Raw genomic sequence first — 131,746 nt, forward strand, 5'->3', positions numbered from 1 at the left:
ATCACTTACATACAATATCCAGTTCTCATCCTAACAAGTGCCCTTCTCAATGCCCATCACTTATTACTTTCTTTCTTTAGTTTTTCTGAGCTTATTTTGTTCTTTTTCTAGTTTCTTCAGGTGCAAAGTTAGGTTGTTTGAGTTTTTTTCCCCTTAAAGTAGGAATTCATCACTAAAAACCTCCCTCTTTGAACTGCTTTTGCTGCATCCTTTATGTTTTGGCATGTTGTAGTTTCATTTTCTTTTGTTTCAAGATTTTAAAAAATTTCCTTTGTGATTTCTTTTTTTGACCCATTGGTATTCATGCATCTTTTAATTTTCATGTATTTGTGGATCTTCCAAATTTTGTCCTGTTATTTATTTCTAGTTGCATACCACTGTGGTCACAAAAGATACATGGTATGATTTCAATCTTCTCAAATTTGCTAAGACTTGTTTTGCGACATACCATATGAGCTATCCTGGAGAATGTTCTGTGTGTGCTTGAAAAGAATGTGTATTCTGCTGTTGCTGGATGGAATGTTCTGTATATGCTGTATATGCTATTAGGTCTATTTGATCTAAAGTACAATTTAAGTCTAACCTTTTCTTTTTGATGGTATATCTATTCTTGAAAGTGGGGTATTAAATTTCTCTATTATCATGGTAGTATATTTTTCCCTTCAGATCTGTATTTGCTGAATATATTGGGTGCTCTAATGTTGAGTACATATGTATTTACAATTATGATATCCCCTGGATTATTTTTCTCCTTTATCATTATATAATGACCTTTTTTTGTTTCTTGTCACAGCTTTTGAGTTAAAATCTATTTTGTCTGACATAAGTATACCTACCCCTGAACTCATTTGTCTTCCACCTGCACAGAATTTTTTTTTTTACATCCTTTTCGTTTGAGACTATGTGTGTCCTTAAAGATGAAATAAGTCTCTTGTTGGGTCTTGCTTTGCTTTTGTATCCATCAGCCACTCTATTCCTTTTGATTAGATAATACAATTCCCTTAAATTCAGAATAATTATTGATACAAGAGACTTAGTAGTGCCATTTTATTCATTGTCGTCTGCCTGTTTTGTCATTCTCTTGTTCCTTTCTTTTTCTCTCATTATCTTCCTTTGTGAATTAATAATTCTCCTAGCGGTATGCTTTGACTCCCTCTCCTTGTTTTTTGTGTATCCGCTGTAGGTTTCTACACTGTTTACATGAGGCTATATAAAACATCTTATAGTATATTTATAAGTACATCTTATATTGATAACAACTTAACTCCAATTGCATACCAAATCTCTACACTTTTACTCCCCCTTTTATGTTTTAATGTCACATATCTCCCCTTTTTATATTTTTTATTCATTAACAAATTACTTAACTCTAGTAAAAAGGTTAAAGAATAAAAGTATTAAAAATAATACTTTTATTCTTTAACCTTTTTACTAGAGTTAAGTGGTAAACACATCACCATATTACCCTATTAGAATATTCTGAATCTGACTTCATATTTACCTTTACCTATGTAATATATTTGCATATGTTACTTATTATCATCCTTTCATTTCATCTTGAAAAATTCCTCACAGTGGCACCTGGGTGGCTCAGTCGGTTGAGCATCCAACTCTTGATTTCGGCTTAGGTCATGACTCCACACTGAGCTGAGCATGGAACCTACTTGAGATTCTCTCTCACTCTCTCTTTTTCTCCCTTCCTTTGCCTCTCTCCCTGACTCATATGTGCAAGCACTCTCTCTCTCTCTCTAAAAAGAAGGAAGGAAGGAAGGAAGGAAGGAAGGAAGGAAGGAAGGGAGGAAGGAAGGAAGGAAGGAAGGAAAGAGAGAAAGATTCCTTGCAGCATTTCTTGCAACGTAGGTCTAGTAATGATGAACTCCCTGTTTTTGTTTGTCTGGGAAACTCTTTATCTCCTTCATTTCTAAATGATGATGTGGCTGGATTAGTATTATTGGATAGCAGGGTTTTGGGGTGGGGGGGTGTTTGTTTTTTTGTCTTTCAACTCTTTGGATATACCATCCCACTTGCTATTTTAAGATTTCTGTTAAAAAATCTGCTGATAGACTTATAAGGATTCCTTAAGAGACATTTTTTTTCCTGCCACTTTTAAGGTATTCTCTTTGTCTTTTATTTTTGACAGTTTTATAACACTGTGTCTTAGAGAAGATCTTTTTGAGTTGAATTCTTAGGAGGACCTATAAGCTTGATAAACTTGGATGGCCAAATCTCTCCCCAGATTTGAGAAGTTCTCAGCCATTATTTCTTTAAATAAGCCTTCTGCCCCCTCCTCCCTCTCTTCTCCTCTTCTCCTTCTGTGACTTCAGTAATTCACAGACTGCTTCTTTCAATAGTATCCTATAGTTTATGTAGGCTTTCTGAAAATCTTTTGTATTTTTTCTTTGTTCACCTCTGACTAGATAATTTCAAAGGTTTTGTCTCCCACTTTATAGATTCTTTCTTCTGCTCTATCCATTCTATTGTTGATGCTCTCTATTGTATTTTCCCCCCTACTCCATTCATTGTATTCTTCAGTTCTAAAACTTTCTGTTTGGTTCTTTTTTATGATTTCTAACTGTTTGGTAAACTTTTCATTTTGTTCATGTACTGTTTTCCTAATTTCATTGAATTGTCTCTGTATTTTCTGGTGGCTTATTGAATTTCCTCAAAACAGTTGTTTGAAATCTATAGCAGGTAAATCACAGATCTTCATGTCTTGGGGTTGATTACTGGAAAATTGTTGTGATCATTTGGTGAGATCGCGTTTCCTTGATTTTTTATGTTTCATGAAGTTTTGTGTTGCTGTCTTTACATTTCAAGTGGCAGTCACCTTCTCAGGTCTTCACTGACTAACTTTGGGAGAGAGATACCTTCCATCAGTCCTGCTACAGATTCTAAGGCTTTCTCAGACCTATGAATATGCCTGCTTCACGCCTATTGCTCCCTCTTGTGGCAAAATTCTTAAACTTGTCTGGGTCTTCCAAAGCAACAGGTCAAGTACTAATAGTCTCCCTTTTGCTTTTATAAAGGTGGTACTAAATTCTCAAGTTTGTGGTCTCTCCCAGGCTTACAGATTTGGGCTTTCTGCATGTGCTCACTAGCTGTCTGCAAAAGCTCCCTCTCACTGCCATTGGGAGTATCCACAGGGAACTGGCCATGGGATGGGAATGTGTGTGGGTGAGACAAATAGAGTGCTGGGGGTGCCTGTGGGCCAGCTGGGGGTTTCTGCAAGCAAGGCATACCCAGTGGTTCATGGGCAAGCCTCCCAATGGAATGCTTGTCAGTGTAGAGGATCTGTGTCCCTTTCATACAGTCATCCTGAGTCCTGGATGCTATTCTCTCAGCTGTTCACCACCCTCCAGTCATGCAGCTCATGACTTAGTACTCTGGATTGGGACTAGGGAGAAATGGGGTCTTTTTTAAAAGTTTATTTTTGAGAGAGAGAGAGAGAGAGAGAGAGAGAGAGAATGAATGCATGAAGGAGGGGGAGAGAGAGAGAGGACCCCAAGCAGTCTCCATGCTGTCAGCACAGAACCTAATATGGGGCTCAAACCCATGAACTGTGAGATATAATCCAAGCTGAAGTTGGATGTTTAACTGACTGAGCCACTCAGGTGCCCTGAGATAAATGGGTCCTTTTGGCAGCATCCTGCACAAGTGGGAAAGCCAGGTGTTCATTCACATGCTTTCACTTTCCCCTGTGGGAGAAATCATGTGCTGAGAAGGGCTCTCTTAGTATTAAGCTGTGTTGCTTTGTGGGAGAGTTGATACAGGTAGAGTCAAACTGTTCCTCTTACCCTCACCACTGCACTGTCTTGGATTTGTTTGTTTGTCTGTTTGTTTTTGGCTCCAACATTGTGCTGGATCTTATCTGCTAGACACTTGAACTTCCAAAAAGGATCTCTCGTTGTGGGTGATTGCTTAAATCAGTGTTCTCCAGGACCTCCCGGACTATAGCTAAGATAGGCAGATGCCAGTTCATGGGCTACTTCAGGTTCCACAGCCCAAACCAAGGTCTGCATGTCTACTACCTGACTTACAAGTGGGCAAGTCCTCTCTCAAATCCCTTGGTATATAGTGCTGGTAACAGAACTAAAGCCAAACAAGGCTACAGCTAAGTCTTCAAGGATATGAAACTGTTTTGGGTCTACAGCTGGGACTACAGTAGATAGGTCAACTGCCTGGGTGCAGGCCTGTCTTCTCAAAATACCCCTCCTAATTCTTGGACTGCACAGGAAATTCACAATCTCCTATCTGAATCCCGCAGCTTCCACACAGGCACTTTTGTTCATGGATAGATGTCAAATTGTTATTGTTGAGGACGGAATACAAGCGAGGGAGGTCTTATTCAGCCATCTTGCTGACATCACCATTAGAGCTCGCCCCAATTTTTCTTCATGCCCCTTTGTAATCTTTCCCTTTTGTCCCTCCCTGTCCCCAACCCATAACCTAGGCAACCACTGATCTGCTTTCTATCAATACAGATTAGTTTGCATTGTCTAGAATTATAAAATGGAATCAGTGTGTATTATTTTTTGCCTGTCCTGTTCTACTCAGCAAAATTATTTTGATATCCATCCATTTTTTTGCATGTATCAGTAGTTCATTCTTTTTTATTGGTACATAGCATTCCACTGTATGGGTATATCACTTTCTTTTGTATCTTCATCTGTTGAATATGGAGTTTTTTCCAGTTTCAGGCTATTACAAATAAGTCTTCTATAAACATTTTTTACAAGTTTTTACAGGACATGTGCTTTCATTCCTTTAGGATATACCTATAAATAGAATGGTTGATTTATCTAATGGTTGATTTATCTAATATCTAATCTAATGGGCATATGTTTAATTTTAAGAAACTGCCAAACTATTTCCCAAAGTGGTTATGCATTTAACATTTCCCACTGGCAGTGTATGAGAGCACCAGTTTTTCCAAATCCTCACACACACTTGATATGGTCAGTCTTTGTAACTTTAGACATTCTTTTAGGCATGAAGTGACATCTTATTGTGGTTTTAATTTGCATTTTCTGACGTCTACTGATGCTTATTTCCTATCCATATATATGCTTCGATAGAGTATCTGTTCAAATATTTTGCTTTCTTGGTTTCCTGCCTCCGCCCCCCAATTGTTTCTTTTCTTCCGATTGAGAGTTCTTTTACATTCTGGAAATGAGACATTCATCAGGTATGTGATTTACAAATATTTTCTCCCAGTCTGTAGCTTGTCTTTTCATTCTCTTAACAGTGCCTTTTGAAGAGAAGTTCTTGACTTTTGTGAAGTGCAAATTATCAGTGCCTAGTTCAGAGGGCCATGAAGATGAAGGGAATGATATAGAGAAAATAGGTAACAGTGATTGGAATATAGTAAGTGCTCATTAAATGTTAATCTTTGTTGACTTCATTGAAGGAAAAAATGGCTTAAATAATAAAGACTAATTGTCAGCTTAAATCCCCCACTTCCTTACCACTTATGATTATGAGCTGTATAAACAAAATTTGGGGTTCTGAAATAGTTGAGCACTTATCCATTGCTGGTAAGAATATAACTTGGTACAACCACTTTGCAGAACAATTCGACAAAAGCTAGTAAAGTTAACAATGCATATTTCCTCTCTAAGCAATTCCACACCTGGACCATAGAATCTCACACATATATCCAAGGAGATATGTATTTATATATGAATAGCTATGTTTTGGTGATAGAGAAAAAGTCTAAACAACCTAAATGTACCCTAATAGGAAAATGGATAAAGGATGGATATGGACACAACAAAAAATTACATTGCAGTAAAAAAAAATGATAAAGCTGTAAGTATTAAGAGCAATGAGCTTCATAAACATAATATTTGAGGAAAGAAAACAAGATACAAAAAAAATACTCCTTAGATTATTTCAAGCCTTTACCTAGTTTCTAGCAACCTGAAAAAGCTGGTTTTGACAGTTCCCTAGTGTTCTTGTCGCTTTCAGGGAGGAATCGATTTTCAGAGGTCCAACTTACTCCACCATTTTGCAAGCTGAGGTCACGCTTGTAACTTATATGCTGTATTATAAAATATATGCATGACAAGCATATTTCTACCATTTTTGACTAGAATTCAATGAACACTAAATCTTTTTTGCCTACCATTTTACACAACTGAAGATTGAAAGAATTTTCCACAGACCAGCTTCTGGCTTTATATATTTCACACTTGTTTTTCCTCCACTCCTTATGGTATTGGGCACTGTAGAATATATTGTGATAAGATCTCTGGCCCTACATCTTGACATTGCAGCACAGAATTGGCATAGTGGGCACAAGGACTATGCCTGGAAGTCATACCTACATTGAAGGGCTGAAAATAACCTAATTATATAAAAGTAACTATGATCCACAAAAGTATATGCTACTAAACCCCAACAAAATGTATCCCAAACTCAATTTGTTCTTAGTCATGTCTCAAAAAATCCATGTCCACTCCCACACCACTTTATAGTAAAAGAAATATATAGACATAAAATCAGAGTAGAATGAGACAACAGACTCAACCTAGTATGGTTACAATATCTTTTAGAAATTTTACAAAACCAAATGACTATATGAACACATTGCTAGGACTCCAACCTTGAAAAGGGCCTATTAGAGATCCTGAATTTTAAGCTTAACCTCACTATATGTCTCTGTCTCTGCCTCTATTTCCCTCTCTCTCTCTCTCTCTCTCTCTCTCTCACACACACACACACACATTCATACACATACACACACACACACACACACACACACACACACACACACACACACAACCTGGTCTCTCCTTTGATTTCTCTCTGGATCTCTGGGTTTCTTTTCCTCTATGTAGTTTCTGCAGACTGCTTTACTCTGCTTATCTATGCACATGGCCCTAAGATGGCTGCCTGAGCCCCTTGTACATATACCCTGTAGAATTGCTAAGTGCCAGCTCACTAACATCTATTTGTCCAGTTTCCAGAGAGAAGCTAATTGCTCTCCCCACCAGTTTATTAATTGGCTTTCTTCGGCTCAGGTGTTCAACTTTGATCCAATAAGCTATACCAAGTATAAGTAAAGTCTCATAGGACAAGGGTAGCTTTAGAGTCCCATACTGTAAGTGGATAGAATATCAAATAATTTGTGGATGGAAAATAGGAACAGGCTAACCTGATGCCCAAGGCAGTATATTATGGCAAACTTGATTACGTTCAAGCAATAGGTACAGCAAAGTCTTTGCCAAAAACTTCATATGTAAATATATTTGGGATTTTCTCTAAGAACATATATCTTATTTCCCAAAATTGTATTCACAGGGATCCTATTTCAGGGGGATAGGGATTGTTCATAGCACTAGAATTCTGAGGAACACATTTTGGGGAATTCTGGATTAAATAATAACAGTGAAATTATTACTCAGTAAAGTAATATTGTTTGTCTCAGCGTGGCACCAATCTAAGCATTTTTGTAATCCTTATACCAGTTCCATGTGGTAGGTTCTATTCTTACAAATAGAGATGCTGAGGCATAAGAGAAGTTGACCAATTTGCCCCAAGTTGAACAACTAAGGAGTGGGGCTGCTTGACTGGCATCCAGGCAAGTTTTCATGCTTAACCTTGTGCTACATAGGCATACCTTGGAGATATTATGGTTCAGTTCCAGATTACTGAAACAAGGCAAAAATCATAATACAGTGAGTCAAATGAATTTTATGCTTTCCCAGTGCATATAAAAATTATCCTTACACTATAGTCTATTAAGCATGCAATAGCATTATGCCTTAAAAAACAATGTACAGGGGCGCCTGGGTGGCGCAGTCGGTTAAGCGTCCGACTTCAGCCAGGTCACGATCTCGCGGTCCGGGAGTTCGAGCCCCGCGTCAGGCTCTGGGCTGATGGCTCAGAGCCTGGAGCCTGTTTCCGATTCTGTGTCTCCCTCTCTCTCTGCCCCACTCCCGTTCATGCTCTGTCTCTCTCTGTCCCAAAAATAAATAAACGTTGAAAAAAAAATTAAAAAAAACCACAATGTACATACATTAATTGTAAAATTCTTTATTACTAAAAATTGCTAATCATCATCTGAACTTTCAGCAAGCCATAATCTTTTCCCTGGTGGAGGATCTTACCTTGATATTGATGACTGCTGACTGGTCAGGGTGGTGGGTTGCTGAAGCCTGGGGTGGCTGTGCCATTTCTTAAAATAAGACAACTATGAAGTTTGCTGCTTCAGTGGACTCCTCCTTTCACAGCTGATTTCCCTGTAGCATGTGATGCTGTTTGATAGCATTTTACTCACAGTAGGAGTAAAATTTTTTCAAAATTGGAGTCAATCCTCTCAGACCTTGCTGCTGCTTTATCAACTAAGTTTCTGTAGTATTCTAAATCCTTGTCATTTCAACAGTCTTCACAGTTCCTAACCAGGAGTAGATTCCATCTGAAGAAACCACTTTCTTTGCTCCTGCATAAGAAGTAACTCCCCATCCATTAAAGTTTGTTCTTGAGATTGCAGCAACTCAATTATATCTTCAGTCTTCATCTCTGGTTCTAGTTCTCTTGCTGTTTCCATCACGTCTACAGTTTTGTCCTGCACTGAAGTCTTCAACCCCTCCAAGTCATCCATAAGGGTTGTAATCAACTTCTTCCAAACTCCTGTAAATGTTGACATTTTGACCTCTTCCCATGGGTTATGAATGCTTGTAATGGCATCTAAAATGGTGAATCCTTTCCAGAAGATTTTCAATTTACTTTTCTCAGACTTACCAGACGAATAACTATCTACGGCAGCTATAGCCTTACAAATGTATTTTTATTTTTATTTATTTTAAAGAAAAATTTTTTATTTTTATTTTTAAAAAATATTTATTACTTTTATTTATTATTTATTCTATTTATTATTTTCTTCTCCTCCATGCATGAGAGGGAGAGAGAGAGAGAGAATCTTTTATTTTTAAAGACATAGTTATACAGCATCATGATTAGATTATTACATTGAGAAATCAACAGCATGGGTGCAAAAAAAATATCTACATTAAAACCCTTTGTTGGGGTGCATTACATTTTCCACAGAACAGAAACTAAAATAAACTGTTATATAATTAGTCATGAATATAATCCTCGGGTTTTTGCCCATACACATGAATATTGTCTAAAACATGGCTCCTTTGTGGCAGCTAGGCCCTGCCGCCACCGTGCTTGGCTGAGCTCACAAACCTGTTGTAACCTGTAGCTTCCCTGTCACTTCTCTGGCTCTCCTCTCCTGCTAAGCTTCGTTTCCCGACAGTAATTAAAACCTTCTGCCACTGCCATAGCTACTGCTGCTGCTGGAACTGCCACAGCCACCTTGGTTTCTGGTTTGACAAAGTATTGGCCTCCACCACCATAGGACGCAGAGCTTCTGCCTCCAAACTTCCCTCCTTGCAGGGGTCCAAAATTTGAAGATTGATTGTTGTAATTGCCAAAATCATTATAGCTTCCGCCACCTCCAAAATTGCTTCCATCATTACCAAATCCGTTACAGCCATCCACACTGCCACCATGTCCACCACCACCTCGCCTGCCACCAAAGCCACCTCGCCTGCCACCAAAGCCACCTCGCTCACTGAAGTTTCCCCCGTGACCAGAGTTGTCATTCCCACCACAACCACCACCAAAGTTTCCAGGACCACTTTGACCTCTCTGGCTGGCTGAAGCACCAGCCATCTCCTGCTTAAATAGGGCTCTCCTCACTTCCCAGTGTGGCCATTCACAGTATGGTATTTTTGAATGACAATCTTATCTACAGAGTCATGATCATTAAATGTTACAAAAGCAAAATTCTCTTCTTGCCACTACCTCGGTCAGCCATGATTTCAGTCACTTCAGTTTTCCCATTCTGTTCAAAATAATCTCTAGGATGTGTGCTTCAGGGTCTTCTTTAAGGCCACCGATAGAAATCGTTCTCACAGTTAAGCGGGCACCAGGTCTTTGAGACTCGTCTCTTGAGACAGCCCTCTCTGGTTCTACAACTCTTCCATCCACCTTGTGTGGCCTTGCATTCATGGCTGTGTCCACCTCTTCCATAATGGCGTACGTGACAAACCCAAAGTCTCTGGAGCGCTTGGTGTTGGATCTCTCATTACCACACAGTCTGTAGGCGTTCCCCCATTACTCAAAATGGCTCCTCAGACTCTCATCGGTTGGTTCAAAGCCCAAACCTCCGATGAAAAGCTTCTGCAGCTGTTCAGGCTCTTTGGGAGACTCTGACATGACGGAGTCTACAGGCAGAAAGCAAGAGAGAGAATCTGCTTGATGCAGGGCTCAACGCAGGGCTCTACCTGGGGCTCACTCTCACAACCATGAGATCATGACCTGAGCGAAAATCAAGAGTCAGACACTTAATCCATTGAGCCATGCAGGTGCCCCGAAATGTGTTTCTTAAATAATAAGTCAAAATTACTCTTTGATCCATGAGCTGCAGAATGGATGTTGTGTTAGCAGGCATGAAAATCTTTGTTTTATATCTCCATCAGAGCTCTTGGGTGACCAGGGGTATTGTCAATGAGCAGTCATATTTTGAAAGGAAGCAGATCTCAACAGTGGGGCTAAAATATTAAGTAAATCATATTGTAAACAAATGTGCCATTACCTAGGTTTTGTTTTTCCATGTAAATTTAGCATAATTATTAAGGGTCCTAGGATTTTTGGAATGGTAAATGAGCATCGGCTTCAACTTAAAGCCACCAGCTTCATTAGCCCCAAGAGAGTAGTAACACTGTCCTTTGAAACTTTAAAATCAGGCATTGACTATTCTTCCTTAGCTATGAAAATACCAGGTGGCCTCTTTTCCAATAGAAGCCTGTTTAGTCTAGATTGAAAATCTGTTGTTCAGTGTAGCCACATTTCATTAATTGCCTTAGCTAGATCTTGTACATAACTTCATATGGCTTCTACATCATCACCACTTCACCTTGCACTTTTGTGTTACGGACATAGCTCTTTCCTTAAACCTCATGAACCAACCTCCGCTAGCTTCAAATTTCTGCAGCTTCCTCACCTCTCTCAGGATTCATAGAATTGAAGAGGGTTAAGATTGTGCTCTGGATTAGGCTTTGGCTTAAGGGAATGTTGTGGCTGGTTTGATCTTCTATCTAGAGCACTAAACCTTTCTTCATATAAGCAGTAATGCTGTTTCACTTAATCATTTGTATGTTCACTGGAGTAGTACTTTTAATTTCCATCAAGAACTTTTCTTTTGCCTTCACAGGTTGGCTAACAGTTTGGTGCAAAAGACCTAGCTTTTGGCCTATCTCACTTTCAACATGTCTTCCTCACTAAGCCTAATCATTTCTAGCTTTTGATTTAAAGTGACAGATGTGTAGCTCTTCCTTTCCCTTGAACACTTAGAGGCCATTAGGGTCATTAATTGACCTAATTCCCTCATTGATGCATCTCAGGGAATAGGGAGGCCTGAGGAAAGAGAGACAGGGAAACAGCTGGTTGGTGAAAGAGCCAGAACACACATATTTATCAAGTTCACTATCTTATATAGGGACAGTTTGTGGCACCCCAAAATAATTAGAATGGTAACATCAAAGGTCACTGATCAAGAGTACCATAACAAACATAATAATATAAAATATTGCTAGAATTACCAAAATGTGACCCACAAAGTGAACAAATGCAGTTGGAAAAATTGTGCTTATCAGCAGACTGAAATGAGGACTTGCTCACCACAGTATTACCACAAACCTTTAATTTAAAAAAGTGCAATACCTGCAAAGTACAATAAAGCAAAGCACAATAAAAGGAGGCATATTCTGCAATATGTAAAAGGATTGATTTAACATCAAGTAGGTGATTACTGTTTCTTGGGTTTTTTTGCCTTGTTACAGATGAGTATTCCATCTCCTCACCTGTATTTAGGCTTTGGAATCATGGATCCTTAGTGACTCCCAAGGCCTCAAGAGTTAGAAGACAGGTTTCCACTTCCTTTCAATTAAAATAAATATTTAAATGCACTCATATTTTTCAGTGTCCTGGGGCATTTGATGAAGTACGTAGGGTTTTCCTCATTTCTAATTTCATGAGGAATAAATGGTTTCTATTTCCAGGGTCCAGTATAAAACCTCAAATTATGAACTAGCTAAAATACAAGATCTGAGAACCTCTAGATTAAGAGAAGAAAGATAAAGTGCACAGAGGCATAAATGCCTTAGACTTTCGTAAAAATGGAGGCTTATATACCCCTTGCTTTTTCATTTGAGTTATTGTATAGTTTGTCTTCATGAAGAGAAAGCATAATACTTCAATAGCATGTTATTTTCCATAAAACATGTCTCCATACATACCCATATAGACATAGGTAGAAAATCTTCTACCCTCTGGGTTATATAGAAATTTTTCAGAATGTGAAACAATGTATAATTTCAAATGATCTTGTATATTATCATGCACTAGAACGATTATTAGAGTCACCAAAAGTCTTTTCTTGCGTTCTGTGATTGAGTTCCGGTAGAATATTTGGGGAAGACTAACTGAAGATTTCTGGAGCTGACACCTGATCTTCTGGTTTCAAACACAGTAATCCAGCCTAAGTAGGCAGGCGTTCCACATCAGGGAGACGCCAACGGGACTGTACGTTTTTGCTCTATGAATCCCAAGCAAATAAATCTTGTATTCTGTGTAATACGCCTTTCACTGGCAGTACGTGAACATCTTTCATCATTTAATAAATATATTATGAGCGCCTACAGTTTGCGTCTGATGCTGCAGTGAAGAAAACACCAATCCTGTTCCTAAGGAGCTTACGCTAACGGGAGACACCCTAATGTGTCCTACCGCCTACGCTCCCAAAAAATATATATATAATCTCACCACATAACCTAAATTTATAAAATCTGACTTGGGGAAATGGAAGCGCACGCTCGTCCTTGGGGCCGCTGAAAGTCAAAACCGTTCCTGCTCCCGGTGGCGACCCAGCCTCCCGCCCAGCGCCGCGTCGCAGGGAGCGGCGCGCCTCTGTGACGCGCACGCCCCGCCCACCGCTCCCTTCATAGTGCCCCGCCCCCGTGGGCGAAGTGCGCAGACTCCTCAGCCCGGCTCCAGTTCGGTCGGGACGCCGCTGAGCCCGCGACGTCGCCTCCCGGTGAGTTTCTGAGGGGGCCGCCAGGCCTTGTCCTTCCGCAGTGGCCGCGCCGGCAGCAGGGCACTGCAGCCGCAGTCCCGGCCGCGGTGTTTGGTAAGCAGAAGCCCCGGCGTGCCCTGAGCGTGCAGCCCCCCGCCGCTCGGCCCGGCCACAGCCCCGGGCGTGAACGGAGCTGACGGAGGATGGCAGCCTCCGGGGTGGAGAAGAGCAGCAAGAAGAAGACCGAGAAGAAACTTGCTGCTCGAGAAGAAGCTAAATTGTTGGCGGGCTTCATGGGCGTCATGAATAACATGCGGAAACAGGTACCGCCTTTGTGGGAGTGACGGACGCCAGGGGGGAGGGGGTCCGGGACTCGCGCCCCTGGCTCCCTGGGCCGAAACCGCGCCCGGTGGTGATCGCGACTCTCCTCTGTCCTCGCCTTTCCTTCCATTTTCGCACGCCAGCCGAGCTGCTGTTAGTAGAGGGTCGCGTTAACCATTTGTCGAGCAGAAGCGTCTCCTCGTCTGCCGGTGCTGCGTGGCTCGCAAGTCAGGCTCCTGGGAGACTCCTGGGCTGGCATATTCGGCATCGCGTATCGGTTGTGTAACAGCTCTGCCCTAGTTATCTCTTTGTGAGGCGAGGATCCTTCCATTGGCGAGCCGCCGCGTTAAGGTGTCGTGAGATCTCGTGCGAAGAAGCCCATTGGCACAGCCCAGCCCGAAGCCCCCTCAGAAGGAAGAAGCATTGCTGGCCTGAAATCAGCTACTCTTAGATAAGGATCCCCGCCCCTCGTCTGTGTTCCCCGGGTGGAGCTAGTTGAAGGCAAATCCTCCTGTACGTGTTAATTTAGAGCAGAGACAGTCACCGATAAATACCGCGCAGTCTTTTAAGGCCCCTCTGCGCCTCTGTTATTAAGAGGAGCTCTTTGTTCTGTCCTTGACGTGTGGCGCATTAATGACCGTCTTCACGTCGGCGAAAGGTGGGTGATGAAAAGAACGGATCTTAACGCGGAGGATGTAGACAAGAGAGGTTTTTTGGTGGGTTTTTTTTTTTAATTCCATAACATCTTATACCAGTAAGTATAGAAAAGTCACTTGGTTACCGTAAGCTTTATTTATAGCAAATAGGCATCTTAGATGTGGGAATGTTTCTGTTCTATAGCTGTGGTCCTGTTTCCAAAGAAGACAAAAGCAGGGTGTATGAATAACTGCAAAACCCGGTTTGCTTATCTAGTGGTTTTGATGGGAATATGGAGAACAGTACAGGAATTTGAGATTTGTAAGAAGATCCTAGCTTCTGATTTCTTGAAGCAAACTCTGACTGCAGGGATCTTGTCTTTGTTCATCAGCTCCTGGCATGGTGCATGAATGCGGTACAGATCTGTCTGAATGCCTTTAAATCTTCCCCGGCTTTTGTGCCGAAGTCGCCGTGAATGTCTGCATTCAGTATTGTATGTAACTGACTTTCATGTATCTATTTTCATGTATACATTCAAGTTCCTTTCATGTAAACCTTTTTATATTTGCAACACCGGTGACTTCAAATTACTGGTGCATTTAACAAGTGTGTGCTCCTAAAGGGTAGTTAAACACAGTTAACCAGTGCTCAAATTTGTTTCTGGCAACCCTTCCCCCCCCCCCCCCCCCCCGCCCCCCTCCCCCATCCCCAGAGAGGTGGTTTCATCTGTGGACTCCAGCGTTGTAAAGCTTGCCTCATTCCTTATGTAGATAGGTTGCAGCTGGGTTGCAGCATCAGCTGTTTACTTGAGGAAAAGGGGATTGTATGTTTAACTGTTTGGGTTCAAAAATTGAATTGTATCCATTTCTTAGATTTAGCTTTAGACTATGTTAACCTCTGTTTATCCACTGTTAAACTAGAAATAAAGTTACTGAAAAATCAGGATTCTGTTACTGTGTAGTAGGGGAAAATAGAGCTGGAACAACCAGAGATCTCTTCCACAGTGGTTCACTGATCTTAATCTGCGGGTTCTCTTTTTGTCAATGGCTTTGCATGTTTTTAAGGTATTCTCCAGTAGAATTTTCACCAACTTCATGGAATCCTTTTGCAAGATGTGCAGTTTCGTTTGCAGTTGATGTACATTGTACTCGTATTGTTTAACGTCGTAACACAGGAGAGACTCACCAAGAATGACTGACAAGGGCATTTGATGGGATTGGCAGAAATAGAAAGTGGTCTGAGCCAGAGGAAGAATGTTTGGATGAGAACCAGTTTTATAAGTGTTCTTGTTCTTCAGTGAATATTTTTGTGTTGTGACTCTTTTTTCTTTCCCATATGACTTCATTACTTTGGGGATCAGGATAATGAGTGCCTAGATGACAAGGACCCCTCTGTACACACCCAGAAACATTCTTACAAGCACTTGAGAACACTGAAATTAGAAAGCCTGAATTCAAATTCCTGCTGTACCATTAGTTAGTTTTGTGATCTTAGATAAATATGACTTAGGTCATTTCATCTCTCCATAACATAGCAGTCAATTCTATACGTAGTGGCCAAGGAGGTTGTACAGAGCCAGCAGCCTCAGCTTCTTATGGGCCCCTTTTCCTTCATCATCCTTGCAGTCATTTCTAGCCTTTTATTTTTAAGTAAACTTTCCAATGAAGTAGAGAATTCACTAAAAGGATACAAATCATAAACATGCAGCTCATTGAATTATTACAAACTAAACACACCATCAACGATAAGAAATAGAACATGAAGAGTACACAAGAGGTCCCCCTTTACACTCTTCTGAATCACTACCCCCCCCCACCAAAGGCAACCACTGTTCCAACTTCTATCACCATAGATTTTTTCTGTTTTTGAACTTATATAAATGAAATCCTACTGTATATATTCTTGAGTCTTGGCTTCTTAAAGCTAACATTATGTTTGTGAGATTTATGTCGTTCTGTGTCACTTTAGTACATCCTCGTTGTGCTTAGTATTCCATTGTATGAATACACCACATTTATCCATTCCATCATTATGGACATTTGAGTCATTTCTAGTTTGGCACTATAAAGACTAGTTCTACTTGGAATGTTCTGTATATTTTGTACATGTCTTTGGATGTGTGCATGTCTGCATTTCTGTTGGGAACTACATAAGAGCGGAGCTGTGGAGTCATAGGTTACACTACATTTAGCTTTGATAGACACTGTCCTGTAATTTCCAAAGTTGTGTCAGTTCATGCTCATTCCAGCTGTGTACGAGAGAGGGTTTTGCTCTCTGTCAGCACTTAGTATTGTCAGTCTTTATAATGTTAACCATTCTAGCGGGTGTATTGTAGCATCTTACTAGGTTGAGCACCTTTTTATTTCCCTAACTTTTTGTTTAGATTAATTTTATTACCTAATACACTAGAGAGGGGCTCTACAAAGGAGGACTGGGTCATAGTCACTACTGCTCCTATCCAGTTGCTGTCACTGTGTTAATGAAGTCTAGGAGACCCTTAACACTCGAGGGATATGTTTTGAGACCTTTCGGAGTACCACTGTAGTTTATAGTTTTCTCATGTTAAATGAATTAAAGCATAATTAGAATTTAAAAGCTTATGTTAAAGCCCTATTGAGAATTATGTGAGAGAACCAAAAAAAAGCTGATTTGAAGACTGGATGCTGAGCAGTTAACTGGGATTATTTACCAACTAAAAGGACTCAGCTTCTGTACAGTCACCTCTTAAAGATTGTTAATTACTGGTAGTCATTTTCTTTAGGGTCTCTTGTGAATGATCTAAACCCTCTGCATTACATCTTCAGTAAGAGAAACACTTCTTGGGCATGTATTTTCTACCAGCTTTGTCTTACTTAATTCAGCTAACAGTTCCCATATACAACTCCCACCATTCAGACCTTCCTGTTCTTAATTGCTGCCTTCTCCTTTTGTCTGTCCAGTTTAGGAGATAATCATCTCTCTCTTCACTCCCTTTCAAATGCCCCAGGCTTTCTTGACATTCAGCCTTTTTTTCATATCCATCTGGCCAAAAGCATTGATGACAATTTACCTTATTTGTGCAAGGCTTCCAAGCACAGCTGGAGAATATCCCATTATTGAACAGTCCTCTGCTAGGTAAGTCCTAATTTCAACAGGGCTGTCAGTACTGGTGATCAATCCTACTTTCCATTAATTTTACTGTTTTTCTCTAACCTGAGTCTTTTCTCTATATCCTCATTTTCAGTAGGGCATCCCTCTTGTGATATCACAAATAAATAGAAGACATTAGTTTGGAACTATCTAACTTTTAACTTTCTACCACCAAGTCTTTAAGCCTATTTTGTCACATTTTATTTTGCTACCATGAAGAAGCTGCCTCTTTTCCCTCTAAAGCCAGTGATTTCACCTGGGCTTTGACTCAGTCTGGTCAGAAAAGTTATATTGTTGGTTACTCCATCTCTGCTAAACACCCTTAACTTCTTCTTTTCTACTAGACTCTAGCCATCAACATTCAGTCATGTTTTAACCTCCCTAGCTTTTAAGCCAACCAAACCAATCCACCTATTCTTAGTCTCAACATTCCCCTGTAAATAATACCTCTCTCCCCCTTGTTAAAACCAAAAGGTGGGTAGATTCACTGCCTTTTTTTGGCTCACTGTTGATTTATTCCCTTATCTCAGTTTGACTTTCTAACTCAGCCCTTCACATGAATATTTATTGAGACCCACTCTGTATGCTAGGCATTTTGCTAGATTGTGTAGTTGCAGTGATGAGCAAAACCAGACAGTCCCTGTCTTCATGTGGGTTTTGTCTAGTAAGAGAGACATTAGTCAAGCAGTCACACACACATGTAAAATTGCAACAGTGGTAGGTATTATTAAAGAGAAGAACATAGTACAGTGAGGGCATATGAATAAATCATTTGACATCAGGAAGATTTCCCCAGGAAACTGGTAAATGAACTGAGAGCTGAAATAAGAGTAAGGGCACCTTAAGGAGGAGCCTCTTAGGTAGATGGAACAACAAATGCAGAGGTTCTGAGTCAAAAGACCTACTTACCATAGAATGGCAAGTGCAAGATACTGATTAAAGGCCAGTGTGACTGGAGCACAGAACATAAGGGGGAGGACGGCGAACATGAAACTGGAGAAGTAGAGAACTGTCCATGCATAGTCTCATAAGACATTAGGGGGGGTTGCCTCTATCCTAAAACCCCTTCAGATGTGGTGTGTGTGTGTGTGAGTGTGAGTGTGACAGAAACAGAAAAGGGATCTGTGAGTATTTGTTTTTCTTTTGAAAAAGATGGTGCCTAATCTGTGGCCAAATGGGAGAACTCTCAGAGTGGTTGTTGGCAGACCAAATAGGAAGTTGTTCAGTAACTCAGATGGTCCCTTGGACTAAGGTGGTAGCAGTAGTAGTAATGAGGAAAAGATGACATATTCAAGATTTAGGAGGTAAAATCAATAGATCTTGGTGATGATAACTCTCACATGTGGTTGTGATGACTAAATTAGATAGCCAAAGTAAAATAAAGCATGACCTGATAATGTTGGCTATTTTTGTTGCTCTTGTGATATGGTGGTTGATTCGATGATTAGAGATTTAATACAAGTTGTCAGTTATGACCTCTAGGGTTCTAGAATTCATAACTAGATAGATGATGACATTAGCCACCAAGAGAGGAGACACTAGAGAAAAGGATCAAGGCTTTGAGGAAAGGATTATAGGTTGTATTTTAGATATGTTCAGTTCACAATACCATGAGACAGCAAGGTATATAATGAACTGACAGGTTTGAGAGTTGTGGGTTAAAAGTATAAATTTGTGGTGCACCTGGCTGGCTTGGTCAGTAGGTAGAGCAGGAGAGTGCACAACTCTTGATTTCAGGGTTGTGAATTCAAGCCCCATTTTGGGGATAGAGTTTACTTAAAAAAATTGTTTTAAGTGTAAATTTGTGATTATCTGCAGATAGAAGATAACTTTGTTGAAACTATGGAGAGTCAGGAGTCTGGGATAAAGAATAGGAAGGAGCCTATAAAGGAGACCCCCGCTCCCCCCCCCCCAAAAAAAAGACCAGAAGAGTAAGAGGAAAGTGAGAGTTTTCAAAATCGGGGAAGAAATTGTTTCAGAAGGAGGATGGCAAATTTTGAAGCCTATGAGAAGTCAAGATATGATATAGCAACACAGGGGAGTTGTTGACTGTAGTGTGTTGTTTTGATTGGAAGACAGATGGAAGTCAGATTGGCATGAGTAGGATATGAGACCATTGAGACAATATTTTTGGAGAAACTTGGCCCAGAAGGGAGTAGGGGAGTCCAAATGAAGGTTGTTTGGTTTCATGTGTTTAAACTGAGGAGATATAAGTGTGCTTCAAAACTGAAAGGAAGAATTCATTTGAGATGTAGAGGTTGAATGTATATGAAACAGAATGTATAATTGATAGATGATTCCTGAGATAAGATCTAAAGTAAAGGTAATTAATCTGTCATGGGAGGAGGATAGTTTCTCTTTCATCAGAGTGGGAAGGAAGAGTGGTTGGAAGAGAGGTTTGGAATCAGAATAAAAGAGCCTCTGTCAGAGGCTGTCTCTCTGAAAAGTAGCAAATGAGACCATCTGCTGAAATGAAGGAAGAAGAAAATGAAGTTAGAGGTTGAGGAAAATAGTTTTTGTGGAGTGGAAATGGTATGATGGCTGGCAGTATTTTTGAAGGTGTTTTTTTTTTGAGGTTAATTACCATGGATTTGTAATTAATATTTATCCTCACCCTGGCCTTCAAAGCCCTGTCTGACCTGATCCCATCCTATTTCAGTCAGATTTCATACCACTGTTCTCATAGCCATTTCACTCCAAGGCACCTGTCTTCCTTCAGAGCCTAAAATGTTGTATCAGTGCTTGTAACTCTTTCCCTCTTACTCATGCTCAGTTCTTACCATAAATGGCACTTCCTCCCTGAATGCCCTTCGTTGGGTCAAGGGCATGTACTACATATACTCTATTTCTTTCCTTCACCCATTGATCTTCTTTATTAGACAGACAAACACTTTGTATGTATGTCTTTGCTACTAGGCGCTAAGTTCCTTGAGGGCAGGGACAATATCTGTCTTATTCAGTGCTATATTGCCAACATCTACCACATAGGTGTCAAATATTTGTTAAGTAAATAGTTGATGTCATAGGTATGGTTGATAACACCTAGAGATTGAGGAGGAAGTAAGAAGAAAAGACAGGATGAAATTCTAGGGGAACATCAACATTTTAAAGGATAGAAAGAAAAGTGCATTGGAGATTGAGGTGTGGAAGGAAGAAAGACAGCAGGGAATAATGTCATTGAAACCTAGATATAAGTTACAAAGAAGAGGAGACAGGAGTATCAAATGTAGTAGGGAGGCCAAAAAAAGATAGTGTTCCCTGGGTTTGAAAAGTGGTGCATTTAGCAAATAAAGTTTTAATGGAATGGTGGGGGAGGGAGCAGATTTTAGAGGACAAAGGAAGGACAGAATGGTGAGTACATGGAGAGGGACCTGCCTCCTCTGTGGCCAAGGCTTTCCAGGATGAGATTAATGTTCTTTAAACACCAGTGGTATATACCCAAAGGATACAAAAATACTAATTCAAATAACCATGCATGCACCCTAATGTTTACAGCATCATTATCTTCAATAGCCAAACTATGGAAACAGCCCACATGTCCACTGACTGATGAATGGGTAACAACACGCATGCAAGCACACACACACAGATGCACACACACTTTTTATTCAGCCATAAAAAAGAATGAAATCTTGCCATTTGCAACAACATGGATGGAGCTAGAGAATATTATACAAAACAAAGTCAGTCAGAGAAAGACAAATACCATATGATTTCACTCATATGCAGAATTTAAGAAACAAACAAGCATAGGAGAAAGAGAGAGAGAGAGGCAAACCAAGAAACAGACTCTTAACTGTGGAGAGCAAACTGTACCAGAAAGGAGGTGGGTGGGTTAAATAAGGAGATGTAAAGAATGCACTTTTTGTGATGCGCACAGGGGTTGTATGGTAGTGTTGAATCACTAAATTGTATACCTGAAACTAATATTATACTATATGTTAACTAACTAGAATTTAAATAAAAACTTCAAAAAAGTAAAATGTACTTCTAAATTAAAAAAAAAAAAAAACTCTGGTAGTATAAAGTGCATACTGCCATCATGACACTTACCACATGTGTGTTGAATACAGAAGCACATCTTAAAGGAGACATGATTGTATTAAAATTCCCTCTGAGGAGAAGAAAATCAAGATTTGGGAGCTGCAAGAACCATGCCAACCCCAGAGGCCTCTTAACTTCTCTCTAGGACACTGCCTTCATTGCACCTCAGCTCTGACTACCGCCAATCTGTTTCTCTTTCAGAGTTTCAAATCCTGGAGAGAGAGGATCTGATAGACCTAGTTTGGGTTGAATGTTAACCCTTTGAATCAATGATCTATGCTAAGGAGAACAAGGTCATGTAGCACAAACATGATCTTGAAAGGGTTATTTTATGTACTTTATTCCATTTCTGGGGAATGGAGAATTACAAGTTGGGTAGCTACTCCAGTGGGCATCTATTACAAAGATTCATATCATTAAAACAGCTGGCATATTATATATTTTAATACATAATAATATAGCATATAATTTAGTTACATTCTGTTGAACTGTCTAAAATGTGGTTGATTAATATTTAAGAGAGGCACTCTTAATATGCCATCTATGCTAAATGTCATAAATTCTATACTCAGTATCAGGTTAGTCTACTGGAAAATGGTTTGCCAGAATGAAATTAGTTCTTTTTTAGACCTTTGAATTGCACTTAAATTCAATCACAATTTAATATTATACTGTAAGCTTTTATCATGAACAATGATTTTAAAATATCTTTGTATCTTCTATAAAACTTCTTTTAGTCATGTTGTCTTTAGTCACTCATTGCTATGGGAAACAATATGCTATAGTGGAAATAACCTGAGTTTTGGAATCAAACAGATCTGGGTTTGAATCCTAGCTCTTCCTAATTGTGTGACATTGGGCAAGTCAACTTCTTTAGCCTTTTATGTTTATATTTACACAATAATGATTATAATAATATACTGACCTACCTTACTGATGTTGGGGATAGTGAGAGGGAGAATGTGAAAACTCTTAATAAATTATTTGATGTTAAATATTGTTGATTTTGTTATCACAACGAGTCTACTGTCATTCTTGGTTATCAGCAAAAGAAATATGTTCTCAAGTCAAAATAATTTATTGTAAGAAGTTCAGAAGCTTATAATGTTGACCACAGGCTGGAAGATGAGCAAGCATGGCAAACAGGCAGAAATCAGGCATTCTCCGTTAGCTAGGCTTCACAAACCCTGGAGTTCATTACAGTGTAGGCACAGTCTTGACTACCTGCTGCTGCTGCCACCACCGTAAAGAGATTTTTCCTCCATCTTTCTATCATTTGCTCAAGATTCAAAATCCTGAAAGCTGGCATATAATTGACTGGCCTTAGATTGTTTGCCAGGTTTTGGCTCTGGTAAGTGAATAATAGAAACAACTGACTTCTAGTTTCCATAATGAGAGTCAGGCTCTGAGAATTGCCCTCTCACCATTTTCATAATGAGAAAATTTTCCAGAAATGGGAGGTTGGGTTTTGTTTTTTTTTAATTTGTTTATTTTTGAGAGGGGGAGAGAGAGCATGAGCAGGGGAGGGGCAGAGAGAGAGGGAGATACAGAATCTGAAGCAGGCTCCAGGCTCTGAGCTGTCAGCACAGAGCCCGACGCGGGGCTTGAACCCACAGACAGTGATACCATGACCTGAGCCATCCAGGCACCCCAGGAGCTTCGGGTTTTAATAGGCAGGAAATTGGGTGCTAGGTTGCCAGAATCCACAAATGTCTACTGTGATCTATATACCTCAAGCTGTTAAATACAAACATGTATGCACTTATGCTCATTCCTATAATTAAAAAAAAGTCATCAGTCTTTTTCACTTACCATATCTAACTTGAAGTTCAAGATTATTGGTGATACCAGTTTCTTCTATAGTCTTTTCAAGATTCTTAGGCCTAAGTCTTAATAGATTTATTTGATTGTAAAGGGGAGAGTTTCACATAGTTAAGACTTATATAAATATAAGAGCAAAAAGGTGCCTGGATGGCTCAGTCGGTTAAGCATCCAACTCAATTTTGGCTTAGGTCATGATCTCACAGTTGTTGAGTTCTTGTGCACTGACAGCACAAAGCCTGCTTGGGATTCTCTCTCTTCCCTCTCTTTTGCCCCTCCCCTGTGCATGTGCATGCTCTCTTTCTCTCTCTCTCTCTCAAATAAACATAAATATATATGTGTGTGTGTGTGTGTGTGCGCACGCATGCACGTGTGTGCAAAGATGAAAATAAAAATGCAAGCCACATTGTTGTTATTTAATATTTTTATTATGCATTGTTTTCATGACTTCATCCTTCCCTGACTATTCCTATTTGTCTTTAGCCAACTCCTCAAGGTTCTTTTTCTGATGGGATGATCTAATCCTTTATTCCTAGGTATCTTGAACCTTTGGTATTACCTATAAAGTCACATTAGTCTTCCATTAATGCTTATTACTAGCTTTAGCAGCACGAGCCTTAGGCAGGAATTTGATTTTATGATATTTATAAGTTGATTAGTTAGCCTGTTGCTGTTTATTTTATTTTATTTTGTTTTTTTAATGTTTATTCTTGAGAGAGAGAGCACGCGAGCGAGTGTGAGTGAGGGAAGAGCAGAGAGAGGGAGGCACAGAATCTGAAGCGGGCTCTAGGCTCTGAGCTGTCAGCACAGAGCCCGACGCAGGGCTCGAACTCACGAATCAGATCATAACCTGAGCCAGTCGGACGCTTAACCAGCTGAGCTACGCAGGCGCCCCAGCCTGTTGCTCTTTAATGGATGCTGGCAGAAGACATGAGACTCCTAGATTAGAGACAATAGACTTGCTTACTCACAGCATAGCATTATGAGCATCCGTATGTATGTGTCAGTTCCTCTTGCCCCACAAGTACTATGAGGGTGACCTGCCCGGGGCCCAGATGGATATTATACACACAGTGGGTTTGTGTTGTAGCTCTGGAATGAACACTGAGCTTAAGGAATCTGCCATTTTTATAGCAAACAATAAGCAAGCCTGCTCCTTATTCTTGTGAGGGAGAAGGTATCTCATCCCTATGGTTGCTTGCTGGCAACATAATCCTGAGAAATGGTGGCCCAGGGAAAAAGTGTCAGGGCCTTGCCTTCTTGACATGTCCGGGTTTTAAAATATATAGGAATTCAAGAGACCCACAGAGGTCTCTTCTCTCCCAACAGACAAAAGATACCGAAGGGGATCCCCTGAGCTCCAGCTATCTTCTGTCCCATAAAGAGCAGTGGTTCCCCCCCCCCCCCTTCTTTGCCAGGTTCAGAGAACTACCCAAATGTAGTAACTTTTGTTCTTTTTACCCAGTGGCAGGAGGAGGCCAAAATGGCCAGGCTACAGTTTTAACTTCTAATTCCATGGAAACATGATTCTATCACTTGAATCATTCTTCTTTTGAGTCCTCATATCTCTAAACTAGCAGAACCCACCTCCAGAGACTGATTGCTGAGATCAGAAGCAAAATATTTGTGAGTGAATCATTAAGCATAAGAGTGAGGGGAGTTTCTTCCATCCTTTGGTTGCCAGGCTAACTCTGGCTATAGGGAAAACATTATTTCTGTGTAAATTATGTGTAATCACATCATTTGAAAATGGATTCTACTGCTTAAAAAGTTTGAAAACCACTGTTATAAGGCTTTTCCCTGAAAGGAAAAGACATATGTATTCTGTCTGTGTGTGTGTGGTGTGGGCTGGGAAAAACATTTCTGACCTTCACCTTTCTGAAAGAGGAAATGAGGTATCTTGAACTCATCTCTCTCTCTCCTACAAATTTTGCCCAATGAGAGAGAAGTTCTAATGAAGCTAGGATTTAAGACGTTGTTTTATTAATGGTAGGGTTACTCTTTTGAGACTTACATACTTTTTGCCCCAAATTTTTATTTAAATTCTAGTTAACATACAGTGCAATTATTGGTTTCAGGAGGATTCCGTGATTCATCACTTGCATACAACACCCAGTGCTTATAACAAATGCCCTCCTTAATACCCATCACCCATCTAGCCCATCCCTTACGCATGCACCCAGCTCCCTCCCTCAGCCCTCAGTTCTCTGTCTTTAAGGAGACTCATATACTTCTACTTAAGGTCTCCATCTGCTAAGGAGGACAGGTAGGATATGTCTTGTGGACTCTATAAGGTGGATTTGGACCCCGCTATATGAATATGCAAATTTAAAAATTTAGATTATTGGAGTATTATATGGGTGTGAGTAGGTGGGGAGTACTAAGCACTCACCCATCTGTTTTATTTTGTCTCACTTGGCTGTAAATCTTTACATAAACTCCCTGAGTTGAGAATCTCAGAGGGCTGAATAATAGTATTCAGGCACCAGAGCCCCATCCCAACTCCCAACAGAATGTACTGGACCAAGTAGCTATAAGTTCTTATTTCCAAGTTTTGTTTTTGTTTTTGTTTTAAGTTTTCTGTTTTTTGTTTGTTTTTAACCTGTACAGGGAGCGTTTTGTTCTTTTTTTTTTTTTTTAATTTGTGTTGAGAGAGAGAGCACACATGCATGAGCAGGAGAGGGGCAGAGAGAGAATCCCAAGCAGGCTCTGTGCTGATAGTGTGAAGCCTGACAGGGGTTCAATCTCATGGACCATGATATCATAACCTGCACCAAAATTAAGAGTCAGATGCTTAACCAACTGAACCACCCAGGTGCCCTGGGAGTGTTTTGTTCTATGTTAAAGGCATCCTCTATCAATACCTATTCTTCCATGTGTCTTCTGCAGACCACCTTAGGAAGATTATTTAAATTTTTTACTCCAGAAAGCTTTAAAATGAGTAGATAATCTATTAACTCTAGACTGGAAATTCACTTGCATTTCCCATCTAAAATTTTTCTCAGCCAAGGTGTCATTCATAGCTTTCCAGATTATCTGGAGTGATACAAATGACAGCTTAAAGCGCTCCATCTAATTCCATACTAGCAATATAAAATCCCCCAAATCTGTTATGAACCCACTCATTATTAAATTCCCACATCTGTGATTTCCTTGTGGGTTAAAATTAAAGGGAGTTCCAAATGTGTGTTCTCTCTGGTTTCTTATATGCCAAGTCTCAGCCAAAAAGCATTCACTTAAGTGTTTGGGTAGGTTCTGGGACTTTGTTCAGCAGCTGCAGCCTGGGCTATCTTCCACTGGCATATATTAAGTTAGTTTAGCACCTCCAAAGCTGAATTTTTCCAGTGTCAAGGTGGTTGGTGCCACATGTTTTCAGAATGTCAAAGGGTTCAGAGGACTCTTAAGATGAGTACAGCATCATCCTGATCCCCACAAACCTGAAAAGATACAAGCAAATCTCCCATCTCTACAATAGATGTTGACACCTTACTATACAGTCCTAACCCACATTGTTCCCAGACAAAAACAACAGAAACGTCGGTTTCTAAGAGAACAGAGAATCTTCAAAGAAAACTTCAGGACATCTTGGTTTTTGGCTTGCCACAGGTTGCCAGTCTGTGTTGGCTACCTATAATTTATAGACTCTAAACTCAGCTAAGAGGAATCACTTATCAAGAGGCTAATAGGGACACTTTACCATATAGGGAAGAATTTTGTCTATGCATTGTAATGTTTCACTGGCATAGGATATTTTGTACTTAGAGAAATTTGCCAGGGGGATTTGCCCAGCTGCCAGGTCTTCTAGAATTTCTCTTGTTCCCCTTTGTCCTGCACATTTAAAGCTTAATTTTTATTTCTTTTTTCAACCTTGTGTTCCTCGCACCCCAATGCTAGAATAGTTGAGTTCTGTCCTTTGAGAGAGGATGATCCACATTTGTAGCAGGCAGTCGGGCAAAGCACAATCTGTAGCCTTGCATTCTCTACTGTTCTGATCCTCCTAGTTCTGCACCCTTGTGTCCCCATTATGATCCTGTCCTGCTGCGAAATTCCTTGTATCTACTAATCCTGCCTCCTGAAGGGGTCTTTTTTCCTTTCCATTTTTCTCAGCTGGAGAATGGCCTTTGACTGATTCCTCTAAAGCCTATGGGGACCAACATGGCCTTTGCAGTGTGCTCCTCAGAATCTTCCCTTTCCTCGTTATTTGAGCTTTCCAGACCTTGGAAACTCAGTAGTAGCACACATAGTCCTTTCTGTTACCTGTGTGTGTCAAAATGGGCTGTGTCTCTGTTGTCTGTTTCTTTCAGGCATCACCAGCTGAGTTGTTAACCTGTTTAAGTTAAATCTTTTCCTTTCTACATAGTGTGGAGCTAACTTTATTCAGATCAGAATAACTTCCTTTTCCTTAACTTTTGATTTTGGGCCCAAATGTTTGTTTTGCTTCTTCTTTCTCTAGTGCCTTTCTTAAAAGACACTGTCCTAGTGAAAACAAAGAGGTCCACGTGTTCAGTATTGATTCAGTTACTGCCAACCTTCAGCAGAGTAATTCCCATTATGGACAAGTTCAGTATTCACTTAGGCTTGGATTATGGCTGGGTCATTTGGCTTCCCTTTAATGTGATCTAGTACTCTCCCTTAGAGTCTTATTTCCACCCATTTCCCAGATATGTTCCACTATAGCCTGTAGCCTTCCTGTCTTCCCAGACACACCACCTTGCAAATTATGTAGTGGAGGAACTACTTTATTGTTGATCTTCCTTTTCCAAAAGTTTACAAATCTATCTGAATTTAATGTAACCACCTATTATAACTGTCCTACTCTTTAAGGGCAATCCTGTCATTATGTTTATGATTCCTTACCTTTAGCTTTGAAAGAGCTCTTAAAAATTTCCTAGATCCAGGCCTTTTCTGAGTTTTATTTCTCTTCCTCCATTATATCTCTTTGGTATGTATCACCTAAATTGAATAAATAAAGCAAAAATAACTCTTTTTCCTAGTCTTATCTTTTAAAGAGCAGTTATACCAAACTGTATATGCTTTCCCTTTCGAAGCTGTTTGACCTAACCTAACATGCCCTGTGTTTCCGTTAAGGAAGAAGTCCCCTTTTCCCTCTGTTTATCTGGTGTCTAACTTTTTCTTTCCTTTCCCACTGGCCTTATTGTGATTATGTGTCTTTAAATCCAGTGCTGTTTTTCTTGGCTTTCTGAGAAAATGTGATTCTGAAGGCTTTTTAATTTTTCTCTTAGGTTTTGAGTTTATCATAGCTTTGTTGAGGCTTTTCTAGTATCTCAATCCAAGAAGATTTACCCCCATATAATAAGGGCTCCATTTCCCTTTATCTTTTCAGTGATTTAAATCCACCACCCAACTATAGTTGAATCTGCAGTCTACTCAGGGAGTTATACCCAGGGCCAACTTGAAATCACGCTGTGCAGGACTGATTGCAGAACCTTGTTGACAAGCTACATAAACCCAAAGGTTAGTCATTCCCTGGTCCTCTTCTTGGGATACAATGAAGAACAGAATTTGGGACAGCTGATTGCATGCCTCCTACTAATGCCAGCACACATTGTTAAAAGCTAGAACCTCCTGCAATGCTGCGGAGCTTACATGGAGCCTCCTACCTTTTGCAGTCCTACTAAGAAAACCTGTAAAGAGAGCAAAAGGTCATTCTACCAACACTTGCCTGAAATCCTTGCCTCTTTTCAGGTGAACGTTTCCTGACCGAAGGACGCTTCCCACAGAAGTCCCTAATGTTTGCAGGCACTAAAGCATTACCAGAGTTTCTGCCTCTGTCTACAGGGCTTGGAGTGTCTATGCATATGGATTTCAACAGCCCTCTTCCACTGTTGGTTCCAAACATTTGAGATGAGTTATGTTCCGCTTTGGGGCAAAATTATAGAAGAGAATGAACCAGACCGGGCAGTTTTTGGTCAGTGACCTCTGCCTTAACTCTTGCTCATCTTGTACACACTCTTCCACAAGTGACAGTGGAGAAAAGGACTGCACTTTGCTTCTCAGTACTTACTTTCCCCAGAGGAAGAGCATTATGAGAGAGAAATCTAATTTCCCCTAAATGGGTAACAGTTATACCGTCTTTTTCCAATCATCCATTCTCTCATCCCACTTTTTAAATTAATAGACTTTTTTAGAGAGGTTTTAGGTTTACCAAAAACTTGAACAGAAAGCAGAGTTTCCGTTTTCCCTCTCCCCCTCCCAGTTTCCCCTACTAGTAACATCTTGTTAATACAAGTGTGATACATTTGTTATAATTGATGAGCCAATATTGTTACATTATTAACCATAGTTTACATTAGGGTTTTTTCTAAGTGTTATATAGTCTGTGGATGTTGACAAATGTATAATAACGTGTATCCACTGTTACACTATCATACAAAATAGTTTCACTGCCTTAAACATTGCCTTCTTACCACATTTTTGAAATAGTATCTTTATGATACATCAAATTCCTGCTTAGTGTAGATCCCTCACATTTCTTAGGTTTACTTCTCAACATTTAATTATTTTGTTGCTGCTATGATGGGTTGTTTTGGTTGTTTTTTTTGTTTGTTTCTCATTTGTGTTTTTTTATGGCTTACTGCTCACATATAGGTTAGCTAGTTGCTTTTTCATATTTATCTTATTTGTGTCTAGCCATCTTTTCATTTAGTTCTACAAGTGTTAGGTTTATTTATCTTTATTTTCTTACTGATTTTGTTACCAAAAAACCCAAGTTCGGCTACTTGTTGCTTGAAAAGCCAATACTCAAGGGAGGAATTTTGATTGGAAAGGAATATGAGCTTTATTCAGGAGGCTGGCCATCTGGGGAGAAGGGAAACTCTTGTCTGAAAACCAATTCTGACTATTCTGCCTGGTCCAAAGAGTTTTAAAGGAACTTTAGGGCATTTAATCAATAAAAAGAGAGCACAGTGACCTGTAACCCTTCCTGATTGCATCCAGACTTGATGCCAGCTACAGACATCATCATCACAGTGCCAGGAGGTTGTGTATTGGTGCCCCAGGGGGAGGTTGTGCAAGAGGATTTGGTTCTTTCTAGGGAACAATGTATAACCTGTAGATATACAAAGAAAGGCTTAGTTAATCACATGGGCTAAAAGTGCTTTCTGAAACTTAAAGACTACTAAGTTGGCCAGAGGGGCTGAGGTATCAGCTTCAATTTGGGTAAAATTTCTAGAACAATAATTGAAAAAAGTAGTGACAGCATATGTTTCTTAGATGAGAATGCCTCTTCTGTGTCGACATTAAACGTGATGTTTGCTCTTTCTTTTTTTTTTTTTAATTTATTTTTTTTCAACGTTTTTTATTTATTTTTGGGACAGAGAGAGACAGAGCATGAACGGGGGAGGGGCAGAGAGAGAGGGAGACACAGAATCGGAAACAGGCTCCAGGCTCTGAGCCATCAGCCCAGAGCCTGACGCGGGGCTCGAACTCACGGACCGTGAGATCGTGACCTGGCTGAAGTCGGACGCTTAACCGACTGCGCCACCCAGGCGCCCCTTTAATTTATTTTTTAATGTTCATTATTTATTTCTAAGAGAGAGACAGTGTGAGCAGGGGAGGGGCAGAGAGAGAGGGAGACCCAGAATCTGAATCAAGCTCCGAGCTGTCAGCACAGAGCCTGACTGAGGGCTCAAACCCACAAACTGTAACATCATGACCTGAGCCAAAGTCGACACTTAACCGAATGAGCCACCCAGGTGTTTCCTCTTGATTCGAATGACCTTCGTTATATAGATGCATCATTTTCTTTATTAAAGAGCATGAAAGGAAATGAATGTTTAATTTTGCCATCTATTGAAGTTTTTCTACATGAGGTTTTTCTCTTTTAACCTGTATATATGCTGAATTATATTAAAGAATTATCGTTCTTGAACCCTCCTTGCATTCCTAGAACAATATTTGACTAGTAACACTTCTGAATTCACTCAGCAACTATTTGACAGATCTCTAAGTCTCTAAAAGAAGAAAAAGGTGCAAAGAAAATGTGACCAAAATAGCAACTGGTATTTAAAGAAAAAAAGAAGATGGGGCACCTGGGTGGCTTAGTCGGTTGAATATCCAGCTCTTGATTTCAGGTTCATATCATGATCCCAGGGTCATGGGATTGAGTCCCACATCAGGCTCCACACTGAGCGGAGAGCCTGCTTAAGAGTTTCTCTCTCTCTCTCTCTCTCTCTCTCTCTCTCCCTCTCTCCCTCTCTCCCTCTCCCTCCCTCCCTCCTTCTCTATCAAGAAGAAAAGGAAAAGAAAAAAAAGCGAGGAAGCATAATAAGTAATGTAAAAGAACATGGCATATGTAAGATGAAACATAAGTTATCAGTAATAAATATGAAGATTAAACTAAATCTGACTTAAAGTAATCTCAGATGGGGGTGGGGTGCTGAGTGGCTCAAATAAGTAACTTCAGCTCAGGTCATGATCTCACAGTTCATTAGTTCTCGCCCCTCATTGGGCTTGTGCTGACAGTGCAGAGCCTGCTTGGGATTCTCTCTTCTGTTTCTGACCCTCCCCCACTTGTGCACGTGCTCTATCTCAAAATAAATAAAACTTAAAGAAAGTAATCTTAGATGGTGAGAATTTTTAATTAAATCACCTAAAGCTATCAATTTATGAGAGGCTAAAAATTCAAAAGCTGAAAATAATAAATACAAAGATGTAACAAATATGGGGGAATATAAACAAAAAAATTACAAGATTTTTTTTTCTTGTTTTGTCCAGTGAACATGTATTGTTCAAAGGGTAGTTCTGTGTAGGTTTCTCCTCAGTTCATATAGATAGGACTTGTTATCTTTCGTACTGTCTAACGTAACGCAAGTCTCTGTCTTCCGGTTTTCTGTGGTTACACTCTTCCCAATAGGAGCCTCTCTCTTTAAGTCAGTCCTATCTCTTGTTAAAACCTATTAATCTCCTGTAGTACAGTCAGATGCACAATTTGGATACAAAAAGTTCCTCCCTTTCCTTCTACAACATTAATATCCAGCTGGAGATTAATCTTAGAGAAGACTGAATTGCTTTGCAGAGATCTGATTTCTTTAACTTTCTTCAGTGCCTGTAAATTCATGCCACTAGAACTCCCTGTTGCTGAGTGTATATTTTGAAAAGGGTTTTGGCTCCATTTCCATACAGTTCTACATCTTCTGGAACTTCCTGTCAGCAGCCATAGACCCCTCCCTTACCTGATTTGCTGTTCTCTATCAGTGTTCTTTTTCTGTCCCTCCTTTCCTTCTTTTCCTTCCACCTTTAGTTTTCTTTCTTGCTTTTGAGCAACTAGATCAGTTTCTTTTGGTGGTAACCAAATAATTGGCTTGGTTTTGCTACCTGGTATTTTTGGTGTGGTATGTGGCAAAATCACCTGAAAGCTGACCAAAGGAAATAAAAATTTTAAACTTCGAGACACTATTGGGATAACAATGGCTTTAACTATAAATAATCTGCATATAATTTCTAAGCAATAGACCATAGGCCTTATTTAAAAAATCTTCACATAGCTGTAAAAGTGAAATTTTGTTTCTCTCTTACCCAACTATAAAATATAAATAAAGCCCATTTCTTTTCTTGTTCTAAGCATTACCATCTCATTTGATAATGAGAGTATCAGAAACTGTATTAATAGTTTTAGTAAGTATTTAAAATTTACAAAAGGCCACATCCTCTGAGCTACTAACCCGACATTTAGATATGTGATAGATTTTCTTTTACTCTGATAACATTATTTTCCTCATATTCCCAGTGCCTAAGAGAGTGCCTAATATATCGCAAGCATCAAATTTTCTCTGAGACTAACTTAGAGGTTACATATGTAACTTCATTAAGAAATTGAAATTTTGTTTGACAAAAAAGATGTTTTTTTCCTTGAAATTCATGTTTAAGGATTCCAATAAACCTTAAATTTTTTCTTTAATATTTCATTTCTTTAGCATCGTAAGTATGTAATCTGACTCTGCCTTCTTTCAGCAATCTAGAGTGATACCATTTTTGCCTTGGTTAGAGATCATAATATAAAAGTGGTTGGTATCCAGCTTGTCAGAAGTGCATTTGAGAAAAGTGTTACTTAAGGAAAGAGTGCTGAATGGTCATTTGCTTCGTCCACTCTGTGTATTCTGAGTTGTTTCTGTGAAGGTTACTTTCTTGGGAAATACAGTGTGCACACTGCATCTCAAAACAAATAGATAATTTAAAAAACCCAGATTGTTCTGTTTGAGAAACCATCAAGGGCATTGCTCCTATGTCATTTAGTGTCCCCTTAAAATTTTACCATGAGAAATCCCTTAAGAATTTGTGTCAGAAAAAAAAAAAAAAAATGGTTTCCCTAACAGATTAGTAGAATACTTCTTTTCTGATTGTAAAGATCTTTTCTTTTTTTCTGTTTTTACTACTGGGAAAATAGCACATTTTGATACAGCAAATCATGATAGCACCTCTCTAAGGTCTTCCTAAATAGGTCTTATAAACAGATTCTGTGCTGAAAAAAGACTGGATTTGAACAGAAAATAGAGATAAAACCTTTGGCAAGCACCAGTTTTATATGTGTGCTAAGCCAGGCCCAGTGAGCCCCCTTTTAATTTCATTTATTTTTCTCTTGACTAGAAAACGTTGTGTGATGTGATCCTTATGGTCCAGGAAAGAAAGATACCTGCTCATCGAGTTGTTCTTGCAGCAGCCAGTCATTTTTTCAACTTAATGTTCACAAGTAAGTATCTTAAAGTAATAAAACATGTTATTTTTTCCATGAGAATGACTTAGAGTCTAAATTAAAATATCTTTCCGGTACCTGGGTGGCTCAGGCAGTTAAGTGTCCAACTTAGTTTCGGCTCAGGTCATGATATCTAGGTTTCATGAGTTCAAGCCCCACTTGGGTCTCTGTACTGATGGTGCAAAGTCTGCTTGGGATATTCTCATTCTCTCTCTCTCTCTCTCTCTCTCTCTCTCTCTCTCAAAATAAACTTAAAATTTTTTTTTAAAAGAAGAAAATACCTTCTAAAGCCCTTAAGATATTAAGGCCATAAAACATGGAAGAGATTGGAAAGGGGTTATGATGATGTTTGATCAAAAGAAAAATGTCCTGGGGCGCCTGGGTGGCGCAGTCGGTTAAGCGTCCGACTTCAGCCAGGTCACGATCTCACGGTCAGTGAGTTCGAGCCCCGCATCGGGCTCTGGGCTGATGGCTCAGAGCCTGGAGCCTGTTTCCGATTCTGTGTCTCCCTCTCTCTCTGCCCCTCCCCTGTTCATGCTCTGTCTCTCTCTGTCCCAAAAATAAAAATAAAACTTTGGAAAAAAAAAAAAAATTTAAAAAAAAAAAAAAAGAAAAATGTCCTTTCACTAGCACTAGAGGCCCAAAGGCTTTATTGATGGAGATGCAGTTTCTAGTTGAACAATTGTCATTGTTCTCATAGATTGGCTCCAGCTATATCAGATGTAGTTTTGCTCACAGCAATTTAGAAGAGTGCCACTAAGTCATTTTAGGAGTTGGGGAAATACTAAATCTAGTTTTATGTATCTCTATTTACTTGGCCCTTTTTGTTTTTTTAAAGAAGTACACTAATCCACTAATTTCTTACCTTATTTTAAGACACATCTCAAGTGTGGAGAATTAATTTGCATTTGTTATAGGAATGTTGGGCTTCCTGGGATCTTTATTAACAGAGAGCTCTCTGTCCTGTTATTCTTCTCCACATTTAACATGGCCTGGAATGATCTGGTCCTCAGTTAACCTGGTGATAGTAGTCATGTCATTTATATTTCTTCTTTTCATTTTAGCTAACATGCTTGAATCAAAGTCCTTTGAAGTTGAACTCAAAGATGCTGAACCTGACATTATTGAACAACTTGTGGAATTTGCTTATACTGCTAGGTAAGTTAAGAAGGATCATTTCTGTTGTGGAGGAGTAAGGTTGGGATCTACTATGGCAGAGCATTATCGTGACAAATTGATGTGCTCCAAATTCTTCAACAGGAAAAACCATAAGGATGGGGAAGTTTGAGGAGCTTATGCCATACATACTCATGCAAGCAAGGACCGAAAAGTTTAATTTTTTGTTTAATTTCAGGAGCTAGTAGGATACATTTTACAAAGCATTATTTAAGTAATAAAAAATTATAGGAAATTAAATTCACTTTAACTTCTTTGCAGAATTTCTGTGAATAGCAACAACGTTCAGTCTTTGTTAGATGCAGCAAACCAGTACCAGATTGAACCTGTGAAGAAAATGTGTGTTGATTTTTTGAAAGAACAAGTTGATGCTTCAAATTGTCTTGGTAAGAAGTCATATTCCTATTTAAAATAAAAACCAAAACAAACTTTAATGTGCATTTTAATAAAGGAAAAAAAAAGTGTCATTCTAAGTGTCCTCATTTAATTTTAAAGACATTGTCCACTAGAAAATACACTTAAAATACATTTTAAGAGACATTTAGGGAGATGCCTATTAACCCGGGCAGGAACAAGCCCATTAAAATTTCCAAAATATAAAATAGCTTTAATAATGAGTTTTTGTGTATCTAGAACAAAAAGTAAGGATTGCGTCTGGTGGTGGTGTGGTATGTCATAAACATGAATGTTTACCTTTGTTGCAGTACTTACAATTGGTCTGTCATAGATGAGAAAACAGGTTGTGTATATTACCTGAGGTCTTAAAGCTAGTATGTGGAGGAGCTGGAGTTGGAATTCAAGTCCTCTTGTTCTTAACTACTATCCCATGTTGCCTCTCCACATTATTAAATACGTTATTGTATACTAGAACACTTAAAAATCCTAGACTATAAATTAAGATACTAAGTAAGAGACTGCTATAGCACTCTATTTTATTTTTTTAAGTCTTTATTATTTTTTTTCTTAATTTTTTTTCAACGTTTATTTATTTTTGGGACAGAGAGAAACAGAGCATGAACGGGGGAGGGGCAGAGAGAGAGGGAGACACAGAATCAGAAACAGGCTCCAGGCTCTGAGCCATCAGCCCAGAGCCTGATGCGGGGCTCGAACTCACAGACCGCGAGATCGTGACCTGGCTGAAGTCGGAGGCTTAACCGACTGCGCCACCCAGGCGCCCCAAGTCTTTATTTATTTTTGAGAGAGAGGTCAGTTGCAAGCAGGAGAGGGGCAGAGAGAAATCCCAAGCAGTCTCCATGCTGTCAGCGCAGAGCCTGATGCGGGCTCAAACTCACGAACCATGAGATCATGGCCTGCACTGAAACCAAGAGCCAGACAGACGCTTAACCAACTGAGCCATCCAGGTGCCCCAGCACTGTATTTTAAAGCCATTAATAAAGTATTTTATATTTCATGTCAGGAAAAGCAGAAATAGTTGATCAGAGTTTCCCAAGGTGTGATATGGTATGCTTTCCACTGTGAAATAATCTTTAGTGGCACATAAATGAACATCCAGGTCTTTGTATTTTCTTACCCTTGCTGTGATTCAGAGGGGAAAAGAATCAGGGTAGGAGTCCTAGGAAGGCAGGGAGGAGAGGAAAGCTGAATCAAGGACAACCAATGCAAAGATTTTTGACATGAGAAGATGAGGGGTGCTGACAAGAAGCCAACAGCTGGGAAAGGGCTCCTGGAGATACATGAGAAGTTTGCAAGCCTTCTCTTTCCCCCATTTTTCTAGGCTCCCCTCTAGTAATGAACTAGACGATTCATCACTCCATCTGTCACACACCCCTACTGTGAATGCAGAGCAAAAGATCTTTGTAGGCAGGTAAATAGGGAGCAGAATAAATTTTAGGGAGGGATAAAAGGCAGGCAAAGGGGATGGGAATGAGTTTGTGGCTGGTATCCAAAAAAGGAAATGGACCAAATGGAACAGGACAGGTAATAGCTATGCAGGGGAATATACTGGTGGAATTTATTTTAAAGGTGGTTGTAGGTCACAAACGAAAAGACCCATATATTAGGAAATAAAAGGCCAGTCTCTAATCTTATCTGTGCAGCAGAGACACTCTGGAATGAGTCCCTCTATTTCTCTGGGCCATAGTTTGGGGCTCCATTCATCAATAAAATTTATATTCTGAGATTTTACTTATTTCCCCTTACATAAATATGTAGTCTCACAAAATTTATTGTAAAAAGAATTCAAAGGAGTTTTTGGAAGATGATGGCTTAAGTACTTCTCCTTAACTCCCTAGCACTCTAAACTTCCAACCAGGTGATTCAACTAGAAAGAAAAACAGCCAGAGTAGGGAGTGGATATGGTGGAACCTGGAGCAAGTTTGTGCTAATCTCATTTTAGGCTTTGGGCTTCTGAGGAGACCACTTGGGAGTGTTACTTCTGGATGCCTTCTGGATCATTGTTTTCAAGAGAGGAAGGATGGTGTAGCAGCCTAGAAGGGAGCCTGATTCCTTCCCTAAGCCGGGGTAAAGATTGTGGCCCATCCAGTTGAGCCAAGTGCAGCTACTCTCAGTACCCAAGGGAACTGCTGCAGCCTGCATTCTTTTTAGCCCTGGGGTGGCTCTCCTTGTGAACTGATTAGAGAACTCCTTTGTTCTCTGCTGCCCCAGAGATCCCAACAAGCTGACTTCCGTGAATTCTAAAGGCACCCATAGTATCTGATGGAAGTGGGCAAAGATATCATACCAGGTTAAAGGAAACCTGCTAGTTCGAGGACAGAAATCAAGCTAAACAGCCAAAATGAATGGCTCCTATAGAAATTTTCATTTAAGAAATGGAGGAGACCTTAAATAGAAAGGAAAGCCATGATTTTCCATAAAATTAAATTGAATTGAAAAACAGAATGGATATTCCTAAAAATCAACCTAAAGAAAATAAAACAGAGAAAACTGCCTTATGATAACAACACAAAAATGCAAAGAAATGGAAATCATTAGTGAAAAACATAAAAGACCTGAAAGGAAGATACGGGACACTGATGTGAAGTAGGGATTCCACAAGGAACAAGTGGAGGAAAAGTGATATCAAAGAAATCGTAAAAGAAAACTTATTTGAGACTTAAAAAACTTGAACTTTCACACTTATACCAAGTACCAGACCTGATGGAGTGAGATTTACCTCTCCTAAACATATCCTAGTGATATTTTGTCACCTCCAAAATCAAGAGAGAACTTTTTATTTTTTTTAATGTAGGTTTGAGAAAGAGAGTGAGCATGAGTGGGGGAGGAGCAGAGAGAGAATCCCAAGCAGGCTCCATGCTGTCAGTGCAGAGCCTGATTGGGGCTCAGTCTCACCAACCATGAGATCATGACCTGAGCCAAAAGTTGGACGCTTAACCAACTGAGCGCCCCGGGTGCCCCAAGAAAACCGTTTGACGTGATAAAAATGTTCTGGCACTAGATAGTGGTGATGGTGACACAACATGGTGAATGCACTAAATCACTAATGGTAAGTTTTATGTTGCATGTATTGTATCTTAATTTTTAAAAATATAAAAAGAATTTATAAGTTTTTAGAAAGGGTATGTATGATAGGTTACCAGAAATTGGTCACACATTCTTTTCATCCTTGTATGTATACCCCTTATATATGTGACTGTAGCTCTTCCATCAAGAAGTGGAGTCTTTTTCCCCTTGTAATCTAAGGTTGGCCATGTGGCTTGCTTTAGCCCATGGGACATTTGCAAATGTGACATGAGCAAAAGCTTAAACAAATGTGCTTTGGGGCTTGCCCTACTTTGCTGCTGGGGACTCTTCTGCCATCATGAAAAGAAAATTAGACAGCATTTGGGACACAGATGAGTTATACTAGCTGATGTCCCCTTCACCAACCAGCTTGCCTACTACCAAGTATGTGAATGAGGCCAATCTAGACTATACAGTCCCCACTAAGCAACCAGCTGGCTGCAGAGATTAAACCAGCCCAGGTCAAAAGAACCACCCACTTGACCCATAGAAGTGCATTGTTATTTTGAGCCACTAAGTTTTGGTGTTGTTTTTCCTGCATCAACAGATAATTAACATAAAAGTTTACTTAGAAAAGAAGGAGAATCTGAATGACATTTTTTATCTGCAACAGGAAGTTAGAAGACCACAGCATTAGATATGCAAATCGTAGAGAAAAAAAGAATTACATTTAAAAACATTGTTCATTTGAGATATTGCAAAGACACAATGTATAATCCACCTGGAGCCTTCTGAGAAAAGTATTGGGGGAACTTCTACAGCAAAGTATGGTAAAGATCTCAAGATAGGGATATGCTGCATCAGCTTCCTTAATTGCAAGCGAAATAAACTGACTTTGCTAGTTTAAACAGAAAAGGAATTTATTGAAAGCTTTTGAGTAACTCAGAATTGGCTGGCTCAGCTCAGTTGGTGAAGCATGCAACTCTTGATCTTGGGGCTGTGAGTTCAAGTCCCAAGTGTGGCGTGAAGTTTACTTAAAATAAAAAATTAAATACACACAAAATTAAATACACAAAATTGCATAGAAATCTCAAATCAAGCTTAGTAAAAGTCTGAATTTGAACAACACAAACTTGTTTAGGTAGATATCACAGAGTGTTTTACTCAGTAATCAGAGAACACATAACAGTTTTCAGACACCTCTGGAGTGTTTACAAATACTGATCAGCAGCCACAGAAAATCTGGAGCACCTAAAAGAGAAGAGACACAGTCTACATCCACTGATTACAGTGCAATAAAGCTGTGAACTAACCTCAAAAGGAAAGCTGTTTCCTCCCACTCCATTCTGAACACTAGATATTTGAGAAATTTAGAAAAATATTTTTAAAGAGGTGTTAATGAACTTACAGGCCAAATAGAAATATATGACAATATGTACAGAAAAAAAAACAACCCAAACCTTTAGAATGTGACCAAAGTATTCCTTTTAAAAAAAAAAAAAAATTTTTTTTTAATGTTTATTTTTGAGAGAGAGTGAATATGCAGGAGGAGCAGAAAGGGAGAGGGATACTGAGGATCCAAAGGAGGCTCTGCACTGACAGCAGAGAGCCCCATGAGGGGCTCAAACCCACAAACCATGAGATCGTGACCTGAGGTGAAGTCAGATGCTTAACCGACTGAGCCACCCAGACACCCCAGTGACCAAAGTATTTCTTAGAAGAGAATTTGTAGTCTTAAAATATTTTCCAAATAAATGCATTTATTCTTATCTTTCCTTGACTGAGTATTCTACTCAAAGAGATAGGAAAAAACTTTAAACACCTAATGAAAGTAGAAGACAGTCTCTTTCAAAGCAAAATTAATAAAATGGAAAAAGAACACTAATAGACTGTAGACTTGGCCAAGGAAACAAAAGCAAATTATTTCAAAAAATGGTATAAAATAGTAAACAAGTCTAATCAAGAAGGAAAGATCATAGAACAAACAAGAATTAGAAAAGGTCAAAGAAACATCAAGATATGAACACAAAAGAGAAATAGTCAAAATTGTCTTTAAAAGTTGAAAACCCAGAAATAGAAATGTTGAAAAGGTAAAGATTTGTTCCCAACGAATGCTCCAGGTTTGATGGTTTTATGTGTTAATTCTACCAAGCTTTCAAGCAATAGATTAATTCTGTATTACTTAAATCCAGTGGACATGGATAGAAAACTTTACAGCTCATTCTACAAGGGTAGGATTATTGAGGTGCCAGGATTGGACAGATAACACACACGCACACATGTGATTTTAGTTTCACTTAGGAAGAATGATTTATGGGGTCTGTGGGTGGCTCAGTCGGGTAAGCATCTGGTTTAGGCCCAGGTAATGATCTCACGATTCATGAGTTCAAGCCCTGCATCGGGCTCTGTGCTGACAGCTCGCGGGCGGAGCCTGCTTCGGATTCTGTCTCCCTTTCTCTTTGCCTTTCCCCCACTCGCTCGCTCGCTCTCTCTCTCTCTCTCTCTCTCTCTCTCTCCAAAATAAACATTTAAAAAAAATTTTTTTAACAATAATGATTTATTTTAAATTCCTTAAAAATAGCAAATTGAATCCATCAATGAATATATTTTTAAAAATAATACTTTACCAAAAAAAATAATATTGTAATACTTTACCACCCTGGTGTGAGATGTTGACAATGGAAGAGATTATTTATGTATAAAACAGAAGTATATGGGAACTCTGGTTTCTACTAAGTTTTGTTGTGAACCTACAACTGCTGTGGAAATTAAAGTTTGTTAATTAAAACAATAATACTTTGTGACCCAGTAGGATTGACTTCAGAAATGTCAGAATGATTGAATGCTTAAGAATCTAACATAATTTAGTATACTACCAAGCTATAGGAAAAAAATAAATATAATCATAGCAACAGATATTGAAGGCACTTTTATATTTCCATTACCCATTCCTGATTTAAAAAAAAAAAAAAACTCTTGCACTAGAAATAGAATATCTAATTAACCTGTGTCTGAAGCTAATAGCAAATATTCTTTACATGGAAAGATGCTACTATTCAACTTTTGCTGGAGATGTCCATTAATGCAATCAGTGAAGACAAAATAAGGTAACAGTAAAAGCTTCCTTATCAGGCATAATCAGAACATTGGTTGGTTGTCTAATTTAAAATGTCATTAAAACAGTGAGTGGTTAAATAAGAGAAGCTCTGCTGTAAAGGTGTTTAACGTAGTGTGTAAGTATACCAATCTTCCAGTCTTTTGACTGGGAGGCCCAAACCTAGTCTCTCAGTATTGATCCATGTCATGTCTTAAATAAATCACACCAATAATATATATATATATATATATATTTTTTTTTTAAGTTTCCTTGAAATGAATTGAGAACTTAGTCTGAGTACAGAATCCCCTTAGAATTTTGCAGTGTTTTTTCATATCTCACCAGTTGTCTTGGTCATATGCCTAATCTGAGCTTTTCTCAAGTTTGTCTGAAATCTGAAGATTAGTTTTCATAGAAACAACTTTCTTTTCACATTCATATTTTATTGAAAAGCATGATATTTAATTGGGTTGCATAAATACAGAAAATTCAACTGCCAGAAATTAGTTAATAAACAAATATTGGTTCTTGGTGAAGATACCCTCTCTCTCTGTTGGGAGCATAGATACAAGCTATAGCAGACTGCTCACCATGAGCATCTAGCATGCCATGGCATTGGTTGGTATTAGATAATAGCAGTTAATCTGACAAGTTCATTACCAGGCATCAGTTATGAGAACCTCTTTGATATAAATGTGAAAGTATCAAAACTCATTATCTTAAGGCAACATGAGTTGAAACAGAAAATCAAAAATAATGAACTGAAAAATATTCAACCTCTGACTTTGAAGGGGGGCCTGCAACAAAATCACACACAATAATCAGTGGATTTATTTAGAAGGGGGATTGGCCAACTTTTTCTGTAAAGGGCCAGATAGTTAAATATTTTAGACTTTGTATGCCATGCACATGTCACACATGGTCCTTGACACTTCTTTTCCCTCTCCCTCTGCCCCACTTTTTTTTTTTTTTATGACCCTTTAAAACCATGAAAAATGTTTTTAGCTGCTGACCAGCTGGTTGTGGGCTGGATTTAGCTCATGGACAGTACTTTACAGACTCCTGAAACAGAACATTAATAGCCAATTGGGGAGACACTCCCTCTCAAACAAAAATATAGAATAGCTAGGAAAAGGCTGAATGGGAAATGTATGAGGATTTATATAAAGAAATCTGTGTTAATTATATTGAAAATCATAAGAAATCTGAGTAAATGGAGATACATGTCATGTTCCTAAGAGGAGCTCCTCTTGTGTTGTGGAACAGTCCCCACAGTAATCTAGAAATGCACTGCAGTCCTAAGTAAAATTATACCAGGATTTTTTACAGTAGAATGTTATAAGCTTATTTTTAAATTTATTTGCAAGAGAAAAATGTTTAACAGTAGCCAACAAAAATTTGAGAAAACATTGAAGGGGCTTCTCCTACAAAGTATCAATATTGGCCATACTTAATTCAGCATAGCCTAGGCATAGGAATAAACCAGTAGAACAGAGAAGGATCCAGATTTGTTGAATTCACTCAACCTCATTTTTTTGTTTTCAATGTATGTTTGGGGATTTTTTAAGTGATTTTCTATTCATTTATTTTCTTCTATGTTTAGGTATAAGTGTGCTAGCAGAGTGTTTGGACTGTCCTGAATTGAAAGCAACTGCAGATGACTTTATTCATCAGCATTTTACTGAAGTTTATAAAACTGATGAATTTCTGCAACTTGATGTTAAGCGAGTTACACATCTCCTCAACCAGGACACTCTGACTGTGAGAGCAGAGGACCAGGTGACTAAATTGTCTTCTCAGTTTTTTCTTAGTAAAATATCTTTTCTGATTTCTTATGTTTCATGTTTGGATACATGACAAGGAAAAGAATCATAGTAGGAGAGAATGTGTTCTTTACATTAAACAGAGTATTCCAACGTCTTTTTCATAGGAAAAGTAAGTCTTGCGTGCTTGTAAGGCTTGCTCTTTGAGAGAGAGACCATTTGGTAGAAATAAAGCTATTGGGTACCATGGTAGGAAGAACAGTGCTTCCCCCCAAGGATATCCACATCCTAATTGTCAGAACCTGTTGTGAATATGTTGCCTTACATGGCGGTAGGACTTTGCAGATGTGGTTAAAGATCTTTGAGATGGAGAGATTATCCAGGTGGGCCCAGTGTAATCTCAAGCGTCCTTAAATGTGGAAGAGGGAGGCAGAAGAGTCAGTGTCAGTGTGATGCAGTGTGAGAAAGACTTGGCTGGATATTGCTGGCTTTGAAGATGGAAGAAGAGGCCGCAAGCCAACGAATGCAGGAGGAGGCTGCTGGATTCTGAAAAAGGCAAGGAGATGCTTTCTCCTCTAGAACCTTCAGGCATCCCCGCTGACACATGGATTTTGACCCATTGTGACCTATTTTGGATTCAACCTCCATAACTGTCAGATTAAACTGCCGGAGGTGTAAGCTGGGTGCAGGCATTTGGGAGCTGGGTGGACTAACACTTAGAAATGCAGTCATTCAATTATTCCCTGTTTTCAGTCCCACATCCTTCTCTGTATTTTATTTAATTTGTTAAATCAGCAGTAGCAAACTAATAGAGGTACTGTAGGATCATATGCTTTGAGCTACTTTTGTTCTCCAGATAAAAGATTAGCACTGGGCCATTTTTGTCCAGTCTTCTTCATGGCCCAGCGTATTGTATTAGTCTGCAAGTTGACAGGTTGGACCTGGAAGACCTGACTAGGGAAAAACAAACAAACAAAAATCTTAGTTCTGTGACCCATGACTAAAATTAACTGACTTATATGCATTATGGAAAGGGAATTAAAAACGTAACTAGTCTGAAGAAACCTGGCAAACATTATCTACAGATTATTATTCTATCAAGCCTGATGAGCACTATTTATAGGATAATACTGTCAGTGATAAGTCACGTTGATATGCATGGCACCTCCGTAGTCTTCCTCCCAAAACACAGTGCTCCTAGTCTAATCATGAGAAAAACCTCAGACAAACCCAAATTGAGAGACATTTTACAAAATACCTTACCAGAACTCACAACTGTCAAAGTCATCAGAAACAAGGAAAGTCAGCAAAACTGTTACAGTCCATAAGACCCTAGGTGACATAATGAGTAAATATGATGTGCTCTCCTTTATGGGATTATGGGACAGAGAAAAAAATTAGATAAAAAACTAAAGAAGTTTTTTTGGAAATACGGACTTTAGTTAATAATGGATCGTTAGCTGTGATAAGAGTATCATACTAATGTAACATTTTAACAGCTGGGTGCAGGGTGTTTCGGAACTTTGTGTGCTATCTTTGTAGTTTTTCTGTAAATCTAAAACTTCTCCAAAATTAAGAGTTTTTGTTTTTTTTTTAAATAGACCAATTCCCATTAAAAATTAATTCATATGGAGGTCAGAACTTAGGCCATATTAACACCAATCCCAAATTAACTAATTTAAGTAACTCAAATGTGGCAGGTGTGTTTTCAGTGTGTCTGAACTAGTGATTTGTGGGGACACCTGACTGGCTCAGTCATTAGAACATGTGACTCTTGATCTCATGGCTATGAGCTCAAGCTGCATGGTGGGCATGGAACCAGTATAAAACTAACAATAACAATAAAAAACTAGTGATTCATAAATCAGGTTGTGTTGATGAACTTGGACAGGTAAATACTACAGTATTATTTTGAAAAAAATTCTTATATAATCTGTAATGTATTTTTTAAACATAGAATTCTTATAAAGTTTCTGGAATGTAGATAAGTCTATCAGTTCACAATTCAGGAATATCATATTGAAATAAAATCATAGATGAACTTCATTTCTCTCGGGATGGACATCCTCTTAGGAAATTAAAGTATTTCCGTGATACCAAGTAAATATATATTGACACTATCATTGACCAGTAGATTTATTTCAGTAGAAATGTACATCACAGCTCCTTCTGAAAAAAGGTTGTATTTTGTTTCAAAAAATAAGTTCAATATCCTCCCTGTCATTACCTCATATAGTAGTAATTCTAAAAAATATATTACTGACAAGAATCATTAGAGCAGTGTGTAAGCTGTTCTGAAGCACAGGCAAGTGTTGGGGAATGAAAGAAAATGTCTGATAAAATATTGGGAATAAGTGGTTGCGTCTTTATGAGATCCTCCCCTGACCTTCAGTGTGAGAGTAAACATAGGTAATTGGAAATGTTTCTGCCTTCTAAGAACTTTACTGTGCTGTTTTTCCCCCCTTAGGTTTATGATGCTGCTGTCAGATGGCTGAAATATGATGAACCTAATCGCCAGCCATTTATGGTCGATATCCTTGCTAAAGTCAGGTTTCCTCTTATATCAAAGAATTTCTTAAGTAAAACAGTACAAGCTGAACCACTTATTCAAGACAATCCTGAATGCCTTAAGATGGTGATAAGTAAGTTGCCTTAATACCCATTTATAACCTGATCCTGTAGGCAGTTTCTCATGGGCTTAAAACCCTTTAGAATGGATCAGACTCCATTCAAGACTTAGCTCTTTAATTCTTTTTTTTTTTTTTAAGTTTGTTTGTTTGTTTATTGAGAGAGAGAGGGAGGGATTGAGAATGTCCAAGCAGGCTCTAAGCTGAGAGCACAGAGTCCAATGCGGAGCTCGAACCCACACACTGTGCTGAAACCAAGAGTCAGACACTTAACTGACCTAGCCACCCAGGTGCCCCAAGACTTACCTTTTTTAGATTAATAATCCACTGGGGTTCTTAGCTGTCTACCTGGAGGAGACTTAGCCCCAGCCCTCATTTTATAGGAATGTGTATGATAGAAGGTAAAAATTACTTTTATGCCTTGTCTCCTTTTGTGTATAATAGCTTTCATGTACTTTGTGCCTAGTGTTTCCTTTTTATTTTACTCAGCCAAATAATATACTGTGATCACTTTTTTTTTTTTCCTTTTTGACCAGCCAACAACTGCCATATTTTGTCATTTACTTAGTTTTTCTTGGCTTGCAGGCTAAGTCCCAACCCCTCTGTAAAATGCTACTTAATAAAATTGTACAATTAAACAATCTGTTGCTTTTATTTCTTGTAAACATCCTTCATAGAGCCTTCTACGTATTCCAGTGTGGACTATTTGCACTCTAACCCTGAGACACTCTTCTTGCCTGGAACTTCCCTTCTCTGCCATCCTGGGATGTCCTTTCACTCCTCTCCTTTGTTAGATCCACTGCCTTCCCGGACCTCAGGTCTTCCCCTTTTTTAATCCTCCCTGCTGAATGGAATGTATCCCATAACAGGTTCCTGAGAAAGAGTATGTCATCAGTAAATATTAGGAGACTTGATGAATCTCCTGTATTTATTTTACCATAAAATGTTGAAGGATAGTTAAACTGGGTATATAGAATTATGTTCAAAATCATTTTAGAAAATTCAAGTTAGAATTTTGAAGGCATTGCTCCATTAACTAGCTGCCAGTGTTGTTTTTCAGAAATCTGATGCCAGTCTGATCCTTTTATTTTTTTATTCCTCTTTGTAATTTTTTTGTAATATCCCTGATGTTTTGGAGGTTCACAATAATGTAACTTTGTGTTTTGTCTTTTGTTTTTTTAGTAATCATGTTGGACATTGTCTTTTCAATCACAAATTTCTCATTTCTCTGTTACTGGTATTGTGATTCTTCAATACAACTCTTGTCTCTGCTTCTCTGATCTGTCTTCCAGGAGACAGCCTTAATTTTTCTATCATCACTTTTATTTCAGCTATTATTTTTAATTTCTGTGAGCTTTTACTTATTCTCTAATTCCTTATTTCATGGTTATAATACCTTATTCTGAAGTAGCATTATAGTGCCTTTCATGTTTATCTTGTCTGCATTTTCTGTATTACCTTTGAATTTTGTTTTTCTGTTTTTGTTGTTGGAAGCTTTTCTTAATGTGTTATCTGTGAGTTATATTTATAAGACTAAGTTATTAATAAAGCCAGTAGCACTGTATATGTGAGTGGGCTCTTGGTTCTTGGCCTGAACTGTAGGGTAATCAGTGTAAACACACGTTTTTTTGTTTTATTTTTGAGAGAGATAGCAAGCAGGGGAGGGACAGATAGAGAGGGAGACAGAATCCCAAGCAGGCTCCACACCATCAGCACAGTGCCCGATGTGGGGCTTGAATTCACAAACTGAGATCGCGACCTGAGCCGAAATCAAGAGTCGGGTGCTTAACTGACTGAGCCACCCAGGTGCCCCAACACACATTTTGTTTTTAATTGAGGACCCCTCCAATGTTAGTATCTATAAATATTTTCTCAGATAGTTGGATACAGGCATTTGGGAGCTGGGTGGGGAATATTTGGTATGTAGACTTTCACTTAACCCTTGTCATCAGGCTCATACCCTTCTCTGTGTGATTCTCCAAAGACCAGTCATCATATATCCTACTTGGAGAAGGCATGGCAGGTTACTGGACTGTGCAGTAGGGGAAGGAAACCTGACAATTAAAGTGTTGTTTATTCAGAATTTTAAAGCTCTCTTGTTTTCATCCCCACCCCACTTTCTGGGAGTACTTCCTATCTCCCATTATGAATCTTTCCAGGCTTCTGCAAGATAATTTGGCTTGCTTCTCATTGGTGTCTCCTTCCACAACCATCTCTTTTTCGTTTTCTTTTTTTTTAATGTTTTATTTTTGTGAAAGACAGAGCACGAGTGGGGGAGGGGCAGAGAGGGAGACACCGAATCTAAAGCAGGCTCCAGGCTCTGAGCTGTCAGTACAGAGCCCGATGGGGGCTTGAACTCATAAGCTGTGAGATCATGACCTGAGCTGAAGTCGGACACTCAACCAACTGAGCCACCCAGGTGCCCCCACAACCATTTCAGGTTAACATTCTATCTGCTATATGTCTTCACTTACTGAGTTTCAGGGTTATATGGATCTTCTAGTATTATCAAAGGTAGAGTTTGTTTCTTGCTTCATTGTTGTTTGGGATGGCTTTCAAGAGAAGAAGAGAAAAAGGTCTTAAAACTGGCACATTCAGTCTCAAGTTCTTTTTATCGTTAAGTCTGAATCAGTGTTTTTGTATTATTAACTCTGAATCTAGTGTTAGGGATGTAGTTGGAAATGTCTTCCTTATTCCAAGGTAATTTTTTAATTTCATAAATTCTTGTGCATTTAACGGATTTCTTATTTTCTCCTTTTTTAAAAAAAATGTTGAAACCTTGTATCCAACTGAAATTTATTTGAATACAGAAGAGTCTATCTTTTTTTCCTCTTTAAATGTCTGGCAAGATGGCCCAATATCATTATTGAATAATTTATCTTTTCCCACTGATTTGAACACCATGAACTAAATTTCTCATCTGTATACACACAAAAAATCAGTTTCTCTTCCATTTCATTCTGGTACCTTTTAGTTATTGTTGTACCTCATTTAAATTATATGTCCTGGAGAATTTATAATTTTCTTTTTATAAACTTCTACACTTCTTAAAATCTTTTTTTAGATATTTTTGTTGTTGCTGTTGTGAATTGTATTTGCATTTGTCATTACTCATTTCTTTTTAAAACTTGTTCAGTTGATTTCTCTTGCTTTTTCTAGGGATTTAATCTTTTATCTGCAAGTAATGATAATTTTAGATTCTCCCCTCTACTATTTATACCTTTTATTTTGTTACATTGACTACTTTCAATAGCCTTTTCATGACAGTGTGCAGTTAACTAATAATGATAAATGGCAGCCTTGTATTTTCCTTTCTGGAAATACCTTTAGTCCTAGTGGTGTGGATCTGGGTTCTGACTGTGGTCGGCTGTGTGTGTGTGTGTGGTACTAGATGGATATGAGTAGAGTGGGTGTCTATAATTAAGACAGTACTTTCGTTTTCCTAAACTCTAAACTTTAATAAGCACCCATCAGTTGTTGTTTTTTTCTGAGAGTTTGAGGATTTTGGCAAATATTGCTATAAGTGTTGTTTTAAAATTTAGTATGCATACTTAAGCTATACAGAAAGGTATAAAAACTAATAATGAAAATATTCATGAACTTACCTAGCACCCTGAGAAGTCAGTACAGATGAAGCATCCAATGTGTTCCTCCCCAGTGACAGCTCACATTCTTCTACCTAGGAGGAAACAATAGCCCTGAATATGGTGTTTGATCAGCATTCAGTTCTTTACCATATATATAAGCAACATTTAGTATTGTTTTGCCTGTTCCTAAATGCTACATGAATGGTATACTGTATGTATTCTTCTGCAACTTGCTTTTTTTTTTTTTTTTTTTAACGTTTATTTATTTTTGAGACAGAGAGAGAGCATGAACGGGGGAGGGTCAGAGAGAGGGAGACACAGAATCTAAAACAGGCTCCAGGCTCTGAGCTGTCAGCACAGAGCCCGACGCGGGGCTCGAACTCACGGACCGCGAGATCATGACCTGAGCCGAAGTCGGCCACTTAACCGACTGAGCCACCCAGGCGTCCCTGCAACTTGCTTTTAATATACTTTTTTAATGTTTATTCTTGAGGGAGAGAGAGACAGTGAGAGTGGGGGAGGGGCAGAGAGCGAGGGAGACACAGAATCAAACTCATGAGCCATGAGATAATGACCTGAGCTGAAGTCAGACGCTTAACTGACTGAGTCACCCAGGTGCCCCCTGCAACTTGCTTTTAAAAATTCTTTCTAATTTCCATTATGTTTTCTCTTGTGACCAATAAGTTTAGTAGAAGTATGCTTTTAAATGCCTTTGGTCATGGATTTTTAACTTAATTGCATTGTGGTCTAAGAATGTTATGATCAGATACCAGTTTTTTAACATTTATTGAAAGTTGTCGATATTTGTAAAGTTGTTTTGTATCTTTTATGACTAATTTTTTGGTCTAGTTAATTTATCAGTTACTGACAAAGTTGTATTATATTCACCCACTATAGTGGATTTCTCCATTTCTCCTGTAATTCTGTTAATTTTTCTGTTCTATATTTTGAGGATTCTAAATATGAGTTTAGAAATGTTATCTTCCTGGTGAATGCAACCTTTTATCATTATGTAATGATCTTCTTTTTCCCTAATAAAGATTGTTGCCTTTCTCTATTTTATCAGATATTTATGTAACTAAACCACTTTTATCTGGTTACTATTTTCTTAGCTTATATTTATGCATTCATTTCTTTTCAAACATTTTGTGTCCTTATATTTTAGTTAGATCTCTTAAAAACAGCATATAGCTTTATTTTCTTTTTTAAACCCTTTCTTACTATCTTTTAACAGGTAAATTATATTCCATTTAATTTATTGTAAATACTATTATATTCTTAATTATTTCTAATACCTTATTTTGCACTTTTTGTTCATCCCAATTTTTCTATGCTTTTTAAATCTCCTTTTGGGTTGAGGTTTATTCCCTTCATTTTTTCCTTCTACTGTTAGAGAAGTTTTATATTTTGTATCAATCTTTTTAATAGTTATGCTTTATATTTTAATATGTGTACCTTAAACATTAATATTTCTACCTGCTTCCAGGGGCACCTGGGTGGCTTAGTCAGTTGAGCTCGTCTGACTCTTGATTTCAGCTCAGGTCATGATCTCATGGTTCGTGAGTTTGAGCCCCACATGAGGCTCTGCAGCTGGCAGCACGGAGCCTGCTTGGGATTTCTCTCTCCCTCTCTCTCTGCCCTCTCCCATTCGCACGGTCTCTGTCTCTCAAAATAGATGAATAAACTTAAAATATATATATTTCAGGGCACCTGGGTGGTGCATTCAATTAAGCATCCAACTCTTGGTCGCAGCTCAGGTCATGATCTCACAGTTTGAGAATAAGAGCCCCACATTGGGCTCTGATGGTGAGGAGCCTGCTTGGGATTCTGTCTCTCCTTCTCCATGCCCCTCCCTTGCTTGTGCATGTACACAATGTGCACTCTCTCTCTCAAAATGAAAAAATAAACATAGATAGATTGATTTCTACCCTTCTCTAGAAGAAAACAAGGGTCTTAGGACATTTTAATTCAGTGTATCTCTTTAGGTGTTTTGTTGTTCTGTATTTTAGTTCTTTCTTTCTTTTTTTTTTTTTTTAACTTTCCAAGTGGGACATTATAATTTTTTTATAATTTTTAAAAAATATAGTGAGTGTTGAGATATATACATGTTTACCAGTTTCTTTGCCCACCATTTCTTGTACCTTAGCCCTTCCTTCTGAGATTATTTTCCATATTTCTACATTTATGGTCTGATTGTAATAGTCATTGTAAATGATTATCTGGAAATGTCTTTTTATTCATCCTATTCTTAAATGAAAGGTTAAGTGGGTGTATAATTCTAGATTGAATACTTGAAGGTGTTATTTCACCCTGCATCATTACTGTTGATCCCTGCTATTAGTCTAGTTGTCATTCTTTGTAGATGATCTGAATTTTTTCTGTGGCTTTTTACAAGAGCTTTTCTTTATTTGTGGTGTTTAGCACCAAATGTGTATGGGTGTTTATTTCTTTAGTTTATCCTGCTTGGTATTTGTTTTGTTTCCTGAGTCCAATGATCTGTGTTTTTCATCATTTGGAAAATTCTCAGCCATTTTTTTCTTCAAATAATGCCACAGCTTCAGGAATTCTTCAGTTAGAAATGTTGGCAGGTCTTGCCTTTGTGATTTCTAAACTTTCCATTCATCTTTGTCTCGTTGTGTTGCATTTGGGGTAATCCTTCAAGTCTGTATTCCAGTTCACTGATTCTTTCATCTATTTCTATTCTAGTCAATTGTTTAACTTATCCTTTCAGTTTTGAGTATTACTTGATATTTCTTTTTTTTCATAGCAGCCTGGTCATTTTCAGTGGCCTTTGCTCATGTTTTCAGTTCTTTTATTTCTGTAAACACCTTAAATATAGTTATTTTATGTTTTATGTTTGATGATACCAATATGTGAAGTCTTTGAAGACCAGATGCTGCTATTTGTTGCTTGTTTTGACTCATTTCTGGTTGCTTAATTCCTTATGTGTTTTGTGATTTTTGTATTGTGAGCTTTTATTTGTTTGATATTAATCTCCAAGAATATGGGTAGACCTGGGTTGTATTCCTGTGAGTCTTCCCTGCTCTCCTCAAGAGGAGAATAGTATTTGCTTTTGCCAAGTCCCCTGGGGCACAAAAATCCAAGACTACTTTGAATTTTTCTTGGCTTACAGTTTCCTAGATTTACAGATAGGTAAATTCAAACCTCAGCCTTTACAAGGGCAGGGCCATCATTATAAATTCTTTGTGTAGAATTTATAAAGGAAAGGAAACTTTACCTCTACCTGGAACTGAAATTTAAATAGGCAAAGTATTATTTTCCCATTCTGCCATAAGGCAGATTAGTTTTTTGGCATTTTGTTTTGTTTTGTTTTGGCTCATCTTTTCATTAAAGGTATAACAAGTCCGAGTGAATTGGCTTTAGGCAAAGATCTCAGTTCCAACACCTTACTTGTATAAATCTAAGATCTTATCTTCTCTCCCTCATACAGCCAATAAAATAAATTTCTATGTTTCCGATATTATCAAAAGCCCTCAGAGTCGCTCCAGGGTCTCTAAATGCTTACCATTCTAGTGTTTAGTTTTCTCATTTTTCACCCTCTGATCTTGGCTGTGCTTTTTTTTTTTTTTTTTTCACTTTAACTATTTTATTTTACTCTTTTTACTTTTTTTACTCTTTTTACTCTTTACTTTTTATTTTACTTTAATCTTAAGTAAGCCCAACATGGGGCTCAAACCCACAACCCAAAGATCGAGTTGTATGCCCTACCGACAAGCAAGCCAGGTGCCCCTTAGCAATGCATTTAAAACATAAAACTATGTTTTAACATTTATTATTTCCAGCATTAAAGTTATTTTGTTTTTGTGGAAGTCTAAACTGTCATGCTGCTATAAGTAGAAGTTAAGCTTATTCTTTGAAGAGGCCTGAAATGTGCAGGCAATGACTGTAATATGCTAAGTATACTAATGCTAACTCTCCTGGGCTCTTGAATTCCCAGTCATCCTAAACCAAAAACCACATGGATAGTATCCACAAATGGGGCCAACTGTAAGATTTCAATTAATGTGATGATCAAGAAAGCCTCTCATAGAAGGTAGCTGGAACCCACTTTGAACCATTAAGTTGTTTTTGGTGCCTTATCTGGACATTTCATTTAAGGTATAGCTGGTTTCAGGCACAAAGTTAAGGAAATAAATGAAAGAGAAAGGAGCATGTTCCCTCCTGCCTAGGACACCTTTCTCAGGAGTGGCATTAAGTTTGAGTGTCCTAGTAATTAAATAGGATCACTTGCCTCTTAATTTGGAAGTTAAGTAAAATTTTCATTAGATTTATCACACTGCTACTACTTAATAATATTGTTATGGCATTAGGTAGGTTGGCCCAATATTGTCCCTTAAATTGGAAAAGTATTATGATATATCCATACAATGGAATGCTTTGTATTTACTAAAAATATTTTAAATGAATATCTAGTAATTTGGAAATTTTTCATAAGTGGTAAAAGCATGAAACAGTATATGGTATACTATCTTTTTGTTAAATGAAAATAAAGAATTTTTAAAAGACTAGGAATATTTTGATCCAGTTAAAGTGTGAAGAGAAAAAAGAGAAGAGGGTATAAGTTAGGGACATATCTTTATGAATACCTACATTTAAGCAGTGGTAGAAGGAAAAGAACCAGGAAAGGAGAATTTATTAAACTGCTTGAACCAAAGGATGGTGTCTTGAAAACCAAGGTATAGAGAGAATTTTAAGAAGTACAGCATAGGTGCCCACTAGTCTCTTAAGTTCATAAAGATGAAAGAAAAAATTGGGACCAAAAAGATACCTTTAGATTAGGGCTTTCACCTTTTGGATTTCACACATGTTAATATTAGATTTTTTGTCATGCCTCCATTCCCACACCATGTGTTATATTTCTGGTTTCATTGGATAAAGCACTGCACCTGTTTCTTCATACATGATGTGAGCTGTTAAAGACAACTAGCCAATCTCATTCAAGTACAGTATTTAGTTCCTATGTGGATTCTGAATTGATTTAGAAACAGGATGGCAGGATTATTCTGGAAATCCAACCAAGTATAGGGATTCCAGAAAGCCAATCAAGGCTCTGTTATTTATTACATTTTTTTTTCTTTTTTAAAAATAAAGACAGTAGGTTATTCTAAAATTCCCTAATACAAGCAGCTGAGACTCTTCTAGGCTTTGGGACCTGGGCAGAGCTAAATGGAGGAAAGAAGACCTCAAACCTCCCTTCTTCAGATCATTAATTACCTTCCTAACATCTGCCTTAGCACTGTCTTTTCAAAGCGGAAGCAAAAAGCACAGTCACAGCCACTGCAAAGGGCCAGATCAACTTCTTACTCAAAATTTGCAAGTGACAATACCTGACTCTCAAGGGAATAACTCCCAAAGCAATAAGCCTAAAGAGCAAAGAGCCCCCCAGGAAAGATGTCAGAGTATTTGTTTCTAGCCCTGTCCTTGTAGAGAAAAAGCCTACCAGTAAAGCCCCAGCTTATGCTTCCTACAGAGGTCAACACAGTTGGCCACAGTCAGCCACTTTTACCCAGTGGCCTGTTGTTTGCAAACCATTACCTCCTGTCCCTCTCCTTCCTTGCTACATGTCTTCTCTTGTTGGGAGTATCCACAGTACACTTGTGCCTGTGTGGAGCCCTCCTAGAGCAGTAGCTCTCAAATTCCAGCATTTCTGATTCACAAAGTCTGGAGCAAGTACGGTAATTTGTATTTTTAACAAGTTTCCAGGCGCTGCTGCTACTAGTGATGGTCAGGCAAGAACCACTATCTCAGACCAGGAACAGGAGGGCTGAAGGGGAGGTCAGCAAACTACACTCCACTGGCTAAAGCTAGCCCTGAGCTAAAAGGATTGTAAAAACAAACAAATGGAGAGTACGTGACAAAAACCATCTGTGGCTTGCAAAGCCTAAAATATTTACTGTCTGGCCCTTTCCAGAAAAAGTTTGCTGACCCCTGACCTAGAGCATGTGCCAGAGCCTTGGCTGCAAAGGTCTCCTGCTGCTCCAATACAAAGTGCTTCTACTCAAACTCTGAAATGAAGGAGGTGCTAAATATTGATTTTCATTCCCTCACAAACTTCTCCAACCTGTCTCTTTTTATTTGAAAGCCCAGCACAGCATCATGAACAAAGTGTTTTGCATGTGTTCAGAATTGTTGACATTATTTTATCTTTGGATCTATAATACTGCACATCATACATAATTCAAAAAGATACAAAAGGGTATATAGCGAAAAGTCTGTCCCCTATCCCCTTGTTCCCTCATGCGGGAGGCTACTTGAGTCTGCGTACACATTTACGTACATATACTTGTATAAATTATATAACTGTATATATGCATAAAACGTACATTTTAAAACAAATGTTATCACACTGTGTACTCTGCTACATATTGCTTTTTTTTATTCCATGTTAGTTTGGGGAGATTATTCCATGGGTACATATTCCTTTTTCATTTTTCTTAACAGCCACATACAATACTCCATTATATGGATATACAGTAATTTTTAACCACTTTCCTAACTGAACTTTAGGTTGATAAACTCCTGGAAGAATTAAGAAGAATCATTGACTATAAAGAGTGTGTGCATTTGTAATTTCGGTGGATCACACTATTGCCTTCCAAATAGTAGTACCTGTTCACGTCCCCCCCCCCCCCCCCCAGCACTGTATAGAAGGCAGCATGTGCTTCCCCACACCTATATTCTACCCTGTGTCCAGACAGTTTGATCTTGGCCAATTTGATAAGTGAAAAAGTATGATTTAATTTGCATTTCTCTAATTAGAGCACTTGAGCGTCTTTTCGTGTGTTTAAGAGTTAGTATATTTAAGTAGTTCTTTTTCTGTGAACTGTGTTCAGTTACTTAATGGAATTTTCTGTGGAATTTTCTGTTAGTAACTGGTCTTAATCTTGTTAACGGTATCTTTCAATATTTGTCCCTTTTGTTGATAAATATTTTCTTAGTTTGTCATTCTTTTGTTTTTTTCTTTCTGCCATGCAGCAATTTAACTTAAAATTTTATGAAGTCAGTTTTTTTGGTTTTTTTTTTCATGGCTTCTGTGTTTTCTGTCTTAGCTTTTCCACTTGGGGCCTATTTTAAAAAAAGAAAACTGCTGTATTTTTCTTTTAGTACATTTATGAGATTTTTTGCATATTCAGGTATTCTTTTGATTTGGAACTTAGAATAAATTATGAGGTAGGGGTATAACTTTTTCCTTTTTTTTTTTTTTACATTTATTTAATTTTTACATTTATTTATTTTTGAGAGACCGAGCACAAGTGGGGGAGGGGCAGAGAGAAGGAGACAGAATCTGAAGCAGGCTCCAGGCTCCGAGCTGTCAGCACAGAGCCCGACACGGGGCTCGAACTCACAAACCGTGAGCTCATGACCTGAGCCGAAGTCCGACACTTAATTGACTGAGCCACCCAGGTGCCCCATAACTTTTTTCTTTATATCATTATCTAACATGATTTATTGAGCAACCCACCTTCCCATGCTGGTTTGAAATAATACCTTAAAAGCTTTTCATTGTTAAATGGCCATTGACAAAATGAAGGAAATGCTAAATGAAAAGGATCAGGTTAGATCACAATAATTCTGAACTGTCATTGCATTTTCAAATCATCTAAGGCATCTACTTTCTCGAAGTGTGTATCTGAATTACCATGGGATTTTGTTAAATACGTAGATTCTGATTCACTAAGCCTAGTAGGTTCTGGGGTTCACTCTTTCTGATAAGCTCCCAGATGCTAAAGCTGTTGGTCTTTGAACTACATTTTAAGTGGCAATACTTGTGCCTGGGCCCCTCCAACAGAGTTTTTTACTTTATTCATCTGTGGTAGTTTCAGAGATTTCCAAGGTGATTCTAATGTACAGTTAGGGTTGAGAACTGATAGATTAGGAGATCTGAATTTCAGTAACTATTATTTTGGCAAACTATTGCTTGAAGAGCCAGATAATTACCTGGTGTAAAGTAAGTGGGTTTGGCGTTCTTAGCCTAATCGTGATTGCTGAGAATAATAAATTGGTTAGGACTCCAACCCTTACACATTTTCCTACCTTTTCCCCCTCTTTCCTTAACTGCTTTAAAAGGATAATAGAAAAACAGTTACAGAAGTAAAAGCACTATTATATTTGGTTGTTTCCTTTTCAAAGCATTAAAGTGCCTAAAGTTTTTGAAAAGTTGCTATGTTTTTCCACAGGTGGAATGAGGTATCATCTGCTGTCTCCAGAGGATCGAGAGGAATTGGTAGAAGGCACAAGGCCCAGAAGAAAGAAACATGACTACCGCATTGCCCTGTTTGGAGGCTCCCAGCCACAATCTTGTAGATATTTTAACCCAAAGGTAACTGATTTTTATTGTTTTTGTTTTTGAAAGCTCAGAGCACATAAACACTCATCTGCCACTAGTAATAATAGCTCATACGTTTAGAGAAGTTACAGTTTGTGTTGTTCTTTCACATATCTTTTGATATACACAGTTGTCTTCTTTAACAAATAAATTGAGGCTACTCAGATTTTATTTATTTTTTTTTATTTTAAAAAAAATTTTTTTTTTCAACGTTTTTATTTATTTTTGGGACAGAGAGAGACAGAGCATGAACGGGGGAGGGGCAGAGAGAGAGGGAGACACAGAATCGGAAACAGGCTCCAGGCTCTGAGCCATCAGCCCAGAGCCCCACGCGGGGCTCGAACTCACAGAGGGCAAGATCGTGACCTGGCTGAAGTCGGACGCTCAACCGACTGCGCCACCCAGGCACCCCGAGGCTACTCAGATTTTAAATGTTTCAATAATTGCTCTGGAATGCAGTGTAGTAACCACTGTATCAAAGAAAATGGAAAACTAGTTCTCCTATCTTAACTCATTTTGTTACTAACCCCTTGCATTCATTACGACTCCTTGTTTCCTTTAGGTGCTATTTTCAATGACAGTATGGTTCTGGAGCTGTATGTGGGTTGTTGTTGTTTGTTTTACTTTAGTAATTATGTTTTAGTGTAAATTAATACATACTCATTCTGGAAAATTTGAAAACCTAGAAAATCACAAAGAAAACAGATAAAGTTACCTTTAACTATGGAAATAATTATCAATTTTAATGTGTTTTCCAGTACATGTTATACCAGTTGGACCAGCAGAGCCTGAGTCATAGGTCTAGAAATACAATTTTTAATAGACTATTAATTATAACCTTGAGAAAGGCCACTTACATTTCTACCCCTCGTTTCTTAGTCTTGTATGTTTTGGCTATGGAAGGGATAATACCATATTCTGTTAGTACTAAATGTGTTGCTGGGGCAGAGCAAATATCACAGTCCTAAAATATAACACCCCAACCTTGCAAGGTGGTACCCATAACTGGTGTTGAATCTAAGCATATAATGGTCTCTTTATTATTTTGTTGGCCCATTTTTGGTTGATGATAGATACCTGATAAGTCCAGAGCATCCTCTTGACATCAGGATGCTTATCTGATACTTGTTTCTTTGGAGGCAGTCTATGTCATACTGTAGTAGTGATGTACAAAGCATTTGTAATATGGTGATGTTGTCAAGTGTACAAGAGAGAGTGAAGTCCAAGCCAAGTCCAAAGTATTAATTCCATGAGGGCAGAGCATTGTCCCTTTAACAGTGGAGGGGTCCCAGTGCAGTTAGCCTGGTATTAGATACCAAAGGTTTGGTAACACCAAAAGGTTGGATACTACAAGGTTTGGTAACAAATCAAGGGCTTAGGATTGATCAATATTCCTGACAAAGTGGGAGCTGACTAGTGGATAGCCACATTGGCCTTAGGGCGGGAAAGTATGTTAGCTTCCACAGCTGCTAGCGTATGCAGCCTCTGTCATTGACCCTGTGGTCACTCATAAGCCCATTGAGCACAAGCATCAGATTGAAAAGGGAAGGTATAGATGGCAGTCCTATCCATGTAATTATTAAGAGACTTTACTGGTGGGCGCTCTGTTAAGAATTCATATGGGATGCAAGTTTGTGTCCTTTCTAGAGGGCCATCTACATTATCCTTCCTCGAATCTTTCTGTCAACAGTCTTACATTGTTGCTTATTTCAGGTGTGCATCCATCTGGGTGAACCATTAGCTACTGTCAAGAAGGGCATAATGGAAAATAAAAGGAACTACTTGAAATTCTGCCAAATCAGAAGGTTTCTTCTGAATTGTCCTTTAGTACCATTTTTGAAGGGACTAAAATGCTTTAGCAGTCCCCTCTTGGCTAGTACTATCACAAATGATCCAAGCTCAGGTCTTTCAAATTTATCAGCTGATTTATCAGGGACCACCTCCGCAAAGACATAACCCTGATCGAAGGAGAAGACCTCCTAGGAAGGAGTTGTGATTCGTCCTTTCAGGTATTCTGTGCCTTTGGGACCTCCATAAGTGCAGGGTTATGTTTACAAACCAAATGATTGGTCAAAGGCATGCTATTTGTGATTTGATAGATCAGGTAAAATGGTTCAAAACAGGTTAATGATATGGTCAACCTGGTTTCCTTTGGTGTCAGACATTTGCTGTCTGTCACAACCTAGTGGCCAGCCAGGAGCTATGTACTGAAAAAAAATGGGTTGGCCTTGCTCCAGAATCCCAGGGGCATGCTCCATGATCATACTGGAACATGCCCCAAGCTATAAGCAGCACACTGGTCAGTACATTGATGCCCCAGGATCACAAAGTAACCTGAGCAGCCAAGCCATTCTACTATAGCCTGTCCTACTTAGAAGGTTGTCTCCTGCTCTAGCTTTCACTTGCAACTGGCAGCTTTTTGGTTTACCCTATAAACATATAAAAGTGGGACACTCAGTTACAGGATCTGTTCCATCTGTAGTATGTAGGAGATACTTGGGGCAGCAAGCTATAGCCTTCGTTTCCAAGGAGCTATACCAACATGCTGTAGATCAGAGCTTAATGAACTTTGTCTGTAAAGGACTTCATAATAAATATTTTCAGTTTTGTAGGCTACACAGTCTCTGTCATTACTGGTCAACTCTGATGCTATAGCAGGAAAACAGCCATAAACTACATGAACAAATGGGCATGGGTGTGTTTTTGTTTATTTACAAAAATAGGCAGTGATTTGCCAGCCCAGTTTTGCCATCTGTAGGCCATAGTTTGCCAACCCAGCTCTAGACCTGTGCACATCTTTGAACTTTGTAGTGACTGTATTCTAGGCTAAGTTCTGTCCTGTCAAGCACTTGTCTTACCACTTCCTGTTCTCCAGAACTGATCAGAATTATGGGCATCAATATAGGAAACCAGGGTGTGACAACCTTTGGTAAAGTGAGATAGACCAAGGGTCCTGCAGCTTAGATTATAGCATACAGAGTCCTCTCTTGACTTGAGGTCAGACCATGAAATGATTTTGTTTTCCCTGCCAGCTGAAAAGAAATCCCATCGAATGGTGTGGATAGACAGTAACAGAAATACTCATGGCAGAGTGTTAGCTATATACCAAGTGTTAGCAGTAGTTTCAATCTGGTCCAGTCAGAAGACCACACATGACCCTGCTGCAACAATTAGAGGCATCAGTCTCGGCAGTTCTACAAAGCAGCAGTTCCTCCTCTGTTTTGGTAGAAAAGGAGGCCTTACCAAAGAAGGCTTTTCCTTCTTACTGTAGTATTTAACACCATAACCCATGAGTAAATATACCGCCAGATAGCAAGAAGACCTCTCCAAGGAGGGAGGGTTGGGTTAGATTGGTTAAACACCCATCATGTTTGGACTGTCCCTGTTGGTCTGGTCTCAACTCATCCATCCGTCTCTGGCCCATTCTTCCATCTCCAGAATATAGGCTGTATTTTCTTTACTAAAGACATCTGGCTTCCTTTCTCAGAAGACTGGTGTCTGGCAGGTACAACAAGGCTTCATGGCCTATGTGGTACAACCCAGTAAGCACGATGGTGTTGTGCTTAAGTGATTGATACACCTACCCATCTATTTCACACCAGGTAAAGTTAAGACTTCTTGACATTTCACTGTTTCATTGTTTTTTAATTTTTCAGGATCCATTTGAATAAAGAGCAGGAAACTTACAAGTATGATCTTTTTTTCCCAAGCAAAAATTGAAATCATAGGAGTTTATAATTCTATGAACCACGGCTTTCAAGTGTTGATAATAATCCCTTCTTGTTACCCAAAGCCTAACTACAGTATTGATTTTTACAGTTAAAAGCAAAAAACAAAAACAAAAAAACCCTAACTATACTTGTGGTGAGCAGAGCATAACATATAGACTTATCAAATCACTATGTTGTACACCTAAAACTAATGTAACATTGTGTGTTAAGTATACTTCAGTTTCTTTAAAAGGAAATGAAACTACATTTTGGTAGAAAATATTTTATGTTAAAGTAGGTGGCTATTTTGATGTATGGAGGGACAAGGAGATCTTAATTTCATTTACGAGGCTGAGCATTGTAGAATGTGGAAAATGTGGAATGACTCCTAGCACTTTATTTTTGGTTTGTAGTTCTAACCCTTTCCTTGATTTTTTTTTTTTTTTTTTTTTTTTTTTTTTTTTTTTTTTTACTGGACAGTCAAAAAGAGACACATATTCTACACAAGCCTGAAAGTGAGACTGTAACTCCAGAATTCTCATTCATTGTCTTACTTTGCTCTTATAAATGCCTGATACATACTTAATGTTCTTTCCTGTATTCAACCACAAATTTTTAGGCTTTCAATGGAAAAATTCAAATAATTGAGGAAATAACTACAAATAAAATTATACTCATTCCATCAATTGTCTCTTATGCCCTGAAGCTAACACCATTAGAATTCCACTAAATGTTTATTAAATGTTTCTATTAGAAGTATCACACCCTCCCTTCTTTTTGCTATAAAATTTTATCTTGAAAAACTCACCCATTACTATTATTTGTATATAATATTTTAATATAAGTTGATTAGTCTTTATTATGTCTAATATTTAAATAATTGGGAAGGCTGATTTCATTATAAATTATTGTTATTTATCTTGAATCTCCCAAAGTGAACACTATTTCATTATTCAAGTAGATTGCTTAATAAGAAGTACTATACAGAAATTATATTTTATTGAACTTAACCTTTCATCAGTTAGAATTCAGAAATTCAGATTTGACAGTCATCAAGTGGGCCCCATTTGTGTGTGTGCTATATGCACCAAAAATTATCATTTTCATTGAATTGATCTCCTTTAAAGGAGGCAATTTAAGCAGTATTATTACTTAATTGAATTGTCTAGAATTAAGGTGGTATCCCTATAAACTATTATCATTAGATATTCCTTGGATATCACCGGTGAGAAGAGGCAAATATTTATATTAATTGCTGACTGAAAAATGATAAAATCTTTTTTTTCCCGAGTATCGATAGAAAAAGGAGTCTTGGGTTGCTGTATTGAATTGAAATGATGTAATTCTTGTTATGATCCTTTTATAAAGTCTGTTGAGTCTTCCTTTCTCCCATCTGTACCTGTTTTTAAAGTTTTCAAGTGCTTAGTGATTACTAAAAAAGTTATGTGTAACCATGCTCTACTCTTTTAGTACTGGTATTCTCAAATTTAGGATGGGAATGTCTTATGATATTAATGCCTAAATAAAAGTTGACTTAATTGACCAGTTTTTATTTGGACTGTTACTACCGGTAAAATGATGAGCTCTAAGGGCTTAGAACTTGGTAAAGGTCTTGGCTTGCCACTTCGGTATAGTGGAGAAATAGGAGACCGTGTCCTAGAGAAAAAGGGATTCTGCCTATTCCCTGCCAAAAACAAATAAGGACTAAGACCCAACAAGGTAAGGGCCAAAGCCTGTAAATTACAAAGGCAGAAAACCATATGGTGCCGTGTCGTATGAAACCATCAGGTTCAGAAGGATTACCCTGAGTACATTTTCTCATTCAGAACTCTGACAGATTTATCACTGAGCTTAGTGTCTGGCCCAATGTGGACACTCAAGTTTGAAAGGATGAATACACCAAGATAACTTCATATGACACTTCACAAGCAGTTTTGTCAGTTTTATAGGACTGGGTTTAAACATAGGTGGCCGCTGAATCAAAAGAAATGAAGTTACCTTCCACTCAGAACACATTTTCCTGCTGGAAATATTGTTTGTTATAGGTATCAGTGTGCTTCACAGTGCTTTTTCTCACAGCATCATAGCCACCTTACCTCTTAAACAGGCCTTCACTGAGGAGACAGTCCCACTCTGTGATCAGGGTGGAAATGGGCAGTTATACATTGCATATTATTTTAAAAGACATGTACACGAAGAAGTGTAAATCTTAAATTAAAAAGTTAATAAGGCACATGGGGAACCTAGAAGAGCAGGCTCTTTTGTCAAAGAGCAACTCTTGATTTCAGGGTTGTGAGTTTGAGCCCCACATTGGATGTAGAGATTACTTAACTAAAAAATTAACAAAGTTTGTATGAGAGTGTATCAGTTGTGTTTGCCACCAGCAAAAGAGTGCTGTAGAAGCAGTGCACAGAGGTAAAAGGAAGAGCACTGCTAAAAGGATCAGGAGCGCCCATAGGAACAAAATATCCAAAGTGGGCAGCAGTCATCCCAAGTGGATTGGATCCTGGCTGTGTGCCCAGGGGCCGACATTGTTGGAATGCAAGTGTGGGTCACCCTGGGTATCCCTTCAGCTTCCTTAGTTGTCGTTATAATAGGCATCCAGTGGTAATAAGGTCCTCTGCAGCTTGGGCACAGTAGCTGTTCTGTAAGCTTGTTTGCATGCAGTTTGGTTAGAGAGGTGGTACTCACATTCATATGGAAGAGACTGGAGTACATTCTGAAGTAAATTCTCAGGAGAGTGCTCTTCCTTCCTAAAATGTCTTCTAAAATATTGAGAGCCTCAGTTCTTCTCTTTTCAAGCATGTCCACCACACACTATTTTGTAGTTTTATTCTAAAATCAACCTGACAGCCCCTTGCTGTCACCCTTCAGGGATCTGTTTCTTTTTGTGTTTAGTCACTGCATCTGCAAGAAACCCCAGTGAAGTACAGCTAACCACAGGAGGGATGATACCAGACTCATTCTCTGTAAGCCATAGTTATCATAAATTAACAGATCAATCCCCTAAAAAAGTCTGGGAGAGAGCAGAAATAGAGCTGTAGTTTATTATTTTGTTTTGTTTCTGTAATAGAGCAGTAGGTATTTGATCAAGGGGTGTAAGGGGGAAGGAATGAGAAAACTAAACATGGTATCTGTGTGTGGTGGTGTTTTAAAGACTCCAGCCATTCTGAAATGAGCCAGAGAGTAGTGGGCATATGAACACAGGACTACAGGGATAAGGGTCAGGTTGAGGGTAATCCTCAGAGAAGTAGAAAAATTACCACTACCATGGCACTTGGAATTTTCTCTTGGCTAATTTGGGTAATTGTTCATATGATGACCCAGAGGCACAGTAAGATCTGTCATCCTAGAAGTATTAAATCACGTCCAAATAGGTTTGCTGTGATTATTTTCTTTGAAAATTGATGATCAGGTTTTAAGAGAAAATTATCCTCAGCAGTTATAAACAACAGAACATATTGTATGGACTATGTCTAGAAGCAGGAAGCAGTTAGAGGCTGAGGTCAGTGAGGAAGCCACTGAACACAGCCAATCAAAAGTCCCAATATGGGATGGACAGTAATGGCTTGTTGATATGAAGAGCTCCACCTGAGTTGGATTTGTCCATGGAAGCTTCATGGAGGTTTTCTTGAGGGAAACTTACTGGTAGAGTTTGGATAGGAAGAAAGAGAAAAGACAAGAATATATTGAGTCCTAAGTATGTTTGCATCTTTTTGGTTTGATAAGTATGGTTATTAAAATTTTTCATGGGGCGCCTGGCTGGCGCAGTCGGTTAAGCGTCCAACTTCAGCCAGGTCATGATCTCACGGTCCGTGAGTTCGAGCCCCGCGTCAGGCTCTGGGCTGATGGCTCAGAGCCTGGAGCCTGTTTCCGATTCTGTGTCTCCCTCTCTCTCTGCCCCTCCCCCATTCATGCTCTGTCTCTCTCTGTCCCAAAAATAAATAAATGTTGAAAAAAAAATTAAAAAAAAAATAAAATTTTTCATGTGAGCTTCCAAAGTATTACTTAGCTGAATGGAATCTAACTTTGTGCTTTAAAAAAAGAAATTAGATGTAGGTGGAAGAACTGAAGGACTAGGCCATTGGTCATTTTTCTTTTGTGATGCCTTTTTTTTTTTTTTTTTTGGTTCTTTTTCTTTGTTTTGTTTGTTCTGTTGGTTGGTCACTTTTGTTTTGTTTTGTTTTTGTAAATGAAAGCACCTCTTTAGGAGAAAGAGCATTTCAAGTTTAGGGTATATGAACTAAGGCAAATCAGTCTTTCTAAACTTAAGATTTCTGGTCTGTTAAGAAAGTTTAAATCTTCTCAGCATTTGTGTGAGCATCAGTTATGTTCATTTGACTCCATCTTTTCTTTGACCTTCACTCACTCAGCTTCTCCCTGCCACATCTTTAGGATTCTTCATCTTCCATACTTAAACATAAAAAGGCTTCTCATCTTCCTGTGTTCATCTCCTTTGTCTCTTCACCTTCCCCAACTCTTCCAAACCTCTTGCCCTTGTGCAGCATCTCCCCTACTCTGTCCATCTGAGACAGCAGATGTTCATCCCATCTAGTGAGAACAGTTTATTAAATGAGTCTGTTACTGCATTTCAAGATTTGAGACAGTCATTTAAAGCGTAGTGTGCCTTCCTGTGCCAAGATTTGCAATCCCGCGTTAGGGCTGTAAAGGCAGATCTTGTGTTGAAGTAACTGGCAGAGTGCTAGCATAGGGGTGCTTCGTGGATTCTCTACGCAAAGCACAAGGGCTGTTATAAAGCCTAACATCCTTCTCAGGGTCCACTTTTGCATTGAGCTTCATTTCATATTTAAATTTCTGAGTAATTCAGGTTTGAGTTTTGTTTTCTGGTGGTATGGTATTCATCTGAGAGTTGAAGGGAAGACATTTTGTGACTTTATAAAGCAGCAGGTTTTTTGTTTTAAAGTCGGCCCCACGCCCAGGGTGGAGCCCAGTGTGGGGCTTGAACTCATGACCCCCAAGATCAAGATCTGAGCTGAGACTGAGTCTGACACTTAAACCTACTGAGCCACCCAGACACCTAGCAGCACTTATTCTTAATCAGTAATTCCCTTTTATCAGGTCTCTGCCCTTCCTTCAGGCTCCTTGCTAATTTTAACAATCATTAACAGCTGAGAAATGGCCACTTACATGCTTGTTGTTCCTTATTTATCTCACAGTTTACTACAGCACAGCCATGCCCCACCCAGCCCCCACTGTGGAAGCCCTTTCTTCCTAACTACAATGCTGTATTTCTTGAAGAACTTAAATTACAAGAGCGTTTTCTCCTAATGGCTGATTATTTAAATCCCTTTCTGGAGTTTGGAAGGTTAATATGTTCTCAGCAATATTTGTGTGACCCTGTTGAAAATAGTGTATTTCAAAATGGGTATGGACTGAGAAATTACTTGGCAAATGTTTACTTCTGAAAACCAGAGTGCCCTGGTAAGTGTGCTGTTTGGAAGGAAGGCAGAAAGACTGCTTCTGATCTGTCCTGTAGTTGAAACTCAGCCTCATAGTATAATAGCTATTTATGTGTTTCAGTTCTTAAACCCTGAAATTAATTTTACTTCCACCTTAGTGTTAAAACATTAGCACTATTATAAACATCTGCTCTGAGAAGTTGTTTACCTTGTACCATACTTTTGCTACCATTTGCCTGATTGATGTATTTACTTTTTCTGTTTGTTTGTTTTTACTGTTTATTTTTGAGAGAAAGACAGAGTGCAAGGGAGGGGCAGAGAGAGACGGAGACACAGGCTCCCAAGCAGGCTCCAGGCTGTCAGCACAGAGCCCGACATGGGGCACGAACCCATGGACCATGAGGTCATAAATTGAGCCAAAGTCAGACACTTGACCGACTGAGCCACCCGGGTGCCCCTACTTTTTCTGTTTCAATAAACACATGTAGAAAATTCAAATATAGCAAGAATATAAAGGAGAAAGCCAAAGCACTCCCAGTATCAAACGACAGTTCTCAGAAGTTAGTGAATATCATTCCAGTCCTCTCATTTTACATATATGAGATCATACTGTACACGCTATCTTGTAAAAACTATTTTTTACTCTTTCGGCATTTATATTGTGGAAGTATTTTCATGTCAGTGAAAATACCATCCTTTCAAAGGGCTACAGAGTGTTCCATCATAGGGATATAACATAATTTATCTGAAGCTAAGGATATACCATAATTTGTTTAATGCTTATCTTCTTCATGCACATTTGGCCTAATTCCCATTTTTCCCTGTTAAAATACCCCTGCAGTGAAACATCTTGTATATGCCAACTTTACACTGTCCCAATTTTTTCTGGAGAGTAAATTCCTAGGAGAAGAATTGTTCTAGCTAAGGATAAAGATGGAAACTCTTTCAGTTTACCAAAAAAGTAGATAAAAGCTTGGTTCCTAACATCAGGTACTGTTGGTTGGTGGGTCATAGGTTTCCTGTACCTCAGTAGTGCAGCCACCAGAGGCCCAGGGACTAGAGTGACAAGATGCACACTGGAGTCAGTATAGTTTAAAGACATCACTACAATGAGGAACTGACTCATTGGACTAGGAGCCCCGTGCAGCATCTACAGTCTGACCTTTAGAAAGTCAAAAATGGGGGCGCCTGGGTGGCGCAGTTGGTTGGGCGTCCGACTTCAGCCAGGTCACGATCTCGCGGTCCAGGAGTTCGAGCCCCGCGTGGGGCTCTGGGCTGATGGCTCAGAGCCTGGAGCCTGTTTCCGATTCTGTGTCTCCCTCTCTCTCTGCCCCTCCCCCGTTTATGCTCTGTCTCTCTGTCCCAAAAATAAATAAACGTTGAAAAAAAAAATTTTTTTTAAAAAGTCAAAAATGAAGGTGGTTCAGTTGAATGACACATTTCCACAAATCTGGCCTATCTCCCAATAAAAACATTCCCATCAGTACGCTAAGCCCTCGGCCAAATACCATACAAAGACATGGGGGAAATCACTGTTTTCAGAGAGGCTGTGGTTTTAGTGCTCAATTATTATTTTTCTAAGTGATAAGATATGGAGACTGTGCATGAGGACCTCAGTGACCCTCTTGCCAACATCTTGATTGGTAGATGAGGGTGGTTCAGGTCCTTTGATGTCAAGTCAAATGCCCACAGTGACTTAGCTAGAAATACAACAGGAATAAGAAGAACCCAGATTATTCCACTCCCAGTCCAGTGTTCTTTCGAGGAGGCCCTATAAGAAGATTTTTAGAGAGCAGGGCAGTGTAGGAGTTAAGATAACAGCTTTGGAGTCTTGACAGATTGGGACTTAAATCTTGGATTCACTACTTTCTAACCCTGTGATCTTGACATGGTACTTAACTCTCTAAGATATCATCATCTATAAAATAAGCTTATTCCTCATGGAATTATTGAGGAAATTAAATAAAATGTTTTAAGATATTTCAGCATAGCTCCTGGAAGGGGAAGTGCTTGAAATAAGTCAGATAATGGCTTTACAGAAAGTGCTTACAATTTGGACATTGTAAACTCAGATTAGATTGACTCCTTGAAGTTTCTGCAAGAAATCTTAAGGGTTTTTTTTCTTTTATTTATTTAATTTTTTTGCCGTTTTGTTAATTTTGTTTTCCTTTTTTTCTAAGACCCCATCTTTCCTATGTTTGCTTGGTTTCCTCTCAAAATGATCCAAAATAAAATTCTCGAGTCTTAAAAATAAAAAGTATTTCTTTTTTTTTGGATTTTGCTTGTCTTGATTGTTAAAATATCTGTGTGTGGTGTCTTTATTTTTTGAAGATTCATGTGTTTTCAGAATGCAGATTGTATAAAATCAGTCCTTACTCTCAAGGAAAACAGCAAGCTGATATTTTTGCCTTGAGGGATTTAGAGAGGCGATTACAGCCCCTCACCTCAAGAAGCATCTCACTGTAGTACCACACCACTGCTGGAAAATCATACAGGACACGATGTAATGGAGTGCTCAGTCATCAAGCCCAGACTTAAGTGTGGTGGGGATTCAGAAAAAGACAGGGAAGCCTACAAAAAGGAAAGAAGCCTTGAGCTTGAAAAAAATCTTGAATGTGGTATATATCACAGCAGAGACAAGAAAGGCTAAGGATAAAGGAAGACAGGATTTTATACACGAGTGTATATGTGTGTGGATGCATAAATGAGTGATGTGTCAAAACTTCCTTCTACCTGTGTCTTTTCCAGGCTTTCCAGTTATCCCACTTTCATATCAGCAGTCAGGCACAGAAATGTGCATCAAATTGATACTCAATAAAACTTAACTGAGTTACATTGTTTTTAGAGTAACAGTTCCATGCCCACACATATACAATGTAACTCTAGTGCTATGTATGTGTCTGGACTTAGAGGAAAGCTGCATGTCTAACTTGACCTGTAGCCTAGGAGCTCAGAGCCATAAGCAACCCTTCCTCTACCTGCAGGCCCCGGGTTGGGAATGGTCCTATTGCTAGGATAAGACCTGGCATTCCTACCCACAGAGGCTTTAAGTCAGACTATTAATCTGTATTTTTACCCTCTCTGCTTGCTCTCTCAACTGCACACATTATCTCCTAGGCAGTATAACAAGTTATTAAAGGGCAAACATCAAATCACCTTCTTAGTATTGTTTTGGATGAAGTGTAGATGGGGGGAGTTAGTAGATGGGAGTGAGATCTACCATATGTACATGGGAGTAAAAAAGCTCCCTTCCCTCATACATGGATACAACCAAAGCCAGGTATTTTCAAGCACAGGTGCATACCTGTGTATACCTGACAGGTATATTTAATGAGCTAAAATATAAAACATTAAATTTTAGCTGAAATAAAGTCGGATTTACATTCTAGGTAAAATTCTTGCAAAGGTTATTTCATCTATCTGCCTTGAAGAGGAACTCTTAGGTAAGAATATTATATGTAGTTAGTATTTATCAAGCTTAGCGTCTACAATGTACATTGACCAATGACAGTATTTGGAGAATTGAAAAAGATTTAAAAATTTGAGGATTTCTAAAGAAATCAGGGCCCAAATTGCAAGTAGATACAAGCATGTGCATGTGCCTATCTGTTCCTGGTCACACATGTGTGCACACACACTGGATAATCATTTTTCCCTTGAGCTTATAGTTCTAAGAGCACAATTTATTTTAATCCTTAAATCTGAAGCCTAAGCCCTATGTGACAGGTACATATGAGAACTCATTTATTCCTTACTCAAACCCTTGGGTAGTATCAAAAGTTAGAACTATTCTATTATCAAACTCTTGGGAGTTATTTGTTTTGTTTTCTTTTCTTTTTGGAACTTCATATCCTAGCATCTAAATGTTCAAACTCATTTAGCTAAAAGAAAAAGTATTTTGTTTGTGTGTTTAATCCCAGCTCATACATGGGCAGTTATTTTTAATTTGAAGAGTAGCGGGTCTTAGAGATCATTTAAAAGGATATATCACCCACTTTCTCATCCTGAAATAAAGGAAGAGCAGGAAAAGATAATGTTCTTGAGAATATCTTTAGAAATTATGGGAAAGTTCCCATATTGCTTTCTAATAATATCAAATAAATTGGGTGTAAAAGTGGCAAGACTTGAGATTCAGTGAATTAACAATGTATCTTATTAATGAAACTGAAGTTCTCTACTTATAAAGTTGGTCAGGTAGGAATTATGAGTAGATTTGCAGAATATGTAAGAGTCATTAGTTTATACTTTTGAGGGATCATTCCCTGTAGAGTATGGTCATTACTTTCTTATTTTTTTTTTCATTCTGTGGTATGCAACTCTAAGAAAACAAATTTTTAAAATAATTTTCCCATTTTTCAGTGTCCATTGAGCGAAACAAACTTTGGGAAAATGTTATATTTATCCTATAGTTTTGTATGCCTGCCATAGGTATACCACTGAGTAACCCAGGGGGATCCCAAATTGAGAATAAAGCAAGGATTAAGACTCTTGTTTTTCTAGGGGTGCCTGGGTGGCTCAGTCAGTTAAGCATCTGCCTTCAGCTCAGGTCATGATCTCGCGGTTTGTGAGTTCAGGCCCCACATCAGGCTCTGCACTCAGTACTGAGCCTGCTTCAGATCCTCTGTTGCCCTTTCTCTCTCTCTCTCTCTCTCTCTCTCTCTCAAAAATAAAAATAAACATTAAAAGAAAAAGAGAATTCGTATTAAAAAATAAAAAGTCTCTTGTTTTTCTGGTCACCTAAAGAGCAGAATGTTCATCATCACAAGGAGTCAAGGTGCTCTGCATAAGGGGCTCTTTTTCCTGAGACTTCCTGGTGTTGTATGATGCTTTGATCTAATCTGATGAATGCCTAAAACAGTGGGCGCTAGTGTGACAGATATCCATCAGATTTTCCCAAAGGGCACTGAGCGTTAATAATCACACACACACTGCTTTGCTCAGTGACAGCAGGAATTGTTTGGATTTCTGCCAGACCCAAATTATTTTTAGACATTTTCAGAAAGCAGCAGAAACACTATAGCTTCCTTGTTCAAAAAAAAAAAAAAAAAAAAAGGGGGGGTGGTGGAATCAAAGATGCTGTAGCTTTGGGAGAATCCCCATACATTTACACAGAAAAAGGTATCCTTTTTCTTTTTTCTCCTTTAGTGAGGAAACTAAATGGTGCTGTGAACCACCCTTATTGTGAAGTACTAATTATGTGCTCATTTTTAATCACTGGGAAGAAAAAAGTGAGCTTCCAGACTAGTTGAAACAGATTCTTCAAGTATTCCATAGTAAATAATCAAAGCTTTAAGAGTCCATCTGAATAAACTGGCTCAACTGAATATTTTTAAAAAGTTAATATTACAGAAGTCCACAAAATACCTTCTCGCCTTAGATGTCAGGAAGATCACAGCACCTTAAACTTCATGTTAGCCAATGATTATTTACATCTCTCAGTGTATCTGGCAGGGAAGGGATGGCTAGAGTTACATTTGAAATGGGTCTTTGTCTAAGTAACAAAAGTACTTATTTTAGAATTTTCTTGTATTATTATGCTTAGTAACAGAAGGAATGGGAGACTGGTGGTAGGGATGCATTCAAATGTGTGACAGTTTAATCTGGAGCCAGAAAACACCCAAAGCAGCCACTATCTTCCTCTCGCCCTCTGCCCCCACCTAACACACATTCTGAAGAACTCACACAAGATTAAGTTAGGTAATGTCTCAAGCCAAACATTGTGATATGTACTCTAGTAAATTAACAAACTCACATTTTGTATTTTCTCAACTATGTCTTTGCCTCATCTGTATCAATTTGCCTCATCAGATCAATGCCTCATCTGATCAATAAGATAAGATCATCTTATCACCTGATAAGTTTTGCATTACTGACCATTTTTTTCCTGTTACAGGATTATAGCTGGACAGACATCCGCTGCCCCTTTGAAAAACGAAGGGATGCAGCATGTGTGTTTTGGGACAACGTAGTGTACATTTTGGGGGGCTCTCAGCTTTTCCCCATAAAACGAATGGATTGTTACAATGTCGTGAAGGATAGCTGGTATTCCAAACTGGGCCCTCCGACACCTCGAGACAGCCTTGCTGCCTGTGCTGCAGAAGGCAAAATTTATACATCTGGAGGTTCCGAAGTCGGTAAGGACTTACTCGGTATCTTTGTTTGCAAAAAGCGTTTTACCAAGTATCTTGGTAAAGTTTCTTGGCTTTTCATATTTATATAAACAACTGGTATGGTCTTTTTAACATAACTTACATACACATCTGTCACATTGTACAGCCCATTTCCCTGAAGGTTTACCTTACTTCGTTAATTTTACAAGAACTTCAGCTTCCTAAGTTACGTTAACTGTCCCGTTTTTTCTCTCATGCCGTCTAGATTTTAGTTCTATGTAGATTGCTTTAAGATACATAATATTTGCTTTAACGATTTCAGAGTGTGGCTCACTCATAGACTCTTTAAGATCTCTTTACTACGTTCTTGCTTTTAAAATCTATATTGCCTTTTTATGGGGCGCCTGGGTGGCGCACTCGGTTAAGCGTCCGACTTCAGCCAGGTCACAATCTCGCGGTCCGTGAGTTCGAGCCCCGCGTCAGGCTCTGGGCTGATGGCTCAGAGCCTGGAGCCTGTTTTCGATTCTGTGTCTCCCTCTCTCTCTGCCCCTCCCCCGTTCATGCTCTGTCTCTCTCTGTCCCAAAAATAAATAAACGTTGAAAAAAAAATTTTTTTTTAAAAATAAATAAAATCTATATTGCCTTTTTAGAACAGCATATGGGCTTGGGTGTAAAACACCTTTCTCTTTAATGGATAATTTGTTAGCATCAGGAGTGGTCTTTTTCTAAATGAGTAGTTTTTCTAAATGAATATTCTAGGCGCAGACTGGATATATAATAGCATTTACATGCTTTTACCTTTTCAGATAATTTCTTTAGCTAAATAATGGGTTTATAAAGAAAACTAGGAAGACCAAGTAAACCTAAGGTACAGAATTTAAATGTTAATTAAGTCTTTATTTTCTTTGATAATTTTATATTAGGCCAGAGAATGTTTTACTTTTGGTCAGCATATTTATCTGTTTGATGTTTTTACTCCCCCACTAGATGTCAAAAATACTTAGATTCTAAAATATTAGAAAATTTAAAGGTTTTTTTTTTTAAGTTTATTTTGAAAGAGAGGGAGCATGAACAAGCACTGGGGAGGGTCCGAGAGAAAGGGAAAGAATCCCAAGCAGGCTCCGTGCTGTCAGCATGGGACCCCATGCAGGGCTCGATCACAACCTGAGCCAAAATCAAGAGTTGGACACTCATCCTCGTGACACCCAAGAAACCCAGAAAAATTAAAGATTTTTAAAATGTGACTTAAGAAGTGACCTTTTCCCCCCTTTCTTTTTTTTCCTTTTTTTTCTTTTCCCCCCTTTAAAAGCATTCTTCATAGAACGTCTATGAAGACATATTTCAAACACAATAAATACTAAAGATAATAGAAAGTAACTGTTCTATAGATACACTTTTTATAGAAAGCATAATATGTAACTTTACTTCTTCAGCAATTACTGAGTTTTTTACTTAAAGAGTAATTTCTTATATCTGCCACATACTCTGTATTTCCCCTTAATATCAACCAATTGAATCTATCAAATTGAAAATGTTCTAAAAGTTAAAAAGAAGTTAATGTTAATCAGGACAGTTGCTTCTTCCATTTGTTATTCCCTGAATTTTGCCTTCTGTAGACCTTGGTTGTGGTTGAGAATTATAAGGGTGTTGTTAAGCATTAGCAAAGTCCAGAAGAGTGGGAGATGAGAAATCATTTGGTTAAATTTTAACGTTTTTCTTCGGAAGGAAAAAAGCACCTGTTTCTTCATTAGTATTATTTCTAAAATTCTCTATTGAGCCCCTATAACTTGCAGAAGTTGCAAAACAGGATGAATATATGTTTTGCTATTAAAATGTATAATCAAATTACACCAGAGTCATGCAGTGGTACCTTGAGAATATACTTCAGAATGGCCCAGCATGACTTCAGGGCTTACTCACACAACCACTAAGAGTAGTCAGGAAGAATAGTTTTGTTAATGGTGCAGTGACTATTACGGAATGTTAAATTATAATCCTTAGAATATTAGCAGATCATAGTTTTCAGAGTTTAAGGTATGGATTTATCATCTATAAATAACTGTGGTTTTCTCCTCTATAAACATTTGAAGTTTGGATAATTCCCATCATGCATAACTGGGCTTGAAGACATACATAATGTTATTTATTTAATTTTTCTTCTGAATTCAAACCAATTTCTTTTCCTAAATTAATTACCAATAAATAGGTATCTTCAGCAGATCCTTTTTTTTTTTTTTTAATATTTTCTAAGGTCTGTACAAACAGGGTTAGCTTTTTCTTAAGCTATTCCTACATTTTGCTGTTATTGTTAATTAAGTTTAGAAAAGACTCTACAACTGTAAATTCCTCCCTCCAGTAACTAGTGACTTACTTCTACAATCAGCTGACTCCAAGCCCACACACACACTAAGTCTGGTTGGGCCTTTTCTTCTACAGGAAACTCAGCGCTGTATTTATTTGAGTGCTATGATACAAGAACTGAAAGCTGGCACACAAAGCCCAGCATGTTGACTCAGCGCTGCAGCCACGGGATGGTGGAAGCCAACGGCCTGATCTATGTTTGTGGTGGAAGTTTAGGGAACAATGTTTCTGGGCGCGTGCTGAATTCCTGTGAGGTTTATGATCCTGCCACAGAAACGTATGTATCAGTTTAAAAGTCCTATTTTAAAATCATGCAAGAACAGACCTGTTCTTAAGTCATTGAAATCACACTGGGTATAATTCGCCTTTTAAGTAACATCGTTCTTTAGATATAAGGGTTTGTAAACTTATGTGTGTGTAGAAGTGTGTGGGAATAACCTTATGCATAACTCATTAAAACTACACTGTATAAACAAAAAAAAAGTCTTCTTTCAGTTAGTTGTATGTAAGCTCAGAGGAAGAGGATGGCAAAAGGCAAAGGAGCCCAACAGAAGAATTTAGTTCTCGTATCAAGAATGTGCATACGCGTGGGAATGTGCTAGGTTTGGGACATTCATGGCCTGGACCACTCCTCTATGCTTTAAGAAATGGCTTGACCTTATATACCCTGTGGGAGCTGCTCTCTTTCTGTTCTTGTTTGTGCAGCAAATGCTGTGAATGGGACAAGTATGACTTGATTCATCAAAGTCATAAAATACTTTTGTTTGAGGTCAGGAAATGTAGGAGAGGAGAGGGAAAAATTTATGATCAGTAGTAAATTTGCCTTTAATTGGGAATATCAATATATTGATTGGTTTGTATCATTAATAAATTGTACCCCTAGGTATAATGTCTTAATTCTGAGTTTGTATGGGTAGATACATATTTTTCCAGTAAGATCATTCTTAAATCTAGGAAGTAAGTAACTGCTCTTTTAAAGACAAAATGCTAAAGAAATAAATGGTTAGGCAGCTTTTCTGACCTTATAATTAATGATGGAACCTGTTCAATGTAGACAAAGACAAAGCTGATGTGCAAATTACTGAACAGTAGGGGGCGTGGGTAAGTAAAATGCCATTAAACTAATAAGGAAATGACCACAGGTAATATCCAAGTCAGACCTTTTTTTGATACTCAGAAACAGCCAAAGAGATTTGGTAAGACAAGTAACTTACTGATTTGAAAGCATTGTTCTTCCTTTACCAGAACCAATTATTAGGTAAATATGTTCAACTTAAACATTATGCCAAAGAACTGCACCATAAGTCTTACGTTCAAGTTTTACATTTAGGAAATATTGTCAGCTTATAAAACATAGAAGTCTTCTACTCCAGCTATTTTTTTTTTTAGTGAAAAGTAATAATTTAATTATAAAATGTGATTAGCCATGTACCATTATTTACTTATACTTTCACCCATTTTTAAAGGATTTAAAATCAGTAATTCCTTCCCCAAACAAAGCTGCAGTTACAATTGTTCTTTTCTCATTTTTTTTTTGCCCAGCTGGTTACCAGTGCTAGTAATAGAATTGAAAGCAACTTATCTTGAAACTTACCTTTGCTGAAGTGTTGAGACTAGAAAATCTCTCAGAGATCATCAAATTTACTATTCCTCAGTGTTTTTCAAAATATACCTTTGTACTTGCCAGAACACACTAGGGATACCCCTTATCTCATCCCATCATCCGTCAGCTGAGCTATCCACCCCATCTTGTCCCAAATTACAGGAGGGGGGTGTATGCCAACTCTCTTCCCTCCTGTATCCCTGAGATACCTCTGCTTTGCCTCTGAGAAATTTTATGCTCAAAAACTAGTACTGCATATTAGTTGGAAAACTGTGGTCTCATTCATCCTGCTGCCTAATTATTTTTTTCATTTCTAAAAAAAATCTCTTAAAGTAGAACCCATACCAGATAAACACCAGGATTCTAAATTTTGAGATCTTCATTCAGGCACTGTCAGTGTAAATTAGTATATTCTTATTCATAGCAGCAGGGAAGAAGTATAAAGGAATTCTGCCCCTCAATATTTTTTTTAAAGTTATTTATTTTTGAGAGATAGAGAGCAAGAGCAGTAGCTGGGGAAGGGCAGAGAGAGAGAGAATCCCAAGCAGGCCGGTGCAGAACTCTACATGGGGCCCAGTCTCACACACCATCAGATCATGCATGACCTGAGCTGAAATCCAGAGTTGGATGCCTAACTGACTGAGCCACCTGGGCACCTCTGCAACCTCAATATTTTATTATTATTATTATTATTATTATTATTTATTTATTTACTTATTTTTGAGAGACAGAGAGTGACAGAGCACAAGCTGGGGAGGGGTAGAGAGAGAGAGAAGGAGACTGAATCCAAAGCAGGCTCCAGGCTCAGAGCTGTCAGCACAGAGCCCCAGTGCGGGGCTCGAACGCACGAACTATGAGATCATAACCCGAGCCGAAGTCGGACGCCCAACCGACTGAGCCATCCAGGCGCGCCTACAACCTCAATATTTTTTAAAACTGGATCAATACATTCAATTTAGGGGAATATTTTAAAACTTACACAACTTAGCATTTCTTTTGTATATATTGAGCTTATGTATGAAACCTAAATTCTCTATATTCTCATCAATGCCCTTAACTTTACCCTAAGTGAAAAGCTAGTGTGACTATAATGATTCACATCCCAAAATGAAAAGTTATATGCTACAGTGATTTCCTTTTTTAAGTGTTTTGTAACTGGTTTAATTGGAGGCTAAGAAATGAAGCCTGTGGAAACAACATGACACAGTTTATGCAGTCAGAACTTTAAGAAAAACTTCTAAACACTAAAGTTCAGGTTGGGGAGAGCATGGACACAGTACATACTCCACATATGAAATTACAGGAAGAAGAAAATGTATTTTGGGAAACTTCCTACTCTAAACCTTCAGGAGACTTAGCTACAAAGATCTTCCTCTACTTACAGTGGGGTTACATCCTGATAAACCCAATGTAAGTTGAAAATATTGTTACCTTGCAAATGCACTTACTCCACCTAACCTGGACATCATAGCTTAGCCTAGCCTACCTTAAACATGCTCAAAACACTTACAGTAGCCTATAGTTGGGCAAAATCAGTTAACACAAAAACTATTTTATAATGTGTTGAATAGGTCATGTGATATATTGAATACTGGACGTGAAAAGCGGAATGGCTGTACAAGTACGGGATGGTCCTAAGTGTATCAGTTGTTCACCCTCGTGATCATCTGGCTAACTGGGAGCTGTGGCTCACTGCTGCTGGCCAGCATCACGAGAGAGTATCATACAGCTGGCCCAGGAAAAGATCAGAATTCAAAATGTGAAGCACAGTTTCTACTGTATGTGTTTCACTTTCGCATTATCATAAAGTCAAAAAATCGTAAGTCAAACCATCATTAGCATCAGACCACCTACCATACATACAAATACACTCTTACACTATATCACGGACATATGTGGAGAAGAAAGGGGTATATATTTTGAATTTTTCCAAGTCAAATACTATGTTTATTGCATTTTGACAGCTCACCATCTGAAGCTCACTGCGTGGAAAGGCAGTGGAGGTCCAGTGTGGCTCCCATGTCTGAGCTGTTTGCTGGAAAAGACCAGCATGGGCGAGCACGTGTATTTACCCCGAAAAAAAAAAAAAAAAAAAAAAAAAGGACCAGTGTGTTGTCCACCTCACCTTACAGAGTGCTCTGAAAATGAGAGTGGTGACTTTCAAATATCTTTTAAAACAAACAAAATTTATAGATATAAAGCAACAAAACAGTTGCTAATATTTCAGTTAATCATTATGTCCTAATTATTTTGAAAAAATTATAAATTTAACTTTTAAAAGAAGAGATAGGGGTGCCTGGGCGGGTAAGTTGGTTAAGTGTCCAACTTCGGCTCAGGTCATGATCTCACGGTTTGTGAGTTCGAGCCCCACGTCGGGCTCTATGCCTACAGCTCAGAGCCTGGAGCCTGCTTTGAATTCTGTGACTCCCTCTCTCTGTCCCTCCCCTGCTCGTGCGCTCTCTCTCTCAAAAATAAATAAACATTAAAGAAAAAAATTTTTTAAATAAGAGATATAAATAATCATATTAAAGAGTTACACTTATGTCCAATTTCCTGTTTGTTTTTGCTTGGAGACTTTTTTTTTTTTAATTTTTTTTTCAACGTTTATTTATTTTTGGGACAGAGAGAGACAGAGCATGAACGGGGGAGGGGCAGAGAGAGAGGGAGACACAGAATCAGAAACAGGCTCCAGGCTCTGAGCCATCAGCCCAGAGCCTGACGCGGGGCTCGAACTCACGGACCGCGAGATCGTGACCTGGCTGAAGTCGGACTCTTAACCGACTGCGCCACCCAGGCGCCCCAGCTTGGAGACTTTTGATATGTTAGCTGTTGAGACACAAACAAGCCTGTGTGCCAGTACTCCCTTCACAGTCAGAAATGTCAATTGGGTATATTGGATTATATGCAAAAGAAGGGATTGAGTCTCATAGAAAAAAGTAACAGTTGTCTGTGTGTATGAGGCTGTTAGCTATGATTTAGTATTCTTCGACACTTGTGTCCACATTTATATTCTCAGTCTCATTACATATAGTAGTGGCTGTGAACAAAATAACATGCTAATAAGGTATTAAATTAGACACAGTGACAGTACTTTTGTTACTAGAGCTGCCTATAAAGTTCAAGTGTACATTTGAAGGTGAACATGTGAATAGTAACAGATACTACTCATTTGCTGATTGCTAGAGCCCAGTGTTAAATTTGTATTTTACTCATACATAAATATTAATTAAAACCATGTGTGACAGTATTAGTATTTTATACTTAAATACCTTCCCTTTTTTTTTTCTTTTTGTTACCATTTTAACAAATTATTGTGAACTACAGGGATTGGATTTCCTCCAAAGACGTGTTAGCAGTCTCCAGATATTCTCTATTTCTCATACTCTATCGAAGTTGAAAGGAGTAAAATCCCCATTTACCTGACCTTTAAATAAATTCCTCAAAACCATGTTAGACTTTTGTTTTCTAGCCTCTCAGGTGTGTGTATTTGTGTGTGAACACATAGGTGGGTGGTAAATGATCACTTTAATTGGGATAACAAACCTTTCTTATAAATTAGTATGAGTACTTTACTTCCTGTGAACAAGTACTCTAAAAATTTCTTTTATTTTCAGATGGACTGAGCTGTGTCCAATGATTGAGGCCAGGAAGAATCATGGACTGGTATTTGTAAAAGACAAGATATTTGCTGTAGGTGGTCAGAATGGCTTGGGTATGTGATATTAATTCACTGTTTAACTTTCCCAGTGAATTTGCTGAGACCTCCTTCTCTTAAATTTTGTAAACATTTCTTAAAATCTAAATACAAGCATTTATCACACATATTATTATACTTATTTTTATAGTTTCTGGGAACTATTTTATGAGACATTGCAGTGTATTTAACATTGCTGTCCATGAAATGTAGGTAATGTCCACCTCACACATTTCCTGGGTAGTAGTATCATAATAACCAAAGAACTTATTGAGTAACAGAAACATTGGAATTAAAAAAAAAAAAAAAAAAAACCTTTAAATACAGCTTTTAAGATTTGTATAGAGACCCTGCATGGCATAATTTCCTAAACATTTTTAAAATTTGCATGAAAATATCAATATTACTATTTTTTAAATAAATAAATTTGACTTTTTACTTTCTTAAATAATTTATAGCAAAAAATCTTATGGAGAATCTGGACTGAATCTATAGTCCACAAACCTCATTTTAGTATCTTTTAGCATTACTTAAATATATAACAAAGAAATACCTTCTTTCCCTTTTCCTGTCTCTCGCCATTGCTAAATTGATAAATGCCAGAAGGATAATTTGAATAATTATAATCAAAGTTAATCAGAAGGAGAATCCACTGATTTACTTTTCCAGAACAGAACATTTTTAATTTTGCAAAATAAATATAAATATTTAGGATTCTAAACCAACAAGTAAAAATTAAGTTAAATTTGTATTATGTTAAAGTAAAAATAAGAATAGATGGAGGATTTCTGGGCTTTATTGTAAGATTCTTAACTGTTCTGCATGTTTGAAAATGTTCGCAATAAAATGTTGGGGAAATGCAAAAAAATAATACTTTAAGAGATCTTAGAATTGTTCATATAGTCGTTCATGTAATTTTATTCTTTTGAAGGTGGCCTGGACAACGTGGAATATTATGATATTAAATTAAACGAATGGAAGATGGTCTCACCAATGCCATGGAAGGGTGTAACAGTGAAGTGTGCAGCAGTTGGCTCTATAGTCTATGTCTTGGCGGGTTTTCAAGGTGTGGGTCGATTAGGACACATCCTTGAATATAATACTGAGACAGACAAATGGGTTGCCAACTCCAAAGTCCGAGCTTTTCCAGTAACAAGTTGTTTAATTTGTGTTGTTGATACTTGTGGAGCAAATGAAGAAACACTTGAAACATGAAAAGTGAATGGACTTCAAGATTTATTGGAGACTCAAAAATATGGCCACCAGTGCTTTGTTCCAAGAGTTTGGTTACAAAGGTTTAGTTTGGTGTTTTGTTTAGTTTTGTTTTTAAGGAAATTTCAAGTAAAGTAAGATCGCTATAAAATAGATGTTTCTTTTATATGAATTTCCTTACTTAATTCAAAGACCATATTTTAGCTGGCCACTTAACCAAGACATACCTAGTGAGAAAACTTGAAAAATCATAAGCATTTGGTGAAAATACAAATTCTTGAATGAATTTTACATGTGTAACTATGATTATGGCAGAGTGGGGATTGGCTCGTCAGTGAAGCAGTCTCATCTTAGCTCTAGATTCTATTTTCATACATCATAGAAGTGCTATGTAGGTAGGTCTACTTGTTTCTGTTCAGTCAAGAACGAAGACATAGTATGAAGTGTAAGTCAAGACAGGCAACTCTGATGAAGCAGCTTAGTCTCACCTAGTTTTGCTTGTCTTCATTTGTTCCATTTAGTGCCAAATTTATTCCATTTTAAAAGCAAGCCAGAGTGAGTCAAGGCATACACATTTTCTCTCACAAAACTTCATAAACACATTTTGGGCTTAGAAACATACCCAAGTCCTCATGAAATATATTCAATTAAATATATTCTATCTTTTAAACACAAAATGTCAAGCTTAGCACGCCGGTTAATTTATAGTACTGTTTTACCCCGTGGTTAAAAAATGATTATGCCTCTTCACTCACTGTTAAATAAAATAAAATAAAATCATAGTAAGAATGATTAGCAAAAGATAAAGCTATTTATAGCAAATTTCTAGGTTACTAGAATAGCACTGATAGCTATACAATATCAATGTTGACTTTGAACTTCTTATGGATTTAAAAAGATACATGATTTCTTTTTGTTAGCAGGACGCATCAGAGAGGTTTGACCCAGGTATCTCCTAAAAGTTTTGTAATAATTTGAGTTAAATGTTTGTCATCTCGTATTAATTGCTTTTATGTGGTCAATAAATCTTTTACAAACCCAACTACTCATTTCTTTCCTAGTAATGTTTTGCCCTTTTACATTATGGAATGTATGGAATGAGCCATGTAAAGCTGTCACCATCAGTGTTTTTATCCAATTATATTAAATATTTTTTAACTTAAAATAGACTGCTAAGTTTTATTCATCTTTCATTTTAAACGTGTTAGGCAACAGTTTTTAAAACTTGTGAACCATTGTTTCTGTTTTGATCTTCATTGTTTTATTTATATGGGGGTTATAATCTTAAATCCTAAAAATGTTCAAATGAAAAAGAAATTATAAAAAGCATAGTGATAGTATTTTTATTTATGTAGGGTTTTTAATGCACATAACACTTTTCTTGAAATGTAATTTACGTATCCTACAATGCACCCATTTAAAGTATACCATTCAGTGGTCTTTAATATACTCACAGACTTGTGCAGTCAGCATCACAATTTTGGAACATTTTCATCACCACAGAGAAGAAACCCCATACTCATTAGCCATCAGTCCCCATTGTCCCCTCTATTAGTTTCCTGTGGCTCCTATAATGAATTACCACAAACTTGGTGACTTTAAAACAACAGAAACTTATTCTTTCTCAGTTTAAGAGGCCAAAAGTCCTAAATCGGGTTGTTGACAGAGTTGCCTCCTTCTGGGTAGAGGCTCTGAGGCAGAAAGTGCCCACACCTCTCCCCTAGCTTCTGGTGGTTGTTGGAAACCCTTGGCATTCATTGACTTGAAATTGCATCATTAAAATCACTGCCTCTGTCTTCACATGTTCTTTCCTATGTGTCTCTGTATCTTGGTGTGGTGTTATAAGGACAGTAGTCATTGTATCTAACCTACCCTCCCTCAGTCTAGTATGATCTTAATAATAACATCTGCCGAGACCCTGTTTGCAGATAAGGTCACAGTCTGAATTTCCAAGTGGACATGAATTATAGGAGGACATTATCCATCCTGGTTACGTACCCCAAACAAGACAACCATTAATCTTTCTGTCTCTGGATTTGCCTATCTTGAATATTTTTATGTTGGGTTGTGAATTTTGTGAAATTGAATTAGAAAAAAAATGTCCAGTTTAATTTCTTTCAGGGCAGAACATCCATTTAACATGATTTAGTTATATTACCTAATACAGTAATCTCCCATATTGAATATGCAGCACTATTTGAAATATTTTATTTTTTAAATTATGTTTGTCTTTGAGAGAGAGCATGGGAGGGGGGAGAGAGAGAGAGAGGGAGACAGAGGATCTGAAGCAGGCTCTGCACTGACAGCAGTCGGGGCTCAAACTCACAAACTGAGGTCATGACCTGAGCTGAAGTTGGAAGCTTAACCAACTAAGCCACCCAGGCACCCCCTATTTGAAATCTTTTAAACAGACTAGCCTTTTCTTTAGGCTGTATCAACTGACCAGAACACACTGTAAGTATGTAGAAAGATTTGATGTATTGTAATGAAGTGGTTTGGGGGGAGGGGGGTGGTGTTAGTAATCTTAGTAATTACTAATTAGTACCTATTTTCTGCCTTGGAAATACTCTGCAAAACTGTCAATGCCAGGATAATGAGTAATGATGACATAATATATCGGCAAGTATTTTTTCTATTCCTTTTTCCTCCCCACAAAATTCCTGTCCTTCATATAAAGGTCTCTACTTTTTTTCATCACCATGTGATATGTTAATACTATATCCTTTGCAGTGACACGATTTTGATGACAGAAGTTTAGTTGAAATTTTAAAAATCACAACTTGAACGTAAAAAGTTTAATGTCTTCAAAAAATGTTGCTATAAAAAAACAGTACTCAATTAAAATTTTGACCTAGCTTTCAAAAACCTGACCTACAATCTTAAAGGAAATTTTGAATCACAAAAATAAGCCATTAAATAAACACATATTAACCAAGCAGTCTATGTTCCTTTTGCCTTATATACTGTTAACAGCAAAAATTTGAGATTTGCCGCGTAGGCCAGGGTAAGGGAAATATTTGGAGGAAATTTTGCTTTTTAAGGGTGATGCCATTAACATATACCCACAATGTCAGAAAATTCAGTCCATTCCAACATGACACCGAATTAAAGTCTGTGCTGGGAAATTGTCTGAAATGTTACTAGAAATGTTACTAGAAAGCTTTTTAGTTCCCAGACCTTTAAGCCTCCTCTCATAACAACAGTAATTGGGTTCAGGATCTGGTTTAGTCAGTTCTTGTACGGGATTTCTCTGACTTTATCTTCCAACCCTCTATTGAATTTGTTTTCACTAGCCATGTTTAATTTCTAAGAACACTTTTTAAAAAATAATTCTTTCCTATAGTATTCTGTCCTGGGGATGTTTTAGTTTAACGTTTTCTATACACCTTGATGTCTTTCAGTTTACTCTTCTTTTTCTGTTTGCTCTTTTCTGTTGGAGTCTTTACACAAATATCTGATCCCTGGCTGTGTATTTATATTTAAAATGAGACATTTAAAAATAATTTTTGTGTACAGAGGTGGGCTTAATTTTCAGTGAGCTTTGATGCACCTGGGTGGCTCAGTCAGTTAAGCATCTGACCTTGGCTCAGGTCATGATCTCACAGTTCTTGAGTTCAAGCCCCATGTTGGTCTCTTTGCTGTCAGTACCAAGCCTGCTTCAGGATCCTCTGTCCCCCTCTTTCTGCTTCTGCACCCCCCCTCCCCATTCTCTCTCAAAATAAATAAACTTGTAAAAACAATTATAAAAAAAACTTATCAGTGAGATTCGTCATATGATGAGGAACTGGCCACTTATTTTTGTTGGGGATCTATCGGAGATTCATAGACACTTTTCTGAGATGTTTGATTCTCAAAAAAAATAAACTTCCAAACTCCTGGACCTTGGGTGGGGAGGGCAAGTTGGGGAAAAAGGGGACTGTAAGCCTGGCTGCAGGATTTCTGGAGCTCAGGCAAAGGGGACAATAAACATAGGTTGCTTTGTCAGTACCATAATTTCCCCTTTGTCGTTGATGTCCTGGATTCTGAGGCCTCTCTGGTTACCCCTGTCACCCCACCCGCCCCTTTTTTTTTTCCAAGAAAAAAACCTATTTCCCATCAGGTACGAATAGTTGCCTCACTAGGTGGATTTATGGAGCTAGATTCTAACTTCACCACTTACAGACTTTCAGTCTACTCTTCTCTGGTTACCTAGAGGCTTTTAGTTCCTGAGGCTTTTCAGCCTTCTCTAGGGATATCAGCGTGCACCCTATAGATATTTGATCTTCTAAGTAACTGAATATTCTTCCATGTGCATTCAGTCCTCATAAATTGTGGTTTGAGATTTTGGTTATCTCCTAGTATAATGAAAGATGGTGTTTTTGCTTTTCCCTCTTATTTTGAGATGATTTTTAAGAGGAAAGGGGAGGGGGCATTAGTATTTTCACTCCGCCATCTTGAAATCAGAAGTTTCCTTCCTGTGACCCCACTCCTGATTTTTCCACCTCCCCCTTCCCTGACTGATCACTACTGAATTCTGCATCCATTGGCCCTACGCTCTATTGTCTCACACAGCACTCCACCAAGATGATCTCCATTGGGATCTGGGCTTGCCCATCTCTCTACCTTCACACACCACCATGCTCACCCTCACAGCTTCAGCCACCACTGACATTATTTTAGGTCTTTGATAACCCAGCAGAGTCCTTACACATGTTGGTGTTTGCATAGACAAGTCAGTGGCCACAATGAGAAACTGGTTAATACAAGGGGATTACTCAAATGTGAACAGCGGGAACCAAGTTTCTCCTTCCAATCAAAGGAGGGAGTTAGAAACACAGGAGCAAGATAACTCCTATGATCTTGGGATAGAATTGGAGGTTATCAGTGTAAACTCCTAGTTTCTAATACACATAGACACAGAAATAATGTGTTGGTGTAAATGTGTGTCTGTCTATAGTACATATTTCCTAGCAATGCCCATGAAAGGGCTTGGGAGCAAAGACACCACAACAGCAATCAGAAAACTTAAAGTTCAGATCATGGCTTCTAAGTACCATTAAAAGACCCAAGATTCCTTGGAGAAATGGCTGATTCCAAGACTGGATCAAGGAATGCATAAGATGAGCCTGGTAATCTTTTGGGCCAAGGAGTAAAGAAGTGCTCAGAGAATCATGCGATGTGTCAAAAAACAAAGGAGCTTACAGGGCTCTCACTGGCCAAATTGGGAAAGATATGAACCTCAAAATAATGACTAATAGATTATAACCCACTGAATAAAACTGGAAATCATGAGGCCATACTGATAGGAATAAATGAATGAATGAACCAAAAAGCTTGAGGAGGAATGACATTTTTATACTTTCAGAGTATCTCCCCACAAAGTCCTTACTAATAACAAAAAGGAAAAGAGTCATTGTAGAGCGAAATAGCTTGGCACACACCACCTTATCAAGTGATCAGAGTGAGGTAGTGAGACAAATTGAAATTGTGCACAATCTGGGAGGTATAATGTGAAGACCATGGCTTCATTTCTGTGATAATCCTACCAGAGATGCTCAATCTGAATCCAATCATGAGAAAACATCAGATAAATCTGCATTGAGGAACTTCTACCAAATAACTAGCTATCAAGGTCTTGAAGTAGTGTTAAGGTCTTTAATAGTGTTATGCTCTTGAAAATCAAGCAAATACTGAGGAAATGTTCCAGAATGAAGACAACTAAAGAAATATGAATAAGGCAACAATGATTCTAAACTGGATCCTTTTTTTTTTTTAATATAAATGTGTTTATTTTTGAGAGGGTGCACGCGCATGATCAGGGTAGGGGCAAAGAGGGGAACAGAAGATCCAAAGCGGGCTCTGTGCTGACAGCAGTAGGCCCCATGCGGGGCTCGAACTCACAAACCTGAGCTGAAGTTAGATACTCAAACGACTGAGCCACCCGGGCGCCCCAGGAGTACATAAATATTAACGTCTTGATTTTGGTGACTGCACTGTGGTTATGTGGGAGAATGTTTTTGTAGGAAATACAGGAACTATTTGGGTGATGGGGCATCAATCTGCAATATAGTCTCATACTGTATTTGTAAATCTTCAATAAGTTTCAAAGTAAGTGAATTGAATAGATTTTTTTTTTTTTTTTTTTAATAAACTAGGTTAGGGTGCCTGGCTGGCCCAGTCAGTCAGAAGGGCATGTGACTTGATCTTGGGGTCGTGAGTTTGAGCCCCACGCTGGGCACAGAGATTACTTTAAAACATTTTTTTTTTTTACATTTATTTATTTTTGAGAGACAGAGAGAGCACAAGTGGGGGCAGAAATAGAAGGAGACACAGAATCCGAAGCAGGTTCCAGGCTCTAGGCTGTTAGCACAGAGCCCAACACGGGGCTCAAACTCACAAACTGAGATCATGACCTGAGCTGAAGTCCGACGCTTAACCGACTGAGCCACCCAGGCACCCCTAGAGATTACTTTAAATAAGCTAGGTTGTACCAGTTATTCCCAGTGCTTTGGTAGATTCCATTGTACTCAAAATCCAAAGATGTGAGCAAGAACTATGACCAATCATCCTAAACCACCAGGGATAAACCTGTATTCCAACAAATTCATATTCATTGCCTCCTTGCAACTAAGCAGACTGGGAACCAGGGGGAGAGTAGGGTGTCTCACCATACAAAGGAAAAGACAGTTGTAGGATTTTGTGGGGAAGATGGATTTTAGGTAAAATTTGGTAAGCTCGAAGCAAAGCAGAGTTGTGTGTAAAGGCATCAACATCCAATCTGGACTGAGAAGTGGATGTAGGGTCGTTTTCTTGGAAACTACAAAATTAAGAAAAATATGGAATGCTCTTTTCAGGAACCTGCAGTTCCACACCTGGGTAGAAATCGATGCTACTTCTCTGTCTTCGCTCCTCCAAGGAAGAGTGGGATGTTTCATTCTTAAGAAAACAATTTCAAATAGCGGTGTTTATGTGGACTTTTTTTTTTTTTCAACGTTTTTTATTTATTTTTGGGACAGAGAGAGACAGAGCATGAACGGGGGAGGGACAGAGAGAGAGGGAGACACAGAATCGGAAACAGGCTCCAGGATCTGAGCCATCAGCTCAGAGCCCGACGCGGGGCTCGAACTCACGGACCGCGAGATCGTGACCTGGCTGAAGTCGGACGCCCAACCGACTGCGCCACCCAGGCGCCCCTATGTGGACTTTAAACAACTAACTTTCTCAGTGTAAGAATGTAGTGTTTATAGAAGTTGTTATGATACTTTTCAGTTGCTGTCTGTCCTTGAAGGAACCAGTTTCCTGTTAACCTTATAACTGGCTTTATGTGTTACCCACCTGATGAATGGCTGGGCAGATTTTTGCTTCCTCAACAGCAGAAATGAAAAGTACGACTCGGTCTCTCAAACTACAAGTACTCCTGTCCTCCAGGGCCTTGCTGAAGATCTGTTTCCTTAACCTGCTTTCTTCTCATTTCCGACCCTCAAGCCTCCCTTAAAGTCGGAGGCCTAGTACCACGAGCAAACACGCCTCTTTCTCCGCGTTAACCATCCAAACATTCCGCTTTCCCAAGACAAGCTCTGTGAGTGGGGGCCGCCCCGATCTTCTCAAACCCTATTGGGTAAAACCCACGCCTCTCATCCCAGGGCGGGACAAGAGAGAAAGGGGCGCGAGAAGATGACATCACGGTAGCGGGGTGGGACCTGTGGTTGCATTGGGCTCTCCTTCTGCTGAGGGTGCCGCCTGAAGACCGTTCCGTGGGCGACGCCGTCGCTATGACCATTTGTCAATTCTTCCTTCAAGGCCGGTGCCGCTTTGGAGACCGGTGCTGGAACGAACATCCCGGCGCCGGGGGTGCGGGCGGGGGACGGCAGCAACAGCCCTCAGGTGACGTTCTCCCCGGTCCTACGCCGGTAGCCGACTAGGGGAAGGCCTGGCCCGGGGCTCGTCCGGTTGGGAACGGGCGTCAGGCGTGAGGCCCGCCACTAGGCTTTGCGGCGCTGTGCACCAGTCCGGGGACGCTGAGTTGCTCGCGTCGTTCCCTCTTCAGCCCCGCCCACCGGGCTGGGTTCAGGTTCTCTCCGACGCTTTTATTAGCTTGTTAGTCCCTGGGTTGTTTTTTGTCGAGGGGATGAAGACAGGGACTTGGCCTTTGTTACTAATGCGAAACAATGAGTTTTTAGGTCGGGAGTACGCGGAAAGCTACCTTGTCTGTGGGTGATAATGGTCCGGAGAATTGGTGTAGGTCGACCCAGATGCCTCCTTGCTTTACTACCCTTCTGAGTACTTTGTTTTTTTCCCTTGTCACCTTAAATATAATTTTTACCAAACTTTTTTCCAGAGAGAGGCTAGCAACTGGGGTCAGAACCTGGATTCTTAACTTTGGAGAAGTTGCAAACTCCTTTCAAAATCTAATAATAGCTACAAAGGTATACCCCAGGTGAATGTACGTGTTCATAACATTGGGGGTAAAATTAGAAGGGTGGGATGCCCAGTTAAGAACTGTGAGTTATGAGGGAAGGGGGGTGGAGGACCGCGTTGACCTACTATCTGGGCCTTAGTGATTGTCAAAGTTTTGGGAATATTTAAGCCAATCGTGGACGATGTGAAAGGATGGTGTTCAAGATGAGGAGGGGACAAAAATGAAACCATATTACAATGCAAAGTTTTAAAGTTCAGATGAATAGTTAGGTTTTATTTTCTAAGGATTGACGGTAGCCCTTGACAGTGTCACAAGATGCTGACCACCTCTCCAACTCTTCCTTCCCTTCCCTCTTGTGGGACTGTTCATCCAACTCTTCATGTTGCATTGTGGTTTCACGTCTGATCCCTCCTCGTCTTGGGGACAGTCCTTTTGCATCACCCACCATTAGTCTAGTGAATATTCCAAACCAAAAATTATGACTCGGGGTTTGATAAATGTGAGTGTATTTCCTAGAAAAACCACTTAATATTTGACATTCTTTGAAGACTCACTCTAAATGTAGTAATTAAAAAATTAATGTCGAATGGATTAATGGTTGAAGAAAGTGTAAATGAAACTCATTAAGTAAACAGTGTATTTAGTTCCCAGAAAGGAATGCTTCTAGAATTAATAAGTGAAGGCCAAAAGCTATATACAAAAGAAAGAATGAATTTCTTCAGGGTGTCATCCCCCAAAGGATTTGAAACTTCAGAAAAATAAAATACCATTAACCCTTACATGAGGAATCTGGCCCAGCAATCTGCTCCTTTTTCTCACTGGTTTTATTAAGTAGTTTTAGAAATGGGAGATGAATTTTCAAGAAGGAACATATCTCCCATCACTCCAGTTTTTAATATATTTCATGGCATATCTCCTAATTCAGTCAAAAACAAGGTGAATTATCTTGGCCCCCACCAGGAAGTGATGAGTAAATGAGGTACTTTAAGTGAGAAGATTTTTTTAAATACAGAGAGAGGAGAGAGTCCTCTTGGCTCATTTCAGTAATTATGAAATATTAGAATCTGCTCATAATAGAACTCAATGCATTTTATTCACATGTAAATTATAATCTCCCTATGAAACAGAGGTGGGTAATGGTGTTTTCCCAGAGGGAAGATGGAGTCAAATAGATTTAAGCATCTATTCAAGGACAGAGGGTAGGATCTAATTTTTTATATTCAACAAACTCTTTAATACATTGTTCATTTTTCAGACTTTACTGCTGTGTAAGGGCCCAGTAGGAGAGCAAAAAATGGTAAAGACAGAACTTTTTATCCTGAAGGAGCTTATGATTTAAGATAGATCTTAAATCCATTATCAAGCAATTATTTATTTAATAAGCTTATATCATCTTAACTTAGTAATATATCGTTATTTTTCTGTGGATTTACAGGCCTCTCCACCTTTTTAAGCAAACAAACAAAAAATGCCACTAGACCATTACATGATGTGTTGGTTACAAGTAAATATATAAATCAAAAATGAAGGATTTTGTGATTTAAAATGAGTGGAAATGTGCTTCTTAAATCTTTGCACAATGTCTGCACATAATAAGACAAAATGTAATTAAATTTTTAGAGTTTTAAAAAAGGAGTTGCCAATAAAATTGTTTTGTTTGTTTTCAGGTAGTAACAGACGTGGATGGAATCCCTCCAGCCAGAGATACTCCAGTGTTATCCAGCCGTCCAGCTTCTCCAAATCCACACCATGGGGGGGCAGCAGAGATCAAGAAAAGCCATCTTTCAGTTCTTCGGATTCTGGAGCTTCAAATAGCAGGAACAGGGGGTTTGGACTATCCCAGAATCCGTTTGCTTCACCCAGCTCTGATGAGCAGAAAGATGAAAAGAAACTTCTGTAAGTGGAAGCCTTCAGAAAAACTACCCATTTGCTTATTTTTTTCAAAAGTACCTATAATATTTTCTTTAAAAAAGAAGTAATACATTTTTAAAAAATCAGAATAAGCAAAAAGAAGAAAAAGCACCCATGATCCTATTACTTAGAGATAACTATTTTGCATATGTCACAGTAGACTTTATTTCACTTAAAAATGTACTACCTTGGGGCACCTGGGTGGCTCAGTCAGTTGATCATCCAACTGGATTTCAGCTCAGGTCATGATCCCAGGGTCATGGGACTGAGCCCCACATCAGGCTCCACGCTGTGGAGCCTGCTTGAGATTCTCTCTCTCTCTCTCTCTCTCTCTCTCTCTCTCTCTCTCTGTCTCTCTGTCTCTCTGTCTCTCTCTCTCCCTCTCTCCCTTTCCCTGACTTACACACACTCTCTCTCTAAAGTAAAAATTAAAAAATATATTGGTCACCTTACCATACCAGTACAGTGACTCTCAGGGCTAATTTTTTTTCCCACTTTTCTATGGCTAACACTTTATTGTGAATATCTTTCTAAAGTAGTTCTGTTTAAATTTGTTGCAAATTATGAGGTCTTTGCAAAGTATGAGGTAATTTAAGCTATTTGTAATCTTGGTGGTACTTACAACATCTGGCATTTTTCTTTCTAAAATTTTTATTTCACCTACCCCATTGAAACTGATTTCATTTGATTTCCTTCATTACTGTGGAGTATATTCCTTATGATTTCTTGATCATGGTAGAATGTATGACTGGTGCCAAATATTCCCTGACTCTCTATAACTGTTGCCTCAGCTCCCCACTTGAGGACAGAACTTAAATATACTTGTTAGTCTTTTATTTCCCATAATAAATTAGAACAAGTGGTGAACATTTTGAGCCATGTACTACATACAATTGATTTTTTTAAAGGTAAAAGAGCAAACAAAGCCTTCCTTCCTATATTTGATGTTGTAAAATAATTTAAAAATTATTTAAAATTCTGTGATAGCTAAAATTTTATTAATTGTAGCTTTTTGGATAGTGGAGGGAAACATTTAATTTAGAGTCAAATCTGTCTACACCTTTGCCAATAAAATAACTATATGGACATGGGTCTGTTTTCCGTTCTGCAAAATATGAGAATTAAACAAAATGGTCTCTAAAATCCTGCCCACTTTATTTTTTTTTTTTAATTTTTTTAAACATTTATTTATTTTTGAGACAGAGAGAGAGCATGAACGGGGGAGGGTCAGAGAGAGGGAGACACAGAATCCGAAACAGGCTCCAGGCTCTGAGCTGTCAGCAGAGCCCAACGCGGGGCTCGAACTCACGGACCGCGAGATCATGACCTGAGCCGAAGTTGGCCGCTTAACCGACTGAGCCACCCAGGCGCCCCAAATCCTGCCCACTTTAAAAAGTTTAAGGTTCTGGGTGCCTGGCTGGCTTTACGTGGCTAAAGTGTCTGATTTGATCCCAGTTCAGGTCTTGATCTCAGGGTAGTGAGTTCAAGCCCTGCATTGGGCTCCCGCTGGGCTTGAAGCTTACTTAAAAAAAAAATTTTTGGGGGGGCGCGCCTGGGTGGCGCAGTCAGTTAAGCGTCTGACTTCAGCCAGGTCACGATCTCACGGTCCGTGAGTTTGAGCCCCGCGTCAGGCTCTGGGCTGATGGCTCAGAGCCTGAAGCCTGTTTCCGATTCTGTGTCTCCCTCTCTCTCTGCCCCTCCCCCGTTCATGCTCTGTCTCTCTCTGTCCCAAAAATAAATGTTGAAAAAAAATATTTTTTTTTAACAAATTAAATAAAGGGACATCTGAATGCCTTGGTCAGTTAAGTGTCTGACTCTAGGTTTGAGCTCAGGTCATAATCTAACAGTTTGTGAGTTTGAGCCCTACATTGGCTCCTCACTGATGGCACAGAGCCTATTTGGGATTCTATCTTTCCCTCTCAGAGTTTCTGCCCGTCCTCTGCTCATTCTCTCTCTCTTTCAAAATAAATAAATAAACTTCAAATACATACATACATACATACATACATACATACATACATAAAATTAAAATGTCATGGTTCTGTATTACTCATATGGTGCTTTGTGTCTTTTTCCAGTTAAATGGCCGTTGATGTTTATGATAACAAAGAAAGATTAAAGTTAGTATTGTATATCTTATTGTATTTTAGTTCTTTAAATATGTATAGTTGGATAGTTCTCACTTAATAAATGTATTCGTTAATGGTTCAGCTTACTAGAAAACCAAAACTATAAACTTTTTTGGTATTCTATTTTTTTGTTTTAATTTTTTAAAATTATTTTTTAATATTTATTTATTGTTGAGAGAGAGAGACACAGAGTTTGAGCAGGAGAGGGGCAGGGAGAGAGGCAGACACAATCTGAGCAGGCTCCCGGCTCTGAGTTGCCAGCACAGAGGCCAACGCAGGGCTTAAGCTCACGAGCCATGAGATCATGACCTGAGCTGAAGTTGGCTGCTTAACTGACTGAGCCATGCAGGTGCCCCCTATTTTCATTTTTAATGTTTATTCATTTTTGAGAGAGAGAGAGAGAGAGAGAGACAGAGTATGAGTGGGGAGGGGCAGAGAGAGAGGGAGTCACAAAATCTAAAGCAGGCTCCAGGCTCTGAGCTGTCAGCACAGAGCCCGATGCAGGGCTTGAACCCAAGAACCACAAGATCATAGCCTGAGCTGCAGTCAGACCTTTCACTGACTGATCCACCCAGGCGCCCCTAATTTTTTTTTATTTTAAAGAGCTCTCGAGCTAAGGAGATGGGTACAGGGAGGGGAAGAGACAGAGATAGAGGATCCCAAGCAGGCTCCCCACTCAGTGTGGAGTCCAACACAGCTCAATCCCACAACCCTGGGATAATGACCTGACCCAAACCAAGAGTCAGATGTTCAACCAACTGAGCCACCCAGGCACCCCAATATTACAATATTTAAAATCATGAAATATAGTTCTTATTCTATAAATTCTGCTTTAAAGAATACTCTTCAGAAAATACAATTGAGGGGCGCCTGGGTGGCGCAGTCGGCTAAGCGTCCGACTTCAGCCAGGTCACGATCTCGCAGTCCGTGGGTTCGAGCCCCGCGTGGGGCTCTGGGCTGATGGCTCAGAGCCTGGAGCCTGTTTCCGATTCTGTGTCTCCCTCTCTCTCTGCCCCTCCCCCGTTCATGCTCTGTCTCTCTCTGTCCCAAAAATAAATAAAAAAGAAAAAAAAAAAAAAAAGAAAATACAATTGAAAAAATCTGAAATTACATGTTTACTATAATTTAAAATTTGAGTCATTGAAAATTATAAACAATAAATCTTAACAAGCAGATTAAAAAGTTCCTTTTCTCTTTTTTTTCCAGAGAAGGAATTATAAAAGATATGGAAGTTTGGGAGTCATCAGGGCAGTGGATGTTTTCTGTTTATTCGCCAGTGAAAAAGAAGCCTAATATTTCAGGTAATTGAGAAATTGTATGTTTATAAATTGTGTTTTATAACTCTTAGTTTCTAAAACGAAGGTCATGCTTAATAAACTAATCTCAAACTTAACTACAGTTAGGAGAGTTTAGACATTGTTTAAAGTATTCCATTTTTCTGGGGCGCCTGGGTGGCGCAGTCGGTTAAGCGTCCGACTTCAGCCAGGTCACGATCTCGTGGTCCGTGAGATCGAGCCCCGTGTCAGGCTCTGGGCTGATGGCTCGGAGCCTGGAGCCTGTTTCCGATTCTGTGTCTCCCTCTCTCTCTGCCCCTCCCCCGTTCATGCTCTGTCTCTCTCTGTCCCAAAAATAAATTAAAAAAACGTTGAAAAAAAAAAATAAAGTATTCCATTTTTCTGGCGGAACTTCATAATTCAGAGATAGAGATTAGAAGATACAGTTTTTTGAGGGGGCGCCTGGGTGGCTCAGTCGGTTGAGCATCTGGTCATGATCATGACCGGTCATGATCTCGTGGTCTGTGAGTTCGAGCCCCGCGTAGGGGTCTGTGCTGACAGCTCAGAGCATGGAACCTGCTTCGGATTCTTTGTCTCCCTCTCTCTCTGCCCCTCCCCCGCTCATGCTCTGTATCTTTCTGTCAAAAATAAATAAACATTAAAAAAAATTAAAAGAAGATACAGTTTTTTAAAAGTATGTAGTTCTCATGGGAAAATAGTGAAATCAGGACCCACCCCAATTCCAATTCTGTAAGCCCCCAAAGAGTCTCTGCCTTCTTGGTTCCCTATAGGTACAACTTTCAAAACTCTTAGCTGCTAACAGTGAATAGAAGATTCACATCCATGGGGCGCCTGGGTGGTGCAGTTGGTTAAGCGTCCGACTTCAGCCAGGTCACGATCTCACGGTCCGTGAGTTCGAGCCCCGCGTCAGGCTCTGGGCTGATGGCTCAGAGCCTGGAGCCTGTTTCCGATTCTGTGTCTCCCTCTCTCTCTGCCCCTCCCCCGTTCATGCTCTGTCTCTCTCTGTCCCAAAAATAAATAAAAACATTGAAAAAAAAATTTTTTAAGAAGATTCACATCCTTTTTGTCATTAAGGCCTTGGCTGCCTGATTCTCTTCTCCCTTCCCTGTATTTCCTTCCAAAGATAGTTATTTTTTGTAAAGCATGTTGAGACCTATTCTGGAGATAGCATGTGAAGGTAAAGAGCTTTAGCTTGGCTACAGGGATAGCATTTCTTTAGAGTACCCTTTTTCCTCCCTGTTTTCTTTTGTGCGTAGTCCCTAAGCCCTTTCTGAACTCAAACCTAGAGCACCACACTTTTCTAATCCTATTTTGGGTGGTCCTGGGCCCTCTGTGCTGTTGAGTAAATAGCAAGTACCTCGCAGATGAGAGCCCCTGCAGTCCCTCAGAACTCTGGGATCCCTACTCTGTCTCAGCTCTGCCTGCTTATTCCCTCTGAGCATTTGTCACACCAGTCCTTAGTTATTTATTCACTCAGCTGTTCAACAAAATATTTACTGAATTTCCTTTGTGCCAGGCCCTATTCTAAGTTCTAAGAATATAGTGATGAGCAGGATAGACAAGCTCCCATGCTTACAAAGCTTATGTTCTTGAGGGAGAGAGACAGTAAATAATACAAATAAATCAGATAGTTTTAGATAGTGTTTTCTATAAAGAAAATAAAGAAGTACTGAACCTTTTTTAATCAGTTTGGAATTAAACCTAATGTCTAATGCCCTAAAGCAATGGTTCTCAAACTGTGGAATATAGATTACTACGTAGGATTGCCAGATAAAATATGGGACACTCGGTTAAATTTAAATTCTTTTTTATTTAGGTAAACAAAAAATATTTTTAGTATATGAAATCCCATGTAATATTTAGGACATACTTATACTAAAAAAGTATTTGTTATATATCTGACATTGAGATTTAACTGGGCATCTGCATTTTTTTTAATGTTTATTTTGAGAGAGAGAGAGAGAGAGAGTGCTTGTGCACGGGGGAGAGGTGGGGGTGGTGAGGACAGAGGATCTGAAGTGGACTCTGCGTTGACAGCAGGGAGCCCAGTGCAGGCTTTGAATTCTCGAACTGTGAGATCATGACCTGAGCCGAAGTCAAACAATCAACTGAGCCACCCAGACACCCCTGGGCATCCTGTATTATTTGCTAAATCTGGCAGCCCTATTCCTGAGACCCTTTTAAAGGTTGTACAAATTTGGGGTGCCTAGGTGGCTCAGTCAGTTGAGCGTCCAACGGTTGATTTGGGCTCAGGTTATGATGTCACAGTTTGTGAGATACAGCCCCACAGTGGGCTCTGTGCTGACAGCATAGAGCCTGCTTGAGATTCTCTCTCTCCTTCTCCCCCTGCCCCTCCCCTTCTCACTTGTACTTGAGTGCGCACACACATGCTTTCTGTCAAACTTTTTTAAAAAGCCTTTACAGGAGCGCCTGGGTGGCTCAGTCGGTTAAGCGTCCGACTTTGGCTCAGGTCATGATCTCAAGGTATGTGAGTTCAAGCCCCGCATTAGGCTCTCTGTGTCAGCATGGAGCCCACTTCAGATCCTCCCTCGCGCTCTCTCTCTCTCTCTGCCCCTTCCCTGCACTCTCTCTCTCTCTCTCAAAAATAAACTTTAAAAAAAAATAAAAATAAATTTTAAAAAATTTTCGAAAGGCTCTACAAATTCAAAAATATTTTCATAATAATACCAAGACGTTAATTGCCATTTCACTCTGTTGACATTTGCACTGTTGGTGCAAAAGCATTGATGGGTCAAACTCCTTGTATCTTAGCATGAATCAAGGCAGAGGCAACATAACTGTACTAGCAGACTACAGTAGTCAATAAAAAAAATTTTTTTTTTTAATTTTTATAAGTAATCTCTACACCTAACATGGGACTTGAACTCCGGACCCTGAGGTCAAAAGTCACATGCTCTTCTGACCAAGCCAGCCAGGCACCCCAATAAAAAAAAACTTTTTAATGCCATTTTCACTTAAAGTTTTTGATGAAGAGGTAAAAATACTGATTTTATTAATCACGACCCTTGAGTGTACACCTTAAAAAAATTTTTTTTTAATGTTTATTTATTTTTGAGAGAGAGAGACAGAATGTGAGCGGGGCAGGGGCAGAGACAGAGGGGGAGACACAGAATCTGAAGCAGGCTCCAGGCTCCGAGCTGTGAGCACAGAACCCAACGTGGGGCTTAAGCTCATGAACTGCAAGATCATGACCTGAACCGAAGTCAGTCACTTAACCAACTGAGCCACCCAGGCCCCCCACACTATTTTTTAGAGAGAGAGAGACAGAGACAGAGAGAGAACAAATCAAGCAGGCTCCACACTCAGCACTGAGCAGCATGCGGGGCTCCATCCCATGACCCTGGGATCATGACCCGAGCTGAAATCAAAAGTCAGATGCTCAACTGACTGAGCCACCCAGGTGTCCTGTATGCACACTTTTTTTAATCTGTGTGACAAAATGAGAAGCACACATGAAATGCTTCTGCCACGTACTCAGATATGATGGTTATCTTCCTTGAGGGAAGACACGAGTGATCCTTTGAGTTGTGAGCTGAACCAGCCACTTTTTCCATAGACCGTTTTTACTTGAAAGAATGACAGCTATGGTTATCTAGACTTAGGAATTTGGCAGGATTTTCTAAAAAAACAAATGGAGTGAGTTTGTTGCTTCAAAGAAAACAACTGTTTATTGCCACTGACAAAATTCAACTTTCATGTGAGAATTAGAATTATGGAAAACTGTTTTCTGCCACTGTCAGCTTGATGACTTAAATATCTCTTTAAGTCTCTTCTGATGAGATGGACAGTGACATTAACAAATAAGAGTTTTTTGATATTGTAAAATGGCATGTGGCATTATTTGAAAGTTCTAGATGACTCAATGACCCAGTAGTTTCTAAATGACAATGTACCATGTTATAAAAACATGCATGGCTGAAAAATTCATTCTAAGCACAAGATAAACCACTGGATTTAATATAATAATACAAAAAGTTAATTAATATTAAGGCTTAAATTTACATTATAGCTAAACTTGTAAGAACCTAACACCACAATTACCTGAAAAGATTATTAAAGTCCTCCTTCCCAACTCCCTATCTGTGTTAGAACAGATTTTCTTCATACACTTCAGCCAGGTAGTATATTGCAACAGACTGAATGTAGAAGTAGATATAATAATCCAGCAGTCTTCTCTTAAAACCAAACATTAAAAAAATGTACAAACAGACCCTCCATCAGCAAAGAGATGATGACTCACTGAAAGCTCAGAAGAGGGTTAGCATTTTTTAGCAATAAAATATTTTTACATTAAAGTATGCAAAAAAACATTTACAAACATAAAACAGTGCCACTCATCTCACTAAATTTTTATTTTTTGCTTGAAAAATAGTTTTTTCATTTATGTTGATATGTAATTGGTTTCTTATTTTTATGTGAATTAATAAGTATGTTCTATTTCTTATTTTTCATTTTAAATATGGTAAATATGTATATTATAACCTATATAAGCAAAAGCTCTTTGGCATTGTTAATGATTTTTTTTTTAATTTTTTTTTTTCAACGTTTATTTATTTTTGGGACAGAGAGAGACAGAGCATAAACGGGGGAGGGGCAGAGAGAGAGGGAGACACAGAATCGGAAACAGGCTCCAGGCTCTGAGCCATCAGCCCAGAGCCCGACGCGGGGCTCGAACTCACGGACCGCGAGATCGTGACCTGGCTGAAGTCGGACTCTTAACCGACTGCGCCACCTAGGCGCCCCGGCATTGTTAATGATTTTTAAGAATATAAATGGGTTTTGAGACCAAAAAGTTGGAAAACTGTTCTTAGACATCAGTTGTAATGAATTAACTCTCTATGCATCTAAAATGATACTGCTTTTTTACCCCCTTGGGATAACTGTGAAAATAGTCACTCAGATAATTTTCTGTGTTCTGTGGCTCAGATGAGGAACAGCTGGAAGGAGGATAAAGTAACTGGAGGGACAGTTTTTCTTTAGAGTAAGTTATCCATTCTTACAAAGCAGGATTGGAGCGGAGTCCTAAGTGAGAAGAAGGTGTCTCTTATGGGAAGATTTGGGGAAAGCATTCCTGGCAGTAGGAATAGCTAGTGCATAGACCCTTGTAGGAACAAGATTGGCAAGTTTGAAGACAAGTGAGGCCAGAACCCCTGGAGGAGAGTGAATGAGAGAAAGAGTAATAGGACATAAGGCCATAGAGTCAGCCAAGAGCCAGATCATGTTGGACTAACTGTACAGGACAGCCATGTGGAGCTTTAAGCAGAAGGACATGATCTGATTAGAAAAAACTCACTCGGACTGTTGTATGAAAGAAGTGGTCTGTAGGGAGTGCTGTGGGGTGAAAACTAAAATAGTGGCAAGGAGATGAGTTAGGAGACAAATGCTGGTGACTGGGTTAGAATCACTAGCAGTGGAGACAGAATTGGTGAAATTCGTAGTGCGTTTTGGAATTAGAACTGGCAGGATGCTGATTAATTAGATGTGGGGAAAGAGATAAATACAAGGAGATTCCTAGGTTTTTTGGCCTGAACAGTTATTAAAGATGGTATAACGACAAGTTGTTAGAGGGAATCCAAGGTTCTAATTTGAACATTTAGTCTTTTCTTTATTCTGAAGTCCATGGAGTTAATGATATCAGGGTTACAAGTAATTCTCTGTAGGAAATATCCTGAATGTTGTTTTTCCTTTCTTAAAAAGTTTCCTAATTATAAATTTACAGCTGTTGCCATAGAAAACTTGAAAAACACAGAAATCCATAAATAAAATAAAGATCACCTGGTGTCACAAAGATAACTATAATATTTCAGATTATTCCTTTCAAAATATGCACACACAACCATATTTCCTGTTTGTATATATATAATTAGGACCGTAATCTAGTTTTGTATTCTACTTTGTTGTTTTCAGTTTGTCTCTATTACTAAAAATACTAGAATGAACACCTTCATACATAAAACTCTTTGATTATAAGTCTGACTATTTTCTGAGCTTAAATCCTAGAAATTCTATTAAGGACAGAAGGTACAAACATATTTAAGGCATTTGACACGTACTGACAATTGTCCTCCTAGAAAAGTGCCTTTCTGGTTCCCTTAAAGGCAATTTAGGAGAATGTCAATTTTACCACACCCTTACTAACAATAAATACCATCCATTTTTAATTTTTGCCATTAAGTAAAGTATCTTATCTGTATTTTAAGTTGTATTTTTAAATTGAACTTTTTTTTTAAAGAATTTTTTTTTAAGTTAGTCATTTATTTTGAGAGAGGGACAAAGAGAGCAAGTCAGGGAAGGGCAGAGAGAGGGAGAGAGAGAATCCCAAGCAGGCTCCACACTGTTAGCACAGAGCCCTATGTGGGGCCTGACTTACCAATTGAGATCATGACCTGAGCAGAAACCAAGAGTCGGATGCTCAACTGACTGAGCCCCCCAGGCGCCCCTAAACTGAACTTTTTTATTTCACTTACTTACTGGCTATTTGAATTTTTTTGTGAATTGCCTGTTTCTTATGTTTGCTCCTATTTGTTTGTCCTATGGATTTGTAAGTGCTGTTTACACATTGACATTAGCTCTTTTCCTGTCATATATGTTAAAGTTACTGTTTTCCATTTGCCTTTTAATTTTGCTTATTATAGTTTCTGGCATACAGAATATTACTTTAGACAGAAATTTGAATGTATATGTAGTTAACTCTTGTATTATTCCTTACACTCCATTTATCTTTAGAAAATTTCCCCCTTTAAAGATCAAATATACAACTATATTTTATTTTAATCTTATACTTTATTAAACATATAGGCTTTGAAATTTTTCCTCATGATTATGAAAATTTTCTTATGATCAACATTAGCATATATTCTTGTCTAGGACTTCTAGCTTTACTATACTATCAAAAGTACTGGTATTTATTTTAAAGATTCCAATTGATTCCTCACTTCAGGTTTTACAGACATTTCACCAGAGGAATTGAGGCTTGAATACCATAACTACTTAACCAGCAATAACTTACAGAGTTATGTAAGTTTGTTTCCTATTCATCTACCTTAATACCAGATTAGCTGTTAATTATAGTCTTCTCTGTTTGTAGTGGCTTGCTTGTACATTGGCAAAGTGGATGAGGTCTAATAATTTTTCTCAAGACAAGGCTATTTTTATTTTCTAAATTACTTCTTTGGAATTGGTTGGTTATCTAAAATGGTAATAATGTATTTTGACTATATAACTAGGAATGTCACTATTTTTCTTGCAAATTATCCAGTGATCAGTCATAGAAGTCAGACCCTTTCATCATTTGACACTTATGGAGCATCTATTAGGTACAGACACCATGATGAATTCTAGAAAAGCAGTGAAATAAGACACAGTCTGTGATACGGATTAACATTCTCACATATGAGATATCAAAAAATAAAAAAGCTGGACTTCAATAAGTTAGTGCTTAAAAGAAATGACATAAAGTGTATTTTTGTGTTGTCTACGGTCATGATCATGCATTTCAACTAGTATACATGTTTGTTCCCATCCAGATATAACTACCTCTGTGCTGCCACATTACTTGAAATTCTAAACCAGGTGACACAAAGTTTTGGAGAACAGGGAGGGAACTATAGCTGGAACATCTTGGGCAAATTGTATGAGTAATGGGCCATAAAAATGTTTTCTAAACTTGTGATTTTAGCAAATAAAGACATGAAGTTAGAGAGACTAAACACTCAGAATTGACTGATTATTTTTCTGTCTTCTCTCTTTAGCTAAATTCCCTCCAACAGTTAATAAATCAGTGGAGAAACAGAGTAAATGAACTGAAAAATCTAAATACATCAGCTAACATAGCTTCGGTGAGTATTGGGAGAGTTTTCTACAGGGAAGTGTCTTATCTATTACTTTTTTTGCAGAGAATTTCACTTCGGATTTAGAAAGCAAAGCTAAAGTTCTCTGTCAAGAATTATGATACACATTCTCAGGATTGTATCATTTAAAATCACAGTCCTGGAATTGCTTTCTCTCTGTTCCTCAGTCAGAAAAGTACAGGTAACTTTGCTTTCCTTAGGGTAAAGTTTTTGACTTAAGTAGTCTAGTTTTGAAAATGTTACATAAATTCAAAAATACCAGGTTATTAGCATTTACAAAGAAATTGCTTTGAAAAATGATCTGAATACACATTTAGACTACTGTTTGCTTTCGTGACTGGAAAACACTCACCATCTATTCCCTGACCTATATAGAAATGCCTTTAGTAGATGTATACCCACTTGTCTCCAAAGATACATGATCCTGACTATAGCATATTCATTATCTTGGTCAATAAAGTTATGATGTTTCTATTCCCATTAAAACTTCTTAAGGACCTTATTTTGAAATAAGATATTTAGAGTTTCCCAGATGATTTGTATTTCTACCTTCTAAAAAGGATATGATGGGGGTGCCTGGGTGGCGCAGTCAGTTAAGCATCCGACTTCAGCCAGGTCACGATCTCGCGGTCCGGGAGTTCGAGCCCCGCGTCAGGCTCTGGGCTGATGGCTCGGAGCCTGGAGCCTGCTTCCGATTCTGTGTCTCCCTCTCTCTCTGCCCCTCCCCCATTCATGCTCTGTCTCTCTCTGTCCCAAAAATAAATAATAAAAAAAAAAAAGTTGAAAAAAAAATTTAAAAAGGATATGATGGTTGTCACTGCCTAACTTAGTAAATGACTGTGTGACAGTTGCAGTGCTCCACCCCTTTCTTAAATATGTACTTCCTAAACAGACTCTTGTGTAAGCTAATTTCTCCACCGTTTAGTTGTTATAATGCCATTTAAGTTTAGTAGGACTTCTTGAAGGATTCTGTCCGTACATGAGAGGTAGCCCACCATCACCATTACTGATGTAAAGGGGATAACTGAGTCCAAAGAACTACACAACTACCCTCAGGGTTAGACGTTCCTTGCTCTTTGCCACTTTTCTAGGTGCCCCTCCATAGGTTAAGATCTTGGACAGCCCCACCCACAGTGGGCTTAGCATATATGAGTAGTTCATTCTTTATTCTTTTAATCCAGTGTATGAATATATGTTTATCTGTTTACCTGTTAATGAATATTACACTGAAGGAGAGAAGCTGGACCAAAAAAAAAAAAAAAAGTACATACTATGTGATTCCGTTTATATGAAACACTAAAGAAAACAAACCTCATCTATAGTGATAGGAGATGAGTTCTTCCCTGTACCTAGCATTTGGGAGAGAGTTGACTGAAAAAAACAAAAGGGAACTTTTAGAGGTGATGGAAATGTTCTAAATCTTGGTTGTGGTGGTGACTAGAAGTCTGTCAAAACTCACTGAAATACATATATACGATGGATGCATTTTATTGCATATAAACTATACCTCAATGAAATTGATTTTTAGAAAATGCTATTGAGGCTTCCAAATAAGAGAAATTATATCTGTTTGAGTTAGTTAGGAAAAACTTCTTGGAGGTAAGGAGTAAGGGAAAAGTTCCTTGAAAGGGATTTTAAAGGAGTGCCTGGCTGGCTCAGTCAGTAGAGCATCCGACTCTTGATCTCAGGGTCATGAGTTTGAACCTACATTGGGTGTAGAGATCACTTAAATAAATAAAACTTAAAAATAAAATAAAAGAAAGGGAGATTGAGATTTCACTATGCAGAGATGAAAGACATTTCGAGCGCAGAAAATAGTAAGAACATAAAGTATTTTCAAGGAATAGGAAATGTTCAATAGATTTTAGTAGTAAGTTTTTAATTATGTAATTGTGAATCAATTCAGTTCAGGCATCAGAATAAGTAGACTAGGTAGCCTCCAAAGGCCCTTTGCCTGAAGTCTAGATTTTTTGATAATCAACCTGGTCATTAAAATGTATTATTAATTTTTTTTTCTGATTTTAATATAAATTCATTGAAGAAATTTAGAAAGTATTTTAGAAGCATAAGTAAAATTAAAATCACCCATAATTCATCACTCATAATTCATGAGTTGCTCTTAACTCATTGAAATTAGTCCATTTTTTCCTATGCGTATTCATATTGTGGGCATTTTTCTATGGTAAACATTTTTAAGTGCACATTAAAAAAAATTTTTTTAACGTTTATTCATTTTTGAGAGAGAGTTGGGGGGGGGGGTGGTGCGAGAGAGAGAGGGAGACACAGGCCCAAGCAGGCTCCAGGCTCTGAGCTAGCTGTTCACACAGAACCCAATGTGGTGCTCAAACTCACAGAACATGAGATCATGACCTGAGCTGAAGTCGGATGCTCAACCAACTGAGCCACCCATGCGCCTGGTAAGTGCACATTTTTAAAATTTAATTTGGCTGTGAATTGAGAATTATTCATCAACTAATTTATTATTTGCCTGCTTTTTTTTTTTTTTTTACAGCTCTCAGATGTAAAGGGTGGAGTAAATCAAGCAGCAGCTACATTTGGATTTGGCAGTATGCAAGGAATAGCATTTGGGCCACCAGGTAAATGATAAAGTGATGCAAGACTTTATCCATTTTGGAAACAGGATTTTAGAGGTTTCAGATCATAAAGTCTGAAGGTGTGTTAAGGGACATTAAATTACCATTGCATTGCAGATTCTACTGTCTTCCATAATGGAGTTTCAAAGAATTTGGCTCATCAGTCATTTGTGAAATGGAGGTCAGATGGAGCATGTTTTTTGAAAGACCCTATGGCTCAAGCTTTCAAAGTGTATTTTAGGAGTTTTTTCAAAAGTTTTATAGGAATACATAGTAACTGTTGTAGCAGCACCACAATTGAGGACCTTCTTTTCACTGTGTATAACAGCATAGTATTGTCTCACGTGGCAATACTGTGTCACTTTTTGTTTTTGGTTTTTTTTTAGTTTAAAGGACAAATTTTTTAAGTTAGGACACAGGTGAACAATGGTTCTTAGAGACAAATAAAAATGCAAATTAGGACTGAGGGTTTCAACTGTCATAAAAAGTATGCAAAAAATGGCAACTCAGGAAAAATTTAGGCAAAAACTAGAGATGTCGATTATTAGAGTATGATTTCATCATATTCATCTTAGTTGAGAGCTGGAAGGGGCTTGAGAATCTATACAGGAGGAAACTGAGATGAAGTGACCACTCTATATTTGCTTAAAAGAATATAGCTGGCGCGCCTGGGTGACTCAGTCGGTTAAGCATCTGACTCTTGGATTTGGCTCAGGTCGTGATCTTGCGGTTGGTGAGATCACATCCTGCGTTTGTCTCTGCACTGACAGCATGGGGCCTGCTTGGGATTCTCTCTCTCCATCTCTGTCTCTCTGTCTCTTTCTCTGTCCCCCCTCCCCAAAATAAATATCTTTTTAAATTAAAAAATTTTTAAATAAAAGAATATAGCTGAGGAAAGAGTTACTTCTTTGATAATGGATATAGCTGATTTACTTGGGGCACACGAGCACAGAAAGCGAAAGTCCACCTCCTAATCCCAGAGGTTTCTCAAAGCTGTTTCCATGAGTGTGGATAATCATGGTACAAATGAGATCAGAACAGCAGAAAGACAGGACGACAGGGTTTTAATGGGTTTGTTCTAGCTTCTTCTTTTCACTTTTTCCAATAAAGCTTCTCAACATTCAAACATGGCAGAAATAAGAAAAAAAGGAGGGGTGGTTAATATGGTTACATTTTCTGACTTATCATAGGTTATTTTTTCCTTTTTCTGGTTTTTGTAGGTTTTCCAGTGCATAACAGCAGCAGTGCTAATGCTCAGAATTTTAGTTTTAAACCAAGCTCTGGATTTGCCTCTGCCGCTTCTGGAAGTCCTTCTGTGTTTGGGAATACTCCAGCGTTTGGAGCCGCACCCCCTGCCAGTTCTGCCATCACTACTTCCACTCCAACATTTGGATTTGGGAAACCTGCAATCACATCTCCTGCTTCATTTTCTTTTAAAAGTCCTGCAGCTTCTGGTTTTGGATCACCTGGATTTTCAGGATTTCCAGCTCCCATGACAGCAGGCTCTGTTGGAGCCCCAGCCTTTGGAAGTGGCAATTCTGTGGCTGGTTTTGGTAATCTAGGCTCACATTCTCACAGTGCTTTTTCCAAGTCATCCAGTGACACCTTTGGAAATAGCAGCATATCCACCTCTTTACCAGTCTCAAATGGCAGCATCACAACAGATAATGTGTTATTCACACCCAAGGATCAACTAACAGCAGAAGAACTGGAGCAGTTTCAATCCAAGAAATTTACTCTGGGAAAAATTCCATTAAAGCCACCACCTGTGGAACTTCTAAATATTTGAAAGGACAATTTTAAATACAGAAAAGAACAGCTCTTAAAGTTGTTTTGAGTGGTTCATATATAATTTCTCTGAGTGGTTCAAATATATACGTATATATGTACATATATACGTTTAAGGAATATAAGCTTTCAATAGTAACTTCAGGGGTTTTGAAATTCAATATTTTTTTCATAAAAAATACTCGAGGTTTTTTTTTTTACTTTAATTATGAATGGAACTGGAAAAACTGTCAGTGTGCACTGAATAAAGTGCTTTTCTCATTCTACGTCACTTTACTGTCATACCCTTTAAAGGTTTACCTGTAAACATTTTTTTTTTAGGAAGGAGATCTTTCCTAAAGCCATTAGGGGAAAAAATGCTTAAATATGTAGCTTATTTACCAAATAAACATCAGTAGCATCACTTTCCTTAATTCTCTTAAAGAGAAATAAGTTTTTAAACGGCAAAAATGTATTTTTCAGGTCTGTGGAGACATTTTCCCCTCATAATTTTGTTTCCCCCTCAGTTTTAACTTTCTCATGGACCACTATTTGAGTATTCTTCATCAGTTTTAGGCAAATTCTTAAATGGGCCCAGGATTGTAAGAGAAATGGAAATTGTGGTCTCATGTGAATAAATAGTGTCTGTGGTGGGGTCAAGATTCACCAGCTCTAGTGAACTTCTCTTAGAATTCTCATACATGTTGGGTCTCCCTTTGTCCTTAGATTGAGAGAGGAATGCTTCTATCTCTTATGTACAGTTGACACAAGAAGCCAAACACTTGTCATGAGTTGAGGCATATGTATCAGAGTTCTGTGCTCCTCCCTCAAGCCTCCAGAAGGACATAGCTAGCACTACAAGAGCAGTTACCTGACATAGATCTGGTGTTGAGCTGATATAAGTGAAAACAGAATCTTCCCTAATAAAAGGCACCCCAAATGATTTTAGCACATATGCAAAGCATTCAGTCCTCAGAGGATCCAGTCGTTAACTTCTTTCAAAGAACTATATGACTCCCAGCTAACACTTCTGGAAACCCAAAATTTGGGATTGAATCTATAGCCACGGGGTATATGTTTGGAACCATTCTTGGTGTAGAAATGGTAAATAGATCCTAAGTTTCTGCTTTGGTCTCAAGCTCTAAAGACTTTTCAATGTTTATTCCAACTTACAGATGATGCCAGGAATTTCCTACCCTAATGGAATGAACCCTGTGCTACCAGACTTACCAGTCTCCCATGGGTCCCAGCTGAACTTCCCAGTGTCCTGGAGGCTCTGAGGATGCAGGTTAAGGGTCTAGTGTTTCTAAATTTGCCTGATGAGAAGGATTACCTAAGGTATTTGTTAAATTATATATCCAGGGGGCGCCTGGGTGGCGCAGTCGGTTAAGCGTCCGACTTCAGCCAGGTCACAATCTTGCGGTCCGTGAGTTCGAGCCCCGCGTCAGGCTCTGGGCTGATGGCTCAGAGCCTGGAGCCTGTTTCTGATTCTGTGTCTCCCTCTCTCTCTGCCCCTCCCCCATTCATGCTCTGTCTCTCTCTGTCTCAAAAATAAATAAATGTTAAATAAAAAAAAAAATTAAAAAAAAATTATATATCCAGAATAATACATATCTACAGGGCTAGACCTGGGGATGTGTTTTTTACCAAGTGTTTCATGAGATTCTACAAGCAAATTTAGGAAACGGGCCTATCTAGTTGCATATACACTACTCAGTAATATGTGATTTGGGAGTTGTGTTGTAATTGCTGAAGTGTATTTTATGTGCTTTCACACACACGTGCTCACCTCCCCCACCCCCCACACACGGTGTGGTGAACTTAATGAGATTCAAGGTTGTCAAATAGTGCTGCTGTCAAAAAGCACAAAGAAGTGCTATGGGTTACTTAACAGTGTGAGGAACTAAAGCAAAGATGTTTACACAGTAGAAACCAGCAGTGTGCGTGCATGCCAGTATCAGGAGTCAAAGAAGGCCAGCTTAGACCTGGCTAAGAGGCAGCAGTGCTTCAGAAAATAGAAACAGGTACCAATGAGGTGGTGGCCAGGTAGATTGAATTTCAAGACCCTGAGAGCGAGTGGAAGGGAAAAAGCAACCCCAAGAGCATGTGCTACCATCTAGATTTATTCAGTAAGGCAGGAACCAATTCTGGGTGAGCTGGTCTAACTGGAAGGTACACCCCCAAATAAGCAAAATCCACCTCCCTTCACAGCTGCTGCAATGGCTGTCCCTGTTTACCCAGGATGGGAGCAAATTACAGAATTGCAAATAAGGTTTTATTACAAGTAAACGTATTTAACCAGCTTGGTTGTCTGATCACAGATTAGAAGTCTAATAGCTGAGAGCTGATTAGAAAAGGAGAGAAAAAAAGCTGAAATCATCACTGTTCAAAAGGCATAACATGATTTAGCTACACAGTATTATTCATAAGAATAAAATAATTCAGTCTAGTGTCCAACAATACTAGACAGCCTTTCTAAATGGCCTAAAAGAGGGGCGCTCGGGTGGCTTAGTTGGCTAAGCATCCGACTCTCAGTTTCAGCTCAGGTCATGATCTCACAGTTTCATAAGTTCATGCCCTGCATGGGGCTCTGCGCTGACAGTGCAGAACCTGCTCGGGATTCTCTCTCTCCCTTTCTCTCTCCACTCCCCCTCTGTCTCTGTCTCTCTCAAATAAACTTAAAATAAATGATGTAAAAGATAGAGAATAACTTGGAAAAGACTTTCTTCTGTAGTCAATGGACAAAAGCCTATTATAAAATAGTATGTACAATGTGGTCCATTTTAGGGGGAAATTGTATATTCATAGGGAGAGGAAAGCCTGAAAGTTCATAATAGCTCAGATTTATTACTGTAAAAAAAAAATTCACAACACTAAATTTATCATCTTAACTATTTTTAAGTGTATAGTAGTGTTAGGTGGTGTGTACAACATTCACATTGTTGTGCAACAGATCTCTAGATCTTCCCACACTTGAAACTATCCCATTGTTTGTATGAACCGCATTTTCTTTAACCATTCATCTGTTGATGGGATTTGGGTTGCTTCCACCCAATGGAAGCTACTGTAATAATGCTGCAATGAACACGGGTGTGCAAATATCTCATTGAGATCCTGCTTTAAATTCTTCTGGATATATTTCTAGATGGGGAATTGATAAGTCAATGCAACTCTTATGTTTAGTGTGTTGAGGAACCTCTACACCACTTTTCACAGCAGCTGCACCATTTTACATTCCCAGCAGAGTTCCAATTTCTCCACATCCTCTCCAACACTTACTTTCTTGTTTTGATAGTAGCCATCCTAATGGGTGTGAGGTGATATCTTATTGTTGTTCTGATTTTCATTTCTCTTGTGATTTGTGATATTGAGCATCTTTTCAGTTGCTTCTTGGCCATCTGTATATTTTCTTTGGAGAAGCGTCTATTTAAGTCCTTTGCCAATTTTTTAATCCAGTTACCTGTTTTCTTCTTGAGTTGTAGAAATTCTCTATATAGTCTGTATATTAACCCTTTATCAGATATATGATTTACAGATATTTTCTCTTATTTCATAGATTGCCTTTTCACTCTGTTGATTGTTTCCTTGGACAGATGGAAGTTTTTTCATTTGATGTAGTCCCATTTGTCTATTTTTGCTTCTGTTGTCTGTGCTTTTGGTATCACATTCAAGAGACCATTGCCAACTCCAGTGTCATGAAGATTTTTCCTATGTTTTCATCTAGGAATTGTATAGTTCTAGGTCTTACATTTAGGTATTTAATCCATTTAAATTTATATATATGGTGTAAGGTAAGAGTCCAATTTCATTTTTTTTGCATGTGGATATCCAGGTTTCCCAATACCATTTGTTGAAAAGACTGTCTTTTCCCCATTTTGTAGTCTTGGCACCTGTGTCAAAAATTATTTGGGTATATATATATATGCAAGAGTTTGCTTCTGGGCTCCATTCTGTTTCATTGGTCAATACATCTGCCTTTATACCAGTACCACACTGTCTCATTAGTGTTGCATTGTGTTATGCTTTAAAATCAGGAACTGTGAGGCTGCCAGTTTTGTTCTTTTTCAAGATTGTTTTGTATATTTGGGATACTTTAAGATTCCATATAAATTTTAGGATTTTTTCCTACTTCTGCAAAAAAAAAAATATATATATATACATACACACACACACACACACATATATATACACATACATGTATGTACATATACATGTATATAAAAATATACATATATATATGCCATTGGGATTTAATATAGATTGCATTGAATATTTACATCACTTTGGATAGTATGTATATTTTAACTGTACTAAGTATCCCATTCCATAAACATGGGATGTCTCTATTCATTTGTATTTTCTTTCTTTTCTTTAGCAATGCTTTATAGTTTTGAGTATACAAGTCTTTTACCTCCTTGGATATGTTTACTCCTAAATATTGATGCCATAGTAAAATGGGATTATTTTCTTCATTTCCTCTTTGTATTAATTATTGCTAGTGTATATAAATGTAACTGATTTTTGTGTTGACTTTGTATCCTGCTACTTGCTGAAAAATTTTTTAAGTTTATTTATTTTGAGAGAGAGTGAACATAAGTGGGGGGAGGGGCAGAGAGAGAGAGAATCCCAAGCAGTCTCCACACTGTCAGCACAGAGCCTGACGCAGGGCTTGACCTCACAAACCATGAGGTCATGACCTGAGCCAAAATCAAGAGCTCAACCGATGAGTCATCCAGGTGCCCCTTTGCTGAAATTATTAATTGTAACAGTTTGTGTGTGTGTGTGTGTGTGTGTGTGTGTGTGTGTGTGTGTATTGAGTGTTTAAGGTTTTGTACATATAAGATCAAATAATCTGTGAGCAGAGATAATTTTACTTTTTTCCTTTCCAATTTAGATACCTTTTATTTTTTTTGTCTAACTGCTTTGGCTAGCAATTCTAATACTATGTTGAATAGTAGTGTTGAAAGGAGGCACCTTTTTTAAAAATATTTTTTAAGTTTATTTTTGAGAGAGAGAGACAGAGTGCTAGCAGGGGAATAGCAGAGAGAGAAAGGTAGAGGGAGACACAGAATCTGAAGCAGTCTTCAGGCTCTGAGCCTGACGCAGGGCTCATACTCATGAGCCATGAGATCATGACCTGAGCTGAAGTCAGATGTTTAACCTACTGAGCCACCCAGACGCCCCGAAAGGAGGCATCTTTGCCTTGTTTCTTTCTTTTTTTTTTTTTTTTAATGTTTTATTTTTAAGACAGACAGAGACAGAGCATGAGTGGGGATGGGGCAAAGAAAAAGGGAGACACAGAAACTGAAGCAGGCACCAGGCTCTGAGCTGCGAGCACAGAGCCCAACGCAGGGCTCGAACTCACGAACTGTGAGATCATGACCTGAGCCGAAGCTGGCCACTCAACCAACTGAGCCACCCAGGCACCCCGGCCTTGTTTCTGATCTTAGAGGAAAAACTTTTAGTCTTTCATGGTTGAGTATGATATGTATTCACTGTTGAGGTAGTTTCCTTTTACTCCTAGTTTTGAATGTTTTTATCATGAAAGAGTGTTATATTTTGTCAAATGCTTTTTCTGCATCAATTGAGATAGTCATGTGGATTTTGTCCTACTTTTGTTAATGTAGTGTGTTACATTGTTTTTTTTTTATTATTGAGCCATTCTTGCATTCCACATGTAAATCCCATTTGATTATAGTGTATAATCCTTTTAGTGGGCTGTTTAGTTCAGTTTACTCATATTTTATTGAGTATTTTTACATTGTTACTCATCAGGAATATTTTTCTACAGTTTTATTTGCTTGTGTCTTTTCCTTGGTTTGATATCAGAATAATGCTGGCTTCATAGAATGAGTTTGGAAGTGTTCCCTCTTCTTCAATTCTTTGGAAGGTTGTGAGGAGGCTTGGTGTTAACTCTTTAAATGTTTAGTAGAATCCTTCAGTGAGTCATCTGGTCCTGGTTAGGAGGTGTTTGATTACTGCTGGAATCTCCATACCAGTTATAGGTCTGTTCAGATTTTTTATTTCTTTATGATTCGGTCTTGGTAGCTGGTTGTTTCTGGGAATTTATCCAATTCTTCTAGGGTATCCAATTTGTTGTTTTAGAATTATTCATAGTAGTCTCTTATAATCCTTTTAATTTCTGTGATATCAGTTATACCCACAGTTTCAATTCTAGTTTTAGTTGTTTTAGTCTTCTATCCCTTTTTCTTAGTCTAGCTAGGGCTTTGTTAATTTTGTCAGTCTTTTCAAAAGACATTATCTTAGTCTGCTCAAGCTACCATAAGATATCATAGACTAGGTGGCTTTAAAAAACAGGCATTTATGGGGCGCCTGGGTGGCGCAGTCGGTTGAGCGTCCGACTTCAGCCAGGTCACGATCTCCCAGTCCGGGAGTTCGAGCCCCGCGTCAGGCTCTGGGCTAATGGCTCAGAGCCTGGAGCCTGTTTCCGATTCTGTGTCTCCCTCTCTCTCTGCCCCTCCCCCGTTCATGCTCTGTCTCTCTCTGTCCGAAAAATAAATAAAAACGTTGAAAAAAAAAAAAAAAAAAGAATACCTAGTGTCAAGGTCACCTTTAAAAAAAAAAAAAAAAAAAAAAAAAAAAGAAAAAAAAAAAAAGAAAAAACAGGCATTTATTTCTCACAGTTCTGGAAGCTGAAAGCCCAAGGTACCAGCATGATCAGGTGCTGGTGAGAACCCACTTCCTGGCTTGCAGATAGTTGCCTTCTTGTTGTGTGCTCACATGGCCTTTTCTTGGTGCGTGTGCATGAAGACAGAGATTTCTCTCTCTCTCCCTCTTCTTACAAGCCCATAAATCCCAACATGAGGTTCCCACCCTCATGACCTCATCTAAATCTAATTACCTCCAAAAGGCCCCACCTCCACATACTGTTGCATTGGGGATTAGGGCTTCAATATATGAATTTGAGGAGAAACAAACATTCAGTCCATAACACACCAACTTTTGGTTTCATTGATTTTTTTCTTTTATTTTTCTGTTCTCTATTTCATTTGCCTCTGCTCTAATCTTTATTATTTCTTTCTTTCTTTCTTCTAAATTTATATTCAGTTTGTTCTTTGTCTCCTCAAGGTGTAAAGTTAGGCTATTGATTTGAGATCTTTTTAATTATTATTAGTTTTCTTTATTTTTGAGAGGCAGAGCACGTGTGGGGTTAGGGTGGAGAGAGAGGGAGACACAGAATCCAAAGCAGGTTCCAGGCTCTGAGCTGTCAGCACAGAGCCTGACGTGGGGCTTGAACTCATGAACTGCGAGATCATGACCTGAGCCAAAGTCAGACGCTCAACTGACTGAGCCATCCAGGTGCCCCAAGATCTTTTTTAATGTAAGCACTTACCATTATAAAATTCCCTCCTAGTACTGCTTTTGTGCATCCCATAAGCTTGAGTATGTTGTGTTTGTTTTCATTTGTCTCTACATATTTTCTAAGTTCCCTTGTGATTTTTTTCTTTAACCCATTCATTAAGAACATTGTTTAATTTCCACATATACGTGGATTTTCCTTCTATTGATTTCTAGTTTTATTCCATTGTGGTCAGAGAATATACTTTGTATAATTTCAATCTTCTTATATTTGCTAAAACTTGTTTTGTGGCCTCGGGCACCTGGGTGTCTCAGACAGTTAAAGCATCTGACTTGGGCTCAAGTCGTGATCTTGTGGTTTGTGTGTTTGAGCCCCACATTGGGCTCTGCTGACAGCTCGGAGTCTGGAGCCTGCTTTGGAGTCTGTGTCTCCCTCTCTCTCTGTCCCTTCCCGGCTTGCACTCTGCCTGCCTCTCTCTCTCTCTTTCTCTCTTCTCTCTCTCCCAAAAATAAATAAACATAAGTATATATATATTTTAAAAAAACTTGTTTTGTGGCCTAATGTGGTATACCTTAGAGAATATCCATGTGCACTTAAAAAGAATATGTATTCTTCTTCTGTTAACTGTTCTATGTATATCTCTTAGGTCCAGTTGGTTGATAGTGTTGTTCAAGTCCTCTGTTTTCTTACTGATCTTCTGTCTGGTTGTTGTATCCATAAATGAAAGTGGAATATGAAATCTCCTAATATTGTCTTGCTGTCTATTTCTTCCTTCAGTTCTGTCAATGTTTGCTTCATATATTTGGGACCCCTAATGTTAGGGGAATATATACTATAATTGTTTTATCTTCCTGGTGAATTGACCCTGTTAGCATTATATAATGTCCTTTTTTTGTATTGTGTGATAGTTTTTGTCTTAAAGGCTATTTTGTCTAAACATGGCCTCCCCTGCTATTTTCAGCTTCCTGCTTGCATAAAATATCTTTTTCCAACCTTTCGCTTTTAGCCTATGGTGTCTTTAGATATAAAATGTATCTCTTGTAGACAGTATATTAATTGGATCTTGTTTCTTACCCATTCAACCAATCTGTATCTTTCAGTTGGTACATCTAAAATCCCTTTACCTATAAAGTAATTGCTGACAGGGAAGGAGTTACTATTGCCATTTTGTTCATTGTGTTCTGCCTATCTTATGGCTGTTTTATCCTTCTTTTCTTCCTGCTACCTTATTTTATGTTTCATTAATTTTTAAATTTTTTGGGGGGCGCCTGGGTGGCTCAGTCGGTTAAGCTTCCGACTTCGGCTCAGGTCGTGATCTCGCAGTCCGCGAGTTTGAGCCCCGCGTCAGGCTCTGGGCTGACAGCTCAGAGCCTGGAGCCTGTTTCAGATTCTGTGTCTCCCTTTCTCTGACCCTCCCCCGTTCATGCTGTGTCTCTCTCTGTCTCAAAAATAAATAAAGGTTAAAAAAAAATTTTATAAAATTTTTTTAGTGACATATTTTAATTCCCTTCTCATTTTCCCTTTGAGTATATTCTATAAATAGTTTCTTTGTGGTTATCATTGTAAAAGCATTTTAAAGTTGTAACAATATATTTTAAACTGTTAATAGCTTCACTTCAATCACATAAAAACTTGCCCCTTTACATCTTTGCACCCCCCCCTTTGTTATTGAGACACAAATTACCTCTTTTTATACACATATCCATTAGCATATATCTATATATAATTGCTTTTCATGTTTTTGTTTTTAAAATTCTATACCAGAAAGTGATAGATGCACCTGCATTTCAACACTACATAGTTGTACATTTATGTATTTACTTTCACCACAAGAGTTTTATATTTTTGTATGGTTTTGGTTGCAGTTTATCATCCTTTGACTTCAACTTAAAGGACTCCCTTCAGCATTTCTTTTTATTCCCAGCCAGTTTATTGACACTGCAGTGCTCAGGTTCTGACCACATACATCCACAGTGGGCACAGCAGTGTCTTCCACGGCTGCTTCTTAGTCCTCAGTTTCTTCAGTCCTCATGCTTGTTGAGCCAGCAACATCTGGCACACATTTCCTTGGGCTGCAGTTCCAGAGGCTTGTACTACTTGCCCTTGTAGAATTCTCTGAGATTCTCTTTCTGAGTCTGGTCAATGTGGCAAGAACCCAGGTGATGGATTTATGAACAACTTTGATCTTAGCTTGGATGCCAATCTGTCACTTTGGTGACACACAGCTGGGATATCTTCATCTTCTAGTTGTCCAGCTATTTCAGCAGTTCCTCCTTCTTACCTTGAAGGTCTTGGGGCTTAATCTTGGCCATGGCTGCACAAGTCATCTCCTCCACCTCCAAGGGAGAGAGTGCATCAGCATTTCTTATAGGGCAGCACTAGTGATGAGAAACTCTCTCAGCTTTCATTTATCTGGAAAAATCTAAATTTCTCCTTCATTTGTTGAAGGGTAGTTTTGCTGGATATGGTATTCTTGGCTGGCAATTGTTTCTATCAGTAATTTTTTTTTTTTTTGAGAGAGCGTATTCATGAGAGGAAGAAAGACAGAGGGAGAAGGAGAGAGAAAATCTTAAGCAGGCCTGACTCATTGTGGAGACTGACTCAGTGTGGAGCCTTACTCAGAGCTTGATCTCACAATCCTGATAGCATGACCTGAGCCGAAATCAAGAACCAGACACTCAACTGACTGAGCCACCCATGCACCCCTCTTTCAATACATTAAAGCCTTGGATTGTGAGTAACTTGTTCTGTGAGTGTTGTGCAATATGAACAAACATTTCTTATAAGTTTTAACTTGATAAACGAGCAGTGTCTTGTAATACGAGTAGCACATGATGCCAAATGTCACATGATCACAACTGAGCCAATGGTTCTTGAAATTCGATTTGATATACAAGTGCTTTGGATTACAAGCATGTTTCTGGAATGAATTATGCTCACAAACCAAGGTTTTACTGTATTTAAAAAATGTTTTTTAAATGTTTATTTTTGAGAGAGAGAGTGTGGGTGGGGAAGTGGCAGAGAGAGACAGAGAGACAGAGAGACAGAGAGACAGAGAGACAGAATCTGAAGCAGGTTCCAGGCTCCAAGCTGTCAGCACAGAGTTCGATGCAGGGCTCAGACTCACTAACAGTGAGATTATGACCTGAGTTGAAGTCAGACACTTAACTGACTGAGCCACCTGGTGCCTCTACTGTATTTTTAATATATCATCCTACTGCCTTCTAGCCTGCAAGGTTTCTGCTGAGAAATCTTCTGATAATCTAATAGATGGTCCCTTGTACATGACAAGGCACTTTTCTCTTTCCACTGTCAAGATTCTCTTTGTGGCTTCTGACAGTTTGATTATGATATGCCTTGGTATAGTTTTCTTTAGATTTATCTTAGTTGGAGTTTTTTTAATTCCATGAATTTGTATGTCCATTTCTATTTTTAGATTTAGGATATTTAAGGCCATTAATTCCTTAAGTAGGCTTTCTGCTTGCTTGCTGGCTTTCTTTCTTTTCCTTCCTTCCTTCCTTCCTTCCTTCCTTCCTTCCTTCCTTCCTTCCTTCCTTTCTTCTTTTTCTGAGGCTTCCATAATGTGTGTGTTGTTCTGCTTTATAGTATCCTATAAGTCACTTAGGCTCTCTTCATTTTTCTTCAGTCTTTTTTCTTTTTTACTTCTCTACCTAAGTAATTTTGAAATTCCTATCTTTGAGTTCATTGATTCTTTCTTCTTCCTGGTTAAATCTGATGCTGAATAGTGAATTTTTCAGTGCAATTATTGTTGTTTTCATTTTCAGAATTTCTGTTTGACTCTTCTTCATAATTTCTATCTCATCATTGATATCCTCATTTTGTTCATGCATTGTTTTCCTGATTTTGTTTCATTGTCTGTGCTCTCTTTTAATTCAGTGAGCATTTATTTGATGCTTATTTCAAATTTGTTAGTAACTCATATGTCTCCATTTATTTGGGGTCGGTTTCAGGAAATTTAATTTTTTCCTCTAAATTGGTCATATTTCCTTGTATGTTTGTATGTCTTGTTATCTACTGTTGAAATTTTGGCATTTTAAAAATCACCCATCCCTCTCAGACTTCTTAGTCTGGTTTTGTACAGGAATGACATTCTCAATTCAACCTTGCTAGAGATTCTGGACTTCTCAAGCCTTTTCTGGGGATGTGTCCTTTTTGGGCTTGTGTGTATCTTAATTAAAGAGGTTTGCCTATGTTTACGCAGTACTTCCACCTGATGTCTGCTGGTGGCCACCCTGGTGCTGTAGTATGCCACATGACACTGGAGCTCCACCTAGTGTCTATCTGTGGTACTGCAGACTCTGGTGCATGTTGATCACTTGTTCTCAGAGTCGAAGCTCCCAACCTGGCTCCTGGTTGTCAGGCAAAATGTAAACTAGGCCCTTGGGCAGTCTACATAAAAGAATGTTGGACACACATTCTGCTTCTTTCTTGCACATGAAGGAGATGGGAATTAAGTCTTTCCTCCCGATAGTGCTATACTATTAGCACTATTAGAAGGAGGGGCTCTGGCAAGATAAATTGCCACATATTTTCCTACCAGGCTTTAATATTAGTGACTTTGAACTCACCTGGAATGCAGGAACCTCTTGACTGAATTCTAGATTTTTCAGACAATTGGTTCAGGTATTACTGTTAAATCTGTGTCTCCATAGGGGGAAGAAGGGGGAAGGGCTTCCTTTTCTACCATCTTACTGATGTCATTTCCAATAGCTCCATAAACCAGTAGGTTTAATGAGCTTTTGCAGTGTTTCAAACAGTGTCCTGAATATTTTACATCTATTAGCTAATTTAATCCTCAAGCCCTATGATCTAGGTCCTATTATCATGATCCTTATTTTCTAAGTGAGAAAATGACCTATCCAAGGTCACTCAACTGGCAAATGGTTAAATTGGAATTCAAACACAGGACTTAGAAACACATGCTTTTCTGATGAACATGTATACAAAAATTCTCAACAAGATAACTAGCAAATCGAATCCAACAGTATATCGGGCTTCACGCTGGGAGTGGGGAGCATGCTTGGAATTCTCTCTCTCTTCCTTTCTCTCTGCCCCTGCCCCACTCACTTTTGCTCTCTCTCTAAAATAAATAAACTTAAAAAAAAATTTAAAAACTGCACAGCAAAGAAAACAATCAACAAAACTCAAAGGCAACCAATGGAATGAGAGAAGATGTTTGCAAATGACATATCGGATGAAGGGCTAGTACCCAAAATCTATGAAGAACCTATTCAACTCAACTCACAAAAAATAAATAATCCAGTTAAGAAATGGGCAAAAGACATGAACAGACATTTCTCCAAAGAAGGCATACAAATGGCTAATGGACACATGAAAAAATGCTCAACATCACTCATCATCAGGGAAATACAAATCAAAACCACAATGAAAGGGGCTCCTGGGTGGCGCAGTCGGTTAAGCGTCCGACTTCAGCCAGGTCACGATCTCGCGGTCCGGGAGTTCGAGCCCCGCGTCGGGCTCTGGGCTGATGGCTCAGAGCCTGGAGCCTGTTTCCGATTCTGTGTTTCCCTCTCTCTCTCTGCCCCTCCCCCGTTCATGCTCTGTCTCTCTCTGTCCCCAAAATAAATAAACGTTGAAAAAAAAATTAAAAAACAAAAAAAACAAAAAAAAAAACACAATGAGATACCACCTCACACTGTCAGAATGGCTAAAATTAGCAACTCAGGCAACAACAGATGTTGTCGAGGATGTGGAGAAAGGGGAACATTTTTGCACTGTTGGTGGGAATGCAAACTGGTGCAGCCACTCTAGAGAACAGTATGGAAGTTCCTCAAAAAGTTAAAAATAGAAATACCCTCAACCCAGCAGTTGCACTACTAGATATTTATCCAAAGGATACAAAAATACTGATTTGAAGGGGCACATGCACACCAATGCTTATAGCAGTGCTATCAACAATAGCAAAACTATGGAAAGAGCCCAAATGTCCATCGACTCGCCACCCTGAATAAAGGTGGATAAAGAAGATGTGGTGTGTGTGTGTGTGTGTGTGTGTGTGTGTGTGTGTATACCTCTCACCTGCTCTACAGACCCTAGAAAGTTCATGCAAACACCCTCTTCCTCCTGTAGCAGCGTTGTTCAGAATGACTGGGTGGAGGTTCCAGCAGTCCTCTGCCACCCCAAAGTTATTGGCTGAGACCCCAGGCTTCCTCCATGCCCATTGGCCTACTCTGCCCACAGGTCCCTGGGCTGCAGAGGGGCTGGCTACAGTGGTCCTGACCTTTATTGCCAAGGGTATGCCTCTTTGCTGGGTTGTTCCTTTCTAGCATATGCATGTGATTGTATGAAACAGTTTTAGGAATTGTTTCTAGCTTAGAGGGACTAGTGTCCTCCCAAGTCGAGCATTTGGGGTATGGAAAATTGTGGTGTGTGGTAGGGTTTTTGTTTTCTTTTGTTTTTGAGTCTTTATTTTTTCCTTTGGTCTTCTGTCTTTTTCCTAACCCTTTCCTTTCTCCTACATTGGCCAGCTTGGGCCTTCTCTCCATGGCCCCTCCGTAGGAAGGCACCCACCCACCCCTTCTGTCTGCCTATAGCATGTATCCAAGGCCAGAGCTCAGGACTGCAGACTGGGTTGGTGGCTCCTCTGCCTCAGGAGCGTGGGAGCTGAGAAGGGGCTTTTAAGAAATAATAAAAAGAAAAATAAAGTGTTTGACAGTTTCCACCTACTCAGATCCTCAAAGGCTGCAAGGTTTTGATGACGTAGATTCATTAAGAATGTCTCCTTGCCAGCCAGGGCCAAGCCCCAGATCTGCTGAGAGCAGAGGTCCTCCCAGTACCCAGGTTTTGCCACCACCCCAGGGACCCTGTCTTACAGAGGCCCAGGCCTGAGAGTGCAGAAATCTGGGACAGTTACCATCCCTTTTCAAGGGCCAGAACTCCTTTGCCAGCGTGGATTCAAGTCAGGACTGCATAACTAAACCAGTTGCAGTTTTATTTTATTTTTTTACAGCTTTTTTCCCCAAAATGATTTGTAGTTGTGTGTGCAGCACTTTGCCCTGATGTGTGTGCTCTGCAATAAAAACAAAATCTAGTATGTTTTGGAAAAACAACAACAAATAATCCAGTGAAGAAATGAGCAAAAGACATGAATAGACAGTTATCCAAAGAAGACATCCAGATGACTAACAGACACATGAAAAAATGCTCCACATCACTCATGACCAGGGAAATAAAACCACCATGAGATACCACATCACGCCAGTCAGAATGACTAAAATTACAACTCAGGCAACAGCAGATGTTGGCGAGATGCAGAGAAAGAGGAACCCTTTTGCACTGCTGGTAGGAATGCAAACTGGTACAGCCAATCTGGAAAACAGTATAGAGTTTCCTCAAAAAATTAAAAATAGAACTAGCCTATGACCCAGAAATTGCACTACTAGGTATTTATCCAAGGGATACAGGTGTGCTGTTTTGAAGGGGCACACGCACCTCCATCTTCATGGCAACACTATCGATGATAACCAAATCTTTCCATTGGTAATGACGTGGATGGAACTAAAGTGTATTGTGCTAAGTGAGATAAGTCAGAGAAAGACAAATACCATATTATTTCACTCATATGTGGAATTTAAGAAACAACAGGTGAACATAGGGGAAAGGAAGGAAAAATAAGATAAAAACTGAGAGGGAGGCAAACCATAAGAGACTCTTAGGTATAGAGTAGCTATAGAGAACAAATTGAGGGTTGCTGGAGGGGAGGTGGGCAGGGGATGGGTTAAATGGGTGATGGGCAGTAAGGAGGGCACTTGTTGTAATGAGCACTGGGTGTTATATGTAAGTGATTAATCACTAAATTCTACGCCTGAAACCAATACTACACTATATGTTAACTAACTTGAATCTAAATAAAAACTTGGAAGAAAAAAAAAAGTGCATGCCTTTAACTACCATGCTATACTAGATATTAGATTATGGGGGAGATATTTCTTTTTTGTTTGTTTGCTTGTTGCTTTTTGCCTTTTGCTTTTTTCTTTTCAACGTTTTTTTTTGTTTGTTTTTTTTTTTTTTTTTTTTTTTGGGACAGAGAGAGACAGAGCATGAACGAGGGAGGGGCAGAGAGAGAGGGAGACACAGAATCTGAAACAGGCTCCAGGCTCCGAGCCATCAGCCCAGAGCCTGACGCGGGGCTCGAACTCCCGGACCGCGAGATCGTGACCTGGCTGAAGTCGGAGGCTTAACCGACTGCGCCACCCAGGCGCCCCTGCTTTTTTCTATAATACGTGTGCATTACCTTCTCCCATCTTTCTTATAGGCATGGAATTTGTAGGATGGAGCATAAGACTTTTAGATGCAAAGGCTTAATTTTAGCAGGATTAGTTACTTAAGTTAAATTCATTCCCCTAAAATTCAAGATAAATGAGACACTCAGAAGGTACAAACTTCTTAGCCCTTCTTCCCTCCCTGAGCTTCCAATTCTGTTTCTTTTACCCTCAGCAAAGGAACAGTGTAGGAAAAAGACTAAGACATTCTCCCAGCTGGGGTGATAGTAGATGCTTCTCCTGGCTTCCTTCCAACCCCATTCTTTCAGTTTTGCCTTTCCACTTTTGTTTCCATTCCTTAAAAAAAGAACACTTGAAGGCTTTGAAAATGTGATGGAATCTTTTAAGAAGGAGGCTTTAGAGTATGAAACAAATGAATGAAGGCATTTTCTTTGCCCCAAATTTTAGTTTATGTTTAGAATTACTTTAGAAAAAGAAACTCAAGTGGTCTAACCTCAATAACACTCATGAAAAACAAATTAATACGAGATACCACTTCTTGCCCATCAAATTGGCAGAAACAAAAGTCTGACAACAACAGGTATTGAAGAAGATGTGATGTTGTCGAGACCTTGTGAGGTGTTGATATGAGTGTGGATTGGTGCAAGCACTCGAGGCAACAGTTTGGCAAAAGTCCACACCATTTACAGCCTAGTGGTTCCACTCCTCTGTGCTTCTCAGAAATGGTTCTAGGACCAGCAGCATCAATACTGCCTGAGAACTTGATACCAATGCAGAATCTCAGGCTCCATCCCAGACCTATCGAATCAGAGTCTGCATGTTAACAAGATTTGCCAGATGATTGGATGCACCTAAATATATGAGAAACAATTGCGTGTGGAGAAAAACGTGCAAATCTACACACAGTATTGTTTGTAGTAGAGAACATTGAAAACAGCCAGAAGTCCATTCATAGGATAAATATCTGGTGAAATGGCATTTATCTGTACAGCAATTCCAGTCATATCTACGAACAGCCAAAAAAGCACAAGTACAAATTGATATGTAGGGTATACCCTTTAAAGTACAAAATGCAAGAATAATATTCTGTTATTTATGAATATATAAACATAATAAAGGAATAACTGGGTGAGAATAAGCACCAAATTCAGAATCAAATTGACTTAGGGAGGCAAAAAAGGAATGAGATTTTGGAGGCATGTGACATTTAAAATTTTTTTTAAACATTTATTCATTTTTGATAGATGGAGAGAGACAGACCATGAGTGGGGGAAGGGCAGAGAGAGAGGGAGACACAGAATCCAAAGCAGGCTCCAGGCTCTGAGCTGTCAGCAGAGAGCCCAACACAGGGCTCGAACCCACGGACCACGAGATCATGACCTGAGCTGAAGGCGGATGCTTAACCGACTGAGCCATCTAGGCACCCCTATCTCTGTGACATTTACTCTAAACTTAATATGACAGTGGTGACATTTGAAAGTACAAATGATGAGTACATAGTTATTCATTATATTATTTTCTATGTTTTTCCATATATTTGAAATAAGTTTACACATTTATAAAGATTTAATTTGGGGGGGGGAAGGAATGCCTTATTTTCCACCCTAAATTGTGTATTATCAAGTAACTTTTAGATTTCTGAAGTGATCACTATGGATCAGCTGGTTTGTCAAACTGTATCCAAGTCTTTTGGATTAAATATGCCACCCTGATGAAGCTTGTCTTCAAACACCTAAGCACAAGAAGGAAAACTACTCTAGGAAACTGACTGTGGATAGAGACAATGTAATTTTTGCTGCCAGACTGATGAAATGTTAAGGGTACACAGCTTCTTATGGAGCAAAATGAAAATTATATTTGATTCACTAATTTGGGTATGGTCATATGCTTGTCTCTCTACTTATACCAGACAAGGTAGATAATCTAGAATCTATGTTAACTAGCTACTTTGAAGCTCTTTTCTCAACCACATGTCATCAACCAGCTGAAAGTCTCATCTTATTTCCTTGTCATTTATAATGTAAACAGTATTTAATCCTGTCATCAGTAAAGCCGTGGAATAGAGGGATTCTCTGCCATTAATACTTCTTTTGACATGGTGGTTGTCAAGCTTTTTCCATTTGGAGAAGTTCTAGTGACTGCATGACTCACATCTCCTTTCCACCAAAAAAAAAAAAAAAAAAAAAAAAGGTCAAGAGAAGACAGTACTGGAATTATTTATTAATCAAGAAGCTACTCAACTCAGGGAAATTTACATAATTCAGTAGAGAAAACACAGTCTTGTATAAGAAAAAGATTGCCTGGTTTATTGGAATTGTTGCTCTCTGATATTAAGGACCCACCAAATGCAAATGCTACACTAAGGATTCAGTCCTAAGACCTACTGAGCAGGTTTGGAAATGACCCTGAAAGATTATGGAAAGTTCCAAAGTATCAAGTCTCTCAAGGAACTCATCATCAAAATGAAGATGAACAAGAATAGAATCATCTATGCAAATTCAGATGGTAACGTATATTCAAAGGCGCTGCAGTGAGAACATCAAAAAGCCACAGAGTAGAGTTAATGGAGCCATCATCAGCCGGTGGTAATTTCCCAGAGGAAATGAATTTTAATAGTGTGCAGAGGGAAATGAAATCATAATGGGAAGGAGAAATAGCCAAAACAGCCAGGAGTGAGCTTCTAAATAGAGATAAGCTGAGCCCGGGAAGATCACATTAACTTTATTATACAGAGTTTGAAAACCTTCTTTATCTCTTTAGGTAAAGAATCTTTACTAACTGGGTGAACTTGGGCAGGTTAACTTTCCCAATCCTCTTGTCCGTAGAGTAGGTAATATCCACCATCTAGTGACTGTGTGAATCAGTAATGAATGTAACATGCTTAATTGAGAAATTATGTTCAATGATTACATTATTTGAGCAAAAATAATGCTTGTACACAATAGAGAATTCAAACCACACAGAAATTCATAAAATAAAAATTATTGTCCTCTTTCACAATAGCATTGTCTTTAACATTATTGGGCGATTCTCTCATTTTTATATATATTTTAAATATTTATTTATTTATTTTGAGTGTGAGGGCAGGAGCAGAGAGAGAGGGAGAGAGAGAATCTCAAGCAGGCTCTGCACTGATAGCTCAGGGCTTTATTCCATAACCCCAAGATCATGACCTGAACTGGTATCAAGAGTCAGATGCTTAACCGAGTCACCCAGGTACCCCTCATTTTTGTATTTTATACACATTCTAGTAGTTATTATCATTATCAGTGCTATATACTGTTTTTCATCTTGTTACCTTAACAAAATGTCTTGAAGAGCCTTCCAAATCAGCGTGTATAGGTTTACCTCACTCTTTTTTTTTTTTTTGAGTTTATTTATTTTGAGAGAGAGAATGAGTAGGGGAGGGGCAGAGAGAGAGAGGGAGGGAGAGAATCCCAAGTAGGCTCCTCACTGTCAATGTAAGGCCTCACTCAGGGCTCAATCTTCACGAACCATGAGATCATGACCTGAGCCGAAATCGAGAGTCAGACACTTAACCAACTGAGCTACCCAGGTGCCCCATAGGGAATACTATTTTTAAAAGAGTGGGGGGTGCCTGGGTGCCTCACTTGAGCCTCCAACTTCAGCTCAGGTCATGATCTTGTGGTCCATGAGGTCTAGCCCCGCATCAGGCTCTGTGCTGACAGCTCAGAGCCTGGAGCCTGCTTCAGATTCTGTGTCTCCCTCTCTCTCTGCCCCTCCCCTGCTCATGCTCTGTCTCTCTCTCTCTCTCTCAAAAATAAAACATTTAAAAAAATTTTTTAAAGAGTGAGGTAGGGGTGCCTGGGTGGCTTAGTCAGTTAAACATCTGACTCTTGGTTTACACTCAGGTCATGATTTCACAGTCTGTGGGTTCAAGCCCACATCAGGCTCTGCTGACAGTTCAGAGCCTGCTTGGGATTCTCTCTCTCTCTCTCTCTCTCTCTCTCTCTCTCTCTCTCTCTCTCTCTCTTTCTCTCCCTCCTTCTGTCTCTGCCCCTCCCCTGCTTGTGCACACTCTATCAAAATAGTAAAGATAAAATAGTATTCCACTGTATACATTAAAAATGTATAGATAAAATAGTATTTCACTGTATGTCCATTACTTTATTTAGCTATGTCTATTCATGGGCCGACAGTGCTTCAATAGGACATTCTAGAGCGTATATCTTTGCACCATTGTGCAAGTGTTTTGTCAGAAGTGAAAATGCTGAGTTGAAAGTATGAATAGTTTTTTTTCAGTAGACTTTGTTAAATTGATCTTTGACATGTCTTACTAATTTATCCTTTCTTCCCCCATCCTCCCTACCATGTAGGTCCTGAGAACAGAAGACACAGCCTACTTACATTTCAAAGGTAATGAATTTGTTGTCATTGAGTATATACAGCATATGACATATATATATGTCATTGAGTATATACAGTATATACATTCCCTACCAATGAGCCCCCTGAACCACTACTGTACGGACAGTGCTTCAGGTCTTGTTGGTTTTTTTCCCATCAAAGTTAGAAAAACCCAGAGAGACTGGATTTCCAAGTGCTCTGAAGATGCCATATGTCCTGTAAACAGGTTTGCATAATGTGCGATGGTTGAGTGTACAAGCCTGTCATTGACCAGAGAGATGAATCTCATCAAAACACAAAGAAAACGCAGTGCACCCATGGGGGCAGAATTGAGAGAGGTGATTCTAAGAAACAACTCCAGCTTCCTAACTGGCCAAGTAGTTTCTAACAAGCCAAGTCTGAGACCAAAATGGGCAAAGGGAGAGGAAAATGAGGCTTTGTAGGGGTGAGGAGAACTATCCCCAAGTGTCTGAGACACCTCCTGGCCTCACAGCTTTCTTCTTCTAGCTTAGATTCCATAGTCCATGAGTCCAATCACTCTTGAAGGTATATAATTACAACTCCTCTGCGTTCCTTCCTCCAGGCAATTTCCTGCCAACCTGAGACACTGGCCAGCTGTCTTCTATGGCCAGCACACCTGCAGAGCAGTGTAGCTGCTACAGAAAGCTACACCATGAAGTCACGACCTTCCCTCTCAGTAATGCTGCCCAGAAAGCCACACAGTTCCTCCAGGCACCTGCTCCCAACTAAGTTTTTCTCCCTTCCTTTCTTCCTTCTTCCTTCCTTCCTTCCTTCCTTCCTTCCTTCCTTCCTTCCTTCCTTCCTCAGTAATCTCTACATCCAACATGAGGCTAGAACTCACCACCGCAAGATCAAGAGTTGCATGCTCTACCGACTGAGACAGCCAAGCACCCCGACCTAAGCTTTTTTTTTTAGCATTTATTTATTTTGAGAGAGATAAAGAGAGAGTATGTGCAGGTGGAGGAGAGGGGCAGAAAGAGAGGCAGAGAGAGAAAGAATTCCAAGCAGCCTCTGTGCTGTTAGCATGGAGACTGATGCGGAGCTAAGTCTCACCAACCATGAGATCATGACCTGAGCTGAAATCAAGAGTCAGATGCTTAACTGACTGAGTCACTCAGGTGCCCCCCACATAAGCTTTTCTATACCTTTTCTATATCATCTCATCTGTCTTCTCTCTGAAGAAATGATCTTCCTCATCCTTCATTGAGAAATTAGAAGCCTCAGAGAGGACATTGGTCATTCTCTTCTGTACTCCAAAGCCAGCCCTTCACACATGCTATGGGACACCACCAGTGGTCCACTCTTCTCTTGAGTCACCTGTTCTTTACCTTCAGTAAGTACCCCCATAAACATTTCACATGCTGTAGCATCTCCCTGCTGGGGGAAAACAAATACAAAATGCTCTTGACCTTGTCTTCCAAAAACTACTGCCCCAGCTCTCTGTTTCCTGTAAAAGCCACACTTCTCTAAATGTTGTTTCACTCGACCACTCTCCTCCCCCACCCATTCTCACCTCACTCTTCAACTCGTCCCAATTTGTCTCAGCCTTCATTTCACTGAAACTGTCCTTGCTAAGTTCTCGGTACTGGTCAGGCCTCTTTCTGGCTCCCTTTTCACACTGACAACATTCCTGCAGCAGCTCCAGACCCTACATCTCTCAGAGAGTTAGTGAAGAAAAAGAGTCTCTCCCAGGATTCCCAACAGAATCCTCACAGCCTCTCACTGGCTCTGATCAAGACCATGTGTCCATCCTGGGTCAGTCACAGAATACACAGAGGCTCTTCTGATGACCTGACCAATCTCTGATACAAAGGTCTACCTTCTCCTTTTTAACAGCTGCATAATATCCCATTGCATGAATGTATCATAATTTATTTAACCTCTCCTTTGCTGAAGGACATTAGGGGTTTTTTTAAGCAATTTCCTAACACAAATAAAGCCATTCCAAGTTGCACATTCTAGGACCCTGCCCCCCTACGTACACACTCACACTCACACGGTTCTTTCTTTACCAACCTCACCAAGCACATGACTGCTGAATTGTGCTTTTTATGCTTTTAAGGAACTTTCCATCACACCACCAGCATGGCACAATGTAAGTTCCTGTGACCACTCTGAGAAAGAGGAAGGGGGAGGGGACCCCGGAGTCTGCAATGTCTAGACATTTTCTTCATTGTCTTCAGGTCACCAAAGGTAGTCCAGCTGTCAATAGAGGGGCTCTTTGAAGCTTCCCCTAAAATTAGAAGGAAAATAATTTTTCAAATTTCTATGGAAGCCTCACTTGCCTTCCAATCTTTCCGAGTCAACCTTTTGTGGGTGGTGGGGTAACATTTCTCCTAATCTGTTCTACCTCTGCTTCTACCTTAACAGTTCAAAAGAACTGTAAAAAATCTTGGAATTTCCAATTTCACCTCTTTTACCATTGTCTAAGTGCTGCTTCAACACAAGCCATAGGAAGAGCCACTACCACGACCCTCCTACCTCCATCTTCAAAGAGGTGACATTGCCCCCAGTCCACTATGTGACTTCTCAGCTCTTCTCTTGATCCCCTGGCTTTGTGGTAAAAGCCCTTGCCTGTCCTATGATGCCCTTATCCAGCCAACCCACCACCTTGAAGCCATGAATCAGCACTTCTAGCTAAATGAATGCAGCATGTCTCAGAAGCATGTCATGTATCCTTTCTGCTTCTGATGCCTGATTTAAAATAACAACAACAACAACAACAATAATCATCATCATCATCATCATCACTTTACAAACCTTTCTGGGCTAACCTCAGTTTTGAAGTTCTAATATGCAGCTCTACCACTGACCAGATAGATCTCCAGTCAATACCCAATTACACTTTCCGTCCTTGTTTTGTTGCTGATAAATAAGCTTTCTCTTCCCTGACCTTGCAGAACATTTATTTTTGCAACTGTTTTCTGTTTTGCCTTTATATCCTCTATTGCGCCATGAGAAAACACCACCAATGCTATTTGCCACCCCTTACAGCACAGGTCCTCTTCTTCCTCCTGCCCTGCCCCTCCCACATCTGCAGTATGGAGTGAAAACACACACTGAAAATACTCTCTCTCCAGCCTCTCTCTGATGGGATCCTCACCCCGCTTCCAGTGTGCTCAACTCCTTGGGGGCTCCCAGAGGAAGTCTCAGCCCACATTGGAATACGGTCTTCCCTCAGGCCACATTTGCCGATATTTTAAAACAAAACTTCCTTTTACTGGTGCTTGGTAAGCTGAATGAACAAGTACCACTCATAAAATAGAGAGAGAATTTATTATAACTGCTGGCATTGTTTCTAAAGGGCTCTACAGACGCTGCACTACTGGCATTAGTAAACGTATTTGTTTTAAAGACAATTTTACCCAAAGAAGCCTCGGTATAGAGGCAGGAAAGGTGTACAAGTTATAGATCCTACCTTGTGATTATTTTGATTATTTTCCAAAACCCAATTTTTTTCAGGCTATAATAACGTGTGTATGTACATCTGGTGCTTAAAACACAAGTTCTCTGCTCCCCTCAAGTCCCATCACAGACAGCACTGCTCTGGGCAGCCCCATGAGACCTGGATCAAGTTTCTCCTTCCATGTGTCCCAGGATGTGGCATGTCTACCACTAGAGGTACAGGAGATGACTTTACAGTACATTATCTTTCTATAGATAGAAAAAGACACAACTAGTGTATCAAACCCCTGCATTTGGAGTACTATTGTTTAGGATGAGATTAAAGTGTTGATGTAGATTCAAAGATAAATATTGAGTAAAAAGTACACAGAGATGATAAAAACCATAAAGGTGGTACGAGAATGAAGTTGAGGACCCTGCTCTCTCTCATGCTGCCTAAAACATGGTGCTTCATCAGAGCTCATTAATGTGATGCCTGACCTTCTTCCATGCTTCTTCCAGCAATATTCTTTTTTACATTTTTCCA

General features: G+C 38.9%; 2 protein-coding genes, 1 long non-coding RNA gene and 1 pseudogene across 14 annotated transcripts; 2 read left to right on the forward strand and 2 right to left on the reverse strand.

Annotated features, from left to right (window-relative positions):
• Nucleotides 1–8,888: 8,888 nt before the first annotated feature.
• LOC102899909 lies at nt 8,889–10,128 on the reverse strand (annotated as a pseudogene).
• Nucleotides 10,129–12,995: 2,867 nt separating this feature from the next.
• On the forward strand, nt 12,996–82,918 carry KLHL7 (kelch like family member 7). Of its 9 annotated transcripts, none has more exons than XM_011280428.4 (12): nt 13,031–13,108; nt 28,383–28,513; nt 33,644–33,746; nt 34,814–34,907; nt 35,187–35,311; nt 43,046–43,221; nt 45,673–45,847; nt 57,618–57,760; nt 72,790–73,030; nt 75,443–75,644; nt 80,585–80,682; nt 81,596–82,918. In XM_011280428.4, exons 3-12 carry the CDS (start codon nt 33,668–33,670, stop codon nt 81,877–81,879), a joined length of 1,617 nt encoding a protein of 538 aa, XP_011278730.1. In that variant the 5' UTR covers nt 13,031–13,108; nt 28,383–28,513; nt 33,644–33,667; the 3' UTR covers nt 81,880–82,918. The 9 variants fall into 9 exon arrangements, with proteins under 9 accessions (XP_011278731.1, XP_011278730.1, XP_023106209.1 ...); XM_019825599.2 differs by lacking the exon at nt 28,383–28,513 and adding an exon at nt 14,436–14,537 and having other exon boundaries at nt 13,041–13,410; XM_003982840.5 differs by having other exon boundaries at nt 13,042–13,410.
• LOC109497485 lies at nt 43,221–89,529 on the reverse strand. The gene is made up of 4 exons (XR_002740516.2): nt 89,191–89,529; nt 49,438–49,511; nt 48,307–48,384; nt 43,221–44,159 (listed from the first exon to the last, which is right to left on the reverse strand). It is a non-coding gene; the product is annotated as an uncharacterized LOC109497485 (long non-coding RNA).
• Nucleotide 89,530: 1 nt separating this feature from the next.
• On the forward strand, nt 89,531–108,275 carry NUP42 (nucleoporin 42). Of its 4 annotated transcripts, none has more exons than XM_045052491.1 (7): nt 89,531–89,739; nt 91,942–92,170; nt 95,521–95,615; nt 102,571–102,647; nt 103,382–103,468; nt 105,993–106,077; nt 107,295–108,275. In XM_045052491.1, exons 1-7 carry the CDS (start codon nt 89,628–89,630, stop codon nt 107,861–107,863), a joined length of 1,254 nt encoding a protein of 417 aa, XP_044908426.1. In that variant the 5' UTR covers nt 89,531–89,627; the 3' UTR covers nt 107,864–108,275. The 4 variants fall into 4 exon arrangements, with proteins under 4 accessions (XP_044908426.1, XP_044908428.1, XP_044908427.1 ...); XM_045052493.1 differs by lacking the exon at nt 89,531–89,739 and adding an exon at nt 89,789–89,926; XM_045052492.1 differs by lacking the exon at nt 89,531–89,739 and adding an exon at nt 89,978–90,281.
• Nucleotides 108,276–131,746: the final 23,471 nt, after the last annotated feature.

The sequence above is a fragment of the Felis catus genome, chromosome A2, assembly GCF_018350175.1.
Source record: "Felis catus isolate Fca126 chromosome A2, F.catus_Fca126_mat1.0, whole genome shotgun sequence".
Lineage (NCBI taxonomy): Eukaryota > Metazoa > Chordata > Mammalia > Carnivora > Felidae > Felis > Felis catus.

Excerpts from the sequence above, each read along its gene's own strand:
- NUP42 (XM_045052491.1), top strand. The coding sequence starts at position 89,628 with ATGACCATTTGTCAATTCTTCCTTCAAGGCCGGTGCCGCTTTGGAGAC. Across the intron at positions 89,740-91,941 it reads ACGGCAGCAACAGCCCTCAG|GTAGTAACAGACGTGGATGG; the intron begins GTGACGTTCTCC and ends GTTTGTTTTCAG. Across the intron at positions 95,616-102,570 it reads AAAGAAGCCTAATATTTCAG|GTTTTACAGACATTTCACCA; the intron begins GTAATTGAGAAA and ends TCCTCACTTCAG.
- KLHL7 (XM_003982839.6), top strand. The coding sequence starts at position 13,291 with ATGGCAGCCTCCGGGGTGGAGAAGAGCAGCAAGAAGAAGACCGAGAAG. Across the intron at positions 13,411-33,643 it reads TGAATAACATGCGGAAACAG|AAAACGTTGTGTGATGTGAT; the intron begins GTACCGCCTTTG and ends TCTCTTGACTAG. Across the intron at positions 43,222-45,672 it reads CTGTGAGAGCAGAGGACCAG|GTTTATGATGCTGCTGTCAG; the intron begins GTGACTAAATTG and ends TTCCCCCCTTAG.